At 50.8% G+C, this 136,340-nt stretch overlaps 2 protein-coding genes, 1 non-coding gene and 1 pseudogene across 7 annotated transcripts; 1 reads left to right on the top strand and 3 right to left on the bottom strand.

The window, feature by feature from the left end:
* Positions 1-7,178: 7,178 nt before the first annotated feature.
* On the bottom strand, positions 7,179-7,251 carry TRNAV-GAC (transfer RNA valine (anticodon GAC)). Its single transcript has one exon. It is a non-coding gene; the product is annotated as a tRNA-Val (tRNA).
* A 25,794-nt stretch (positions 7,252-33,045) lies between these two features.
* On the top strand, positions 33,046-97,518 carry PACSIN1 (protein kinase C and casein kinase substrate in neurons 1). Of its 3 annotated transcripts, none has more exons than XM_067006047.1 (10): positions 33,046-33,638; positions 88,740-88,864; positions 89,784-89,940; positions 90,920-91,155; positions 91,980-92,135; positions 92,238-92,413; positions 92,787-92,907; positions 93,006-93,133; positions 94,110-94,297; positions 94,793-97,518. In XM_067006047.1, exons 2-10 carry the CDS (start codon positions 88,802-88,804, stop codon positions 94,900-94,902), a joined length of 1,335 nt encoding a protein of 444 aa, XP_066862148.1. In that variant the 5' UTR covers positions 33,046-33,638; positions 88,740-88,801; the 3' UTR covers positions 94,903-97,518. The 3 variants fall into 3 exon arrangements, with proteins under 3 accessions (XP_066862148.1, XP_066862150.1, XP_066862149.1); XM_067006049.1 differs by lacking the exon at positions 33,046-33,638 and adding an exon at positions 71,091-71,175; XM_067006048.1 differs by lacking the exon at positions 33,046-33,638 and adding an exon at positions 71,161-71,455.
* Positions 48,334-48,724, bottom strand: LOC131763824 (ATP synthase subunit g, mitochondrial pseudogene; annotated as a pseudogene).
* A 2,860-nt stretch (positions 97,519-100,378) lies between the features above and the next one.
* Positions 100,379-121,673, bottom strand: SPDEF (SAM pointed domain containing ETS transcription factor). Of its 3 annotated transcripts, XM_067043131.1 has the most exons (7): positions 121,445-121,673; positions 106,996-107,466; positions 104,674-104,871; positions 103,221-103,268; positions 102,962-103,108; positions 102,605-102,661; positions 100,388-101,051 (listed from the first exon to the last, which is right to left on the bottom strand). In XM_067043131.1, exons 1-7 carry the CDS (start codon positions 121,635-121,637, stop codon positions 100,873-100,875), a joined length of 1,293 nt encoding a protein of 430 aa, XP_066899232.1. In that variant the 5' UTR covers positions 121,638-121,673; the 3' UTR covers positions 100,388-100,872. The 3 variants fall into 3 exon arrangements, with proteins under 3 accessions (XP_066899233.1, XP_066899234.1, XP_066899232.1); XM_067043132.1 differs by lacking the exon at positions 102,605-102,661 and having other exon boundaries at positions 100,379-101,051; XM_067043133.1 differs by lacking the exons at positions 102,605-102,661; positions 121,445-121,673 and adding an exon at positions 116,874-117,284 and having other exon boundaries at positions 100,379-101,051.
* Between the last annotated feature and the right edge of the window lie 14,667 nt (positions 121,674-136,340).

Here is a 136,340-nt window from a genome sequence, read left to right on the forward strand (position 1 = left end):
AAGATCTCACCTGCCGAGGAGCAACTAAGCCCATGTGCCACAACTACTGAGCCTGTGCTCTAGAGCCCAAGAGCCACAGCTACTGAGCCCATGCACCTAGAGCCCGGGCTCTGCAGCAAGAGAAGCCACTGCAATGAGAAGCCCGCACACTGCAACGAAGAGTAGCCCCCACTCGCCGCGACTAGAGAACAGCCAGTGCACAGCAACGAAGACCCAACGCAGCCAAAAATAAGGTTAATTAATTAATTAAAAAATAAATCTTTTATCCTCCTGGAATGTCTTCTGATGTAAAAATTTTCCCTCCAAAGGGTAAGCTGGTTTCTCAGCATCATTATCTCAATAAGCTATGCTTCTCTTTATCTGAAGTATCACTAAATTGTTTAGGAGAGATGGATTCAGTTTTAGATTTTGTTGCATTTGTGCCTGTGAGACACACTGGTGAAAAAACCCAGGATGATTTTTTTTTTTTATCTCCCTGTTCTATGCAGCTGCTTCCCACTAGCTATCTATTTTACATTTGGTAGTGTATATATGTCAATGCTACTCTCACTTCATCCCAGCTTACCCTTCCCCATCCCCATGTCCTCAAGTCTGTTCTCTACTTCTGCATCTTTATTCCTGTCCTGCCCCTAGGTTCATCAGAACCTTTTTATTTTTTTTTTAGATTCCATATATATGTGTTAGCATATGGTATTTGTTTTCCTCTTTCTGACTCACTTCACTCTGTATGACAAACTCTAGGTCCACCCATCTCACTACAAATAACTCAATTTTGTTTCTTTTTATGGCTGAGTAATATTCCATTGTATATATATGCCACATCTTCTTTATCCATTCACCTGTGGATGGACACTTAAATTGCTTCCGTGTCCTGGCTATTGTAAATAGTGCTGCAATGAACATTGGGGTACATGTCTCTTTTTGAATTATGGTTTTCTCAGGGTATATGTCCAGTAGTGGGATTGCTGGGTCATACGGTAGTTCTGTTTTTAGTTTTTTAAGGAAACTCCATACTGTTCTCCATAGTGGCTGTATCAATTTACATTCCCACCAACACCAAGAGTGCAAGAGGGTTCCCTTATCTCCACACCCTCTCCAGCATTTATTCTTTGTAGATTTTTTGATGATGGCTATTCTGACTGTTGTGAGGTGATACCTCATTGTAGTTTTGATTTGCATTTCTCTAATGATTAGTGATATTGAGCATCCTTTCACTTGTTTGTTGGCAATCTGTATATCTTCTTTGGAGAAATGTCTATTTAGTTCTTCTGCCCATTTTTGGATTGGGTTGTTTGTTTTTTTTGATATTGAGCTGCATGAGCTGCTTGTATATTTTGGATATTAACCCTTTGTCAGTTGCTTCATTTACAAATATTTTCTCCCATTCTGAGGGTTGTCTTTTCGCCTTGCTTATGGTTTCCTTTGCTGTGCAAAAGCATTTAAGTTTCAATAGGCCCCATTTGTTTATTTTTGTTTTTATTTCCATTACTCTAGGAGGTGGATCAAAAAAGATCTTGCTGAGATTTATGTCAGAGTGTTTTTCCTATGTTTTCCTCTAAGAGTTTTAAATTGTCCAGTCTTACATTTAGGTCTCTAATCCATTTTGAGTTTATTTTTGTGCATGGTGTTAGGGAGTGTTCTAATTTCACTCTTTTACATGTAGCTGTCCAGTTTTCCCAGCACCATTTATTGAAGAGACTGTCTTTTATCCATTGTATATGCTTACCTCCTTTGTCATAGATTAGTTGACCATAGTTGTGTGGGTTTATTTCTGAGCTTTCTATCTGGTTCTGTTGATCTATATTTCTGTTTTTGTGCTGGTACTATATTGTCTTGATTGCTATAGCTTTGTAGTATAGTCTGAAGTCAGGGAGTCTGATTTCTCTAGCTCTGTTATTTTCCCTCAAGACTGCTTTGGCTATTCGGGGTCTTTTGTGTCTCCATACAAATTTTAAGATTTTTTGTTCTAGTTCTGTAAAAAATGCCACTGGTAATTTGATAAGGATTGCATTGAATCTGTAGATTGCTTTGTGTAGTATAGTCATTTTCATAGTGTTGATTCTTCCAATCCAAGAACATGGTATCTCTCTCCATCTGTTTGTCTCATCTTTGATTTCTTTCATCAGTGTCTTATAGTTTTCTGAGTACGGGTCTTTTACTTCCTTAGGTAGGTTTATTCCTAGGTATTTTATTCTTTTTGTTGCACTGGTGAATGGGATTGTTTCCTTAATTTCTCATTCTGATCTTTCATTGTTAGTGTATAGGAATGCAAGAGATTTCTGTGCATTAATTTTGTATCCTGCAAATTTACCAAATTCATTGATTAGCTCTAGTAGTTTTCTGGTGGCATCTTTAGGATTCTCTATGTATGGTATCATGTCATCTTCAAACAGTGACAGTTTTACTTCTTGTTTTCCAATTTGTATTCCTTTTATTTCTTTTTCTTCTCTGATTGCTGTGGCTAGAACTTCCAAAACTATGTTGAATAATAGTGGTGAGAGTGGACATCCTGATCTTAGAGGAAATGGTTTCAGTTTTTTACCATTGAGAATGATGTTTGTTGTGGGTTTATCATATATGGCCTTTATTATGTTGAGGTACGTTCCCTCTATGCCCACTTTCTGAAGAGTTTTTATCATAAATGGGTGTTGAATTTTGTCAAGAGCTTTTTCTGCATCTATTGAGATGATCATATGGTTTTTCTTCTTCAATTTGTTAATATGGTGTATCACATTGATTGATTTGCATATACTGAAGGATCCTTGCATCCCTGGGATAAATCCTACTTGATTATGGTGTATGATCCTTTTAATGTATTGTTGGATTCTGTTTGCTTGTATTTTGTTGAGGATTTTTGCATCTATATTCATCAGTGATATTGGTCTGTAATTTTCTTCTTTTGTAGTATCTTTGTCTGGTTTGGTATCAGGGTGATGGTGGCCTCATAGAATGAGTTTGGGAGTTTTCCTTCCTTTGCAAGTTTTTGGAAGAGTTTGTTAACTCTTCTCTAAATGTTTGATAGAATTCACCTGTGAAGCCATCTGGTCCTGGACTTTTGTTTGTTGGAAATTTTTAATCACAATTTCAATTTCATTACTTGTGATTGATCTGTTCATATTTTCTATTGCTTCCTGGTTCAGTCTTGGAAGGTTATACCTTTCTATGAATTGTCCATTTCTTCCAGGTTGTCCATTTTATTGGCATAGAGTTGCTTGTAGTAGTCTCTTAGGATGCTTTGTATTTCTGTGCTTTCTGTTGTAACTTCTCCTTTTTCATTTCTAATTTTATTGATTTGAGTCCTCTCCCTCTTTTTCTTGATGAGTATGGCTAATAGTTTATCAATTTTGTTTATCTTCTCAAAGAACCAGCTTTTAGTTGTATTGATCTTTGCTATTGTTTTCTTTGTTTTTATTTCATTTATTTCTACTCTGATCTTTATGATTTCTTTCCTTCTACTAACTTGGGGATTTGTTTGTTCTTCTTTCTGTAGTTCCTTTAGGTGTAAGGTTAGATTCTTTATTTGAGGTTTTTCTTGTTTCTTGAGGTAGGATTGTATTGCTATAAACTTCCCTGTTAGAACTGCTTTTGCTGCATCCCATAGGTTTTGGATTGGGGTGTTTTCATTGTAATTTGTCTCTAGGTATTTTTTGATTTCCTCTTGATTTCTTCAGTGATCTCTTGGCTATTCAGTGACGTATTGTTTAGCCTCCATGTGTTTGTGTTTTTTACGTTTTTTTCCCTGTAATTGATTTCTAATCTCATAGCACTGTGGTCAGAAAAGTTGCTTGATATGATTTCAATTTTCTTAAATTTATTGAGGCTTGATTTGTGACCCAAAGTTTGATCTACCCTGGAGAATGTTCCATGTGCACTTGAGAAGAAAGTGTAATCTGCTGTTTTGGGATGGAATGTCCTATAAATATCAATTAAATCTACCTGGTCTATTGTGTCATTTAAAGCTTGTGTTTCCTTATTAATTTTCATTTTGGATGATCTGTCCATTGGTGAAAGTGGGGTGCTAAAGTCCCCTACTATGATTGTGTTACTGTCGATTTCCTCTTTTATAGCTGTTAGCAGTTGCCTTATGTATTGAGGTGCTCCTATGTTGGGTGCATATATATTTATAATCGTTATATCTTCTTCTTGGATTGATCCCTTGATCATTACGTAGTGTCCTTCCTTGTCTCTTGTACCATTCTTTATTTTAAAGTCTATTTTATCTGATATGAGTATTGCTACTTCAGATTTCTTTTGATTTCCATTTTCATGGAATATCTTTTTCCATCCCCGCACTTTCAGTCTGTATGTGTCCCTAAGTCTGAAGCGGGTCTCTTGTAGACAGCACATATATAGGTCTTGCTTTTGAATCCATTCAGTGAGCCTGTGTCTTTTGGTTGGAGCATTTAATCCATTCATGTTTAAGGTAATTATTGATATGTATGTTCTTATTACCATTTTCTTAATTGTTCTGAGTTTGTTTTTGTACGTCCTTTTCTTCTGTGTTTCCCACTTAGAGAACTTCCTTTAGCGTTTGTTGTAGGGCTGGTTTGGTGGTGCTGAATTCTCTTAGCTTTTGCTTGCCTGTTAAGCTTTTGATTTCTCTGTGGAATCTGAATGAGATCCTTGCCAGGTCGAGTAATCTTGGTTGTAGGTTCTTCCCTTTCATCACTTTAAATATGTCCTGCCACTCCCTTCTGGCTTGTAGAGTTTCTGCTGAGAAATCAGCTGTTAACCTTATGGGAGTTCCCTTGTATGCTATTTGTCGTTTTTCCCTTGTTGCTTTCAATAATTTTTCTTTGTCTTTAATTTTTGCCAATTTGATTACTATGTATCTCGGTGTGTTTCTCCTTGGGTTTATCTTGTCTGGGACTCTCTGTGCTTCCTGGACTTGGGTGGCTACTTCCTTTCCCATGTTAGGGAAGTTTTTGACTATAATCTCTTCAAATATTTTCTCGGGTCCTTTCTCTCTCTCTTCTCCTTCTGGGACTCCTATAATGCGAATGTTGTTGCATTTAATGTTGTCTCAGAGGTCTCTTAGGCTGTCTTAATCTCTTTTCATTCTTTTTTTCTTTATTCTCTTCCACGGCAGTGAATTCCACCATTCTGTCTTCCAGGTCTCTTATCTGTTCTTCTGCCTCAGTTATTCTGCTAGTGATTCCTTCTAGTGTATTTTTCATTTCAGTTATTATATTATTCATCTCTGTTTGTTTTTTCTTTAATTCTTCTTGGTGTTTGTTCTTTAATTCCTCTAGGTCTTTGTTAAACATTTCTTGCATAGTCTCGATCTTTGCCTCCATTCTTTTTCCAAGGTCCTGGATCATCTTTACTATCGTTATTCCAAATTCTTTTTCTGGAAGGTTGCCTATCTCCACTTCATTTAGTTGTTTTTCTGGGGTTTTATCTTGTTCTTTCATCTGGTACAAAGTCCTCTGCCTTTTCATTTTGTCTATCTTTTTGTGAATGTAGTTTTCCTTCCACAGGATACAGAATTGTAGTTCTGGGCTTCCCTGGTGGCGCAGTGGTTGAGAATCCGCCTGCCGATGCAGGAGACACAGGTTCGTGCCCTGGTCCGGGAAGATCCCACATGCCGCGGAGCAACTAAGCCCATGAGCCATGGCCGCTAGGCCTGCGCGTCCGGAGCCTGTGCTCCGCAACGGGAGAGGCCACAACAGTGAGAGGCCCGCATACCGCAAAAAAAAAAAAAAAAAAAAAAAAGAATTGTAGTTCTACATGCTTCTGCTGTCTGCCCTCTGGTGGATGAGGCTATCTAAGAGGCTTGTGCAAGCTTCCTGATGGGAGGGACTGGTGGTGGGTAGAGCTCCCCAGGGTGATTTTAGATAAAGAGCTCAGAATTTGTCCTGTGGGAGAGAGCTGGGTTACATTAGGTGAGTGAATCATCTAAGACCCCGTGAGGCTCTGAGATCACCTAGAGAGGATGTGGAGTGAGAAGAGGATGCGGAGGGACACTGCAGCACTTCCCAGCTCATCCTCATATGAGGTTCCTGTGGTGTCTCCAGCCCTGGATGGAGCCTTCTCGTGGGCAGGGGCCATGCCTTGCTCCTCTCTTTGTCCTCTCCAGCAGTTAGCATGATGTCTCACACATGATTGGGATACTAAATGTTTCAGGAGTAAACAGCAGCCTCATGGCGAGCAGAGGAGATTAGAGGTTACTGAGTCAGGAAGGAGGACGAATAATAATACCCTCTGACATTTAGAAAAGACTTCTCAGATGACAGCGCACCCTTGAGTTCACTGAATTCCATTCAGCAGTGAGGCACAAGGCACCTGGCCCTGGGCCAGGTGATGGGGTAAAAGTGGAGGCAAGAACACACTCTGGATCCCACGCCAGGCAACAAATACCTCTATTATGTGCTGGGAGCTATGAAGAAAAGGATCAGGGCGTGGTGACCCAGAGCTTGGGTTGAGACAAACCAGGAGGAACAATTCCAGTGCAAGGCCCTGCTGCAGAGAAGGGCTTGAACTGGGAGGCAAGCCAGCGGCCAGGACATGGTGAGCATGGTGAACCTGGACAGGCATGGTGGCCTCAGGAAAGAGGTAGAATTTTATTCAAAGTGCAATGAAGAGCCACGGAAAGGTTTCAGGCAGTCGTGACAAGATCAGATGTATATTTTAAAGAGATTACCGTTATCAAGACCAACCCCATTTTTACCACTCCTACGCTGTATTGTGCGTGAGATATAGGTCTATCACCTGCCCCATGTTAAAGACACACACACACACACACACACACACACAAAAAAAAAAAAAAAAAAAAAAAAAACCAAAAAACAAACGAACAAAAAACAGGCTTAGAGAAACAGATGTTTCTTGTTCAAGGTCACAGAAGTAAGAATTGATGGAACTGGACTCTGTCTGCAGAGCCCGAAGCCTTTCCTGCTACCTCAGGCTGCCCCTCTGCAATGGGGTGCTCCTCCTGGGGCCAAGGTCAGGGGCAGGGAGCCAGAGTCCAGGGTTCAGAAAAGTGAGAGGAAGGGCTCTGGCTCTTGCAGCGTTTGGTCTCATGCCTGCTGCTCAGTAGAACCCTTTGGGAAGCTTTTAAAAATCTATTTACCCAGGCCACACCCCAGACTGAGTTAAGTCAGACACAGGGGGTGGGGCCAAGGCATCAGTATTTTGTCTTTTTTTTTGGCTGCACCAGGAGACTTGTGGGATCTTAGTTCCCTGACCAGGGATGGAACCTGGGTCCCCTTCAGTGTCAGCGCAGAGTCCTAACCACTGGACCACCAGGGAATTCCCCCAGTATTTTGCTTTTTAATTTTTCTTGATGTGTAGTATACTTACAGTACAGTGCACAAATGTTAAGGTTACAACTCAATGTATTTTTATGTGTGTGTGTGTGTGTGTGTGTGTGTGTGTGTGTGTGTAAATCCATGTTAACTACCATTCAGATCAAGAGAGAGGATATGACCAGTACCCCAGAAGTCTCCCTTTCTGGTCAATGCCCCACCCCCACTCCCAGATACACACTATTCTGATGTCACCACAGTACATATTGGTTTGTATCTGGCTACCCGCCCCTCTCCATCATCAGGTTTGTGAGAATCCCCATCACAGGCATCAGTACTTTGTTCCTTTTGGTTGCAGAGTGGCATTTCATTGTACAGCTACAGCACAATTTGTTCATCCATTTACCAGTTAATGGACCACCACCTAAGTGGTTTCCAGCATTTACAAATAAAGCTGCTAAGGATGTACTTCGACATGTTTTCTGGTGAACGTGGGTATGGGCAGCAGCAGTTTTAAAGCCACCAACATTGAGAACCACCAACTTTGCGAAGCTATAAAATCCTGCGGGCTGCTGGAAAGATGGAAGAATAGAAGTCAGGGTCTAGGTCCCCAGAGACCCCCTGGAGTCCCCCTAGATTGGAAATGAATAAACTACCTTGTAGAGATTTTCTAGTTGCAGTTCCTTTTCTTTTGAGCTTCCAGAGCCTTGAATAAAATCTCCCCGGTCACAGAGGAAAGGGAAGGAGTCCTGGGGAGCAGTGCCCTCTGTGGTCAGCACGGTGGCCTCTATTTCTGTGACTCTGGGAACAGAGTGGAGGGCACCCTCTCAGGGACCAGGTACAGTGAGGCCCTGGCTGTGACAACAGTAAACCAGATGTCCTCAATAGACACTATCTAGAATAGCTTCCTAATACTATAGCATGACACCTCCTCCCACTCCAGAAGAAACATCCTCGAAAGAGCCATCTCTGCTGTGAATTTTCATTTATAGCTCCCAAGGCATATATGAGTTTGTGATCTGTAGGTAGATGGCTGCTGACACATTCCCGGGGACACACACACACACACACACACACACACACGTCACCCACATCTGTTGCCATGGGGCTGAGGGTGTGATTTATTCTCTAAATGGAGCCTGACCCTCCCCTCCACATGGGCAAACCACACCGCAGACGACCTCTCCCTAATCGACTACCACCTCTTTGCCTGTCATTGTTTGGGGCAGCTCCTCTGACCTCACTTGCCTGAGGCTGCCGTGATTATTTTCCTGAATTATTTGATAATAAGCAATGTGGAGGCAAAAACTGCAGACAGAGTTCAGGGAATGCCACCTGTTGACAGCCTGTTGGATCTGTTGCCTGCAGAGGTGATCCATGTTGCTCTCAAGGTCTGGTTTATCCATTGTCACCTGTAAACCTCTGAGTATTTCTCATACTCCCTTGTTTTCTTTTTCACTGCCTAACTATTGGTTGGCCAAAAAGTTTGTTCAGTTAGTGAATACATTAGTCAATAAAATTCTTGGTGAAAATGAAAAATGTGTCTTTTATTTTTATTTAAAACCGAATGAATTTTTTGGCCAATCCAATACATTTTTGAGTACCCATTTTACAGCTGGAAAAACTGAGGCATGGGAAGGGTTTGGAATCTCATCTCCACAAGGGCAGGGATTTGTGCCTGTGGTGCTGATGGCTGGAGCCCCAGCAGCCTGGGACAGTGCCTGGCACACAGGAGAGTCTCAGTAAATATTTCTTAAGGAAATGAATGAAGCTTGTGATGCATTTTGGTTTTGAAACGTCTATCTCGATATCCTCTTCCTGCTGGGCCTCCTTCCTCAGCACAGTCCACTAGGACAAGCAAGGCAGCCACACTTCCCTTGGGAGAGTTTCCTCTCCTATTGCCCATTGGAGCCTCTTTACCTCTGCAATTGAGAGCACAGAATTGAGAGCTACATTGCCTGGCAAACCTCTGCCACTTTATAGCTGTGGGGCCTCTAGCCTCTCTGGGCCTTGGTTTCTTCATTTCTTTGCTGGAAATAACAATACCAACCTGGTGGAGTTGTGGGAAGGATTAAAAGTGTTTGTATAAATGATACGTCTGGAGCTGTGCCATGCACGTGGCAGGTGCTCAAGAAAGTCAGTTATTAATATTACTTTAAATTAAAAAAAAGCTTTCCCCCTAGCTTTAATGAGGTATGATTGACAAATAAACATTGTATATACTTAAGGTCTAAGGCCTGATGTTTTGATATTCTCTTTTCTGAAAGATTTTTTTCAAATCTTCTGCCCATTTAAATTTTTTTTCAGTTGTGGTAAAATATACACACCATAAAATTTACAATCTTAACCATATTTAACTATACAGTTCAGTCTTTTGCCTGTTTTAAAAACTGGATCATTTTTCTTCTTAATATTGAGTTGTAGGAGTTATTTATATAATCTGGATACCAGTCCTTTTTTCAGATATATGTATATATTATGAATGTTTTCTCCTAGTCTGTGGCTTGTCTTTTTATTTTCTTAACAATGGCTTTTGAAGACCAGAAGCTTTCTTTCTTTCTTCCTTTTTTTAAAAAATAATTTTTATTGGAGTCTAGTTGATTTACAGTGTTGTGTTAGTTTCAGGTATACAGCAAAGTGAATCAGTTATACATATACGTATAACCACTCTTTTTTAAAAAATTATTTATTTATTTATTTATTTATTTATTTATTTATTTATTTATTTTGGCTGCAGCATGTGGCTCGTGGGAGGCAACCAACCAATCGTGGGCAACCAACCTGGTTGGTTCCCCAACCAGGGATCGAACCCGGGCCCTTGGTAGTGAGACTTCAGAGTCCTAACCACTGGACTGCCAGGGAATTCTCTATCCACTTTTTTTTTTAGATTCTTTCCCATATAGGTCATTACAGAGTATTGAGTAGAGTTCCCTGTGCTATACAGTAGGTCCTTATTAGTTATCTATTTTATATGTAGGAGTGTGTATCTCAATTCCAATCTCCCAGAAGTTCTCTTTCTTTTTTTTAAACACAAAGAGATAATTTTATTCATGCAAGAATATGAATACTGTTCAACATGTAGGGCTTTTTTCTGCCTGTTTAAGTTGAATTTCAATCTGAACATCTAATATTGACAAGCATCAAGCTATTTTAATCAGGTTACTTTTTACGTTTATAAAAGTGGCACAAACGTCTCTGAATACCACTCCAGAGATACTAATACACAAGGCAAACAACTACCCAATTCCTCTTTAGCCTCATATCACAAAACAATGCAAAGACAGATGGAATAACATTCCCTGCGCTCTAGGGAAGGCACAATACAGGAATAAGGTAAGAGGGTTTCTGGGTCCCTGCCACTGTTTCACATGCTTCTTTCATCTTCTGTCTTCCTTCCCCCGGCACGACAGGACTCCTTTGATGGAAGGCAAGATGGCTGCTATCCCCAGAAGTTTTCAATTAATTAATTTATTAATAGACTAATTTGTTAATTTTTTAAATGATCTGTGCTTTTTGTGTCCTAAGAAATCTTCGCTTAGCCCAAGCTTACGAGAATATCCTCTTACGTTTTCCTTTAGAAGATTTTTTAGTACACACCCTCCACCCCCCGCATGGATTGTGGGATCTTAGTTCCTGGACCAGGGATAGAACCTGTGCCCCCTGCAGTGGAAGTGCAGAGTCCTAACCACTTGGCCACCAGGGGATTCCCTTTTTTTTTTTAGTTTTTTGGGTTTTTTTTTAACATCTTTATTGGAGTATAACTGCTTTACAATGGTGTGTTAGTTTCTGCTTTATAACAAAGTGAATCAGCTATACATAAACATATATCCCCATATCTCCTCCCTCTTGGGTCTCCCTCCCACCCTCCCTATCCCACCCCTCTAGGTGGACACAAAGTACAGAGCTGATCTCCCTGTGCTATGCGGCTGTTTCCCACTAGTTATCTATTTTACATTTGGCAGTGTATATATGTCCATGCCACTCTCTCACTTCGTCCCAGCTTACCCTTCGCCCTCCCCATATCCTCAAGTCCATTCTCTATGTCTGCATCTTTATTCCTGTCCTGCCCCTAGGTTCTTCTTGACCATTTTTTTTTTTAGATACCATATATATGTGTTAACATACAATATTTGTTTTTCTCTTTCTGACTTACTTCACTCTGTATGACAGACCGTAGGTCCATCCACCTCATTACAAATAACTCAATTTCGTTTCTTTTTATGATTGAGTAATATGCCATTGTATATATGTGCCACATCTTCTTTATCCAGTCATCTGTCGATGGACACTTAGGTTGCTTCCATGTCCTGGCTATTGTAAATAGAACTGCAATGAACATTGTGAATTTTTTTAGTTTTAACTTTTACACTATGTCTATGATCGACTTCAAATTAAATTTTGTGTGTGGTATAAGGATTGAGATTCTTTTTGTTTCAAATGAATATCTAGTTCTTCCAGCATCATTTGTTGAAAAGACTACTCTTTCTGCATTGAATTAACTTTGTTGAAAATTAATAGATCCCACATCAGTGGCTCTACTTCTGGGCTCTTTTTTCTCTTCCACTGATCTGTAGTGTTATCCTTACACCAACATCTCACTTTCTTGGTACTGTTGCTTTATAGATAGACTTGAAATCAGGTAGCATAAGTCTTCCAACTTCATTCATCCTTTAAAAGAAAATTGTTTTGGCTTGCTCATTAAAAAAATATTTTGATCAGTGTCATAAAGGATGAGGAAAAATAGATAACCAACAAAGACCTACTGTATAGCACAGGGAACTATGCTCAATTTTTTTGTTTGTTTGTTTTTGCATTGCACGGGCCTCTCACTTTTGTGGCCTCTCCAGTTGCGGAGCACAGGCTCTGGACGCACAGGCTCAGTGGCCATGGCTCATGGGCCTAACCGCTCCGCGGCATGTGGGATCTTCCCGGACTGGGGCATGAACCTGTGTCCCCTGCATCAGCAGGCGGACTCTCAACCACTGCGCCACCAGGGAACCCCCTCAATATTTTATAATAACCTATAAGGGAAAATAATCTGGAAAAAAAATATGTGTAAACATATCTGAATCACTGTGCTACACGTATCTGAATCACTGTGCTGTACACCTGAAACTAACACGATATTGTAAGTCAACTATACTTCAATTTTTAAAAATTCAAGAAAAAATTCCAAGGAATTCTCTGGCAGTCCAGTGGTTAGGACTCCATGTTTTCACTGCCAAGGGCCCAGGTTCAATTCCTGGTCAGGGAATTGAGATCCCACAAGCCGCTCAGCGTGGCAAAAAAAAAAAAAAAAAAAAGATGAGGAAAGCTTACTGAAGCTGAAGTAGACGAAGGAGAAATAACAACTAAATGCAATGTGGGATCGTGGATCAGCTCCTGGAAGCAAAAAGGCACATTAGTGGGAAATTCATATTAAAGTAAGGTCTGTAGTTCAATGAATAATATTGTACCAATGTTAACTTCCTATTCTCGATTATATAGATACTAATACTAAGGGAAGCAAGGTGAAGGATATCAGAAAACTCTTTATTCTTGTAACTTTTCTCTAAGTCTAAAATTAGTTCGAAATTAAAAATTTTAAAAATTGTACAAATATTGATTGTAACAAATGTACCACTCTGGTGCTGGATTTGATAGGGGGGAAACTGAGAGGAGAGGGGCAGGGGGTACATGAGAACTCTCTGTACTTTCTGCTCAATTTTGCTATCCACCTAAAACTGCTCTACAAAACAAGGTCTACTTAAAAATGAAAAAAGAGAAAAAAAGGCACACATGAAAAAGAATGAAATAAGAAAAAAACTTGATTTTTTTTGGCATATATTTCCCCTTAATTTAAAAAATTGTGGTAAAATACACACAACACAAAATTTACTAGCTCACCCATTTTTAAGAGTATAGTTCGATGGTATTAAGTATATTCATATTGTTGTGCATCCATCACCACCATTCAGAACTCTTTTCATCTTACAAAACTGAAACTCTATACCCATTAAACAAAAACTTCCCATTTGCCCCTCCAACCAGCCACTGAAAACTACCATCTACTTTCTGTCTATGTTTTTGACTACACTAAGTGCCTCATATAAGTGGAATTATACGTGTTTGTCTCCTGTGGCTGGTTTATTTTCACTTAGCATAATGTCCTCAAGGTTTATCCACACACAAAAAAGGGCACAAATATAAAGAAAGAGACAGAAGAAAAAAAGTTGATGTCTTTTAAGTCTCTTTTAATCTATAGGTTCTCCCTCTGTATTAGTTTTTCTATGCTGTGTAACAAATTATCACAAATTTAGTGGGTTAAAACAACACACACATAAGGAATTCCCTGGTGGTCCAGTGGTTAAGACTCCTTGCTTTCACTACCGAGGGCCTGGGTTCAGTTCCTGGTCAGGGAACTAAGATCCTGCAAGCTGTGAGGCACAGCCAAAAAAAAAAAGAGAGAAAGAAACAAAAAAACCACACATATATTATCTCTCAGCTTTCATGGGTCAAAAGCCTGGGCACCACTGAGTTGGGTCCTCCTCTCAGGGGCTCACAGGCTGCAGTTAAGGTGTTGGTCAGGCTGCATTCTCATCTGGAGACTCAACTAGGGAAGAATCCACTTCTAAGCTCATTCTGGCTGTTGGCAGCACTCATTTCCTTGCAACTGCAAAACTGTGGGCTCCAGATGCTTCCCAGTGATTGCTGGAGACAGCCCTTAAGTTCTAGAAGCTGCCCCAAATTTCTTGTCATGTGGCCCTCTCTATAGGCTGTTTATAGCCTGGATGTTTTCTTATTTAAGACTAATAGGGGAGGACTTCCCTGGTGGTCCAGTGGTTAAGACTCCGTGCTTCCACTGCAGGATCCCTAGTCAGGGAAGTTCCGCATGCTGCGTGGTAACACCAAAAAAAAAAAAAAGAAAAAAGAAACAGGGGAGTCTCCCCTTCCAGTCTGTTAAGATGTAGTCATATAACAAAACATGCTTATGGGGGTGCCACCCTCTCACCTTTGCCATAGTCTATTGGTTAAGGGCAAGTTGCAGGTCGTACCCACACTCAAGAGGAAGGGATTATACAAGGGCACAACTCATTGGGGGAGTCAGTTAGGGTATGTTGGCCATACTCTCCATGCCCTCCCCTTTTTTTCCTTTACAATTAATTTGTTGGAGTATCCGGGTTGTTTGACCTGTAGAGTTTCCCTTGGTCTAGATTTTGCTGATTGCATACACAGTGCAGTTCAACATGCTCCTCTGTCACCTGCATTTCTGGCAAATGGGCAGCTGGACCCGGAGGACTGATCAGACTCAGGTTGGATCCTTTTGGCAACATTTCAGGTGGTGACGTGGTCTTCCCTTTGTAGGCACATGGTGTCTGGCTGTCTCTCTTTTTGTGATGTTAGCAGCCATTGATGTTCAATGCCTACACCAGTTAATTCACAGAGGGTAACAAAATGATGATGTCCTAATTCTATTATTTCATTTATTGGTTGCAATACTTTTATAAAGAGATGCTTCCCCTCATCTATTATTTGGTTACCCAGTGGCATAAGTCATATTGGGAAGGCAGGATAAATGCTTGATTCATTTCTTTTTTAAAAATTAATTTATTCATTTATTTATTTTTGGCTGTATTGGGTCTTTGTTGCTGCAGGCAAGCTTTTCTCTAGCTGTGGTGAGCGGGGGCTTCTCTTTGTTGCAGTGCATGGGCTTCTCATTGGCTTCTCTTCTTGCGGAGCATGGGCTCTAGGCACGTGGGCTTCGGTAGTTGTAGCATGCAGGCTCAGTAGTTTTGGCTTGTGTCTAGAGCTCAGGCTCAGTAGTTGTGATGCATGGCCTTCGTTGCTCCGTGGCATGCAAAAATCTTCCTGGACCAGGGCTCGAACCCCTGTCCCCTGCATTGGCAGGCAGATTCTTAACCACCGAGCCACCAGGGAAGTCCTGATTCATTTCTTTTCTTTTCTTTACCTGTTTCCAAGATAATAAATTGCCTCCCTATCAAGATGACCAATTAATTTTTAATAGCATTATGAACCACAGATTTAAACATATTTGATTGATTTGAATCCATTGCAATTCTTATCCTTATTAAAGCTCACACGGGCCAGTGGGAGCCTCTTCAAACTGGCTTCTGAGTCCTTTTGACATCCTAGTAGTCTTCGAGAGTTTCCTGCTAGCTGTGACATCAAGGTGGTCCAGCCTAATCTTGTATTTTGTACCTTCCCGCTCCAGTCTTGAAAAAGGCATTTCTCTAAGAAGCCCTGACTTCTTTTTTTATTTTGTAATTTCTTTTTTTTTTCTTTTCTTTTCTCTCTCTTTGTTTTTTTTTTCCTCCTGACTTCTTTTCATAGGAAATGGTATTTCAAGACCACATTTTGGGCTCTAGTGATGCTCATTGCTGTTGGGTTGATCACTGTGTCTAGCTTTCTGGCAGACAGAACTAGGAAATGTATATAGTTCCTTGTGAGCTCATCTGATATGAGGAAGAAAAGGGGTGTTGGAGCTGATAGGCAATAAATTCATCACTGGCACATCCACTTTTTTCTGGCTCTTCTCTTTCTTTCATTTCTGTTGTGCCTATTCTGTAGCTCAATTTTATTTTATTTTATTTATTTTTATTTATTTATTTTTGTGGGAAGCGGGCCTCTCACTGTTGTGGCCGCTCCAGATGCACAGGCTCAGCGGCCATGGCCCACGGGCCCAGCTGCTCCGCGGCATGTGGGATCCTCCCAGACCGGGGCACGAACCCGTGTCCCCTACATCGGCAGGCGAACTCTCAACCACTGCGCCACCAGGGAAGCCCTTGTAGCTCAATTTTATTCCACAAGCAGCAGTTTCTCTCCGGTGTGGGGTTCTGCCCTCACAGGGCAGGGAGCCTTGGGGCTGTTTCAGAAGTTAATAGCACCTCGACCGCTCAGCCCCTTCAATCCCCTTGCTCTGAGCCACACTCCAGTGTCAGCTGTTCTTCTCAAACTGGCCACGGTGCTTTACCAGGAATATCTGTTACTTATTTTGGGGTTCTCCTGTTTCCAGGTCACCAGATGCTGCACCATACCCCCTTGCTTCCTTCTGTTTCTTCCCCCACAGATGCAAGTCTTGTAGCTGTCCCTGCTTTGTCCTCACCCTTGTATTTTATTTTATTTTATTTTATTTTATTTTATTTTGCAGTACGCGGGCCTCTCACTGCTGTAGCCTCTCCCATTGCAGAGCACAGGCTCCGGACGCGCAGGTTCAGCGGCCATGGCTCACGGGCCCAGCCGCTCCACAGCATGTGGGATCCTCCCGGACTGGGGCACGAACCCGTGTCCCCTGCATCGGCAGGCGGACTCTCAACCACTGCGCCACCAGGGAAGCCCCTCACCCTTGTATTTTAAGCTTCATGGAGATAGCTTGTCACCCATTGTGTTGTGAACCTTGTCTGTGGTTTTTGGTCACAGCTAGAGTCACTCCCTTGGCTGGTGTCTGGGGCTAGGCCAGAAGGTCCAGAAGGCCTCACTTGGCATTTCCACCATGTGGCCTCTCTTTCCCCACGTGGTGGCTGGGCATGGTGGTGGCTTCCCAGAGACAGAGCACAGAAGCAGAAGCCGCTAGGTATCCGAGAAAGGTCACTCTCATTCCATTCGGTTTATCAAAGCAAGTCACAAGACCCACCCAGAACCGGAGCCCAAACTGATGCCCTTAGGAGACTGGGACCAAAGGAGGCCTGCACCAGCCACTAAGGGGTGGGGCAGGGAGGGAGGGATGGGTGGCCACCAGTCCCAGAAGGAAATTCCAGTGTTCAGCTCCACCCGGTATGCAGTTTCCACCTGGGGCTCTGGGTCACAGGGGGTGGGTGGGGCCCTCCTCACGCAGGGCGAACGCTGTGCAAAGGAAAGAAATTAAACTTTCACCTTTCCTCTCCACCCCTGTCACTTACAGGCCCTCGAGGGCTGGCAGGACATATGGCCCTGCCGGTGGTAAATCAAGCCCGGAGGCCGGCCGGGGAGAGCCAGATGGAGCAGGAGGAAGACACAGAACAACCCCGTGGCTAGGCGGCGTGGCAGCTCTGCGGTCCCGGTTCACCGGCCTTGGAGTATCCAGGCTGGGCTCCCTCCCTCGGCCACACCGCCTAGCAGACTAGCTCCTTGCGGTCTGCATGGGCGGGGCAGCTGAAAGGGAAGGAAGATGATTTGACGATGTGTAAGGGCCACTCCAGCAGTCATGATTCTGTTCCTACCTCGCTGCTCCTCCGCGCGTGAGGCTGAGCCTACTGACTGAGTGTGGAGACAAGTCCACCTGGAGCCCTGACATTGTGATGGACAAAAGGCAGGGCATTTTCCTCTCTGATGCCTCAGCGTTTTTCTGCGGCTGGCTGGAAGCGCCGGCAAGGCTGAGGCCATATGGCAGTTCCACGTCCTCATCAAGAGAAGTGGATTTTAGCAGATTGGAGGGCCGTTCCAGCTGTCTTTCTGTGCCTTCAAGGTGAAGATTTGACTTTCTGCCTCCGGGCAGATTCCACAGGCTATGCCTTTCATCCTTAAGAAACAGAAACAGGGAGTTCCGCCTGCCAGAACTCCCCAGATATCTTTGCCTGCAGGCTCTTGTTGTCAGGAGGATCAGAGGGGGCAAAGATGAGCACGGAGGAGCACCCTGAACTGTGGGAGCTCCGTGCTCCATGCTCACTTTGTGCGGCTTGTTCCCCCCAAACTCGGTGTCACCGAGTTGTTTTGAACTGGGAAGCACCTTACAGCTCTGATTCTCGCTAGCCCAGGTGCCATCAGGGAATCACGTGGGGAGCTTTACAAAATGTCACCTTCCAAATCAAAACCACCACAAGATACCACTTGACACCGGTTAGGATGGTTACTATTTAAAAAAACAACAGAAAACAGAGTGTGGGTGAGGGTGTGGAGAAATGGGAACACTGGTGCACTATTGGTAGTGATGTAAAATGGAGCAGCCACTATGGAAAACAGTATGGAGATCCCTCAAAAAAAAATTTTTTTTTAAAGAAATTTTACTTATTTATTTTTGGCTGTGTTGGGTGTTCGTTGCTGCGCGTGGGCTTTCTCTAGTTGCGGTGACTCTTCGTTGCAGTGTGCGGGCTTCTCATTGCAGTGGCTTCTCTCTTTGTGGAGCACAGGCTCTAGATGTGTGGGCTTCAGTAGTTGCAGCACGCGGGCTCAGTATTTGTGGCTCACAGGCTCTAGAGCACAGGCTCAGTAGTTGTGGCGCACTGGTTTAGTTGCTCCGCAGCATGTGGGATCTTCCTGGACCAGGGATCGAACACATATACCCTGCATTGGCAGGTGGATTCTTAACCACTGCGCCACCAGGGAAGCCCCCTCAAAATATTAAAAATAGAATTACCCTACGATCCAGCAATCCCAATTCTGGGTATATACCGCAAAGAATTGAAAGCAGGGTCTCAAAGAGACGTTTGTACACCCATGTTCATTGCAGCACTATTCACAATACCCAAGAGGTGGAAGCAACCCACATGTCCATCAGTGGATGAAAGGATAAAGAGAAAGTGGTATGTATGTATGTATGTGATGGAGTATCATGCAGCCTTAAAAAGGAAATTCTGTCACATGGTACAACATAGATGAACCTCAAGGACATTATGCTAAGTAAAATAAACCAGTCACAAAAGGACAAGTACTGTATGATTCCACTCATATGAAGTACCTGAAGTAGTCAAAATTATAGGAACAGAAAATAGAATGGTGGTTGCCAAGGGCTGGGGGAGAGGAGAAGGGGAATTAGCATTTAATAGTTATAGTTTCAGTTTTGTTTTGTTTTTTTTAAGAGTTTCAGTTTTGCAAGATGAAAAAGTTCTCGAGATCTATTGCACAACAATGTAAATATACTTAACATGACTGAACTGTACACTAAAAACTAGTTAAGATGGTAAATTTAATATTATGTGTGTGTGTGTTTTTACCACAACTTTTTTAAAAAAGGGAACTCATTTACATTTGGAAATGCAAACATTAAAAAAAAAAAAGGCAAATTCCTGGGCTTTGCCAGACCTCTAGAATCATAATCCCTACAGAAGAGGTTCAGGAAGCTGCTTTTTAAACAAGTCCTCAAGTAATGCTTAAGCCCAGTAATATTTCTTGTCTTAGATGTCGTCGTACTTAAGAAAACAGGCCCTAGCGCTTCCCTGGTGGTGCAGTGCTTAAGAATCCGCTTGCTAATTCAGGTGACACCAGTTCAAGCCCTGGTCCGGGAAGATCCCATACGCCGAGGAGCAACTAAGCGCATGAGCCACAACTACTGAGCTTGTGCTCTGGAGGATGAGGGCCACAGCTACTGAGCCTGCGCACCTAGAGCCCATGCTCTGCAACAGGGGAAGCCACCACAGTAAGAAGCCAGCACACCACAACAAAGAGTAGCCCCGGGGCTTCCCTGGAGGCACAGTGGTTGAGAATCTGCCTGCCAATGCAGGGGACACGGGTTTGAGCCCTGGTCTGAGAGGATCCCACATGCCACGGGACAACTAGTCCCATGAGCCACAACTACTGAGCCTGCGCATCTGGAGCTTGTGCTCCACCACAAGAGAGGCTGTGACAGTGAGAGGCCCGCGCACCGCAATGAAGAGTGGCCCCCGCTCGCCGCAACTAGAGAAAGCCTGCGCACAGCAACTAAGACCCAACTCAGCCAAAAATAATTAATTAATTTTTTAAAAAAAGAAAACAGACCCTGAAATCAAACTGTTGGGCAACTAAAGCAACCCTAGAAAAACAACTTGTCCTCTCTGTGCCTTAGTTTTCTCATCTGCATAATGGGACTCACAGATAGGAGTGCTGTAAGGATTAGATTAGTTAATAGTCACAAAACATTTGATTCATGCATATATCATGATTATCAAAAATCGAGTGCCTCCTTTTGCCCGAAGGGAACTGAGGCCCAGAGTGGGGAGATGCCTGGTCTAAGCCCACCCCCGAATCTGGCACCAGAGCCAGGAGGAGGACATGGCTCCCAGGCCACAGTCACATGTGCCTCAGTCCCTGGAGTCCAGGCCCAGGGACCTGGGGTCCGCAGCTCCTTCCTTGACTCGATGCATTGCAGGTGGGGTGAAGGGGACAAAGCGGGGTGAGGGGAACTGATGGGGCTCAGTGCCTCTATGTCCTGCCCAGCCTCCCTCCCCTTAGGGCTACTGCAGATTCAGCTGTCTGAGACAGGAACCCAGAGGCAGAGATGAGTGAAAGAAGGGAGAGGGACTCTTTTCTGCAGCAAGTGCCACACTCTCCTTCCCAGTACAGATCCCAAGTTTCCAGGAAAAAAATCCTTCCCTTCAGGAGGTGGAGGTGCCTACTCAAATATCAGAGCAATTTTATGGAGCATCGACGCTAGTCAGTCGATCAGTATTGCTAATCTTTCTGACAACACAGCAAAGTGAGCTGAGCTGTTCGCTCCATTTCTCAGATGGGAAAGCTGAGCCCTGGGGGATCAGCCCGGGTCCAGGCTCACTCTCACACTGCCAGCATGTGGCAGGGCCAGGGTGAGGGCTTAGGACAACCTGGGCCCAAGGCTGTGCAGGCTTCTCCTGGACAGGCCAGGGGGGCCTCAAAGAGGTAAGAAAAGGGGCTTCATGATAAACAGATTCAGTGCAATCCCTGTTAAGAGCCCAATAGTGTTTTTTACAGAAATAGAAAAGCTCATCATAAAATTCATATGGAATCTCAAGTGACTCCGAATAGACAAAACAACATTGAAAAAGGTCAGAGTTGGAGATCTCACACTTCCTGAGTTCAAAACATACTATGAAGTAACAGTAATCAAGATGGTATGGTACTGGTATAAAGACAGACATAGAGACAAATGGAACAGAATAGAGAGCCCAGAAATAAACACTTGTGGATATGGCCAAATGATTTCTGACAAGGGTACCAAGACTATGCAATAGGGAAAGGACAGTCTCTTTAACAAATGGCATTGGGAAAACTGGATATCCACACACCAAGGAATGAAGTTGGACCCTTACCTAACACCATGTACAAAAATTAAATCAAAATGCATCAAAGACCTAAACATAAGAGCTAAAACTAGAAAACTCTTAGAAGAAAACGCAGGGGAAAATCTTCACGACATTGGATTTGGCAATAATTTCTTGGATTTGACACCAAAAGCACAGGCAACAGAAGAAAAAAATAGATAAATTGGACTTCATCAAAATGTAAAACTTTTGGGAATTCCCTGGTGGTCCAGTGGTTAAGACTCGGCACTTCCACTGCTTGCGGCCCGGGTTCAATCCCTGGTCAGGGAACTGAGATCCCACAAGCCACGTGGCACAGCCAAAAAAAAAAAAAAAAATTAAAAACTATCAAGAGAGTAGGGGAGGGAGGGGCAATATTCGGGGAGGGGATTAAGAGGTACAAACTCTTAGGTGTAAAATGAGCTACAAGGATATATCGTACAACATGGGGAATATAGCCAATATTTTATAATAACTATAAATGGAGTATAACCATTAAAAATTGTGAATCGTTATATTTTATACCTGTAACATGTAATATTACTGTATAAGAAATATACTTCAATAAAGAATTTTAAAACATTTTTTAATTTAAAAAGAGTAGGGGAAAAATCTGACTGGTTTTTGCCATTTTTCACTGATATAATTCACATAACATAATAAATTATATGAGATAATTCACATAACATAAAATGCACCATTTTAAAGCATATAATTCAGTAGCATTTAGCATATTCAGAATGTTGTGCAACCATCACTACTGCCGAATTCCAGAACATTTCCATCACTCCAAAAAGAAATCCCATACCCTTTAGCCGTTATTTCCTCTTCACTCCTCTCCTCATCCCCTGGCAACCACTGATCTACTTTCTGTCTCTATGAATTTGTCAATTGACCTTATTTTTTTAATATAAAATTTTAATTAGATTTATTTCCATTGTCAATTTTCATTGAGAAAATATTTTCCAGAGTAAATGGTATTAACACAAGATCAGTTTTTGAGCAATTTTCTACAGCATGCAGTAAAAAATTTTCCATTTTGATTTTTACCATGCTGAGATTATTGTCATTGGGATTCATTCTTTTCTAGTCATTAAAAAAATTCCATATGATGTATTGCCTTATTTTTTTTTTCCTGGGGGAGAGTACATATTAAGTTCCACTGTTTAGAGGTCTTGCAATTGTGAGTTTTCTCTGTGGTTGTATTGCAACTAAGTGTAATTTCCCCGATCAAATTTTGCAGATGTGAATTTTGTCAAGTTTTGACATGCTGATGATTTCTCAGAACATTCACTGACCTCCCTTACAAAGAATATGCCATCTCGAACTCTTGAACCCCTGCTATTCTTCATAGCACTATCACCACCTGACATTATTTTATATTTATTTGTGTATATGCTTATCATCTATCTTCCTACCAGACTGTGAGTTCCATAAAGGTGAGAATTTTGACTGTCTTATTCATGACTGTGTTCCCAGCACCCAGAACAGTGCATGGGTCACAGTAGGCCCTCAATAAATGGAATGAAGGAAAAAATGAAGTATGGCTTGGATAGAATGCTACCAATCTGTATTTGTGTCTTAGTTAGTCTATGAGTAAAATCACAACGAACTTTATTAGATAGAGAGAGAGAAATGACGCAGGATGGAGAAGGGTCCAGGGCCCACATGATGGGGCCAAACCATCCCACTCCACACTGAGGATGGGCCAAGTCCCAAGGATCTTCCAATATTCCCAGGGAGACAGATAACCAACAGAGCAGCCTCCGCTCCACTGGTTGCTATTAGTTGCTATCCACTGCCCTGCACCCAGCCACCCAATTCTCTTCTGGGGAGGTAACCACTCTTTCCAGGTCCTTGTGTCCTGCCAGAAACACCCTCTGTATTTACAAGCAAATATGGATATATATTCTTCCACCGTCACTATGAACATATATATAGGCATGTAGTGACTATACGCACAGCTTTGCACCTTGCTTTTTCCTCTTGAAGCAGATATTTGGTGACTGTTTCATACCAGAATGTTAAGGACTGCCTCATTCTTTTTTTTTTAATCACTACCTAACATTATATTTTCTATTTGTAGTTCTTTTTTGAATTTTATTTTATTTATTTTTTAATACAGCAGTTTCTTATTAGTTATCCATTTTATACATGTTAGTGTATATATGTCAATCTCAATCTCCCAATTCATCACACCACCCCCCCACCCCAACCCCGCCACTTTCCCCCCTTGGTATCCATACATTTGTTCTCTACATCTGTGTCTCTATTTCTGCCTTGCAAACCAGTTCATCTGTACCATTTTTCCAGGTTGCACATATATGCGTTAATATACGATATTTGTTTTTCTCTTTCTGACTTACTTCACTCTGTATGACAGTCTCTAGATCCATCCACACCTCTACAAATGACCCAGTTTCGTTCCTTTTATGGCTGAGTAATATTCCATTGTATATATGTACCACATCTTCTTTATCCGTTCATCTGTAGATGGGCATTTAGGCTGCTTCCATGACCTGGCTATTGTAAATAGTGCTGCAATGAACATTGGGGTGCATGTGTCTTTTTGAATTATGGTATTCTCTGGGTATATGCCCAGTAGTGGGATTGCTGGGTCATATGGCAATTCTATTTTTAGTTTTTTAAGGAACTTCCATACTGTTCTCCATAGTGGCTGTATCAATTTACATTCCCACCAACAGTGCAAGAGGGTTCCCTTTTCTCCACACCCTCTCCAGCATTTGTTGTTTATAGATTTTCTGATGATGCCCATTCTAACTGGTGTGAGGTGATACCTCATTGTAGTTTTGATTTGCATTTCTCTAATAATTAGTGATGTGTCGAGCAGCTTTTCATGTGCTTCTTGGCCATCTGTATGTCTTCTTTGGAGAAATGTCTATTTAGGTCTTCTGCCCATTTTGGGATTGAGTTGTTTGTCTTTTTAATATTGAGCTGCATGAGCTGTTTATATATTTTGGAGATTAATCCTTTGTTGATTCATTTGCAAATAATTTCTCTCATTCTGAGGGTTGTCTTTTCGTCTTGTTTATGGTTTCCTTTATTGTGCAAAAGCTTTTAAGTTTAATTAGGTCCCATTTGCTTATTTTTGTTTTTATTTCCATTACTCTAGGAGGTGGATCAAAAAAGATTCTGCGGGCTTCCCTGGTGGTACAGTGGTTAAGAATCCGCCTGCCGATGCAGGGGACACGGGTTCGTGCCCCGGTCCGGGAAGATCCCACATGTCGCGGAGCGGCTGGGCCCGTGAGTCATGGCCACTGAGCCTGAGCGTCCGGAGCCTGTGCTCCGCAACGGGAGAGGCCACAACAGTGAGAGGCCCGCTTAACCCAAAACAAAACCCTAAACAAAACAAAACAAAAAGATCCTGCTGTGATTTATGTCAAAGAGTGTTCTTCCTATGTTTTCCTCTAAGAGTTTTATAGTGTCCAGTCTTACATTTAGGTCTCTAATCCATTTTGAGCTTATTTTTGTGTATGGTGTTAGGGAGTGTTCTAATTTCACTCTTTTACATGTAGCTGTCCAGTTTTCCCAGCACCACTCAGTGAAGGGACTGTCTTTTATCCATTTTATACGCTTGCCTCCTTTGTCATAGATTAGTTGACCATAGGTGTGTGGGTTTATTTCTGAGCTTTCTATCCGGTTCCATTGATCTATATTTCTGTTTTTGTGCTGGTACTATATTGTCTTGATTACTGTAGCTTTGTGGTATAGTCTGAAGTCAGGATCTGATTTCTCCAGCTCCGTTTTTTTCCCTCAAGACTGCTTTGGCTATTTGGGGTCTTTTGTGTCTCCATACAAATTTTAAGATTTTTTTGTTCTAGTTCTGTAAAAAATGCTATTGGTAATTTGATAGGGATTGCATTGAATCTGTAGATTGCTTTGGGTAGTAGAGTCATTTTCACAATATTGATTCTTCCAATCCAAGAACATGGTATCTCTCTCCATCTGTTGGTATCATCTTTAATTTCTTTCATCAGTGTCTTATAGTTTTCTGCATACAGGTCTTTTGTCTCCTTAGGTAGGTTTATTCCTAGGTATTTTATTCTTTTTGTTGCAATGGTAAATGGGAGTGTTTCCTTAATTTCTCTTTCAGATTTTTCATCATTAGTGTATAGGAATGCAAGAGATTTCTGTGCATTAATTTTGTATCCTGCTACTTTACCAAATTCATTAATTAGCTCTAGTAGTTTTCTGGTAGCATCTTTAGGATTCTCTATGTATAATATCATGTCATCTGCAAACAGTGACAGTTTTACTTCTTGTTTTCCAATTTGTATTCCTTTTATTTCTTTTTCTTCTATGATTGCCATGGCTGACTTCCAAAACTCTGTTGAATAATAGTGGTGAGAGTGGACATCTTTGTCCACTAAAGAATGCTTTCAGTTTTTCACCATTGAGAATGATGTTTGCTGTGGGTTTGTCATATATGGTTTTTATTATGTTGAGGTAGTTTCCCTCTATGCCCACTTTCTGGAGAGATTTTATCATAAATGGGTGTTGAATTTTGTCAGAAGCTTTTTCTGCATCACTTTTTTGCGCATTCTTTTTTAAAAAAATTTATTAATTTATTAATTTATTTATTTTTGGCTGCATTGGGTCCTCATTGCTGCTCGCAAGCTTTTCTCTAGCTGTCCCAAGTGGGGCCACTCCCCACTGCAGTGCATGGGTCTCTCAATTCGGTGGCTTCTCTTGTTGCAGAGCACAGGCTCTAGGCATGCGGGCTTCGGTAGTTGTGGTGTACGGGCTTAGTTGCTCCGTGGCATATGGAATACTCCTGGACCAGGGTTCGAACTTGTGTTCCCTGCATTGGCAGGCGGATTCTTAACCCCTGTGCCACCAGGGAAGTCCTCATTCTTTTTTATCAGCTGCATAATATTCCACTGCATGGCTGCACCATGATGTGTCTAAGAAACCAGCCATGGGGGGACTCAGGTGGTTTGCAGTCTTCACTCTAACACACTATGCCATGATGCATCCCCATTGTGTTGGTGCGGAAACTGAGATCTGAGAGGCAAAGTGTCCCACCCCAGGCCACGTGGTGAGTTTGTGGCAGAACCAGGATCAGATGGCAGTGCCCAGCCCTACACCCCATGATGTATTCCCATCTCATCTGGGTTTGGGCGTCCTGGTTCTGGGACAGGGAGGAGCTGGCATGAAAAGGGATGGGGGCCAGAGGGTGATGGTGTTGAGAAGGCAAATGTACCAGAGCTGTTGTTTTCTTCTCCTTGGTCTAACACTTGGCTGCATGAGGAAGGAGAAACAGGAGGAAGGAAGACCCCAGGCTCTCAGACTGAAAAGAAGCAAAGCAGAGACCATGGGCTGGAGCAGTGCTTTGCAGAAGTGAGCCTCGTGGCAGTGCTTTTGATTGACCTCATTTTCTCCTTCAGGTGAGGTTTGCTTTGGAGGAAGTGGAAGCTGAAACACTGCCCAGGATTGGAGAGGAACTCAGCCCTACAATTGAGGAGTCCCAGGATCAAGACCCAGGACAGCCACTGACTCACGGGATCTAGTCACCCAGACTCTCTGGGCCTGGAAGTGTGGGCTTTGACCCAATGGGCCTCTCCTGTCACAAGATCCAGGTTCTGGAGCCACCAGGGATAGGTTCCAATGCCAACACAATCGAGCTTCCTTGACAAGTCTCATTTCCTCATCAAAAAAAGTAGGAGTCAAAGTAATGCTGGGTGCGGTAAGAGTCCAATGGAACAATGTATATGGAAGCCCTTGGAAAAACTAAAAATCAACACATCATACAGATTCCCTTCCCCCCAGGTATTAATTCTGAAGCTGATATTACAAATGCTGAACTCTGCTCACAACCACGTCTTCAATATAAAAGATTATTATGAAAAAAACCAGATTATTATGAGCAAACCACATCTTTTTGTTGTTCAGGACACAGAAACTAAAAACCAAACCAAACGCAAATACAAAATCTATGTTGAACTCGGCACCCAGCATCTGCTTAGGTATTCTGCCTGCATTTAAGGTATAATGCCACTAGGTGGCGATAGTGTGCAGGCCCTGAAGTCTATTCCAGAGCAGATTCCCTAAGGATCATCTGAAATGTCCTTCCTTTTTAGACGTTGAGCAGCTTCACCAAAGGACCCGCTGAGCCTCAGTTTTCTCATCTGTAAAATGGGGATAATAGTACTAAGATCATGTAAAATCCTCCTGTGCCTAGTAAGACACTCAGTAAATGTCTGCTTCTTTCCTAGCTGAGTGATTATGAGCCTGGCTTTTGGAACCAGAAAGCCTGGGTTTGAATCCCAGCTCCACTATTTACCATCTGTGTGACCTTGGGCAAATTACCTAGCCTCTCGGGCCTTAGTTTCCTTGTTGGTAAATGGGGCTAGTAATCGTAGTTTATATGTGTAAGGTGCTTACAAGTGCCTGGTCCAAGAAAAGTGCTTTGAGTTTGCCATTGTCTATGTATGTGCTGGGGTGAACCCTCTCTCAAGCACAGTCTGGGTCCTAATCCTGGGCACTTCCTAAGATTCAGTGCCTTGTCAAGATCATGTCTTCAGGGCTTTTTAAAACCCCCTGGCATCAGTCATGGACAGAGAAAGCCACAATTCCAAGACTCCTAATACCCTGGTCTCCAGATTCAAGGTACAGCTGGCAACAGCCTCTGTCCACCAGGCAGGTGATAGAAACCAATTTGCAAGTGTGAAGCCAGCTGGTGGGAAGACAAGGAGGGGGCCGAAGGGGCTGTGAGGCTCTTTTAAAGTAATTAATCGGGCTTCCCTGGTGGCGCAGTGGTTGAGAGTCCGCCTGCCAATGCCGGGGACGTGGGTTCGTGCCCCAGTCTGGGAAGATCCCACATGCCGCAGAGCGGCTGGGCCCGTGAGCCATGGTCGCTGAGCCTGCGCGTCCGGAGCCTGTGCTCCGCAACGGGAGAGGCCACAGCAGTGAGAGGCACGCGTACCGCAAAAAAAAAAAAAAAAAAAAAAAAGTGATTAATTAATTTCTTGGCTGCGTTGGGTCTCCGTCGCTGCACGCGGGCCCCCTCCAGCTGCGAGGAGCGGGGGCCACTCCATGCGGTGCATGAGCGTCTCATTGCAGTGGCCTCCCCGCGTTGCGGAGCACAGGCTCCAGGCACACGGGCTCCAGAGCGCAGGCTCAGCAGTTGTGGCACACGGGCCCAGTTGCTCCGTGGCACGTGGGATCCTCCCGGACCAGGGCTCCATGCCATGTCCCCTGCATTGGCAGGCGGATTCTCAACCACTGTGCCACCAATGAAGCCCTGTGAGGCTCTTTTTAAAGTACTTTTGTTCCTTGGGGGTGTGCTGCTCACCTCTGTGCCTACTGCTGGGAGGCAGAGAAAATGAAACACCCTGGGGCTACTGGGCCAATCACTTTCCCGCTGGGTCAGGCCTCACCTCCATGCAGATTTTCAGGGGAGGTAGAGGAATCTGGTGAAGACAGCACCTGACCGGAAGTCAGATCTGTTTTTAGCCCAGCTCTGTTAAGGATGTGCTGTGTGACCTTGAAAGAGCCACTTTTCCTCTTTGGGCTTCAGTCCTGCTCTGCCCAAATTGGGACACACTCCCTGCCCTTCCTTTCCAACCAGAGATACCGTGAGAATAGAGGAACTCCTCAAAACGTCACCTCCTCCTTGAAGCCTTCCATATCAGACAGAACAAAAGGGAATTGAAATCCTCCCCACCTCCTTCCATCTCTCCCAGGCTAAACATGCAATATTAACCACCAATTTGCTCATTGATTGATTGATTCCACATGCATGTTCAATGCTGGTCTGCCCTCCTGTCTACATGTCCTTTCTGTCTTGTCTGCAAAATTCCTCTGAAGTGGGCTGTGCCTGCCTCCTTGCTCTGAATGGCATGGAGAGTCTAACAGAGGAGGCCTCTGACTGAGGGATGGCTCGGGGCTCCAGGTGAGAAACGAAGGTCCCATGGAATCCCAGATCAGAACTTAATGAGGGCTTCCCTGGTGGTACAATGGTTAAGAATCTACCTGCCAATGCAAGGGACACAGGTTTGAGCCCTGGCCCGGGAAGATCCCACATGCCGCGGAGCAACTAAGCCCGTGCGCCACAACTACTGAGACTGAGCTCTAGAGCCCGCAAGCCACAACTACTGAGCCCACGTGCCACAACTACTGAAGCCTGCGTTCCTAGAGCCCGTGCTCTGCAACAAAAGAAGCCACGACAATGAGAAGCCAGCGCACCGCAACGAAGAGTAGCCCCCGCTCACAGCAACTAGAGAAAGCTGGTACAAACCAACAAAGACCCAACACAGCCAAAAATAAATAAATAAATAAGTAAATTTATTTTTTAAAAAAAGAACTTAATGAGACTGAGAAAAGTAAGTTTTGGGGGAGATCAGAGATGGGAAAAGCGCTTTGAAAAGTGAAGAGGGGATTCCCTGGTGGTCCAGTGGTTAGGACTCTGGGCTCTCACTGCCGAGGGCTGGCGTTCAATCTCTGATTGGGGAACTAAGATCCTGCAAGCTGTGCAGTGCAGCCAAAATAAAAAAGAAAGAAAAAGTAAAAGAAAAAAAAGTGAAAGTGAAAAGAACTATGAAAATGGGAGAAAGTCTTAGTCTCTGGACAAGGGCACAAAACAATAAGACAGGGAGATGGGGAGGGGGGTTAGTTTAGCTTTGATAAACGCTAAGTTTTGCAGTCAGAAAATCTAGAAGGAAGCTAGTTTAATTTTAGGAAGCATGGAAGTTCTGTGTCAGTTTCCAAAATAACATTTTATTTTGGATTACACATGGGCAAGGCATGTGTGTGTGTGTGTGTGTGTGTGTGTGTATGTGTGCTTTCCACTCTCATTTTTTTCAGGGCTTGGGGCTGCTAAGGTCTTAATTCAATGCTAGGCATACCTCAACTTCAAATGGAGTAAGTCCAGCTCTTCTGCCCCATCACCCCCTCTCCCCACCACCTACCCCCTCTCTCTATCATCTGCCTAATCAGGTCTCCCCCTCCAAGATGCACCCCATGACGGCCCCAAACTGGTCCAGTTTCTGTGAACCTCCAGTCTCCAGCCTCTCTGAGCGCTTTGAATTATGACCCCATCAGCTGTGAATATCTGCGCCCTTCCTGCTCTTGCCATCATCCCCCAAATGCCCGGCTGCCAAGGGACATTGGGTGTCCTGTGTTTTGGACTTCACTGCCTTTTCAAAACTTACCCCTCAAGGGCTCCATTCCATCTACACCAAAGCCCCGGATGACACATGTATAGTAGGGAAGGGGCAGATATTCTAGTCTTTCCATCCTGGATTGCACTTTAAGACCCTCTTGGGGAATTAGCCTCTCACAGAAAGAATGTTCTGTCTGGGACTTCCCTGGTGGTCCAGTGGTTAAGACTCCGCGCTCCCAACGCAAGGGGCACAGGTTCAGGGAACTAAGATCCCACATGCTACACTGTACAGCCAAAAAAAAAAAAAAAGTTCTGTCTAACAGGGGAATTTTGTAGCACTGGAGGAGACCAAAAGGGAGAGATTTACTATCACTAACATGTAGTTAGTGATAATATAATCGACACCAATAACTGCACAACTGTTAGGTTCCAGGCACTATGCTAGGTGCATTACATTCTTTATCTAATTCCAACAACCCTATAAGGCAATTGTAATTATCATCATAATAAAGACAACAAAATTAACCGAGTACTTACATACTAAGCAGTTCACCTGGATTGTCTTGTATAATACATAACCTGTGAGGTAGGTGCTATTGCTGTTCCATTTTCCAAACGAGGGAACCAAGGCATAGATCAGTTAAGTAAGTTGTCACACAGCTATTAAAATAAGGGGTCCGAACCTCAGAGAGGTTAAGTAACATGCCCATCTTTACCCAGCAAACAAGCAACGGAGAAAAGTCTATGTTTTCTTTTTTTTTAAATTAATGAATCTATTTATTTATTTATTTTTGGCTGTGTTGGGTCTTCATTGCTGCTCACAGGCTTTCTCTAGTTGCGGCAAGTGGGGGCTACTCTTTGTTGCGGTGCACGGGCTTCTCATTGCTGTGGCTTCTCTTGCTGTGGAGCACGGGTTCTAGGCACGTGGACTTCAGTAGTTGTGGCACGCAGGCTCAGTAGTTGTGGCTCGCGGGCTCTAGAGCGCAGGCTCAGTAGTTGTGGTGCATGGGCTTAGTTGCTCTGCGGCATGTGGGAACTTCCTGGACCAGGGCTCGAATCCATGTCCCCTGCATTGGCAGGTGGATTCTTAATCACTGCGCCACCAGGGAAGTCCCAAAAGTCTGTTTTCCCCACTACGTGCTCACCATGCCTCCTCCTGGGGCAATGGAAAATGCCAGGTTGAGGAGAGGGCAGCTGGGACCAAGAACTGCTGGGGTGGAGATAGGGGTGGGACTTTGTCAGCTCCAGACATCAGCATACTCCTGACACAGAGGTTGTCCAGAAATGCTCCAGAACCCCAGCTCCATCCACCTGCCAAAAGTCCCTGGCTTTGCTGGCCTCTCCCAGTAATCCTTCCCTGCCTCTTGCCCATCTGGCTCATTAGAATCACAGCTATTGTTCAGCACCCCATTGGAATGCTGCCTCCTCCAGGAAGCCTCCTGGATGGCTTTAAGCCAGAGCCATCTGACCTTCTCCGGAACATTGTCCACTCACTTGGCTGTCCTGTTCATCCTTGGGGTAGGTACTGCCATCTGGCCTCCCCCATCAGGTACTGAGTTCCTTTAGACTCTAACACCTAACACTTGATCAGTGCTCAGAGAATTCTTTTTGAAGGAATACAAGCTGCACTGGGGGCTCCCCTGGGTCACTGGGGTCACGAATTTCAGTGCCTCTGGTGAGGGGTGATGGAGAGGGAGGGTAGGAAATACAAATGTGTGACAAGCCCAGGTGCAGACATGAGCGAGTGGTAAGCTCTGTGGCAAACTAGAGTCTGCATGCTCCCCTGAGGGGCTTACCATCAGATTCAGTCAAGCCCACTCCCCACAGATGGCTGGGACCTATTCTCGCCCTGACCACCCTCACTTTCATTCCCTTTCTCTAGCTTTATTTTCCTACTTTGTGTATATCACTTTAAAGCATACACTACATACTATTTACTATATTTAACACCTGTCTTCCCTCACAATGTGAAGTACCTATGGGCAGAGATTTTGCTTTTTCTTCCCCTGATGGTTAGCATTTTTTAGCAATAAAGTATTTTCGAGTAATTTTTATTGGAGTATAGTTGATCTACAATGTTGTGTTAGTTTCTTCTGTACAGCAAAGTGAATCAGTTATACATATACATATATCCACTTTTTTTTAAGATTCTTTTCCCATATGGGTCATTACGGAGTATTGAATAGAGTTCCCTGTGCTCTACAGTATAGGTTCTTATTAGTTACCTATTTTATATAGTAATGCGTACATGTCAATCCCAATCTCCCCATTTTGTCTGCTTTGTACTCTGGTGCAGTCCAACCTCTCATCAGTGCCCTGCACAAAGTAGGCTCTCAACAGATAAGTGTTGAATAAATCCTATTTATAAATCCAAGACAGTTCTTTGCAAGTCTGCAGTGAACAGAGCTTCCCCAGGGCTCCCTGCAGTGTCCAGGCTTCCGGAAGCATTCAGGGTTCAAGGCAGGAAGGGTGAAGGCTTTGGGGGTCACAACAAACGAGCCCCACAAAGAGCCCTCAGGAGGTAGCCTGGTTTGTCTTGGTGACAGCAGGGCCAGCTAGAAGCAGGGCAGGAGGGTTAGTGACTACCCTGGGGTCAATGGGGCATTTCTGGGCGAAGCTGATGTGGGGTGGGGGAGGTTATGGGTGGGATGGTGGTGGAGGAGGGGCCCTAACTCCAGAGCACCCCCCCCCAAACACACTCGCGCCAGACGTACCCACCATACATGCCCCCGCATGTACCAGAAGACGCAGGATTAAGAGAGGGCAGAAACAGATGGGGCCGGAAGAATGTCCTAAAAAGTGGGGAAAGGGCAAAGAGGGGGAGGGGAGAGACACCCCGGAGTCTACGGTGCTCCCGCAGGAGGGCTGGGGAGGAGGCTGCAAGGGAGGTGCTCTCTGCACCCGCCCGCCGCAGAGCTCTTCTGCTCCCGCACCACCGAGCACCCCCTCGGAGGAGGGCGCCGGCCTGCGAGCTGGGGGGGCTGTGTTTCTCCCCGCCTCCGCCCCCGCACCTCCTAAGCAGGTTGCAGCCGCCTCAGCAGCCGCGGCGCTTTCACCTGCGCAGCCCTGCGCCGCGCCGCCATTGGCTCGCTAAAAATGCCTCGCTAATCTGCGCCCATCTGTGCGCGCCTCCTCCCTCCGCCTCCCCCTCCTCCGCGGCTCTGACCTTCCTCCTTAGCGCAGCCCCGGCGAGATCTGGAGGGACGCGGCGACGGCGGCGCAGCCTCTCTTCCCCCGGGAAGTCGTCCGGGCTTGAGGCCGGGTCCCAGACGCCCCGTTTGGCCCCGCGGCGCCGCGGATGGTGCCGGGCGCGCCTTCCCCCAGGTAGGAGGTCTAGCCCTTGGCTACAGGGTGGGGAGGGAGGGCTCCAGTCACGGGGTGCGCGTGTGCGGTGGGCGCAGAGACTGACAGGGGAGAATTGGACAGTTACCTGAAGAGAGGTGAGCGCGCGGCCGGGGGTGCTTTGCAAACGCCGGGGTTCGCGGGCATTACCCGGGCAGTATCAGGCTGTCCCTGCGCTGGGGCCCCTGGGAGAGGGACCTGGCGGAGACCTTTACCTGGGGGAAAACGCAGGAAATAGGTTCCTTGGGAAGGTGGGACGCACGCCCCGGGTCCTGTCCGAGTCTCTGGCCTGGTTTGTTCCGGTACCAGTAGGGTAGGTCGGCTGATGCCAGCTTGGTGCATAGGCTATTTGTGGACCAGAGTGGGCTGGGGAGAAAGACAGCAGCTGATGCGTGCCCTATGTCCTGTCCGGTTTACAATTAAAGATATTTTCTTCTGTCCGTCTACGCCTTCCCCCACAGTTGGGATGGGAGGGGGGAAAAGGAGCAGGAGGTGACGATGAATGGCCCGCAGATACAGCAGAAGCCAAGGTCTGTCTGGCACTGCCCTCCTCCCCACCCCTGGACCACTTGCTGCCTGTTAGAACTTTCTCTCCTTAGGGGAGACCATGAAGAGATTAAAAGGTCATCAGGGTGTGAGGGACACAGAGGCAAACCACAGAGCTTGGCCAGACCAAACTTAAACCGCCAGCTGCCCCCCACACTCCACTGCCCAGCTCTGCACCCCACGTGCAGTGACACACATGGATGCTTTCCTCTGGGCACAACCATAAATAACTCATGTTGCCCAGGCTCTGGCATGGCGGGTGTGCAAACAGAACTGTCAATGATTTTGGAGGTTCTATCCCTCACCCACCTGGCCTGTCTATAAGCCACTCACAAGCCCCCCCTTCCTGATACCCCAGGTGAGATCCTTGCCTCCTGCCCTGCATTCTCCAGCCTAGCCTGCCTTGTGGCTTGGTTATTTATGCCTTGTCTGTTGCCCACTACACTGGAAGTGCTTTAGGGTAGGAATGTGACTGATTTATCTGTCATCACCCCTGCACCTGACCAGGGTCTGGCACCAAGTAAACGTGGGATGAGTGAATGAATCAACCTGAACTCTGAAAAATAGCTGGCAACCTGAAGGAGGAGAGTGAGCCTCATTTTGAGCTTTCCTCCCATCCCCCAAGACCGAAGAACTACCCAAAACAGACACTCCCATTCAGGCCCTTCCTGGGCCTAGAAGTGATGGGCATCTATGGCATTCAGAGATAAACATTGCAGTCCTGAGGGCTCCAAAGGGTCTTTTGGGGCCCCTGGTATGAGTCCCTGGCTGGTCCAGGCTTGGTGGAAGGCCCTGGTGAAGGTTTGGCTTTCCTCAGGCCCCCAGGTTGGCACTTTTCTCCTGGGGTGCTAAGCTCACTCCAGGGTCTCTGTCTCTTCCCAGCCCTTGAGAGGGTCCCGGTCAGCATCAGGGCATCTGTGAGGCCCAAGCCAGATCATCCTCAGCCTCTGAACGCCTCATAGTGAGCTCTGAACAGATCTTAAGATTGTGTGGAGGAGCCGACCCAGGCCAGAAGAGGAGGATGCCAGCAAGGGTTCTGGCCCAGCCACAAGGCTCTGTCTGTGACAGGGACATTCTCAGAGCTTCCCCAGCCCTTGCTGCTCCTTTGACAGCCATGCTGATAAAATATCTGCAAGATGTTCTTATTCTCATCTCACAGAGGGGCAGACTGAGGCCCAGAGAGGGTCAGCAGCAGAGCCAGGGCCAGCACTCAGCTCCTGGCCCCAAGTCCAGTGTTCTCTCCACTGGACTCGAGGGAGCTGGGGTGAGGCCCCAGACCCAGGTCAGAGGGTCCAGTTGTCCTCAGTCCTGTCTGGCTCTGTCCTGGCCCCTAGTAATGGAGAGTAAGGGTGTGTTGCTTCAGGGCTAGTGGGGGGAGGTGGAGGATGGTTTGGTTAGTGCCTGCAAGTGGTTGGCCCTGGGGGCCTTTCGGGGAGGGATACAGTAAAAACAGTAGAAACTAACAGTGCACAGCATCTGCCACGTGTCAGGAGGCAACTATTTTTCGTGAATGGAGTCATTCAGTCTTCACATTAGCCCAATGAGGTAGGTACTACTATTACCCCCATTTTACAGATGAGGAGACTGAGGCACAGAGAGGTCATCTATCCAAGGTCACATGGTTTGAAATTGGAGGAGCTAGGATTTGAGCCTAGGCCCCAGAGTCCATTACTCCCTAATACATTCCCCAATGCAAGAGCAAGAGGGCTGTGGACCTTACTGCTGAGGGCTCATCTCTGTGGAGACACAGGTTTCAGGTACTCTGTGGCTAAAGTCCCCACATGTTAGGTAGTGTGTGCATAATTAAGTGTGACTGTGATGGTTTTGGATGATCAGAATAATAACACCCATAGTAGTGGGGCTCTTTGAGCACCTACTGTGTGGCAGGCAAAAATCTTTATAAGATGCACATCTGAGTCTGTCACTCCCCTGCTCTGCATCCTTCATTGGCTCCCATTGCCTTGAACACAAAGTGCAGTCTCCCTCCAGTGGCCCCGCTGCCCTTTGCAAGCCTGGGCTTCCTCTCCCTTCTCACCCCACCTCTGCCCTCAGCTGCTCTGAACTGCTTTCAGTTCCTCAAATAAATCACACTTCTCTCACCTGCAGGCCTTTGCACAGGCTGATCCCCTGCCTAAAACATGCTCCCTCCCCCTTCCTCCCTACCCATTCTTCCTCACCCTCAGGACTCTGCTGAAACTTTTCTTCCTTCCGGAAGCTTCCATGAATTCCTCCTCCCTACACTTAGCTCACCTCACCTTACACAATATCCTCTCTGGCTTTTCATTCCTTGCACCCACCCCCAGCTGTGGAGTCCTTGGGGGCAGGGTCTGTGTCCTGTTCCCAGAGTCCCCAGTGCCTAGCACACAGTAGCCCAGCTCCTACTTGTGGGATGAGTTAGCAAATATTGGTCCCCCTCATACACTTTCTCTCCCACCAATTTCAGGACTTTTTAGCATTCTCCTCCCAATAGGAGCTAAGGACCCCTTCAGAATTTGCCTATAACACCCCCAGCAAGGATGGGCTGGTGGTGGAAAGCCTTCAGTGCAGAAGTGAAACTGCCTGTGGGCCTGGCAGGACAGGGGAGGCATTGGGGTGGGAGTTGGCTGGTCTGGGGGAAGTACTCCCTGGGGAGGCAGGTAGGAGGGAGGGGGGAGGAGTGGGTGAGTCAGATAGGAGGAGGGCTGCTTGGTTTGGTTTTACATTTTTCTGAAAGAAAAAAAAAGATTTTATTATTGGGTTTTTTTTATTACCAAAGTAATATGTGCCTGTGTGGGAAATCTAGAAAGTACTGGAAAGCCAAATTAGAAAAAACTATTAGCTAGCACCAGATCTACCCACTTGTGGGCACTCTGTGGCTGGTTTCTAGCCAGGGACCTGTGGACTGGAAGGGGGAGGTGGGGACTGGGGTCTGATGGGGCAGGTGAGGGTCCCAGGACTAGGACTTATGCGGGCAGGGGAGTGGTCCTCGGACCTGTGCATAGCAGAAGAAGGAAGCAGGATGGGTAGAAAGAGAAGTGGAGTTCTGGGAATTCCCTGGTGGTCCAGTGATTAGGACTCCTCGCTTCCACTGCAGGGGGCACGGGTTCAATCCCTGGTTGGGGACTAAGATACTGCATACCATGCAGCATGGCCAAAATAAATAAATAAACAGATAGATAGATAGATAGATTTTTTTAAAGTGGAGCTCTGATGCAGGCCCAAAAGGGAACCCCAGGGTGCTCTGGAGCTGGAGGGGCCCTTCCCAGTTGCTTTGGAATGGTTGGGCCTTAGGACCTCAGCATCCTTCCAGCACTGGGTGTGGCCCATGGTGTGCCCTTAGGCAGGTGGCTCTGCAGCAGCTGCCATCCCTGAAGGGGCTGCCAGCTGAGAGCCATGTGCTGACTGAACCCCGAACAGAAAGGATGGGTGGGAAGGTGGGAGATGGGCCGAACGGAGAAGACCAGCAAGAACCTGGCCCCAGGTGGCTCTGGGGAGACAGGAACTCTAATGCCAGGGAAGTTGATGGGGCATCTCTGGGTGGGGAGCCTGTCAGTGGGGGTTGGGGGATGCCTGTGGAGACCTCGAGCTTGGGTGTGGGGGGTAGCAGGATGCCTAAAGACTGGGAGGGCAGAGGGGGCCTCAGCTCCTATTTATTTATTTAAAATTGAGAATTATGTGGGGGTTTTTTTGCATTTAATATTTGTTTGTTTGTTTGCCCCAGGTCTTAGTTGCAGCACGTGTGCTGCTTAGTTGCGGCTCACTGGCTCCTTAGTTGAAGCATGCTGACTCCTTACTTGTGGCATGTGAACTCTTAGTTGCAGCATGCATGTGGGATCTAGTTCCCTGACCAGGGATGGAACCCAGGCCCCCTGTATTGGGAGCACGGAGTCTTAACCACTGCGCCACAAGGGAAGTCCCTCGGCTCCTATTCTAAAATAACTTGGGACTTCTCTGGAGGTCTGGTGGTTAAGACTCCGTGCTCCCAATGCAGGGGGCTCAGGTTCGATCCCTGGTCGGGGAACTAAGATCCCACATGGCACGTGGTGTGGCCAAAAAAATAAAAAATAAAAATTACTTGATATTGGGACTTCCTTGGTGGCGCAGTGATTAAGAATTGGCCTTCCAATGCAGGGGACACAGGTTCTATCCCTGGTCTGGGAAGATCCTACATGCTGCGGAGCAACTAAGCCCATGTGCCATAACTACTGAGCCTGCACTCTAGAGCCCGTGAGCCACAACTACTGAGCCTGCGTGCCACAACTACTGAAGCCCGCTCACCTAGAGCCTGTGCTCTGCAACAAGAGAAGCCACCGCAATGAGAAGCCCACGTACCGCAATGAAGAGTAGCCTCTGCTTGCTGCAACTAGAGAAAGCCCGTGAGCAGCAACAAAGACCCAACGCAGCCAAAAATAAATAAATAAAATATAAATAAATTTATGAAAAAAATTAAAAATTACTTGATATTTAAATACTGGTGAGGGCTGTGGTTGGCTTGCCAGATAAACTCAGTTAAATTTGACTTTCAGATAACCAACAAATAGGGCTTCCCTGGTGGCGCAGTGGTTGAGAGTCCGCCTGCCAATGCAGGGGACGTGGGTTCGTGCCCCGGTCAAGGAAGATCCCACATGCTGCGGAGCGGCTGGGCCTGTGAGCCGTGACTGCTGAGCCTGCGCATCCGGAGCCTGTGCTCCGCAACGGGAGAGGCCACAGCAGTGAGAGGGCCCACGTACCGCAAAAAAATAATAATAATAAAAATAAAGATAACAAACAAATTTGGTGGTATCTTTATCTGAATTTTTTTTTTAGTATAAGTATGCCCCAAATAGTGCATGGGACATAGTTGTACTAAAAAATTTTTTTAAAATATTTATTTATTGGGAGAGCAGAGTCCCAACCATGTTGTTTATCTGAAAGTCATATTTAACTGAGTGTCCTGTATTTGCTAAATCTGGCTACCCTAGACTAGGCTGGGGGGCTGGGAGGAGGGGTAGAGAGAGAGGGAGGGAGCCTAGGGGTCCTAATTTTCTCTTGTTTTGGGGGAAAGGTCAATGGATACTTGTTTGAAGTTGACAGTTTAGAAAAATCAACATGTCCATTTTTAGAAATGATTGAGATTTTAAAAATTTTGCATCTGTAAATGTTTGCACCTGTAAAATTTTTTTAAATTAATTTTTGGCTGCGTTGGGTCTTCGTTGCTGCACGCGGGCTTTCTCTAGTTGCAGCGAGCAGGGGCTGCTCTTTGTTGTGGTTCACGGGCTTCTCATTGTGGTGGCTTTTCTTGTTGCGGTGCACGGGCTCTAGGCGGGGCTTCAGTATTTGCAGCACATGGGCTCAGTAGTTGAGGTGCATAGGCTCTAGAGCGCAGCATGCTCAGTAGTTGTGCAGGGGCTTAGTTGCTCCGTGGCCTGTGGGATCTTCCCAGATCAGGGTTCGAACCCGTGTCCCCTGCATTGGCAGGAGGATTCTTAACCACTGCGCCACCAGGGAAGTCCCTGCACCTGTAAAATTTTGCATTTGTTTCTGTTCACTGTCCAGAGAGGAACTCCCCATTTGTGGATTTTGACTCCCCAGTGCTGCTCAAAAATAATAAAATGATCCATCCCATTATTTATTCAGGAGGGACAAAGGAGATTTGATGATCAAGGGTGGAGTCACTAAATAAGGCTAATCCTTTGGAGAAATGAAAGTCATTATCATAATAAAGCTCTTAGGTGGCAGAGGGTGTGGGAAACTGGAACTCTCCCATCAGCTGGAGGATAGGTCGGCACTACCTCTTTGGCAGTAGCCGCCAAAGTTTTAACCCGACAGTTCCACGTCCAAGGATTTCTCCTACAGGCACCTCCTCTGTATCCCCTTAGTAGGATACAGAGAGCTGGGTGGAATGGTCTGTGTGGCAAAACTAAATGTCCATCAGGAGGGCTGGTGACATATTAGGACCTCGCGAGATGCTGTGAATTTTGGCTGTTCATTCTTTCATTTGGTCAGTGAATGTGGACTGAATGTTTTCTGTGTGCTAGGCACTGTTTTAGGTGCTGGGGACCCAGAGAAAAGAATGGGCAGAGCTTAATATCAGGGTGGAAAGATGGTCAGAATGTATTGGCAAGTCAAAGCAAGTGGCTTTGTAGAACAATGTGTATAGTATGATCCCACTTATGAAATATACATATGTATGTTGTGTTCACATTTGCATAAAAATGTCGAGAAGGCTGCACACCTGATGGTTGTTAGAGCTTATCTCTGGCACAGGTATTGGGAGGTCAAATGCCAGGCAAGAGGGGGAATATTTCCTCTTTATTTTAGCACCCTGTGCTGTTTGCGTTTTATACAACAAACATCATTACTCCTACAAAACATCATTAAAACTCGACTTCATAATACCTGGGATTTTTCTTGGAAATCTAAAAAAAGTGAGCGTTTGAATTGCACTCCCCTCAAATGCAAATTTGATGCCATTTGAGTCAGATGCCGCCACTTGGGTTTGAAGAGTTTTTATTTGTGGCTGGTTTCTCACTGGTTTCCTCATGGGCTTGTTTCTCTCCTTCCTCCTTCCAATCCTGGGGTGGATGAAACCTGGTGGGATGGGAAAGGAGTTAAATGTGGGTATCAGGAGGGCACAGAGAAGGGAGGCAGGCCCTGGACAGCAGTGCCAGGGGGCCTGAGAGGGCTGAGATCCTCTGACCTGTGCCAGGCACTGTTCTATTTATTCATGTTTATTAACTCATTTAGTCATCTCAGTAACTTTATGAGGTTATCCCGTTTTACAGATGTGGAAACTGAGGTTAAGTGACTTGGCTGAGGTCACACTGGCTGGCAAGTAAGTGGCTGAGGCAGGATTCACACCCATGCAGTCTGGATCCAGAGGCGGTGCTCTTAACCTGGAGGCCACAGCCCTTCTCGTTAGGGAGTGGAGATGACCACTCTCAGAGAAGAGAGTCCTTGGCAGGCCCTGCTCCCTAAGGCTGGGGGTGATTGATCATGGCAGGTCTTCGGCAGGAGTAGATCTGGAGGGAAAAGATGGTAGATCCAGAGCGGTGGACCCTGGGGCAGGGGAGGAATCAGCACAGGAACCCAAAGGAAGAAGTGGGAGATGGGGCTGGTGGGGCAGGTGCTGGATAGTTTAGATGATCGGCCTCACTGGCCTGGCTGGGGCAGGTGGCCCAGGGCTCTCCCTGCTCCTTGCAGGGCCTGGCAGAGGCCCAGCATCCCCAGGCCCACTCTGCCCCACATGGGCCTTCTCTGGGGCCACACACCCTATCCCTGGCCTGCTTGGGTCCAGCCTTGACTGGCCTCCCGAGAGGAGAGACAGCTAAGGTGGGGCAGGAGCAAGGGCTGGGTGTCAGGAGGCCCAGGATGAGGTCCTATACCTGACACTAACATACAGAGGGGCCTTGGGACATTCAACACCCCCCCTTGGACTTGGTTTCCTCCTCTTTTATTTTTAAACTTTTTATCATGGAAAAATATAAGCATTTACAAAAGCAGAGGGAATAGTATAATAAACCATCATGTACCTACCACTCAGCTTCAAATGCTATCAACTCATGGCCAGTCTTGTACCCCCCACCCTGGAATAATTCAAATCCCAGACATCATTTCATCATAAGTATATCAAGATGTATCTCTAAATGATGAGGACTTTTCCTAACATGATCACAATACCATCATCACACCTAAGAAGAAACCATTTCTTTATATCATCAAATATCCACTCAGCAGTCACATTCCTAGTTGTCACAGACATGTCTTTTTTTACATCTAGTTTGACTCAAGATCCAAATCAGGTCCACACACATTTTGATTGGTTCATAAGTCTTAGTCTCTATTAATCCATACATTTCCCCCTCCATCCTTTTCTTTGTCCTTGGCAATTTATCTGTTGGAGAAGCCAGGTTGTTTGTCTCATAGGATTTCCCACAGTCTGGATTTTGTGGATTGCATCCCCATGGTGTAGTTTAACATGTTCCTCTGTCCCCTCTGTAAATTGGTAGCTGGGTTCATCCTTCTTCTGACCCCTCCTTTTGCAGTCATCCATAAATCCTCCAGCTCTATCTTCAAGACACCCAGAATCCCACCACTTCTCACCACCTACACTGCTGCCCTCCCTCTAAGCCCCCACCATTTCTCTCCTGGATCATTGCAGCAGCCTCTAGCTGGTCTCCCTGCACCCTCCTTGCCCCAGCAGCCAAAGAGATCCTTATAAAACCTAAATGTGATCATATCCCTCCTCTGCTCAAAACTTCAATGACTCCCTCTTATTTGGAATAAAACCTAAAGTCCTATAACAGGTCCTACAAGGCCCTGTGTAATCTGGCTGTCTAGTACCTCTGACCTCATCTCATGCCATTCCCTCTTCACTGGGCTCCTAGCCATTTCTTGGGCATATCAAATATCCTCCTGCCTCAGGGCCTTTGCACTGCTCTTCCCTGTGCCTGGCCTCAGAGGTCCACATGGCACATCCCTGCACATGTCATCTCCTCAGAGAGGCCTTCCCAAAGCACCTCATCTAAAACAGCCCCTGTTATTCTCCATCCCCTGACCCTGCTCTGTTTTCCATCATAGCACTTATGCATCCCTCGTGTTAGTCTCGTTAGTTTCTGGTCTGTCTCCCCTACCTGCCTGTGAGTCCCATGAGGGCAGGGGGGCACGTCTCTGCCCACAGAGCTGACCTCCTCTGCCACTTAGATCCCTCCCTGTCAGCTCCTCTCCTTCCAGCATTTCCTGGAAAATAAAACAACCCCATACTTGCGCGTGGTACTTAATAGTTTACAGAATACTTCCTGTCTTAGGTCAGATTCCTTGGAAGCCATACCTAAGACAGAGATTCCTGGGTCACTGGTTTCCTTCAGGCATGCACACGGGAGGGAGAGAGGGCACCTGATGGGGCTAGGAAGGAGCTGGAGAAAGATGTGCTTTCAGCTAAGTCTAGCTCTGATCCCACAGGGAGCTCTGGAGTGGGAGCAGCAAGTGCAGGGTTGGCCTTCCTTGAGGCAAGGGGACAGGCCTTTGTACCCTCTTGTCAGGCCTGGGGGAGGGCATAACCTCCCAGGGACCTCTAGGTGAGGCTGCTCACCTATAAGCCGTGGTCAAAACACTAATTTGAAAAGATACATGCACCCCAATGATCATAGAAGTATTATTTACCATAGCCAAGATATGGAAGCAACCAAGGTACCTATCAACAGACAAATGGGTAAAGAAGATGTGGTGTATACACACACACACACACACACACACACACACACACACACACACAATGCAATATTACTCAGCCATAAAAAAGAATGAAATTCTGCCATTTGCAGCCACGTGGATGAGCCTAGAGAATATTATGCTTTGTGAAATAAAGTCAGAAAGAAAGACAAATATTGTGTAATATCACTTATATGTGGAATCTAAAAAATAATACAAACAAATGTATACAGAAACAGACTCACAGATATAGAAAACAAACTAGTGGTTACCAGTGGGGACAGGGAAGGGGGAGAGGCAAGATAAGGGCATGGGATTAAGAGATACAAACTACTATGTTTAAAATAGATAAGCAACAAGAATATATTATATAACACAGAATTACAGCCATTATCTTATAATGTCTTTTAATGGGGTATAAACTATACAAATACTGAATCACTATGCTGTACACCTGAAACTAATATTGTAAATCAACTCTACTTCAATAAAAAAATAATAGCTCTCAGGAGAAGGGGGCATCTGTGAGCCACCTCCAGCAGCTTGGGGATGGTACCCCATATGATAAAAGGGTGCTGACAGTACCTCCTCCACCTTCATATCCATTTTCTGCTTTGAGCCCTGCCATTAGCCTATGAGGAAGGTATTTATTAATTAGCATTATTCCTATTTGATAGATGCGGAAGCTGAGGTAGGGAGCAGGGATGACTAGCCTGGGGTTGGACAGCCAGGAACGGGGCAGACCTGGGATTCAGTTCATTCTTACTTGGGATCCCCTGATTAGTTGATAAATTGTCTTAGTGGCTACTGGATCATTGTTTTACTCTCATGCATTCATTCAGCAAATATGTATTGAGTGCTGTGTGCCCAGGCTGAACTGGGCACCAGCCATTCAGTGGTGAATGAAACCCACCTTGTCCTTGCCCCCTGGAGCTTTCACTCTGGATATGCCAGCACTGACCGCCCCTCTGCCCCACTGCTTACCCCTGTTGAGCCCTCAGCAGCCCCAGCTTCCATAATGACAGCATGTGATGCTTGTTGAGCACTTACTATGCGCTGGGCACTGTGTAAGGCTCTTTGTGTTGATGAGCTCGCTTCACCTTCCCAGCACCCCGTTTTCAGATGGGTAAGTTGAGGCTGCAGAGGGGCCTAAGGCTCCTGGTCCAGGTCCCTCCATGAGTGTGTTATAGAGCCCTCTGAACAGGGCTCTTTCCACTCCTGCCTTCCCTCCCATGGCCCCACCTACAGCAGGATATCTGGTGTCACCTCTATCAGCAGCTCCATCGGACACCAGGCTGCCACCGCCGCCTGCTCTCCGAGTGTAAGGTGACCAGCTGCCATCTCACCTGCCCCACTTGGCCCTGCTCCAGCTGGGGCACTTCTGATGGGAGGCCTCCCCACCATACAAGGCCCAGGATCCCTGCCTCTGCCCCCGTTCCCAGCACCTTTGTCACTGGCCCCGACTGACTGGGTGGCCCTTCAGACAGCCCCAGCTGGGCCCGGGCATTGGGGGCTCCTCCTCCCTCACACCAGCTGGCCTGGTAAGCTGCAAAGCTGGCTCAGGTGCCCCTGGACAGGGCCACAGGGGCAGGGTGGCAAATCACAGTGGGGCTTCCTTCCCTTCTCACCACTCCCCAAGCAGGGCCAAGACAAGCCCAGCAGGGAGAAATCAAGTCACGACATTTCCACCGGAGGGGTTGAGGTGTGGGGAGTGCCCCTCAGGCTGCCTTGGTGATGGGGATTTACGAAGCAGTCGAATGGGGGTGGGCACCCTAGCTTGCATCAACTCCCGGTCCCTGAGCCCCCCTGCTCCTCCTAGGACCCCCCGACTGCCCCACCACCAGGCTGCTCTGAACCATTGCTCAGCTGCACTGGGCCGTGATGGCTGGGCCTCTGTCCTTTACTTCAGGCCTGGAGGCTTCCTCCAGGGGCCATGCTAAGGAGGTGTCTGCCGCACCCCCCTCCCGCCCCCTTTGGCAGAATTCTGGGAATATTTGTGCAAACTTTGGAAACAAAATAGCATAGAAAGCGCATGCAGATAAGCCTGTCTCCCTGTTGGCATGGCCATTGGAGCCGTTAGTCTTCTCACAGCCTGGCCGCGGTGGCTGCGGTCAGCAGGGGGGACGCAGGGGCTGGAAGACAGGGGTAGCCCTGAGAGCCGTGGCCCTCCCACCTTCGCTGCAAGTTAACGTCAGGTTTCCAGCACATTTTTCTTCCCACCAGATGGTGAGTTTTCTAATTTGATCATTTTGTTTGCTAGACTTCTATAAAGAAATTTCCCTCTTTACCTATTTTGTTATTCTGGAATATGGCATATACAGTAGGATAAAGTCTTGATTCTTTCCCTTTATCATTTTTTAGAGAAATGAGTTGGTGCTTTAGCAACCTCCAAAGGTGACCAGTGAGTAATAGTCCTAGTTTTAAAATATAAAAGTATATAAAATAGGTTATACATTTTAACAAGTTAATATAAAGCCAACACCCATGTCGCCACCATTTAGGTCAAAAATAGAGAATTGCTACCGCTTCAAAAGACCCCCACGGACCCTTCCACACCACAAGCCCCTCTCTCTCCCTGGAGGGACCCTCCATTCTAAATAGTTGGGGTTATTATCTGCTTTGTTTTTGGTTTTACCACGTCCGCATCTAAAACCAAATAGTTCTTTCTGTCTCTTTTTGAATTTTAATTAATGGAATTATGTATTCTTTTATGTCTTTTTTTGTTGTTGTTTTCAATCAGCATTTTCTTTTTACCATGCATCTACATCATTCTTTGTAGGGGTAGTCCTTTTGTTTTGTTTGGTTTGTTTTTTATTATTTATTTATTTATTTATTTAGGTTGCACTGGGTCTTAGTTGCGGCATGCAGGATCTTCATTGCAGCATGTTTTTAGTTGCTGCGTGCAGGCTGTTAGTTGCGGCATGCATATGGGATCTAGTTCCCCAATCAGGGATTGAACCTGGGCCCCCTGCATTGGGAGCACAGTAACCGCTGGACCACCAGGGAAGTCCCAGTCCTTTCATTTTTTATCGTTGCATAGTGTTCTGATATGTAGATGTGTCATGATTTACTTATCCAGTTTACTGTTTACAAACATCAGGATTGTTTTCTGACTGTGGCTTTTGTGAAAAATGCTACTCAGAACATTCTTATCCATGACTCTGGGTAAATACATGCATGCAATTCTGCAGGGTGTATTCCTAGGAGTGGAATTGCTGGGTCATGGGGAATGTGTATTTTCAAACTTACTAGATAATGCTAAACTGTTTTCCAAAGTGGTTGTACCAGCTGCAAGCAGTGTGTGCACGATCCCAGTGCTCCACATTTTTTTTTTTTTTAATTTTATTTATTTATTTTTGGCTGCATTGGGTCTTTGTTGCTTCATACAGGCTTTCTCTAGTTGTGGTGAACAGGGGCTGCTCTTTGTTGCAGTGTGCGGTCTTCTCACCGCAGTGGCTTCTCGTTGCAGAGCCAGGGCTCTAGGCGTGCGGGCTTTAGTAGTTGTGGCTCACAGGCTCAGGAGTTGTGGCGCGCAGGCTTAGTTGCTCTGCAGCACGTGGTGTCTTCCCAGACCAGGGCTCGAACCTGTGTCCCCTGCATTGGCAGGTGGATTCTCAACCACTGTGCCACCAGGGAAGTCCCCAGTGCTCCACATTCTTGCAGATATTTGGTTATTAGCAGGCTTTTTTGGGTTTTTTTTTTTTAGATTTTGACTTTGATTATCATTATGGATTTTTATAAATCATATGAGTTTCAGTCCTTGGACTCATTATTCTCAGTGATGCTCAAATTTTCCCATCTTTGGCCAGTGGAAGCCTCTTGAAGTTGACTCTGGCATCCATTCACACAACTTTGGAAGTGTCCTTGCTTTCTGGAATGAAGATGTTCCTGGCTCATCTGAGCTGCAATCAGCCATTTCTCCAAAGAGCTGGATATATATATATATATATATATATATATATATATATATATATATATATATATATATATATATTTGTTGTTTTGTTTTAAATTGAGATATAATTCATATACCATAATTTTCACAATGTATAATTCAGTGGCTTTTAGCACACGCACAAAGTTGTGCAACCATCACCGCTATCTAATTCCAGAACATTTCCATTTCTCCAGAAAGAAACCCCATGCCCATCAGCAGTTACTGCTCAGTTCCCCCGTCCTCAACCACTAACCTACTTTCTATCTCTATCAATTTGCCTGTTCTGGATATTTTATATAAGTGGAATCATATCTTTTGTGTCTGGCTCCTTTAACTTAGCATAATGTTTATAAGGTTCTTCCATTTTTTGTAGCATATAACAGTACTTCATTCCTTTTTATGACTAAATAATATTGCATTGTATGGATATACATTTTGTTTATCCATTCATTGATGGACATTTCAGTTGTTTTCACTTTTTGGTTATTATTAATAATGCTTCTGTGAGCACTAGTGTACAAGTTTTTGTGTAGACATGTTTTCATTTCTCTTGGATATATATCTAAGAGTGGGATTGTTGGATCATTTCATAACTCTATGTTTAATCTTTTGGGGAACTGCCAGACTGTTCTCTAGACTGTACCATTTACATTCCCCCTTATTGTGGGTCTGATTTGCATTTGTCTAAGGACTAATAATATTGAGCATCTTTTCCTGTGCTTATTGGCCTTTTGTATCTTCTTTGGAAAAATGTCTTTTCATATCCTTTGCCCATTTTTTTTTTTTTTTTTTTTGTGGTACGCGGGCCTCTCACTGTTGCGGCCTCGCCCGCTGCGGAGCACAGGCTCCGGACGCGCAGGCCCAGCGGCCATGGCTCACGGGCCCAGCCGCTCCGCGGCACGCAGGATCCCCCCGGACCGGGGCACGAACCAGTGTCCCCTGCATCGGCAGGCGGACTCTCAACCACTGCGCCACCAGGGAAGCCCCCATTTTTATTTTTTAATTGAATTTTATTTTTTTTGACACATTGTCTTATTTTATTCAAATAGCAGTCTGCTCACACACGGTTCAAGAACGCCCAAATAACAGAGCAAAGATTGGTCTTCAAACATTATAGCCAATGATGCCACGCTTGCCTATGATCTCGCCAACATAAAACCACATCCACACCTCAGTGGCCACCAAACCATTCAGTAGAGCTTCCTTAACTGTAAGCTGTTTGAAGCTACCAGTTTGAGCACTGTTGATAATTTTTGTCAAGCTCTGAATAGATGTAGGGATCTCAGCAGGGGTTGGAGGAACCAGCTCAACCTTGGCATAATGCCAAAATGTGGCCAATCGAGGCTTCAAGTAAGTCACAGCAGCGCTGACCAGCGCCGGGGCCTTCTCTGTGAGGTTACGGACAAACTGGGCCATGGTTCTAAGACGGCAAGCCGGTCGCGCCGACTTGCCCATTTTTAAATTGGGTAATTTGTCTTTTTATTGTCGACTTTGTAGAGTTCTTCACGTAGTCTAGATCCTAGCCCCTTATCAGATAGGTGATTTGCAAATATTTCTTTCCCCATTTCCGTGGGTTGTCTTTTCCCTGTGGATCCTTTTAACGGGGAATGGTCTTTGAGACTCAGTCTGGGTGTTGGAGGCATTAGGCTTTTTGAATTCTAGAAACCAACCTAAGGACTCACTTATAGCCTCAGCAGTTCTGGGCAGTAGGGCCTCATCTTAGTGACACTGAGGCACAGAGGAGGGAGGTGGCCTGCTCAGGGGCACCCAGCTGCCATGTGGCTGCAGGGCACCAGAGTCAGGTCCCCAGTTTAGTTCCCATAGCTTCTCTTGGGGTCCTCACTCCAGCCCAACCCACATCCTCCAAACCCCCAAACTCAACCATTCCCTTTCCCTGGGTGCCTCCCACTCTGCTTTGTTGCTCTCAGCTCCTCTCCTTCAAGGAAAACCCTACTTTGGCTGCCCCAGCCCAGAAGGGTCCTCCTAGGATGAGCTCCAGGAGGTGGGAAGCTGCATCTGGACACATTGTCAATACTCAAATTTGGGAAAAAGCAAATTCAACCAAGGTAAAGAATTTTCTTTACTGCAGGACTCATCAGTGCCTTTAGCTTGCTCTTGTGTATTGTGAACATTAAGGAATTTAATTGCCAAAACTTAGAAGCAACCAGGATGTCCTGCAATAGGTGAATGGATAAATAAACTGTGGTACACCCAGACAATGGAATGCTATTCCATGATAAAAAGAAATGAGCTATCAAGCCGTGAAAGACACGGAGGAACCTTCAAAGATGTATTACTAAATGAAAGAAGCCAATCTGCAAAGGCTGCCTACGGTATGATTCCAATTATTTGACATTCTGGAAAAGGTAAAACTTCAGAGACAATAAAAAGGCCATGGTTGCCAGGGGTTTGGAGAGAGGGAGGACTAGATGGAGCACAAGGGATTTTTAGGGCAATGAAACTGTTCTGTATGATACTATAGTGGTGGATACATGCCATTTATACATTTGCCAAAATCCATAGACTGTACAACATCAAGAGTGAACTCTAATGTCAGGATGGACTTTGGTTGATAATAATGTGTCAGTGTTGGTTCATGGATTGTACCAAATGAACCACACTGATGAGGGATGTTGAGGGTAGGGGAGTAAATGTGTGTGTGTGGTGGGGGGGCTATGTGGGAATTCTGTTTTCTACTCGCTTCTGCTGTGAACCTGAAACTGCTCTGAAAAATAAAGTGTTAATTTTAAAAAGTAACATCAGGGAGTGATTAAGTGTTACAATGAAAAAATAGAACAGGGGAAAGGGGCTACGGAGCCATGGGGTGGGCTGGCTGTTTTAGATGAGGTGGGGGGTCAGGGACATTGATCAGAGACATAAACAGGGCAGGAAATAAGCCTGTGGATATCAGGGGAAGGGCAGCCCAGCACAGAGAGCAGCAAATGCAAAGGCCCGGAGGCAGGGAAGAGCCTGATTTGTGTCAGGGACACAGTAAGGACAAACTGCCAGGAGGAGAGTGAGGGGGTAGGGGGAGAGGTCAGAGGTGAAGACAAACAAACAGCTTGGGACACTCCACATTGGCCTGTAGGCCTGGCAAGCCTGAGCAACTTGTTCTCAGTGAAATGGTGAGTCACTGGGGGGTTTCAGCAGGGGTGTGACACGTGAAAATTATATTTAAAAAAGATGACTGTCGCGCAAACAGACAGAAGGGTCAAGGATGGAAGTAGGGAAACCTTTCAGGAAGCTACACATCCTCCAGGGGAGAGACGATGGTGGTGCGGACCCACTGTCCATGGCAGGGGGCTGCAGGGTGGCTGGATTCTGGGTCTGGTGAAGGGAGAGTCAGTGGGGGCTATGGGGGTGAGGGAAGGAAAGGAACTTAGGTCTTTGGTTTGAGCATGTGGGTGAACAGTGGTGTCCTTTTCTGAGATGGCGAAGACCAGAGCAATAGAGAGTTCCGTTGGGATGTGTCTACCTGTTCAACATCCAAATGGGGCGTTAAGCAGGTGGTTGGGTTTACAGGCTGGAATTCAGCGGCAGAGTTGGGGCTGGAAATATGAGTGAGGTATTAAAGCCACAGGCCAGATGAGCTCCCCTTGAGAGCAGGTGTAGACGGGGAAGACGAGGGGCCCCAGGCCCGGGCTGGGTGTGCAGGCTTAGAGGTTGGAGAGACCAAGGAGTGACCCAGGTGGCGGCGTGGTGTCAGAGAAGCTGAGGGGCCACGTGTTTCAGGGCCAACGATGGGGTGGCCGCTGAGCACGGCAGGAGGAGAATTAGACAGGGACGGGGTGCTTTGGCATGGTGGGGGCCAGAGCCCTATTGGAGGGGCTTCGGGAAGGGGTGGAGACAGGGCAGATGGACAGCCTTCCCAGGTATGTCCTCTAGGAGCCAAGGAGCAGGCCCACCGGGCAGGGGCTGAGAGCAGCTTGCAGTCTGCGGAGAGACCTTTTTTTTTTAGTCATAGAAAAACCACCGTTTCTCCCTTGATAGGAAAGTTTCCCTATGTGAGGGAAAAACCAATCATGTGGGGGAGAGGAGAGAATTGTTGGGGTGATGCAGTTGGGGAGCTGGGGGCAGGGGCTGGTGCCCAGTGGGAGGGAGGCAGAGCCTGGGGGTGGGGAGGAGTGGGGGGGGCAGTCAGTGTGGGCCTTTCTCTTTAGGCTCTTGTTTTCTCAGCTTCATCGTCACAGCCTCAGCTGAGAGCTCCGGAGGAGGAGGTGGTGTGAAACACTGGTCTTCACCGTGGTTCTCACGGCCTCCGTGAGGAGCAGGTGCCCTCACCCCGCTTTACAGATGAGGAAATCAAGGGTCACTTGCCAGGAAGGGGCAGGACTGGGATTTTGAACAGGGTCTGGTGGGTTCCAAGGACACTCCTCTGGGTGTTCATAGGGGAGCGTGGATCTCAGGATGTGAATCTACATCCCACTCTTCCAGCCTCTCCGCCTAGGGCAGCCCTTCACCTGCAGGGCAGACATCAGACCCAGACAGTGAGGTGACTGCCCCCACATAATACAGAGGGACACAGGGTAGACCCAGTGGACTCCCTGGGAGCCAGACCTGGTCCAGAAATCCATTTATCACCTGGTCCCCATATGCTCCCATTCTAACGAGGGCCCATGATGACTTTCGGGGCTGCTGGTACCTATGTCCGTTTGGACCCTGTGTCTAATAGTCCTGAAATGCCTGGGTATTTGGGTAGTCCTCTTTCTCCACTGGTGGTTTCCCTAATGAATGGCTGTGTGAGTCCCTCTGGGGAGGGCCTGGTGGAATCATTACCATATATACTTGTTCTGGGGTCACAGGGCCCTGGCTTTCCTTCAGTCAGTGGGACCTGAAACCTTGCTCAGGTGTGGAAACTGGGCAAAGGATCAGGACTTTTTATTGGGGTGCAGCCCTCAGATCCAGATCATCAGGCCTTGGTTTCTTTCTTTCTTTCTTTTTTTTATTGGCCACAACGCGAGGCTTGCAGGATCTTAGTTCCCACACTAGGGATTGAACCTGCACCCTCTGCAGTGAAAGCGCTGAGTCCTAACCACTGGACCGCCAGGGAATTCTCAGGCCTTGGTGTCTTTTGATTACAGAGAGTGGGCAGTGTCCTGGTTGGCTGCCCATCTGGCTTGCCTCCAGGGTTGCTGGTTCTAGTAACCATTTCCAAAGCTCTGCATGTCAGGCCCTCCCAACTGCCCTCTGACCTTGCCAAAATTTGTGATAATTGCACTTACTGGTGTTGCCACCTGGCTTCTTATTTGGGCATCCTGTCCTCTCCGTTGCTGTCAGGGTGCCCAGTTCCGTAACAGCGGCTCCTAGTCTCAGGTCCTCAGAGGACACTCATCCCTGAGCTTGTCAGGCTGCTGGCACCCACCCCCTGCCCCGCAACCAGCACTTTACTATGGCTTTGGCAAATGGAGAGTCGGTCAGACTGTCCTGCAGAAGATGGACATGTGGTGGGTTTTCCAGCCTGACACGCCATATTCACCTGACACTCTCACTTCTCTGAGCCTTTTGACCCCTCTTTCACCGTCTGACATGGCAGCCCTGGCATTTCTACTTCTTGTACCGCTTCATTTTTGGCCCCGCTGTGCAACATGCGGGATCTTAGTTCCCCGACCAGGGATCGAACCCGTGCCTTTGGCCATGGAAGCGTGGAGTCCTAACCACTGGACCTCCAGGGAACTCCCTGGGATACCACTTTCTCCAAGCAGTGTGCTAACACCGTCGCTTGTTTATGGTATTAACTCTCTCTTATCTGGCTCTACATCCCCACCCCCAACCTTGATCCAGCCCCTTAGATCGCATCCCCTGTGCTCTCCTGGTTCTGCCAATGCAGGGCTCCTTCAAGCCGCCGGCTGAGGTCTGACTTACTTTAGCTATTGCTCTGGTGGCCAGGAGAGGAGGGGGGCAGTTCTAAGGGAGGATCCTCAGCATCATCCTCAAGCAGGGCATGTTCTGTGCTCTGAGGGGTCACTTCCAAGTCCCACTCTTTCCGGAGCAGGGCCTGACCTTGGTGCCGCAGACTCATTGTTGGCTGAGACTTCAACCTTCTCTGACATTCTCCTCTGCTTATAATTAAGCCCTGTGCCTTCTCCTCAGCTTTTCCTTCCCCTCCACCTGCAGGAGAGGAGAATTTATATGCAGCTAAGGAGGCCCTTGGCTTCCACATTTGGCCTTAAATTAGTGATTGATCACTCTCAACCTTTTAGAATTGTCTTTCTTCAGTGCATAAGAGCCCCAGCGAGAGCCGGCCCATTCCTTGGGCTTTATAATTAATTATGACTCCCCTAGCCTCTCAAACTCCAGAGAAATTCCCCGCCCCCTCAGCACGCTCCCTTGGAGTCCAACCTGGAAAAGTGTTCGCAACTTCATCGCTGCCACTTGCAGGCTGCTAGTTCTGCCCCAGCTGTGGTCCTCACTGCCTGCCATCAGTGGGTGACCCAGCTCCATCCCACTGTTCAGGGGCTGCTTCCTAGAGCTACTGGCTAGGTTCGGTTCTGGGCAAACAGACTCTGAAATGATTTGTGCGAGGGAGGGTCATGGGATCTTGCTCTGGCTGTAAGAGGGGAGGGAAGCAGGACAGGCCAGAGAGAGGGAGGGGTTGGACCGACGGTGCACCGGCCTCACTTGATTGCCTGGGGGGCGCTGAGGCTGGGATGGTGCTTCGGAGTTGTCCTGAATTAACGATCCAGGGATCCAGGCCCGTGTCAACCAGTTATCGGATGCGAGCTTCCCCTGCGACAGGGCTGTAAGGTGGAGGGCAGTCCTTGGGGAGGGACTGAGACTTGTCGACAGTAAATATGCCCCACAGCTGGGGGATACCTTTGTCCTGAAGTAGGGCTTCTGGGCGGCACAGCACACAGCCCAGCACACAATTTATCAATATTTAGGTTTTCATGTATTGGTGGACATTTGGGTTGTTTGGGGGCTAATGTGAATCCCACTGCTGTGCGCCTTCATGTACATGCCCTTTTTTTTTTTTTGGCCACGCCCTGCGGTATGTGGGATCTTAGTTCCCTGACCGGGGTCCAACAAACCCGCACCCCCTGCAGTGGAAGTGTGGAATCTTAATCACTGGACTGCCAGGGATGTCCCTCGTGTACATGTCTTTCGGTGGCCGTGTGCACTCGTTACTGTTGGGTGTCTACTCGAGAGTGGCAGGGTTGGTGAACTTGAGTAGATATTGCCAAATAGTTTTCTTTTTCTTTCTTATTTTTTAAAAAATTATTTATTTGGGGGCTTCCCTGGTGGCGCAGTGGTTGAGAGTCCACCTGCCGATGCAGGGGACGTGGGTTCGTGCCCCAGTCCGGGAAGATCCCACATGCCGCAGAGCAGCTGGGCCTGTAAGCCATGGCCGCTGAGCCTGCGTGTCCAGAGCCTGTTGCTCTGCAGAGGGAGAGGCCACAACAGTGAGAGGCCTGCGTAACGCAAAAAAAAAAAAAAAAAAAAATTATTTATTTGGTTGTGTGGGGTCTTAGCTGTGGCAGGCGGGCTCCTTAGTTGTGACTCACGGGTTCCTTAGTTGTGGCATGCAAACTCTTAGTTGTGGCATGCATGTGGGATCTAGTTTCCTGACCAAGGATTGAACCCAGGCCCCCTGCATTGGGAGCATGGAGTCTTAACCACTGCGCCACCACGGAAGTCCCTGCTGAATAGTTTTCCAAAGTGGCTGCACCATTTTATATTCTCACCAGCAGTGTTCCAGAGTTCTGGTTGCTCGGCATCCTCACCAGCACTTGGTATTGTCTGTCCTTTTATTTTAGCCATTCTGGTGGTCCAGACATCAGTGATTCTTATGTGCAGTCAGGGTGGGAAACCACTGCTCCCTGGCAGGTGGGTGGGTGTGAGATTTGGGGAGCCCTGGGACCACCCCCACTTTTTTTTGGCTGTGCCATGCAGCTTGTGGAATCTTATTTCCCTGATCAGGAATCGAACCCAGGCCCTTGGCAGTGAAAGCACGAGTCCTACCCACTGGACCACCAGGGAATTCCAGGACCACCCCCACTTGACTGTACCTGATATTCATTTCCAAGTGTCTTCTTCAAAACCAAATCCTGGCAGATACATTAAAAGGTTATCAGATAGTAACACCCTCAGGTAACTTGGTTTGGCCATCTCCTTGCAGCCTGAGATTCCAGCTCTGAAGGGTTGTGGAAGGAAGCAGGTAAATTTTGCTGCCCGTGAGGCCACACTTCTGTGGATCTCATGAGGACGACCAGAAGCAGCCACGGTGACGCACCCTGTCCAGTGTTTCATGGTTTCCAAAATGCTTTCTCATCTGAGCTCCTTTGGGCTTCACAGCAGCCCCCCAAGGCAGCAAGGAAACATAGTATCAGCTCCATAGGACAGAAGGGGAAACTGAGGCTAATCACGTGTACAAAATCATGCAGCAAGTTAGTGGCAAAGTGACCACGAACCCAGCAGTGGATTCCAAGTCCAGGGCCCCAAATTTACTTCTTAGTTTTATTGGCCTGTTGCTCCCCCCTTCTTTTAGAAAGCAACTCAGGACCAGCCCCACAGCAACCCCCTTACTTGTTTCATGGTGTACCCCTGCCTGTTGCCCATCAAGGTCCTCTTAGAAGCAGGTAATTCCAAGGGCTCTCTGGGCCTAACTTCTCCAACCTTGATGTTCTCAGCAGTCTCCTGGAGACCTTGCTCGAAGATTTTGAGTTAGGAGGTCTTGTGGGCCCAAGATTCTGCATTTCTCACGAACTCCCATGTGACGCCAGTGCTTCTGGTCCATGGACCACACTTTAGGTGGTGAGGATTCAGACCACTTCCCAGCCAAGGGCTCTATAGGCAGGTCTTTATGCTGTGCTTGGAATGCCTCCTGGAACTCGGGCAAACACTGGTTAGTTACTGTCTGGATTCTGGCATGAGTGTTAGTTACTACAAGTTCAAGCCTGTCCCCAGTTCCCATTATGGGGTGTACCATTCAAGTCATTTGGCTCAGTTCAAAGTCCCTTACTCTTGACACCTCTCTCAGGAGCACCTCTTTCCTCTCCCACTTCCTGTTCTCTTCTCTTTCTTCTTCTATCAACACTCCTAATTTCCACCCCCATCCCCAAATGGACATGATCTCAGCTAGGCATCAGGCAGAAAGCTGGCTGTGTAAACTTATTATATTAAAGTGTGAATGACTCACATCTTGTCCCTTAAGTGGTTATTTTGATGTGGGACAAAAAAGGAGCTTTCAGTTGTTGGAAAAGTTGACAGTGAGGGAAGGAATAGGAAATATTCAGGAATCCCTTCCTGTACCCCCTAACATTTCCCAACCCTGGGTTGATGATTGAGCCCCCCAGTCCACCCTGCCGTCGTAGCTGGAGAGTGGAGAGGCAGCAGGTTGTGCAGATGCAGATTATGCCGAGGGACAAAGGACAGCCTGTGAGGGGGAAGGCAGGGGCTAAAGCATGTTGAGGGCCCAGCACCTGCACGGAAGCCTTGGTCACAATGGCTCATTGCAGATAATTGCTGTGGTAACAATGAAGATTGCACAGGCAAAGGAATTCCAGTTTACCGTTCCGCTCTCTGCAAAGGTCATCTGTAATTGCCCTGCTTCCTCCCTGTGGCAGTACAGGGCTGCAGTGGGGGCCTGTCAGGGGGTTTCTGGGCTGCAGGCCCCGACTGAGGGGATTGGGAGCTGGGAGGTGGCTTGGGGTGATCTCTGCCAGCCTGGCTGGGGAGGCAGGTGGTGAGCTGTCAGTGCAGAGGAGGCCTCCTCCCCCTGGGTGACGCTCCAGCTCCCCAGCACTCTCCGGGCTGAGCTGGCTGGAAGCAGGGCAGGTGGTGCTCGCTGACCCAGTGAGCGGTGACCACTGGCGGGGGCAGTGACTGGTTCTGTTCATCGGTCTTTCTAGAAGCTTCAACCCCAGATCCCCCTAGCCTGACATGCTGTGGGGCCTTGTGCACACCTCCCTTCTCTGGTTGTCTTTCTCTACAAAACGAAGGAGTTGGTCCAGACACAGGGGCCCTTCCAGATCTGGATCCCAGGAATCCAGCCTTTGGTGCCCCAGTTTTGTGGAAGATTTGTGCATGGGCTTTGGAGTCAGAATAGAGTTTGAATCATGGCTCATTCCTGCTGTGTGACATTGGGCTGCTGACTTCACCTCCCTGACCCCCAGTTTCCTCTTTAAAAAAATAAAGAGAATGGTAGACATCTCTTAGTGTTGTTTTTGAGATTACAGGGGATAATAACAATGGACTTTGAGCTGGCATAATTGAGTGCTTCCTCTGGGTCAGACATGGTTCTGGGGCTTTTCCTGTCCCCCCAGCTGCCCTGTGAGGTCAGTGCTACCATTACCCCCATTTTAAGATGAGGAAACATAATGGTGGAAAGCAGACAGGTTTCCAATAGATGTCAGCTGCTGCTAAGATTACTCCTTCTGTGCTCCTTGGGAGGCTTCTCCAGCGAGGCTCCCCCATTTGCTCCATATGCACTCACCTCTACACCTCTGCTCAAGCTCCTCCTCCCCTGAGCTCCCCTTCCTCCCTGCCCCTCCAAGCCTGCACCCCAGCCCTGCCCCTGGCAGCCCTCCCCAGCAGCCAGACCTCTCTGATTCCAGTCTGCCCTGCACCGTCCAGCAGTCTGTTTCCATTGGACTCTGTGACTTCTCCCGAGGCCACCCATGCTCCCCTGGGGCTGAGCCTCTGGCTGATCCTGCTTCACCTCCTCGGATGTACCTGTCACAGCCCTGGGCCTGGACATGTGTTTGAAAAGCCCATGTGTTTGAGAAGTTCCAGGGCTAGAGTCTCCCATGATCACCCCAGGCCCAGCATAAACCCCATTGAATGTCTCATGGACCATGCCTTGTGCTAGAAAGTGGGAATACAGAGACCAACACGAGATGGCCTGGGACTGAGAAGGCTTCAGTGCAGTAGGACAGTGGCTCTCAGCCTGGGATGCCCTTGGGAACCACCTGAGGACCTTGGAATTGCTGATGCCTGGGCCCCACCACAGAGAGTCTGGGGTGCAGCATGGACTTGAGGAGTTTTAAAAGAGTCATGGGTAAGGGACTTCCATGGTGGCATAGTGGTTAAGAATCCGCCTGCCAATGCAGGGGAAATGGGTTCGAGCCCTGGTCCGGGAAGATCCCACGTGCCGCGGAGCAACAAAACCCATGCGCCACAAGTACTGAACCTGCGCTCTAGAGCCTGCAAGCCACAACTACTGAGCCTGCAAGCCACAACTACTGAAGCCCGCGTGCCTAGAGCCCGTGCTCCGCAACAAGAGAAGCCACCGCAATGAGAAACCCGCGCACCGCAAGGAAGAGTAGCCCCCGCTTGCCGCAACTAGAGAAAAGCCCACGCACAGCAACGAAGACCCAACATAGCCAACAATAATTTAAAAAACAAAATAAAAAACCCTTGAGGATATTTTTTAAAAAAACAAAGAGTCGTGGGTAAGAAAATTGGACATCCACATGCAAAAGAATAAAGTTGGACCTTTACCTGACACCATATACAAAAATGGATCAAAGACCTAAATGTAAGAACTAAAGTGATAAAACTCTTAGAAGAAAATGAAGGGGGAAATCTTCATAATATTGGATTTGGCAATGATTTCTTGGATATGACACGAAAAGCACAGGCAACAAAAGAAAAAATAAATAAATTGGACTTCATCAAATTTTAAAACTCTATCAAGAGAGTGAAAAGACAACATAAAGAATGAGAGAAAATATTTGCAAATGATATATCTGGTTAGGGATTAATATTCAGAATGTATAAAGAACTCCTACAACTCAACAGCAAAGAACCAAACAACCGGTTTAAAAAATAAGCAAAGGACTTGAATAGACATTTCTACAAAGAAGATATACAGATGGCTAATAAGCACATGAAAAGATGTTCAATATCATTAATCATTAGGGAAATGCAAATCAAAACTACAATGAGATACCACTTCACACCCATTAGGATGGCCATTATCAAAAAAAAGCAGAAAATAACAAGTGTTGGTGAGGATGTGGAGAAATTGGAACTCTTCTGCATTGCTGATGGGAATGTAAATGGGTACAGCTGCTGTGGAAAACAGTTTGATGGTTCATCAAAAAGTTAAACATAGAATATGATCCAAAATCCCACTTCTAGGTCTCTACCCAGGGACTCAAACAGATACAGAAACACCATTGTTCATAGCAGCATTATTAACAGTAGCCAAAAGGTGAAAACAGCCCCAAATGCCCATTGGTGGATGAAGGCTAAACAAAATGTGGTAAATCCATACAATGAAAGATTATTCACCCTTAGACAGGAATGAAATTCTGATACACGCTGCAACATGGATGAACACTGAAAACATTATGCTAAGTGAAAGAAGCCAGACACAAAAGGATGAGTATTGTGTGATTCCACTTAATATGAGGTGCCTAGACTAGTCAAATTCATAGACACAGAAGGTAGAATGGTGGTTGCCAGGGGCTGGAGGGAAGGCAGGGAATAGGGAGTTACTAATAGGTACAGACTTTCAGTTTGGGGTGATGCAAAGCTCTAGAGATGGATTGTGGTAGTGGTTGCATAACAATGTGAATATATCTAAATGTACAATTAAAAATGGTTAAAGTGGTAAATTTTATGTTATATATATTTCACCACAGGTTTTTGTTTGGCCGCACCACGTGGCTTGCAGGATCTTAGTTCCCCGACCAGGGAGGAACCCTAGCCCCTGCCAGTGAGAGCGCGGAGTCCTAACCGTTGGACCACCAGGGAATTCCCTCACCACAGTTTAAAAAAAAAAGAAAAAGTGTTTCAGGTGATTCTCATGTGCCTCTGGGTTGAGAGCACTCTAAGAAGGGCCAGAAGACCAGTATGAAAATAATAGTTGCAGTTAAGTACTACAGGTGCTGGGATAGACATGAGTGTGTATGTGGAAAGGATGGGCATATCTGTGTAAAAAGGTCAGAAGGTTAGGGAAGATTTTTTTCCCCATGATGCAGGCTACTGTAATGATTCGGTCAGTTCTAGAGCCAGACTGCTTGGTCTCAAATCCTGCCTAGCAGTGAGTTCTGTGCAGTAACTTAGGCAAGTCACTGCTCTGTACCTTAGTTTCCTCATCTATAAAATGGGAATAATAATAATGCTGGCCTTATAGGGAAGCTATGAAGTTAAACAAGGCCATCCATGTAAAGAGTTTAGGGCAGTGCCTGCTCAGTAAATGTTAGATAATATTATGGTAATGAATATACCATAATTTATTTATCAATTTCGCCAACCATGGACATTTAGGTTTTCTTCCTTTTCTGGTTTAACAAAATTGCAAAGGACGTTTTTGTGTTTGTTTTCTTGAGGACATAAGATTTCCTCAAGAATGTATGCCAATCCTAAGTTGTTGGGATGGGCATGGTCAACTTTATGACCCACCACTGTGATGTGTGCCCACCATCACAATGCTCTCCAATGTTGGGGAAACTACTGTGGTCTCTTGAAAGAATTATTTCAACATGACATTTTAAAATATGTGAACCCTGTGTTCAGACGTGTGAGCCTTGCAGATGGTAACAGTTGGGATGCAGATAACAGAAAAAACAAATCAATGGTTTAAATCATTGTGACTCAAATTTTATTGTGTAAATAGATCACATATTACCTATTAAAATGCAAACTCTGAGTCAGTAGGTCTCAGAGTGTCGGGTGGGGCCTGAGAGTCTCCATTTCTAATAAGCTGTTGGGTAATACTAATGCTGATGGTCTAACAACCACACTTTCAGTAGCAAGGGTTCTTAAACTTGGCTGCACATTGAAATACCTGGGGGAGGTTTAAAAAATGCTGATTGTTGGGTCCTTCACTCAGAGATTCTGACTTAATTCGTATGGGGTGAGTTTTTAAAGCTTCCAAGTTATTCTAATGGGCAGCAAAGTTTGGGAATTACTTACTTAAACAAAAAGGGAGACTCATTATCTTGGTTACCAGGATCTCCTGAGGACAGCTCCAGCATTGGTTAGTTCTGTGATTCAATCACCTCCAGAAACCAGCTTCTTTCTGGCCTTCCTCCTAGCTCCTCTTAGGCTGCCACAGCTCCAGACATCACATGCAGACTCCACAATGTCTAAGAAGATGAGACTATTTCTTCCTAAATGTCTCTTATCATCAGCAAGGAATCCTTTCCTGAAAGGTCTTTCTCTCTGGTCTAACTGGACAGGGGAACAGGTGTGCCACAAATCACTTAGAGAGCAGTGGTTCTTAAAGTGGGGTCCCTGGACCAGGATCATCAGCATCACCTGAGCACTCAATAGGAAGGCAAATTCTTGAGCCCCACCACAGACCTATTAAATCAGAAACTTTGAGGGTGAGGCCCAGCAATCTGTTTTAACAAGTCTTTCAGGTGATTCTGATGAATGTTCAAGTTTGAGAGCCACTGGCTTAGAGTTTGTGTCTTGGACCAGCGGTTCTCAATCTGGGTTGACTTCGCCCCGCCAGGGGACATTCAGCGTCTGCAGAAGTTTTTGTTTGTTATAACTGGGGGGTAGGTGCTACTGACATCTAGTGGGTAGAGGCCAGGGATGCTGCCCAACATCCTATAATGCATAGGACAACCCCCCAACAAAGAATTATCCAGCACCAAATGTCAGTAGTGCTGAAGTTGAGAGACCCTGTCTGAGGCCAGTTAGCATTTCTTCTGAGTCACTTGTTATGCAGTCAGGACTCTGGTCAGCAAGAGCCAAAGAGGAATGACTGTTGGTTACAGAACCAACAGTGTCTGCTCCTGGAAATTACTTTCACAATAAATCAGACATCCCCACCATCCTTCCCACCCTGCCCCCTTGTGGCGAAGCCCTTTCTTTAGAAATAGAGAAATACTATAGAACGCAAAGAATGGGGTTGGCAGGGTCAAAGAGGTTTCTGTTTGTCAGGAGGAGCAAACACACAGCCCCCTGGCTCTCTCCTTTTTTGGGGGGTGGGGGGATCCTGGCCGGGGAGGGGGTTGTTGACAGGGGTCATACCTGGTGGTTTGCTCCAAATATTATTGGTCATGCAGTTTCGTCAGGAGATTAATCATCTCTCTCTAAACATAACACATGATTTTAAAGGTTGGCTATATCCCTAAATGTGACTTTTGCAGTGTTTTGGAACCATTTTTCTTTTTTTCGGTCCAAGAAATGCAGCCCCATCATGTCATATGAGTAGGGGAACAACTAGAATGTAATGTGTAGGGAACTCGTCTTTTGGGCCCCATCAAGTGTGTGACACTAGACATGCCTGCATTTGTATGGACTACCTTCTAGCACTGTCTCTTTGAATTTTCTGCAATGATGGAAATGTTCTATTTCTTTTTAAAAATTAATTAATTAATTTTATTTTTGGATGTGTTGGGTCTTCGTTGCTGTACGCGGGCTTTCTCTAGTTGCAGTGAGTGGGGGCTACTCTTCGTTGCAGTGTGTGGGCTTCTCACTGCGGTGGCTTGTCTCGTTGTGGAGCACGGGCTCTAGGTGCGCACACTTCAGTAGTTGTGGCTTGCGGGCTCTAGAGCATAGGCTCAGTAGTTGTGGCGCATGGGCTCTTTTTATTTTTTGGCTGCATTGGGTCTTTGTTGCTGCGCTCGGGCTTTCTCTAGTTGCGGTGAGCAGGGGCTACGCTTTGTTGTGGAGCACAGGCTCCAGGGCGCATGGGCCTCAGTAGTTGTGGCACACGGACTCAGTAGTTGTGGCTTGCGGGCTCCAGAGTGCAGGCTCAGTTGTTGTGGAACACAGGGTTAGTTGCTCTGTGGCATGTGGGATCTTCCCGGACCAGGGCTCGAACCCGTGTCCCCTGCGTTGGCAGGCAGATTCATAACCACTGCGCCACCAGGGAAGCCCAGAAATGTTCTATTTCTGCACTAAGATGGTAGCCACTAGCCACATGTGGCTGTTGAACACATGAAATGTGGCTAGTGCAGCTGAGGAATTGATTTTTTTTTTGAGGAATTGAATTTTCAAATTTATTTAAATCTATTTAACTGAAATTTGAATAGTCAATAGCACCAGTGGCAACTGTAATGGACTGTGTCACCTTAGATACCCTGAGTTGTCCCCATGGTTCTCTGCAGCGTGCTGGTTCGTGGTGGGCCCCAAGAAGCACTCAGCATACAGGCTACTTAGAGCTGGATGGGTTCGTACTCAGAGGATTCCCTGTTCAGCCGATCTCAGCTGGCATCCCCTGTCCACCAGCCCCAGATTCCAGAGAGAGGCTCGGTTATTTTGTGTGGTTTTTTTTTTTTTTTTTTTTTTTTTTTTGCCACACCACGCGGCCTGTGGGATCTTAGCTCCCCGACCAGGGATTGAACCTGAGCGCTTGGCAGTGAAAGCATGGAGTCCCAACCACTGGACTGCTAGCGAATTCCTGAGGCTTGGTTGTTTTGAATGTTGTGAAAAGCTGTCCCCACATTGAGCATTTCCCAGCTGAGGCAACTCAGTCCACCCAATATCTCAGAGCTCTTTGCTTTTGGTGAGAATATTCTCAGTTCAGCGTAGAAATGTTGATTATACCATACTGGTCAAGAATTCTGCCTGGTAATTAATTGAGTAAAAAGTCAAGGGACTTCCCTGGTGGTCCAGTGGTTAAGAATCCGCCTTTCAATGCAGGGGACACGGGTTCGATCCTTGGTCCAGGAAGATCCCACATGACGCGGAGCAACTAAGCCCGTGTGCCACAACTACTGAGTCTGTGCTCTAGAGACCGCGAGCCACAACTACTGAGTCCGTGTGCCACAGCTACTGAAACCTGCATGCCTAGAGCCCGTGCTCTGCCACAAGAGAAGCCACCGCAATGAGAAGCCCTGGCACTGCAACAAAGAGTAGCCTCTGCTCGCTGCAACTAGAGAAAGCCAGCATGCAGCAAAGAAGACCCAACTCAGCCAAAAGTAAATAAATAAATTTATTTAAAAAAAAAAAAAGACTCTGTGTTCCACTGCAGCGGGTGTGGGTTTGATCCCTGGTTGGGGGAACTAAGACCCTGCGTGGTGCATGGTGCGGAAAAAAAAAAAAAAAAAAAAAGTCAATCTGTTTTCCAGTTGAAAAAATTACTTAGCATGTGCAGTTTGTTTGGTAGACAAAAATCTTTCAAAACGTGGGGTTCCTTAGGTCAAAAAATACACAAAGGGTCCCTGAGTGGTGCAGAACTTGGAAATTGCTAATCTAGTCCAACCCCCTCACTTTGAGGGAGGAAACTGATACCGGCAGAGACAAGAGACCCATGCCAGGTCTTCGGGCGGGGATGGGGCTGAGTCAGGACTAAAAGCCAGAGCTTGTGGGAGAGGCCAGGCTTCTTGTGTCCCAGTGTGTGTGTGTCTGTCCTGGGCTGTCTGCCCCAGGACAGCGATTGTGGCATTCCTTTTGAGCAGTGCTCAGACAGGTGGGGAGTTGTAAAAGCCTCTTCAATGACAGTGTCATGGAATAGGTGTTATAGGATAGGAGCAGTGCTGCAGGTGTGCTCACTGGGTTGCCTGTATGACAGTGGGGAGCTACATGGAAAGAAGGTCATAAAAAATGCAAATTCTTGGGACTTCCCTGGTGGTTCAGTGGTTAAGAATCCGCCTTCCAATGCGGGGGATGCGGATTCGATCCCTGGCCAGGGAACTAAGATCCCACATGCCACTAAGATCCCACATGCCGTGGGGCAGCTAAGCCCGTGAGCCACAACTAGAGAAGCCCGCGTTCTGCAATGAAGAGACCGCACGCTGCAATGAAAGATCCCACATGCCGCAGCTAAGACCTGATGCAGCCAAATAAATAAATATTACCAAAAAAAATGCAAATTCTTGGGCCCTGTTATAGACCTACTGTGGTGGTCTGGTACACTGGTGCTCCCTACCCCCACCTGTGAACCCCAGCTCCTGCTATTCACACCCTAGTTAAGCCTCACCCCCCAATTCCCCCTACTTCCCCACCCCTGTCCACCTCCCACATGGACTCTGGGCTTGGCCATATTGACTTGGTTTGGCCAGTGAGACACTGGCCAGCGTGATAGAAGCAGAGGCTTGCTTGATAGGTAAGTGCCCACACATTAGAACTTGTCCTTTTGGAATGTGTGCTCTTGGAGCCCTGAACTGTTATGTTAAGTAGGGCCAGGTACTCCGTTGGAGAGAGCATGTGGGAGGGAAGGCAGAGAGGGAAGCGGGGGAGGGGGAGGGACAGGGCCAGCTGTGTGACTGAAGAAGCTGTTTTGGACATTTTAGCCCCAGCTGAGGCCATGTGGGAAAGCACCACCCAGCGAACCCACCACCCTGCACCCTGGTGGTAGGGGATGGGGCACTGGTTACTGCCAGACAAGGCTCTCCACTTGACCCCTGCTCATGGGGATGGGGTGGGGCTGGCTGCAGTTTTTTCCATGGTGTTTGGCTAGAGTAGGGCATTTATTGTTTTAAAAGTTTTTGTCTTGATAAACTGCACCTTTCCTAGTCCTTTGGCTAAAGAGAAGAGGCTTGTCTTGGGGCTGTTTCTGTCCACGTTTATTGGTCTTTCTGGGTTGCTCACTTCTCCAGCAACACATCTGGGATATAGCAGGCAAAAAGAAAACCCAGAGAACTCACTGCACTGTCGTTCCTTGAGTCCTGAGGTCCCTAGTCAGTCTCCCTTCTTCTCTTCCCCTTGAGAGTCTTCTTATGTTTGTTTTATAGTAATGCCCAGGGTTTTTAGCTGGACTTTGCAGAAGGAAAAGGGACAAGTACATTTACTCCATGTTTTGCCCAGGAACCAGAAATCCAGATTTGCCTCTTCTTGAGCTTCATATAAATAGAATCCACAAGAAAGGCCAAACTTGGCCCTGAAGTCAACAGAAAAGAAATAAGGGCTTCCCTGGTGGCACAGTGGTTGGGAGTCCGCCTGCCGATGCAGGGGACACGGGTTCGTGCCCCGGTCCGGGAAGATCCCACATGCTGCGGAGTGGCTGGGCCTGTGAGCCATGGCTGCTGAGCCTGTGCGTCCGGAGCCTGTGCTCCACAGCGGGAGAGGCCACAACAGTGCGAGGCCCGCGTACGGCAAAAAAAAGAAAAAAGAAAAAGAGATAAAAATATCTCTGTCAACAACGACAACAAAAAAAATAGAATCCACTATGTATGTTCTTCCAGTTTGTGCTTCTCTTGCTCATCATGATGTCTTGAGACTTTTTCCATGTGGTTGTGTGTAGTTGGATGCTTTTCATTGCTGTATAGTAATCAACTATGTAAGCAAACCACATGGTAGCATTTGCAAGTGGAGTCCTAGACAGCAGTGAAAAAGCAAACTACCTCAACTGCATGCAATAACCACACGATTTGTTGATCAGTCCTTCTGTGGATGGGCATTTGGGTTGCTTCCGGTTTGGAGCTACTATGAGTAAAGCTGCTACAAGTGCTCTTGGTCATGGGTTTCAGTGACCACAAACACTCATTTCTGTTGGGAATAAATATTGCAAAAGCCTCTTAACTGGTCTCTTTGTTGTAGCCTGTTGCCTCCTTCTAGTAACATTTCCATATCAAAGCCACAGTGATCTTTCAAAAACATTAACTGGACCTCTTCTCCACCCTTGCTCAAAAATACCAGTTCCTTCCTTTCTTGCTTAGAATAAAATCCAGAGCCCCACCATGGTCCACAAGGCCCTACAGGATCTAGCCCCTGCCTGTTCTTTGTTCCTACCTTGTTTACTCCCCTCTCTGCTGTCCCTTCACCTACCCACCCACGTGTCCACCCACCCATTCAGTTTTGCCCAAAACTGAATGTGTGCCTTCAGTGTGCAGAGCTCACTCCCACTTAAGGACATGTGCCCTTGCTGTCCCCTCTGCCAGAAACACTCTCCCCCCAAATTATCACATACTTCCTTTTCCCCTTTATATGTCTTTGTTCAAATGTTATCCCTTCAAAGAGGGATCCTAAAATGGCCCCCACTTACTCTCTCTATCCCTTTACCCACATTATTTTTCTTGATGGTTCCCATCATCACTTGAACTTTTACTCTTTATTTGTTGAGTGTCTCCCACTTTGGCATGAAACATCCATGGGGTTATCTCGTGGTTATGTGCTGTGTCCCGCTGCCTAGAGCAGTGCTGCATGTAGTAGGTGCTCAGGAAACATTTGTTAAATGTTATTAAAGACACTGACATGGGATTTGGTCAGATGCCTCAGTTCTGACACCAGCATCATCTTCAAGCTATATCACGGGCCAAGTCCCTTAGACTCTAATCTCCTGGAATCTTGTGACAATGCAGATTCTGATCAGGAGGTCTGGGATGAGACCTGAAATTCTGCCTTTCCTACCAGCTCCCAGGTGATGCCCAAGCTGTGGGACCTGGGACCTGCCAATCTCTTGCATAGTGAGGCCGTAACTGCTCTGAGCCTCAGTTTCCACACCTGTAAAATGGCTCATTGTGGAAAACAGTGGATGAAGTGTGTAAAGCACTGTGCACGGTGCCTGGCCTTAGCACACACTCAGTAAGTTTCGACTGCCCCTCCTCTGGGGACCTTACAGGGTCTGAAACTCAAAGTAGTTGTTGGTTTTCTCCCTCTGATTCTTTCCATCCCCACATGTTTAGTCCCTTACACAGACCCTCAGCAGAGCCTTGTCCAGTTTATTTCTCCATTGCTGGCCAGCAATCTGCTCCATTCTCCTGTCATGGGCAGAGGTTTTGGGAGGATTCTGGCATTTTGACAGTCATGGGGGCATTATGCAAATAAGATACAAAGCAGCAGTTAATGAGCCTTGATTGCATTTGCCCAGCACTGGGGAACACGGAGGATAACTGCTGGGCTGGGGAGGGGGGCAATTATACTCTTTGGGTTGAACAAGGAGGCGGTGACAGAACAGGTTGGCTGCTCCTGGCGGGCATGAGAGCAGCGGCCCTGTGGCCTGGGTGAGGCCCCCCCCCTCATTTGTAGACTGTTCCCACCTGTGGGACTGGAACACGGTTAAGGTCCAGGAATAGGGGCTGAGGTCGGGCTGGTCGGGCATGGTGTGTGTGTGGGGGGGCATGGGGTGTGTGTGTGTGTGTGTGTGTGTGTGTGTGTGTGTGTGTGTGTGGCATGGGGGGGTGCTGCAGATAGCGACTCCTTGATATTTTTCTATCCCAATTAACATGCAGAGGAAAGTTGCAACAAAACTGTTGCAGAGGACAATTTTCCCCTGAATGGGGTTCACTTGAGAAGAAGGAGACGAGGGACGTAGGCGACAGTTAAAGACGGAGTAGTTTCAAGGGGCACAGGCTGACATGGCGTAACCTATTACCCATATTTTTGCTGGTTTTGTGGGGATCTCTTATCGATGTCAACTTTGACAAAAACTAAGGATATCCCAATCTTGTTGTCTTCTACTCTTATGATACCTGTCTTGGGGGCCCTCCCAACAGCAGATGGGGCTGATCAGGCTGACAGTAGTGTGGGGTGAGGTGGATGCTCTCTGGCCCGGGGAAGGTGGGGGGGGGGCAACAGAAGGGGTCAGCTTCTCACACAGAACCTGCCTGAGTGTGGGAGGGCAGAACTCGGGTCTGCCAGGCAGCAGATGGGGCTGGATCAGGCTGATGGAGGTGGGTCGGGGGCAGCTGTCTTTGGTATCCCTGGATGGAGCCGGCTCTTTAGGAGAAAGATGATCCGGGGCTGGGGGCTGGCAGGTGGGCAGGGGGCTCTGCTTACAGGGCCTGGGAACTCAATCCCTCCCCACCCCCTAGCTCTCCTGGGAATCTCTGGTCTCAGGCACCAGGCATCCCCACCCTCTTGGCCTGGGTGTCAACCTCACTGACTACTGAGGACCTCCAGGCCTGGGGACACCCAGTGTCTGGCCTACTTGGGTCAGAAGCCTGACCTCTGAGGTCGTTTGGGGGAGGGGTCCTCACTCATGCCCACTATGTGACTGGCACTTCAAGTACTTATGACCCTGTCCTGCCTTTGACCTAAGGATGAGAAGCACCCTGGCTGTGAAACTCCTAGAAAATGGGTGGCTGTTACTGTGTTTCCTAATCAGATCTTTCCTAATGGAACCAACATAGAGCATCGGGAAAAGCTTGGCAGGCATAGGGTTCAAATCCCAGCCCAGGCATTTTCTGGCTTTGTCCCCTTGGGCAAGTTGCTCAATCTCTCAGAGCCTCTGTTTCCTAATCAGTCCTGTGACCTCACCTGCAGGGCTGCCGTGACAACCAGAGACGCTACAGGAGAACTGGAATCAGTAAATCCACTAGCTCATCACTCCTAAGGGCAGGGACTTTGTTTTGCCCACGGCCTGTGTCCCAGCACCTAGAACAGTTCATGGCACATGGTGGGTGCCTAGTAAATATCCGTTGAAGGAATGAAATGCCCTATTTCATCTACTCTAAGATGATTTCCCCCTCACATTTGACATCACTGATACTAGGATGCTTCATACAATTTATAGCATGTCTTGGTTTAATTGGCAGCAGTCATGATTGAGTGGGGTCTTAGATGGAATGAACTATGGAAGAGGCTGTCATTATTATTAACAGGCCCTTTTTGGCTTAATTTTTGGTGCGCTTTTGGTTCTTTCTGATTGTGTGTGCCCTCTCCAGGCTGTGTGGGGTCCCTGAGAATCACCCTAGGGCACAGGGGTGGCAGTGATCCTGCCTGAGGTCTTTCTGAGGCAGTGCTGGGCTGGGGTCAGCACATCCTGTGGGGAACACTGTGTGTCCTGGGCCCCTTTCTCCACTTGATCTACAGCCCCCGCTCTGGCCCCCACTGGATGCTATCCCTCCTGGGGAGGAGGGAGTGGCAGGGCTGTCTGAGTCTGGAACGCCCTCTGGGGAGGAGGGTCCCATTTTACTCAATCGTGTCATAATTCCAAGTATCAGGACTGGACAGCAACTAGGAGGGTGGGGGGAATATCTGTGAGCCTCCTAGGCTGAGGGGACTCTAGGTAGGATCTCGCCTGGACCAGGCAGAGGACTTTCAGAATGAGGGAGAGGGAGTGGGGGAGGGTAGACCCCAACCCCAGTCCCCTCCAGTCCCTCCAGCAGCCAGGCTAAGACACAGTGGGCAGATTAGTATCTAGAAGAGCAGACAGATCCTTTCCTGGTTGGGACACTTATTTGTGTCACCGATCCATCCCATAAGGCTAGGGTTGGGGGCTTGCATGTATAGCTGTGATTTTATGTAGGAAGGGTTTGTGTGATACATGTTCTGGATCCGTGTAGATGTGTGTACACTGATATTAGTGTTAATGTGTAAGTATGTGTGTGTGTTACCTGTGCGTGTATAGGTAGATCCACAGATTTGTGGAAGCGCACATGTGCAAATACACGTAATAGTTGTTTGTATGTGTAAGTGTGTCGATGGGGTGCACATGTGCATGGACACATGTTGGTGCTAATGAGTCATACGTGTGTGGTACAAGCCTAGATGTTTGCTCTAAGGGGTGTGTGACAGCTGTGGCCTGTGGGAGCAGCACCAGAATTCGGATCACAAAGCCTCGCTGCCAATAACAAGCCCAGGAGCCTTGGATGCCCAGACGAGTTGTTTTACTACTGCAGGCCTCAGTTTCCAATCTGTAAAATGGGTATGGAATCTCATGGAATGAGATTGTAGACGAGCATCTCACACTCGGCCTGACACAGGAAAATCTCAGAATAAAAGTTTGGAATTGAGGAATGACTGAATGAGAATAAATGATTAAGCAAGTAGAAATGTTTTACAGAGAGGCACGCGGTAAGATTTTAAGGACCTGACGGAAGCATGTGGAAAGGTGCAGCTTACAGTGCCTTGAAGGGATGCTGGGGGAGCAGGGTCTCAGGCAGAAAGAGAAGACAGGGCTGGAGCAGGGACGCCCCCACCCCGTGGGGCGTGGTTGCAAGAGCCTGGGAAGGTGAAGTGTGCGCGTGCCCAACCGCCCGGGGATGCAGGAGCCGCAATGTAGGCGAGAGTCCCCCGGTGTACGCGGGAAGGAGGCTGGCTGAGCAAGCATTGCCCGGTTGCCATAGAAACGAGAAGGAGGTGGGTGGCGGGAGAAGGAGGCGGGTCGGGAGGCGGGAGGGGGAGGAGGCGGCCGTGGGGGCGGGGAGCTGGCTTCTGCAGTTCGGGCGCTGCTGCCTTCCCGAGCAGCGAGCGGTGCAGGGAACCGAAGAGGACAGAGCTCCCGGTCCGGGCGCCAGGCCCTCTCGCCGCCCGCCACCACGGAGAAGGAGGAGGACAGCCGGCCCCTCCGGCCCTGGCCTGGCCCAGTGGGGACAGTGCACTCCTACGTGCCCCTGGCTAGGTGCCCAGACGGGCCCAGGTAGGCATTCCGGTGGGGACAGCCAGAAGAGGCTGCACGGAGAGTGGGGCCCGGGGCTGCCCTGCCCTCCTACCGGCAGTACCTGGTGGCAAGCACAGGGGCCAAAGGGGCCAGGGCCAATAGACCTGCTGGGGAGCAGCCTGCATCCTGAGAGGCCCTCTTCAGAACCTGGGGCCGCCCCATCAGGAGGACTGGGTCCTCCCCATCAAGAGGACTGTGCCCCTGCTGCCTCTCCTCCTCTGCACTTCTGTTCCTCTCTCCACCCCTGTCACAGGTCCCTACTGGGGAAATGCCTCTTCCCAGGCAGAGCAGGCCAAGGGGGCTGGAGCTCCCAGGAACCCAAAGTACCTGCTCCCCAGTCTGAGGCTGGTGGGGGTAGGTGGGTGAGGATGCCCCCCACCCCCGCTCAGGGCACTGTTGGGCCCTGGACAACCAGCAGACCCCCCCCTCCATCAGCAGCCTCCCTGCTGGTCCCGTTGCTCCCAGGCTCTGGGCTTAGAACCCCGGGTCAGGGGGGAGGCATCTCTCTTCTCCCCCAAGCTGAGTCCCTTACCCCTCCTTGTTCTCCCTGCAGACCCACTTCCCCCAGATCTCCCAAAGGACCCCTGTCCCACCGCCCCAGCAAGCCCAGGGGCTCCATGCTGGGGTATAGGAGAGCAGGCCCTGATTGGGTAGGGGGTGCCTGTGGCCCTCCCTCCCCCTCTCTCTGTGCCTCTGCTGCATTGCTTCTGGGGATGACTCCACTGCTGCTGGGGGAGCTCGGGGCACTGCAGAGGAGCTGCTGCCTGCTGCCCAGGAGGGGGTGGGGCTGGGCCTGGGGAGGAGCTGGGCCGCACTGCCTGGCTCTGGGCACAGAGGGGGCAGGAGGGCCTGCAGCAGTGTGGTGGGTGGAGTGCACCTGGTCCTGGTGGGCCCTGGGCCACAGCTAAAGGGCCTTGGGCAGTGTGGGGAGGAGATCCCAGCCTGATGGGGCAGGGGGTGGTGTGTGCAACCTCAGGCGTGCGTAGGGTGCCTGGGCCTTGGAGGGTCCGCCCCCTTCTCCTGACTGCCTTCCGTCCCCAGCACCCCCTGAGAGCTTGGCGGGGTCCTGGCACCACTCTCTGGAGCTTCCCCTTCCCTGGGCACTTGGGGAGTGAGAGCATCCGGGACAGGGCCCAGTGTGATGGAGCTGGGGCATATGTGCTGAGAGGCTGACGTGGCTCCATTCATTTCTGCAAACCTTAGTTGTACCTTATGAGTACAGGCACAGGGGCCTCCCACTTCAGGGTTAAGGGCCCAGGAGGTGAGAGGGCGGGTCTCAGGTGGCAGGAGCTTGGGTGAGGGTTGCAGATCTGTCCAGAAGCTGGTAACCCAGTAACCCGTGTGCACCGAGCCCCCTGTTTCTCTGAGCCCTGGCACAGATCAGGGCTTGGGGCTGGCACCGATGTCTATCCTGCTTCACCTCCTACAGCTGGGCCAGCCTCCATCCGGGCCACAACAAGGGCCGGTGAGGCCTGGAGGTCAAGAGCTAGAAGGATCTGTCCCTTCCCCAGGCCCTTCAGGCCTGGCCCTGACCGCACCGCCCGCACTCCTGTTTGGCCTTCTCTAGGCCACATTCCCCTTCTCTTCAATTTTTTTCTGTCCCATGTCCCCCTGGGGTCTGTCTTTGCTTGCTCTGTCTCTCTCCTACCCTTTTTGCCCCCAGGCTCTGGGGCAGTTAGCCAGCAGAATGGCCTCCTGGGGCCCATTTCCCATCCCCATCCCATCACCCCCAGTGGGCTCACAGCCCAGGGCACATGCCCCCCACCTCCAGCAGCCTTCCCAGCATCAGAGGGAGCTGAAGGGAAGCCCCAGGAGCACTCAGAGGCCAGTACCCCAGGACTAGAGGAACAATTTGGCCCAGGCTGGCCCCTCCCCACATGCCCCCAGTGCAGGAGCTCTGGGGAGAAGGAACATCTCCACTTGGCTCTCAGGGCGCCAAAACTGAGCTCCCGTCTCCCTTAAATTGTTCTTCCCGTGGTGCTCTCTATCTCAGGAAACAGCACCCCACCTGCCAGCTGCTCAGGCCCAAACCCAGATGCTACCCTTGACTCCTCCTCCATCTCACACTCACATCCAAACCATCAGCATATTCTGTTGGCCCCAAGTCAGAGTACTTCCCACCCCACCTGGCCCTCACTGCTTCTGGCATTACTACCTTGGTCTGAACCCCCATCTTCCGTGATGGGAGGGCTACAGCCACCTGCCAGAAGGTGCCCTGTACTTCTTGCCCCCCATAGTCCCCTATTCCTATGCCCCCAGCAGCCAGGGATCCTTTAAAACCTAAGCCAGGGACTTTCCTGGTGGTCCAGTGGCTAAGATGCCACACTGCCAATGCAGAGGGCCTGGGTTCGATCCCTGGTCAGAGAACTAGATCCCACGTGCTGCAACTAAAACATCCCACGTGCTGCAACTAAATCATCCCGCATGCCGCAACTAAAAAAGATCCCGCATGCCACAACTAAAAGATCCTGCACACGGCAACTAAGACCCGGTGCAGCCAAATAAATAAATGAATAAATATTAAAAACAACAACAACAACAAAAACCCTAAGCCAGATCACATCCCACCTCTTCTCACACCCTGCAGCGGCTCCCATCTCACTTGATGGGGGAAAAAGTCACAGGCCTCACTCTGACCTACAAGGCACCACGTGTCTTCATTCTCTCCCTGCCTTCCCCACCAGCCTCTCTGACCTCAGCCTTCCCCTCTCCTCCTCACTCCCTCTGTTCCAGCCACATGGCCCCCTTGTTCCTCAACCATGGCAGCCGTGCTTGTGCCTCAGGGCCTTTGCACTGGCTGTTCCCTCAGCCTGGATGCTCTTTCCCCAGATATCTGCATGGTGCCCTCCCTCACCTCCTTCAGGTCTTTGCTCAAGTGCCACTTTCTGAGAATGGCCTTCTCTGACCAGCCTGTGTAAAAGAGCATCGCCCCTCAGTCCCCACCATCCCTCCCTGACCCCTTCACTGCCTTATTCTTCTCCAGAGCTTTTGTCACCTTCTACCACACTTGATCATTTACTTTTTCATCTGGTTTCTTGTCTGTCTAGCCCTCTAGAATGTCAGCTCCATGAGGCAGGCGGGTTTCTGCTTTGCTCATGCTGTAGCCCAGAGCTGCACTATAAGGATCAGGGCTGCAGTTAAAGCCAGGAGTCTCTGCCTCAGTGGCTGGCCCCCTGCATCCGTGCTGTAATGGTTTCAGCCCTCACAGGGGAAGGGATGCAATACCCTCCTGGCTGGGCAGTTGCCCCTGGGCATCGAATTGGACAGGAGTCCTGCATGGACTGGGTGCACGCTTCTTGCCTTTTTCTGACCCAGCCATGGCCAGGACAGCTCTACCCGGCCAGGAAGGGGAGAAGAGTGGGCTGCATGCATCCCACCCCCAGTGCTGCTCAAGACGGAGGGCCCCTTCTTCCTGGTCAGAGTTCTGTGCCTCGGGAAAGCCTGTTGTGCACCCACCAGGAGCATCATCCACAGGGCGGGCAGACCTGGTTCCTGCCCTCCAGGAGACCACAGATGCAGAGGGCTCAGGACAGGACACAAGACGCATCCAGAGCAAGGAGGATGGGGGCTTGTCTTCCCACCAGCTCCCACTCCTGCCTCCCCCTCTGTGGAGGCTGAGACAAGGCTATGATTAGAGTGGTTCATTGGGAGGTGGTCCTTGGAGACACAGAGAGTGTGGAGGAGAGGCATGAAGGGAGCTTCAGTAAGCCGGTTCCCACTGGGCACCTCTGAGAGTCAGTGTAGCCAGGAAGGTGGGGAGCCGGGGTGTGTGTACACCTGTTCCATCGGTCATTACTTGAAACGGCCCCTGACCACCCTCTTTCCCGCCTGGTTTTCTTCAATTGTTGTTAATGTTAATCACCTAATGAGGTGATGTTTATCCACTGCTTGGCTTCCTGTCTGCACTGGAGTGTACGCTCCATGGGGGGATGGCCTGGTATCCTTCCCTGCTGAGCCTGCAGCACCCAGAATGGTCTTAGAGGCTCCCTAGAGACTGGTGGGCCTAATGAGACGTTGCCCCATCCGCGGCCTGGGAGCAGGGGAGCGCAGGGGGCTGCCTTTGGGGGTGATTTTCTGGAGGAGAGAGAGGGCCTGGGGCCTGATGGGGCTGGAGAGAGAGGGGATAGGATAAGGGTGGTGAGGGCTGAAGGTTGGAGTTGTGGGAGTGGCCTGGAGGAGGGGAGGGGAGGCTAGCCAGGGGCGGCTGGGGTGCGGTGCCTTCAACCCCTTCCCGCAGGGACGAACCCCATGGCCCACCTGTTCCCTCAGCTCTGCGCCCCTCTGGGGCCCTCCAGCCTCAAGTGAGACCCAGGCTCTGCCTCCCTCAGTCTCCCCATTGGCCTCCATCCTCTTCCCACCTCCCCACCTTAGGGTTTATTGTTTCTGAAAGCAGGGCGCTTTGGGGCCTGCCCTGGGGACCTACTTCACAGGAGATGGAGGTTGGAGAGCCTGGTTTTTAGACCCGAAGAGAAGGCAAGAGAAAGCCAGGCCTGGGATCTTCTCTTCACAGGGGACCTGGAGACCTGGGGTTCCAGACAAGACCCAACCGTCATGGAAGGTGGTCTTAGTCAGCTCGGGCTGCTGTAACAAAATACCACAGTCTCGGCAGCTTAAACAACAGACACTTATTTCTCACAGTCTGGAGGCTGGAAGTCCAAGATCAAGATGCCAGCCTATCAGGGCCCTGGTGAGACACCTCTTCCAGGCTTGTAGATGCAGCCTTCCAGCTGTGTCCCCACATGGCCTTCCCTCTGCTTGAGCCCGGGGAGAGGGGGCGAGCTCTTCCTCTTCTTGTAAGGACGCCAATCCTATTGGATTAGGACCTCACCCTTATGAACTCATTTAACCGTAATTACCTCCTAAAAGCCCTATCTCCAAATACAGTCACTTTGCGGAGGAAGCGTATCAAAACATAAATTTGAGGGGAACACAAATCAGTCCTTAGCAAAGGTCTATGGGGGTGTTAGTCCAAAGAGGGGAGAAGAAGACATGAGGTCATCCAGACAGTCTCCTGTTTTGAAAGCTCTGCAGCTGTGGCAAGAACGGGTAATAATACCCATAGTAATAATAACAGTTAGCGTGGTGCTTCCCGTGGCTACTCATTTCACCCTCACACCAACCCCATGGGGTTGGTGGTATCGTCACCTCCATTTTGCAGATGAGGAAACTGAGGCGCAGAGAGTTTAAGCAATATGCCGAAGTCACACAGCCAGTAAAGTGGCAGAGCTGGGAATTGAACCCAGTCGCTCTGTCTGGCCCCACGGCAGGGGCCTTAAGTAATTTGCTCCTAGTACTGATCTGGTGGGAGTTGCTGTACATGTCAGGAGAGCAGGCTGCATCCTGAAGCCAGCAAGACATGGTTGATGGCAGGGTGTGATGAGGAACCTCACCTGGGTGTGGGGCTGAGGTAGGCTTCTTGCGGGGGACTGAACTAGCCCTTGAAGGGAAGCAGGGTTGTTTTGGGGAGAGGTGATCCATGGGAGGGAGGATAGCATGCGCCCCAGGCAGGAGAGAAGGTGTGAGCAAAGGAGCAGAGCCCGGAATGAGCTTGGGGTGTGTGTCACAGGGAGGGGTGGAAGGACAGCATATTCCAGCTGACCTGGATCCGTCTCGCTTCATCTGAAGCCCCAGCAGAGGCTGGTAAGGGTCCTTGGGTGGCCCCACATCAGGCACAGTGAGCCCGTCCATCTCTGGGTGAGGTGAGGGGCGGGGGAGCTGCTGAGAGTGTTTGTGGGATCTGAGACCCACCCTGGGTGAGGGGGAGGCAGCTCTGGCTTCTCATGGCCCTGCCCAGGTTTGAGCTGAGCCAGTCTCTTAGGCCAGGAGGGCTGGGGTGACACCCATGGAGTATGGGCTCTGGGACGGAGGGGCAGGGGAAGGACTCACCCTTGGGTCTGAGTCTGACTCTGCCTCCTCCCTGCTGTGTGACCTTGGACATGTTATTTAACCTCTCTGAGTCTCAGAGAAGGCAGGGAAGTCATCACTCATCTCAATGGGTTGTTATGAGAATTAGAAATAAAGTGCATCAGGAGGTTGGCACATAGCAGGTATTCAAAAATGGTTGTGGTTAATATGAAGAGAGAGTGAAGAGAGGGTGACGTGACAGCCCGATTGCTATCTATTCTGTCTGTGCTGCGGGATCCCTAGGGATGGAGGGCACCATCCCGAGGGCAGAATCATCATGGGAGATCAAGGAGGAAGAGACCCTGGAACGGGACCCTGAGGGTTGACCAAGAGGAGAGGAAGGGGGCTCAGAAACAGAGGACAGGAGGAATCTGGGACCCCCTCCTCTGGGATTCCGGCTCTTGGTTGTGTCACCATCATTATCAACATTTATTGAACACCGACTGTGTGCAGGTGACTATGTTTGGCTCTAGGGTACAGAATTCAGTGTTTCTGCTATTTAATGAATGAATGTTCCAGAAGGTCCTTAGCATTTATTCATCATTCTACAAATAAGGATCATGCACTTACTGTGTGCCAGGCACTGCTCAGGATCTGCTGATCGGTTGGGTGTGGGGTGCAAGAAGAAAGAGGAGCTGGGTGACTCCGAGGCCTGTGGTTGTTAGTGGCTAATGCCTAGGAATCTACACGGTGCTGTCCACACCCTCCTGCCCTCCCTGGGCTCATGCTCTTAATTCCTCTGTCCCTTCTCCAAGCCCAGGGGTCGAGGGAACATGACCAAGGCCTCTGCCCCCCAGAGTCTTTTAGAGGCAGCTGGAAGTGGGCCTGGGTCCTGAGGGGGAACACCTTTCACCTTCAGGCTCTTTTCTCCTTAAAGGCAAGTTCCAGGCCTGCATTAAAACTTCAAATTTCCACAGTGGTCTGTGTTTTTCAAAAAGAGCTTACCACCCTTTTATCATTTGCTCTTTGAAGACTCAAGTATTGTTTTCTCATCATATGAGTTAGAAAACTGAGACACCCATGACGCAACCCGGCTGAGATCTCACTGGTAAAAGAGGTCAAGCTGGGGCCAGAGCCCAATACCACCCGTGCCACATGTGTGCCAAGGGCTACAGCATCCTTGGGGGTGAGAAAGGCCCAGCACCTTCCCTGGCTCCACAGACAGAGAGGGCCCATGCTGAGATGGGACTCTCACCCTTATTCCAGCAACAGAGGTGACAAATCAGAAGTGAGAGCTGACAGGCTCTTTCAGTCGGGTGTCAGCCTCTGGGCGCTCATCTACTATGTGGGGGTGAGAACGGCCCCCGCCTTACAGGGCTGTAGTGGGAATTAGAGGCACTGAGACATGCCGACAGGCCCTGGCACCGAGTCCATGCTCCATAAATGCCAGCTGTTATTATTAACGATACAGGGCTTCCAGGGCCACAGTAGCTTTACAATCACGGTGAGAAACGTCAGATGGGCATTGTGCCCGTTTGATGGGCTAAGGACAGCTGAGAGCGGATGGGGCTTGTCCACCGGGAGCAGCAGATTCCGGCCACTCCAGCTTCCTGACCTGAGAGATGCCGCACTCTCAGTGATGGCAGCCCTTGACGACCATTCAGGAAGGACCTGCCTGGCATTTGCCAGAGTTAAGCCCCCGGCTGGCGGTGTGCGGCCGATTTGGAGGAGTCAGAGGTGGGTTGGGGTGGCATGTCTGGCCACGGGGTGATGGGGTGCTCCCACACCCCCTCCCACATCCCTTCCCTGACGCTGCCTGCCTGTCTTCCTGGGCCACCTCTGTGTGGATCTTTCCCAGGGTTAGAGTGGGCTGGACCCTCACTGCTGGCTCATCTAATCCTTAAGTCTGGTTGCATCACCCACATTTCACAGCAAGGCCCAGCAAGGCCATGTGAGTCACCCAGCATCACACAGCAGTTTGGTGGCAGAGCAGGGACCTCAAGGCTAGAGCTATTTCTACTAGACATGCTACCTCACCCCAGAGGCTGGGAAACCCTGCCTACACCCAGGGTGGGGCCACGGCCAGTCCCACCCTCCCTGGATCTGGACAAGGTGGAGAGTGGCCTCTGCCTTCTTTCATTCCCTTCTAGCCTGACTTGCCGGGTCTGCACTGCTCTGTCCCCTCCCTCCACGCCTCAAGTGCACCCTCGGTCCTGGCTCCCAGCTCCCTCAGCTCTTTTCCAGCACTGGCTGGAGGTTTTTTAAAAATATATACAATTTATGCAAGGCAAAATCTAAAGGACACAAAAGGACCCATGGTGAAAAATCCTTCCCTGTTCCCATTCCCCAGCCACCTAGTTCCCTGAAGGCAACTACCATTACTCAGCTTTCCAAAAATATTCTCTGCTCGTATGTCTCCCCCCATAAAAATGGAAGCATCCAGCCACACTGCGCTGAACCTGGCTCATTTTGCTTTAATGACATGGCTTGGAGGGTTCCTTCCATTCAAGACCGGAGCATTGTGTTGCAGGCCTGCATGGTAATTTACTTAACTGGTCCCCTGCGGCCACGCATTTGGGTTGTTTCCAGCCTTTGGTTTTTACAAGCAGTGCTGCAGTAGATAAAATTGGGTGGCATTACCTTCCAGGTAAATTCCTAGGGGTGGTGCTGCTGGGTGAAGGGTGTGTGCCTCTAAGGGTGGGAGAGAGCACCAAGTTGCCCTCCGTCAAGGTTGTGTGGAGTCACTTCCCCACTACCAGGGGTGGGTTCAACCGTGTTGTCGTTGCTCCCATAACCAAATGTCCCTACCCCCACCCCCCCACTCCCACTGCCAGCTGCTAACAGCTGTATGTGCTGGAGATCCCAAAGAGCAGAGCTCTGTGACTCCAAGGGTTCTAGATGGTCTCTGGCCCCAGGGATACTTAAGTCTTTCATTAAATATCCCTGCCCTTTACTTCTTCAAACCTAAATTCAAAATGTTCTTTATGAAGCAAGTACTGCTTTGTAAGTGAAAAGTGCCAAATGAAGAGGAAAAAAAATTTAGACTCATTTCTTTGTCCCTTGATGAATTCAGCTGCCTTCCTGCCCACCTACCACCACTGTGCATGAGTGTGGGAAGGTGTGTCTGAGGCTTTGCTAAGGCAAAAGGAACAAAATATATTTAGTGCCTGAGAGGAGCAAGGAGCAAAAGAGCACTGGCCTCTGAACAGGTGGAGAGGCTGAGGTCCGAGAAGGGGAGGGACACCCTTGACCAAGTATCCTTAGGTGTTGGTGCCACATGTCTACCCTGAGCCTGAGGGCCAGCCTGGATCCCCTGGTTGGGCTGAATCTTGCAGAGACGAGCCCTCGCCCAGCATCCTCACTGGTCAGGGTTCATGGTGTCCAAGGCTGCAGTGCAGAAGTGGTGAGTTGTCCCCTGCTCAAGGCTCACAGCTCCTAGTAGGTGTTGTTACTGAAAGTGGAGTCCAGCTGCTTTGGCAACTCTAAAGCCAATTAAAAGGCAGGGTTGGTGGAAAGGAAAGTTTGCTTTATGTCAGAGGCCGGCAACCTGTGGGGGGAGGGCGGATTCCTGTCCAAAGGCCAACCTCCGCCCCCCCATCCCCCCAACAATGACAATCAGTAGGCAAGAGCTTTTATAGACAGACGGAGGGGGCTACATGCAGAAACAGCATTCAGTTCTGACAGTCATCTTGAAATTGGTCATGCAGTGGTTTAATCAGCATCATCTTGGTTTTTTATTTTTTAAATTTTCTATTGATGTATAGTTGATTTACAGTGTTGTGCTAGTTTCAGGTGTACAGCAAAGTCATTCAGTTATACATATATTTGTTCTTTTTCCAATTTTTTACCCATATAGGTTATTACAGAATATTGAGTAGAGTTCCCTGTGCTGTAGGTCCTTGTTGGTTATCTATTTTATATATAGTAGTGTGTGTATGTTAATCATAAACTCCTAATTTATCCCCCCTCCACCGCCATGTTTCCCCTTTGGTAACCATAAGTTTGTTTTCGAAACCTGTGAGTCTGTTTCTGTTTTATAAATAAGTTCATTTGTATCATTAAAAAAATTAGATTCCACATATGAGTGATATCATATGATATTTGTCTTTCTCTGTCTGACTTAACTTCACTTAGTATGATCATCTCTAGGTCCATCCATATTGCTGCAAATGGCATTATTTCGTTCTTTCTTATGGCCGAGTAATATTCTATTGTATATATGTACTGCGTTTTCTTTATCCATTCCTCTGTGGATGGACATTTAGTTTGCTTCCACGTCTTGGCTATGGTAGATAGTGCTGCAATGAACATTGGGGTGCATGTGTCTTTTTTTGTATATATTTACTTTATTTATTTTTGGCAGCATTTGGTCTTTGTTGCAGTGCATGGGCTTTCTCTAATTGTGGTGAGCAGGGGCCACTCCTCGTTGCGGTGCGTGGACTCCTCATTGCAGTGGCCTCTCTTGCTGTGGAGCACGGGCTCCAGGCGCGCGGGCTTCAGTAGTTGTGGCACATGGGCTCAGCAATTGTGGCTCACGGGCTCCAGAGTGCAGGCTTAGCAGCTGTGGGGCATGGCCTAGTTGCTCCACGGCACGTGGGATCTTCCCGGACCAGGGCTTGAACCCGTGTCCCCAGCATTGGCAGGCAGACTCTTAACCACTGCATCACCAGGGAAGCCCACATGTCTTTTTGAAGTATGGTTTTCTTCGGGTATATGCCCAGGAGTGCGATTGCTAGACCATATGGTAGCTCTATTTTTGTTTTTTTAAGGAACCTCCATACTATTCTCCATAGTGATTATACCAATTTACATTCCCACCAATAGCATAGGAGGGTTCCCTTTTCTCCACACCCTCTCCAGCATTTATTGTTTGTAGACTTTTTGATATAGCCATTCTGACCAGTGTGAGGTGATACCTCATTGTAGTTTTGATTTGCATTTCTCTGATAATTAGTGATGTTGAGCATCTTTTCATGTGCTTTTTGGCCATCTCTGTGTCTTCTTTGGAGAAATGTCTATTTAGATCTTCTGCCCATTTTTTGATTGGCTTGTTTGTTTTTTTTGACATAGAGCATCTTGATTATTTTAAGTACAGTTAATCTTCAGTTGCAGGGTTGGTTTATTCCCATTTCTTTGAGGCCAGCTCTCAGAATTGTGGCATCTTATGTCATGGCTACAGCCTGGTCATCATGTAGTTAACTTCTTCCACTTGGTGGGGTTTTAGTATCTATAAGACAGCTCATAGGATATGGCTCAGAGTATTACCTATAGCCCTTGAGGAGGAACTAATGGTCTTGATTATGCTTAATGACTAATCTATTATTATTTAGTCTTATTGGACTGTTTTCCTTTGTTTTTTCATCTTCTCACTTCTATGATTAAACTTACTCTTTGGCTAAAGTTTTTCCACACTCAAAAGGCAGGCTGAGGACATGTGGGGCAAAGAACATAGGGTCCTGCTCCATTTCAATAACCCATTTTCTTTGATACTCCTCAGTCTTGAGGAGGGACAGGTACAAAACAAGAAAGGGAATAAAGTTTTGGATAGAGAGGTTAATCATAGACTTGATCGAGGAATTCTGTTTTAGTTCCATTTCTGTTTCAGTTTTCCCCAAATCTTCAAGTGACTGGGGCGACAACTGCTCTCGCTACTTCCTGCTGAAGTGGGACGTAGTCCTACCTAATTTTGGGAATGGACACAGAGTTGGAAATAATCTCAAGTTGCAAGCTTAGCATCAACATTTTTTTTTTAGATTTATTTATTGGCTGTGTTGGGTCTTTGTTGCTGCGTGCGGGCTTTCTCTAGTTGTGACGAGTGGGGGCTACTCTTTGTTGCAGTGTGCAGGCTTCTCATTGTGGTGGCTTCTCTTGTTGCAGAGCATGGGCCCTACGTGCCTAGGTTTCAGTAGTTGCAGCACGCAGGCTCAGTAGTTGTGGCTCGCGGGCTCTAGAGCGCAGGCTCAGTAGTTGTCTCACACGGGCTTAGTTGCTCTGCAGCATGTGGGATCTTCCCGGACCAGGGATCGAATCCATGTCCCCTGCATTGGCAGGTAGATTCTTAACCACTGCACCACTGGGGAAGTCCCCAACATTTTATATTATGAAAACATTAACTCTCTCTTTGATTACTTGTCATAGTACCTGGACAAACATTTGAAAATTAGTAGACATATTACAATGAGGATAACAATCAAAATGCATCTTTGTATTATTCTCTGAATGTGTTATTTTTCCTTAATGGTTAAAGCAGATATACAATGTATGTTTACTAGGCCACAAACAGGCTGTTTTGGTTAGTCTGAAGTTCAAATTAAGTCATGTGTAAGCCAGAATGACTTCCCCATACCTCAATATGTGAAAATTTCTTCCATCATTTCCCCCCCACTTTAATTGCAAATATTTGCATAGAAAGCATTGATAATCAATATATTTTTCCAGCACTGCCAGATGTAGCTCCATTGCCTGCTCTGGGTTCATTCATGTCCCTCAGTGCTAGACCTACTGCTTGGTTATATATTGGCCTAGTTATTCATGATGGGGAAAACTAATCAGACATAACAAACTAATACAGGGGTATGCTGATGGGGAAACATTTTATAGGCTACACATTTTAGCACTAATATCCAATTGTCACACAAGCATTGTATATGTGCTTTTATTTTTTATTCTTTTATTTTTTAAAATATTTATTATTTATTTGGTTGCATTGTGTCTTAGTTGTGGCAGGTGGGCTCCTTAGTTGTGGCTTGATGGCCCCTTAGTTGTGGCTCACCAGCTCCTTAGTTGCGGCTGTGGGCTCCTTAGTTGTGTCATGCAAACTCTTAGTTGCGGCATGCATGTGGGATCTAGTTCCCAGACCAGGGATCAAACCTGGGCCCCCTGCATTGTGAGCATAGAGTCTTAACCTCTGTGCCACCAGGGAAGTCCCTGTACATGTGCTTTTAGTAGTAAACTTAAAGCCAGCACTGATACACATCGTAAGTAATTATGCTCTATGATAACTAGCCATTTTTTTCCATCCTGAACATTGGGGTCAAAAATATGGTTTAAGGGACTTCCTTGGCAGTCCAGTGGTTAAGACTCTGCACTCCTAATGCAGGGGACACGGGTTCAATCCCTGGTCAGGGAACTTAAGATCCTGCATGCTGCACGGCACAGCCAAATATATATATACATATAGTTTGAAGCAAAACAATAGCTTTTCATTAGAATTCTTTAAATTTCTTACCCAGTTCAGCAGTATGATCTGAAAGGTATCAAATGTTGTCCATATAATTTAACTTACGAAATCCTAGTTGCTTTAATATTTCTTCTGAGATGCCTAGGGGCCTTTTGGAATACTCGGAGTTGGCTAGAGAAAGAAACTTATGGGCTTCCCTGGTGGCACAGTAGTTAAGAATCCACCTGCCAATGCAGGGGACACAGGTTCGAGCCCTGGTCTGGGAAGATCCCACATGCTGCGGAGCAACTAAGCCTGTGCACCACAACTACTGAGCCTGTGCTCTAGAGCCTACGTGCCACAACTACTGAAGCCTGCGTGCCTAGAGCCCGTGCTCTGCAACAAGAGAAACCACCGTGATGAGAAGCCTGCACACTGCAACGAAGAGTAGCCCCTGCTACTAGAGAAAGCCCATGCACTGCAATGAAGACCCAATGCAGCCGAAAAATAAATAAATTAATTAATTTAAAAAATATTGGTGTTATTTTTTAAAAAAAGAAAGAAACTTACAATCTGTTATTAAAAGCAGCTCAGTATTCTAGAAAAATTTTGTTCTCTTAACAGGGAGAAAGAAACCAAATTCCAGTCTTTACCAGCTTACTATAGATATTTACCTAATTAAATCCAATCTAATCTTAATCACTCCTGACAGTGTACAAAATTCTTTTCTCAAAGTTCCCTTTTTTTGCAAACCTTTTATCACTTTTGTATCCATATGATTTCCCCATCCAGAAATAACCAGCTCTAGGACAAGATGATTACCATTATTTTTCCTCAACAAAAAATCTCCATTCTTTATACCTTCTCTGCTGACCACGCATATCCTGCTTGCTTTACACACTGAAATGCTTCCCTTATCATTTTTAGTAGCTTTAATTACGTATTTCAGTTTTTAACACTTAAAAGCCTTAACAAAACCAAGAAATAAGTAATTGAACTGTTATACCAGCATTTACTGATTGGCAAACTTAAGAACATATTCTGGGACTTCCCTGGTGGTGCAGTGGTTGAAATCCACCTGCCAATGCAGGGGACACGGGTTCAATCCCTGGTCCAGGAAGCTCCCACATGCCGTGGAGCAACTAAGCCCATGTGCCGTAACTACTGAGCCTGTGCTCTAGAGCCTGCAAGCCACAACTACTGAGCTCACCTGCCACAACTACTGAAGCCCGTGCAACTAGAGCCCATGCTCCACAACAAAAGAAGCCACCGCAATGAGAAGCCTGTCCACTGCAATGAAGAGTAGCCCCCATTGGCCGCAACTAGAGAAAGCCCACACGCAGCAATGAAGACCCACCACAGCCAAAAATAAAATAATTAATTAATTTTAAAAAAGAACATATTCCATAACCTCTAAAAACTTATATTTTTTTGCATAGCATAGTTTCTCTTTATTGTGGTACAAGATGCATGTTTAATAAACCCAAACATCTTTTGAAGTTCTACTAATTAACCCAAGGCTGAAGTCTCAGGCAAAGTGGGCTGTGTTTGTATTTCAAGGACGTGATAAGAGTTAACTTCAAGTTTTCTTCTAGGCATATTTTTGTTCTCTGAGGGTCAGAATTCTGAAAAGAATATTTTAGTAAACTAGCTTTCTCTAACTGCAGATGTAGAAAGAACCAGAAGAATTTCAAAACTCTTTTGGAATTTCAAAAGAGTTTCATCTTAACCAGTTTTCTCCAGAGTCTAAAGAATACTGTTGTCTTATATTGGTAAAAAAAATTATCTTTGGGACTTCCCTGGTGGTCCAGTTCTTGAGACTCTGTGCTTCCACTGCAGGGGACACAGGTTTGATCCCTGGTCAGGGAACTAGGATCCTGTATGTCAAGCAGTGTGGCAAAAAAAAAAAAAATTCTTTTTTCTTTAGTCATAATCTCAGAGCTAAAGTTTTTCCAATCACACAAATGGAATAAACACTCATACACCAGAAGACAGAACTGTCACAAATCCTCCAAGAGGATGACTGATACAGAGTCCCAAACAAATATTTCCCCAACACAAATGGTCCTCCGTGTCAGACACATGTCAGAACCAATTGGCAAAATGCCCAAATAGCACTTCGTGCTCAAAATAGAAGTTTGCCTGGGTACACACCAGTGGACTTACTCTGTCTTGGAGCTTGTCAGCTCGTCTAGATGCATGTTTCCGTTCCACCAAGGAAAAACGTACGTTGGCAGCCAGTGCCGAGCAGGGGAGAAACAGGGAGGATTCCTAAAACAAATGGTTTGGGCAGCTGCTAGGAACGTCCCCCCAAATCCCTCTCTCAGGACCAGCTAGCCACGAGTAGCGGGCTCCTTGCAGCCATCCCAGCACATGGTCATGGTGGGTGAGTCTGCTCAGGAAAACCCCAGGGAGCCAGATGCTGTGAGAGTGCAGCAGCCCTATGTCGGGTGCCAAAAACTGTTACCGAAAGTGGGGATCTGGCTGCTCGCTGCTGTAAAGCCAATTAAGAGGCAAGTTTGGTGGAAAGGAAAGTTTGCTTTATTTTGGAGGCCAGCAACCTGGGGGGAGGGCGGATTCCTGTCCAAAGGCCAATCTGCCCCCCGACTGACAATCAGTTGGCAAGAGCTTCTATAGGTAAAGGGAAGGGGCTACTTGCAGAAACAGTACAGTCAGCTCTGACAGTCATCTTGAAAGTGGTCATGCAGTGGTCTGATCAGTGTCATCTTGATTGTTTACGTACAGTTAGTCTTCAGTTCAAGGGTCGGGTTGTTCCCATTTCTTTGAGGCCAGCTCTTGGAATTGTGGCAGCTTATGTCATGGCTACAGCCTGGTCATCATGTAGTTAACTTCTTCCACCTGGTAGTGGTTTTAGTATCTGTAAGGCAGCTCACAGGATATGGCTCAGCATATTATCTATAGCCCTTGAAGAGGAACTAAAGGTCCTTGACAATGCTTAATGACTAAACTATTACTATTTTCTCTTGTTGGACTTGTTTAGACTCTTAGACTTTTAGTCTTGTTTCTGCATTTTCTTACTTATCTGATTAAACTTACTGTTTGGTTAAAGTTTTTCCACAGACAAAAGGCAGGCTGAGGACATGGGCGGCAAGGATCATAGGGTCCTGCTGCATTTCGGGGTCAGGCCCAGCCTGGACTCACTGCCCCTTTGCAGACCAGCCCCCTAGCTCTCTGCGTGCTGTCTCCTAACTACTGAGCCATTCTTGTCCAGGGTGGCAATGAGGACTGGGGGATGGGAGTAGGGCAGTGCCTGCCCTGGCCCGGGGGCAGCACATGGCCTAGATTGGACAGCCGTGATGCCTGCTGACAGATCCATGGCACCCACAGCCACCCCGATGTTCACGCAGATTGCGGTGCTCTGACCTGTGGGCCACGAAGCCACATGTCTGGGACTCAGGAGATACGTAAGCGGCTAATGGAGGCTTTGAGGCTGGGCACCAGGGCAGCCGGAAGGGCATTTACAGGATCCCAGTAGCTCAGAGACCTGAGGAGGCGCTGAGCCTGGGCAGGAGGTAGGAGGGGGCCTGCTGCCAGCTTCCCGAAGGGCTCGGGTCCAGGCTTCAGGTTGGGGGGGTTCGGGGAGGTTCTAGGGGCTGAGACCAGGGGTTCTGCGTCAATTGGGGATTGGGGGGGAGCTGAGGTGGGTCTTTTGCGCCAGGTGCAAGGATTCAGCTGTGTCAGGGTGGGCAGTACCGAGGTGGGCAGATAGAGAAGCCTTCTAGGGTTCATCATTGAGCCCTAGGGTGCCAGGTCCTGGGGAGGGAGTGCAGGACATGCACAGAGATAAGCCTGATTGCTGGCTTTGAGGAGATGGGTGTGTCTGTGAAGCAAACTGCGGATTTATATAAAGCAAATATGTAATTACGTGGCCCTAGGTTTTAGCTCTAAGAGTCCAGGAGCACAAAAACAGTTGCAGGCAACCATGGTTCTGGTGGTTGCAGCAGGCTTCTGAGAAGAGGTGCCCACGCTTGAGCTGGATGACGGACTTAGGGGAGAGGGGAAGGACAGGATGTGGAGTGAAGGGCTTATGGCGGAGAGATCGGGAGGTGGGCATGAGGGGTGCTACAGGGTGGCTCTTGGGGTTACCCTAGGGATGGGGAGCCAGTCTCTGGGCAGGAAGCCCCCATCCAGTGCGAGCTCATGTCTGTAGAACCCCTACAGCAAGTTGGGGCCCCAGGCCTGGAATGGGGCATGCGGGGAGCTGCCCTCATCTCCAGGATCTCTCTCCTGCCCTCCCAGTGCATGAGCAGCCAGCCTGCTGACCGCCGCTCCACACCTGTCCACCCCGCCACGGCCACACCATGTCTGGCTCCTACGACGAGGCCTCGCTAGCTCCGGAGGAGACCACTGACAGCTTCTGGGAGGTGAGGCTTAGATGCTCCCCAGGTCCTGGGGATCAGGCAGCCTGGCTGCATGGAGGCCCAGGCTCCTACCCACCTGTGACCTCAGATCTTCTCCCCAGCCCCACGGACCCCTCCAAAGCCCTCCATGTCCAGTGGGCAGTTGTTGCCACCAAGTGGTTCCTACAGACCATTGAGCCCAGAGGCCCTCTGCCTCACAGCTGCCCCTGGAGAGATCCTGTGGAATTTATGATGTGGAACAGAGCCCTCCTGACCCTCTGCTCTGGGGGCCCCGTCTCAGACTCCTCGTGCTTCACGCAGGCAGGTGCAGCACTTTACAGCTTATGTGGCCTTTCACAGCTGTGCCCCGCCTCCTACCCTAGGCATCGGGCAGGGGGCGGAGCACTGGTCACAGAGAAGTGTTACAAGTTCAGGGAGCCCCGCAGCGACAAAGAGGTGAAGCCAGCATTGCAGGAGCCTCCCAAAATATGAGACCCAGAAAGAAATTTTCCATCGGCTTCCAAAACCCAAAGTGAAAACTGCCAAACCTAAATTAATAAGTGTTTAATGAGATGTCTACAAAACATAATATTATGTCAAGAAGCTGCAGCTCAGCTCAACGCTTATATGACTCTATATAAATATAATAGATTTAGCACGGCAAGTACAAAATGAATAATTCATTTGAGTCTAAGTCCAAATTATAAATATCCTTCTGCACTTGGTGGCAGTGAGGAAATTCTGTTTAAAGTGGGATGAGGGAGTGTATAGACGGTGGGGTGTGAGGGGTTGTCCAAGCCTCCGTCAGCGAGAGGGTCCAGAGCCCCCAGGGTGTGAGCGCGGGGTGGCCCGGCGGGCGCCCCCTGCAGGACAGGGTGGCCAGGACGGCTGGGCGGGCGAGGCGGGGAGCCCGCGGGAGTCGTGCTCGCTGCTCGGCCGCCAGGTGGGGAACTACAAGCGGACGGTGAAGCGCATCGATGACGGGCACCGGCTGTGCAACGACCTGATGAACTGCGTGCAGGAGCGCGCCAAGATCGAGAAGGCGTATGCGCAGCAGCTCACCGACTGGGCCAAGCGCTGGCGCCAGCTCATCGAGAAAGGTGCCCCTCCCCCTCCTGCCCCATGCCCAGCCCATGAGCACACCCCAGGCGCTAACCGGCCCCCCACTGCCTGGGTCCCGGGAGCACCCTGCCTCTGGATGCACCTGCACCCCCCAGTCGCCGGGCCCTGCCCTGCACACTTCCCCTCCCAAACCACACAGGCCTCCCTGTCCCCGGTCAACTCTACTTTCTGCAATTTTCGGCTGGATTAAAAGCAAACAAACAACTTTTTATTTTGAAATAATTTTAGCTTAGAGAACAGTTGCTAGAATAGTACAGAGAATTACATACCTTTCACCCAGACTCACCAGCTCACATTTTACCATGTTTGTTTCCTCACTCCCTCTCTATTTATAGGCATATCTTTTCCGAACCATTTAAGTTAGAGACATGCCCCTTCACCCTAAATTCTTCATGTATCACTGAAGAATAAGAACATTTGTTTACATAACCATAGTTCAACTGTCAAATTCAGGGCGTTTAATGTGGCCCATATGCAAATTTTATTATAGCAATTGTTCTTGCTGGTCCAGATCCTGTGGGATGTCTGGTCCCGGTGGCTTCTTGTTATCTGTCACCAGTTGGTTCTTCAGTTTTACGTTCAGTCAACATTCCCAGAGCACTGACTGTGTGCCTGGTGCTGTGCTGACTTGTGAGAGCTCATGGGGGTCCAGGCTGCCGCCCATGGGGCTCACAAGCTGATGGGGGAGACAGGGAGTAGGCCCAGAGATGGACGCTGTAAGAAGAATTCATGAGGGCTGGAGGCCGAGGTGTGTGAGGATAGAGTACTCAGAAAAGGCTTCCTGAAGGAGGTGGCTGTCCTTGGGCCCTGGAAGATGGATAAAACTATAGGGAGAGCAGAGGAGGGCATTTCTGCTGCCATGGGAAGTATCGGGAAAGCCTCAGAGAAAGGAGGCGTGAGGCGGGCCTCTGGGTGGGGGGTAATGAGGACCTGGTGACCGCATGGCCATTTCCTCAGGCCCACAGTATGGCAGCCTGGAGCGGGCCTGGGGTGCCATGATGACGGAGGCGGACAAGGTGAGCGAACTGCACCAGGAGGTGAAGAACAGCCTGCTGAATGAGGACCTGGAGAAGGTCAAGAACTGGCAGAAGGATGCCTATCACAAGCAGATCATGGGCGGCTTCAAGGAGACCAAGGAGGCTGAAGACGGCTTCCGCAAGGCCCAGAAGCCCTGGGCCAAGAAGATGAAGGAGGTGCCTGGTGGGCGGCTGCCACGGAAGGGGCGAGGCTGGGCAGCTGGGCTCAGAGGGGCAGACTGATCAGAGGGAGGGTCTCTATAGATGTGGCGGGCAGTGCACTGCCCGCTGGTATGGGGCCCACAGGGGAGCAGCACCGCCTGCCAGAGGGAAACATCCACAGATGGGGCAGGCACTGCAGTGCCCGACAGGAGGGCGTCCATAGGGGCAGGCAGTGTGGGGAAATGCACAGATCGGTGGGCGCTGCTCCTGAATACCTGGAGCTGGGCCCTGCATCCCTTCCACCTTTTTTTTTTTTTTTTTTTTTCCGGTACGCGGGCCTCTCACTGTTGTGGCCTCTCCCGTTGCAGAGCACAGGCTCCGGACGCACAGGCTCAGCGGCAATGGCTCATGGGCCCAGCTGCTCCGTGGCATGTGGGATCCTCCCGGACCGGGGCACGAACCCTTGTCCCCTGCATCGGCAGGCGGACTCTCAATCACTACAGGCGGACTCTCAACCTTCCACCTTTTAAGAATGTGTGCTAGAGGCTTCACTGGTGGCGCAGTGGTCCACCTGCCGATGCAGGGGACACGGGTTCGTGCCCCGGTCCGGGAAGATCCCACATGCCGTGGAGCAGCTGGGCCCGTGAGCCATGGCCGCTGAACCTGCACGTCTGGAGCCTGTGCTCTGCAACGGGAGAGGCCACAACAGTGAGAGGCCCACATACTGGGAAAAAAAAAAATGTGTGCTCACAGCTTCCGGTGGAGTGGGCAGGTGGGAGTGGTTGAGTGAACATGTTTGCTTCTGCTTACACCCTGCCCCCTCTCCCCCCTCCCCACAGCTAGAGGCAGCCAAGAAGGCCTACCATCTGGCCTGCAAAGAGGAGAAGCTGGCCTTGACCCGGGAGATGAATAGCAAGACGGAGCAGTCGGCCACACCCGAGCAGCAGAAGAAGCTGCAGGACAAAGTGGACAAGTGCAAGCAGGATGTGCAGAAGGTGCCGGTCGGCCTGGGGTCTCAGGCCCCCTTGCATTGGGTGGCAGCTGGGAGCTGCAGGCCTGGGTCTCACCACCCGCCCCCTTTGCCCTGGCTCCTGTAGACGCAGGAGAAGTATGAGAAGGTGCTGGATGACGTGGGCAAGACCACACCCCAGTACATGGAGGGCATGGAGCAGGTGTTTGAACAGTGCCAGCAATTTGAGGAAAGGAGGCTGGTCTTCCTCAAGGAGGTGCTGCTAGACATCAAACGTCACCTCAACCTAGCTGAGAATAGCAGGTAGCTGGGCGTGGCGGCACGGTGGGCACAGGCAGAGGCAGCAGGGCATCCTGGGCTCTATGTTATAGTGACAGGAAGGGGAGGGCGGAGCTGCAGGGGCCAGTGGCTGCCTGGGTGTAAGCTGACGCACACCAGATACTTAAGAAACATGCTTGGATGGATGGGTGAGTGGCTAAGGTGGGGATGGAGAAAGGCACCCACTGGGCATACCTGGAGCTGCCCACTCAGAGATTGCTCCTTGGGAAGAAGCCTGATTCCCAGCCGGGGGGCACGCCAGCACCCTGGTCTCCTAAACAGGCTCTGGCCCTCACTGAGGCTGAGACGGGGCCATGGTGCATCTTGCCCTGCACCTCTCCATCTCCCCTGTGCACAGCTATGTTCAAGTATACCGGGAGCTGGAGCAGGCCATCCGGGGGGCCGACGCCCAGGACGACCTCAGATGGTTCCGCAGCACCAGCGGCCCTGGCATGCCCATGAATTGGCCCCAGTTTGAGGTGAGGATGTGTGGGGATGGGGAAGGGGAACCTGAAACAGCTGTAAGGAGCCTCGGGGGGCAGGCCCTCAGCCTGACTGCTCCCCTGACACCTCCCAGGAGTGGAACCCAGACCTCCCGCACACCACCACCAAGAAGGAGAAACAGCCCAAGAAGGCAGAGGGGGTAGTGCTGACCAATGCTGCTGGAATGGTGGAGTCCACATCCCAGGCTGGGGACCGTGGCAGGTAAGTGCCTCCTACGGAGCTTCCTGGGGGCCAGGGGGGTCCACACACTGGGACAGCTGAGTTTTACCTTAGGAGACAAGAAATGGTCTAAATCATGGCAACCTTGGGCTCCTCTCAAAGGTAGTGACAGATAGCCCCGTGAGAGCACCTCCTGTGTGCCAGGCACTGTTCTGAGCATTTTCCATAAATTAGCTCCTTGATGTCTCTCAACACTCTGAGGAGTGTGTAAATATTCCCATGTTACAGATGGAGAAATCAACACCTAGAGAGGTTAAGTGACTTGCCCAAGGTCACACAGCTGGTTAGTAAGCCTCAGAGCTAAGATATGATGCCCAAGAGGCCTGGCTCCAGAATCCTCACTCATATATTTTCCTTGGCCTTATTTCTTTCTTTTCTTGTTTTTTTTTTTTCTTCCAGTTTTATTATAATAATAAATTGATATAATTGATACATAGCACTGTATAAGGTTAAGGTGTACAGCATAATGATCTGACTCACATACATCAAGAAATGATTATCACAATAAGTTTAGTGAGCATCCATCATCTCATATAGATACAAAATTAAAGAATTAGAAAAAAATTGTTTTCCTGGTGGTGAGAACTCTTAGGATTTACTGTCGTAACTTTCATAGATAACATACAGCAGTGTTAATTATCTTTATCACGTTGTACATTACATCCCTAGTACTAGTAAACCTCACTCTTAGCTACCCCTCTCAGAAGAGGGGTCACATGTTCTCTGGGGTCTCCTTCAGCACCTCCTCACTCAAGGGCTGAGTAATGCTAATAGTCCTGCCTCCCATCTGGTTAAAGAGCTGTCAGTGAGGGTCACTGGCTCCGGACCCTATCTTACAAGGCCCATCCTTGCTCCAGCCTTGGTGGAATTTAGGGTCAGGGCTCTGGTTGGGAGGAGGGGACAGCCCTAAGGACAGGGTGAGAGGCCACTCATTCTGGGTCCTCTCTCTGCGTCTCAGTGTTAGCAGCTACGACAGGGGCCAGACTTACGCCACTGAGTGGTCGGACGACGAGAGCGGGAATCCATTTGGGGGAAATGAGGCCAACGGGGGCTCCAACCCCTTCGATGAAGACGCCAAGGGAGTGCGTGTGCGGGCGCTCTACGACTATGACGGCCAGGAGCAGGACGAGCTCAGCTTCAAGGCTGGTAAGGGGGCGGGGCCGGTCGAACCTGGGGCGGGGCCTGGCGCATGGGCGGGGCCAAGACCTGGAGGGCTACCTGTGCCTCGGGGACAAGACTTCAATTGGAGAGCAAGGGCAGGGCCTGAGAGTGGCAACTGGGTGCCAGGGGTAGAATCTGGACCTGAGAATAGGGTGGGGGTAGGGCCAGAACAAGGATTGGAGGCGGAGCCTGAGGGCAGGGCTGCCAGGAGGAAGGACAGGACTAGGGCAGTGAAGCTGGAGGCGGGGCCTGGGTTTCCGGGGTGGAGCCGAGATTAGGTGGTTGGCTGGGCCGCCCGTGGGTGTTGAGGTGTGGGTGGGGCTGGTCTGGGGGGGTGGGCGGGGGCGCTGGCATCCGGGCAGTAATGGGCGGGGCACTGGGGTCACCCCAGTGTAATCAGAGGGCTTACCCGGCAGGTGGGGGAGGGGGTCAGTCCTCTCCGAGTTCCTGTCAACCAGCTCCTCTGTGTCCCCTCCCTAGGAGATGAGCTCACCAAGCTTGGCGAGGAGGACGAGCAGGGCTGGTGCCGCGGGCGGCTGGACAGCGGGCAGCTGGGCCTCTATCCCGCCAACTACGTGGAGGCCATCTAGCTACCCTGCTCCCCTCCACATCACCCCCACTCCTCACCCACCGCCTCCCTTCCCTGCCCACTCTTGTCCTCCTCCCCTCGCCATAGAGTTCCAGACATATTTTCCAATCAAGCTTTTATTTTTTTAAAAGTCAAAACAGAACAAAACAAAAAAATACTAAGAGACAGAGCATTTGCCAGGAGGCCAGGGTGGTGGGACTCGGGGTGATGGCCTCAGGGTAGGTGAGGGTCTTAGGACTTAGCCCAACAGCGACATCACAACATCTGCTCTTCAGATCCCACCAAAGAGTCTCCTGAGCCCAGAGGGGTGTCTCCTGGACCCTTCCATCCTGCCTCAGTCCCCCTAGCCTTCCCCTCCCCACCCCAGGGTGCCAGCACCTGCCCCCATTCTCTGGGCCTGGTTTTATGACCTCTGCCTCCAGCCCCACCCTGCTCCCCTCCCACCACCTCCCTATTCTCAAAGACCTCCCCTGCAGACCCCCAAGAAGGGGGCCTCCTCTTTAGTCTTCCACTCTGCCTGGGGAGTGCCCTTCTCCTAGCCTCACCCCTCAGGACTGGTGGGGAGGGAGGAGGGGTAATCACCCTCTTCTCCCATAGAGCTTTCCAGGGGTCCCTAGACTCCCCAGGACATGAAGAGGGGTGAGCTGGAGTTGGTGACAGTGTGACTGGGGTGTAGGAGGGCGAGTGAACGGGGAGCAGGCTCAGAGGAAGGACCAGGACCCTGCTGGGGCCCTTCTTTGCAGCTGTGAGTACTTCTGGCACAGGCTCTTCCTCAGACCCCGCCCCCCTCTCGCAAGGCCTCAGGCCGGGGGGAGGGGCCCCAAAGCCCAGGGCAAAGCCAACAACAGTAGCCCCCTCCTCCTGTTTCCTGGGGAGGAGGGCCTCTTTCCCTCCCTCCCTCCCTCCCTCCCCCCATCCCTCCACATCCATCTAAAACCGTAGAACCACTGGGCTAAGCTGGCCTCCCATGCCTCTTTCCCTTGCTCTGGCCTGCCTGGGGAGGCACTGGGGACCCGGTGCCTGTGGCCAATGGGAGAGGTGTGGGTTTGCAGGAGGGAGGAGCCCCGGCCTCAGGAGCAGGACAGTCGCCAGGTCTTTCTTCCTTGTCCCCTCTCGTCCAACCCCAGCCCCTGGCAGCCCCTCCTGCTGGCAGCCCCTCCATCTCTCCAAGCCTGGGTCTCAGTTAAAGGACTTTTGTGGGTGGGAGGAGGCAAAGGGCCTCCCGCAAGAGCAGGAGTGTTTCCTGTGGTTGGTGAAAGGAAGTGGTGCTGGATTACCAGGTATTCGTACCAGGTACCAACCAGCCTGGCCCATAGGAGTAGGGCGAGGGTGCTTGAGAAGCCGACCAGGGCAGGACAAGACCCAATGAGGTAGGGGAATGATAAGAGGAGTCTCTCGGGAACCTCCGGGGTGAGGCCTTGAGACTTCCTGCAGCCCCAGGTGAGGTTACTGCTCACAGCTGATGCTACTTCTGAGCTTCGGGCCTGCAGACACCCTACCCGCTCAGCTCCAGCAGCACCTGGACCCCGGGCCTCCAGGTAAAGACAGTGTGATACCCCAGCCCCTCCGTCAGCCTCAGTCCTCTTTTGCTCCGTGCTGCTTCTCCCAGCAACCCACTCAGGAGGTCGCAGACCCCAGCCTCAAGGCCCTGAGTCTGGTCATTTGGGCACAGAGGACCTGGGTAGAGTCACAGGGGCCTGAGCTGGTGCAGGCCTCCCTTGGGGCCAGGGGAGTTGGGGGTTTGGGGACAATGGCACCCCCAGGGTCGGGCGGACTCCCTTCTCAGCACCCCTGTTCTTGTTACTGTCTGCTTTCTGGGCCTCTGCTGCAGACTGAGATGTGCCCTAGGCCCCTCAGAGCCTGAAGTAAGATTTTGGAAGCCTCAGGCCTCCGGACTGCAGAACAAAAGCCTCTTCAGCCTTTCCCCAAGGGCAAGAGTTGGGGTTGGAGGCCTCTGCCCCTTGGAAGGCAGGAAGCGAACACATCTGCACCTTGGGCCTGGGCTCCCCATCTCTGTGCCCGCGGCTTCCCGGTACCTGGGGAGGGGCTGTGGCCCTGGCTGGACCCCAGGCCTGTCCCCCTCAGCACTCTGGCAGCCCACTCCGGGGCAGGGACTCGAAACCCATTCCTTGTGAGCAACCACCTCTACGGCCCTGTTGGGGACCACTCCCTCTCAGTCCCCAGGCTCCTCAGGACCCCAGGGCAGGAGGGTCTCCCACCCGGAAGTCCCCCTGAGCCCCACCTGTCAGTGCTGGTGTCGGGCAGTCAACACTGAACGGAGCGGCCGCGCCCACCGCCTCCTGTAGCCCCCATCCGCCCCCTGGATGCTGTGCAGGGCGCCCTGCGGGGCTCGGCGTGTACCGTGTTTTGTCCCCAGTTAAGCGCCCTTTCTGCAGCCTGGCTCTGCGAGGAGCCGGGCCTGCCCCGCCGCCTGCCACCCTAGGCTTCCTGACTCCATTAGTCCAACACCTGTGAAACTCCGAGAAGTGCTGTGGTCTCAGCAGTGCACCCGTTTTGTACATGATTGTGTAATTTAAAGGTATATAAATACAAATATATATATATATAAGTTGTGACTGTATGACTGTGGATAAAATCCAGAACTGTGTCAACCTGGCTGGACGTTGTCATCCTGAGTCTTGTGTGTCTTGCGAGCACTCTGAGAGTTGCCTGCGGTTGGACGTCTGTTGGGGAGCACGCTGGATACTGTCCTGGTGACCACCACGGGCTGGGGGCCTGAGGGCTGGTCCCTTCACCTTCCAGGGCCCCGGGTCCTGTCTGTACAGGGAAGGTCACACCTGATGCTCTCTAAGTCTCCAAGGCTGTGGCCTTTAGAATTCCGGGTGCCTGGTGATGAGCACTGACCAGGAGACCTGGGGCATCTAGGGTCCCAAACTCATGGTTCAAGGGTGAATTTGACCCTTAAATAGGTTTCCTTTTTTTTTTTTTTTTTTGGTTTTTGTGGTGCGCGGGCCTCTCACTGTTGTGGCCTCTCCCGTTGCGGAGCACAGGCTCCGGACGCACAGGCTCAGCGGCCATGGCTCACGGGCCCAGCCGCTCCGCGGCATGTGGGATCCTCCCGGACTGGGGCACGAACCCGTGTCCCCTGCATCGGCAGGCGGACTCTCAACCACTGCGCCACCAGGGAAGCCCAGGTTTCCATTTTTAAAGCAACGTTCTAAAAGTGGCCGCTGAGGCCTGTGGCTTCTGGCTGTTCACAGTCCCGGCTCCCTGTGGTGTGACATCAGGCCATGCCACACTTTCCTGTGTCCTGCCTGACCTCTGACAGCACTTCTGTGTGGGGCCCCTTGCGGGGCAGGACAGGGGCTCTGGGCTCTTAACTCTGTTATGCCGGGAGCTCAGCCCCCAGCCCAGCTTCAGCTCCAGTTCCAGCCCCTGCTCTAGCCTCCCCACTCCTGCCAGATCCCCTCTGGGGCAGGGCAGGAGTCCCTGTCCCAGTCCTGCCATCAGGTCACTGTGTCCCCACCCCGGGTCTCAGCCTCCCCCATCTGGTTAGATGTCTCTCTGAGGCCCTTCTGGCCTTGACAGCCTGACAGGGTCCTGACACAAATCCATCGTTCAAGGCAAATATACTATAGTCCCCTCACCCCTACTGTTTTCCCCCAGCCTCGGGGCATGCTCAGGGCAGGGAGAAAAGGTCCATTTGGGGATTGGATCTGTTCTCTCCCCCATATTCTTCATCCCCCGGATCCACCTCCAGGGACAAACCCCTGGTTTTAGCCAGAGGACTCTTCAAGTAAAGATAAAAGTTTGCCTTATTTGGACAGGCTGTTCCATGCAGTTATGGGGAGCCCTGGAGGCAGGCTCCCCTGCAAAAGGTCAGGGAGTACCTAGGCTAGATGCAGTTCTGACAGGCAGGTGTGTGAAGGAGAAAGAGGATTCCGGAGTTTGCTGCCAGCACACGAGGTGTCACTGGATGGGTGTGTGCCTCTGTGCCTCCTGCAGATCCACACAGCAGGGAGCTGCCCCACCCAAGCCCCCCCACAGCTCTGCGTTCTGGAGTGGCTCCAGCTCCCCACTCCTCACCCCTAATCCTCCTCCTCCCTCCCTCCCAGCCCCAGCCTGAGATCTGAGGCCTCTCCAGGCCCAGGCCCAGCTGGGGACGTGCAAGCAGGTGGCTCCAGGGACTTGGGGGCAGGGTGGGCAGGCCGGAGACAAAACCAGTTCGGCAGTTCAGCAGAGCCAAGCTGGGTTCTGGCCAGGGCCCAGTCTGCCCCCTCCCCGGGGGTGGGCAGACAGCAGGGGCCCAGAGAGACACTGGCCTGGGGCAGGGCCTCCTCCTCCTCCTCCTCCTCCCAGTGCAATCCCAGCTGACAGATGCCAAGGTGCTGTTTGCTCACTGCCAGGAGTAAACTTTCTTCTGGAGACAATAAAATTGCCGAGGGCAGAAGGTGCAGTACAGGGCAGCATTTAACCCTCAGTGGTGTGGGTGGCCCTGGGCTGTCTCCTGGAAACCTGTCATCAGAAGCTAAGCATTACAGAGGCTAAGGGCGCTGACAGAGCAGGAGGCGTGGAGGGACAGAGTGGATTCAGTTCTTGGTTCTGCCGCTGATTGGCTGTGTGACTGTGAGCAAGCACTTGACTGCTGCGAGCCTCAGTTTCATCAGCTGCAAAGTAGCGTGTGGGGGGGTGACCCTTACCTCCCAGTTTTGTTGGGAAGGTTAATGACAAAAAGCAGTGGAAGCACCTGGCCGCCTAGTCAGCCCTCAGGTCAGCTGAGCTGGATGAACAAACGTGAGGGGAGCATGAGGAAGCCGAGTTGCTTTGCCCAGGAAAGAAGGCGGTGGGTTCCATCTCCCCAAGCACACAAATGAACACTCAGACCCACCCCTTTTTCCCGTCAGGAGCCCTGGCCCCTCACACCCAGCTTGCAGGGCTCACAGCTTCAGCGCCCCTGAGGAGGTCTGTGGCTTCTCTCAAGAGAGAAATTGCCAGCAAGCCAACCTCTCTTCCACTCTTGTTTGCTGCAGAGCCAGTGTCTCATGAGGAAGACTGAAGGCCCCATCCTCTCCCACAGCCCTGCTGCCCAACCCAGAGCCCCTTCAGCTGGCCAAGCAGAGGCAAGGGCTGTGGACCCCCTCACAAGAGGGGCAGCCCTTGGCCCACCCCAGGGGAAAGTCCTGACCTACAGCAGAGCAGGAGGGTGGGAAGGACGCCACCATCTCTCCAGTCCTGCCGTAGACCCTTTTCAGCCCCAGCCCACGCCCTCCTTCCAGCCGACACCAGGTCAGGGGAGATGAGGGCAAGTCCAGCCCCTCGGCCTTGAGGACTCACTGCCTCTCTCCCACTGCTTCTACCAATCAACTGCCCCTTTCCCTTTAGGCTCAGCTCAATGCCACCTCCCCCAGGAAGCCTCCCTTGACCACCCCAGGCCCCTGTGACCACAGCCATTTGAGCATTGATGGCCTCCAGGCTGTGCCACTCCCTCACCCTACAGTAGGACACTGGGGCCATGTCAATTCTCTAGTATCTTTATTATCCGTCCCCAGGGCACCCCTGGCTTCCCAACTTGGGGGTGTAGATGTCCCCGCACCATGCCAGGCACGGTACAGAATGGGTGGCAGAGGGCACTGGACTGCGAGTGGCCTTGGCCAAGTCACTGCCATTCTGTTGGCTCTGCTCTGGAACTTCTGGGGTCAGAGGCTGGGTGGAGGGAGGGCCTTCCCTGGGGTGCCATGAACACTGAGAACAGCCCTGGCTTCCCCTGTCCTCCAGTGGACTGGGTGCAGGAGCAGTCGGGCCCAGGGAAAAAGCACGCCCACCCCGGGGTCCCTCGGGCCCCAGAGAGCTCACTGACACCCGTGGAGCGAGGGGCCATCCCCTCCCTGACCTTGAACTCCGGATGCCAGCAGACTGCCCTGTCCCTCAGCTCAGGATCTGGCTGAGGCAGGGCAGGCAGGAGGGAGGTCTGGCAAGGGCAAGGTTCGGGCCTGGGGCCTGGCCGCAGCACTCAGATGGGGTGCACGAACTGGTAGACCAGGCGCTGGGAGATGTCCGGCTTGCGGATGATGCCCTTCTTGTAATACTGGCGGATGGAGCGGCTCAGCTTGTCGTAGTTCATGGCAGGGCGGTTCTTGCGGATGCCCCACAGCCGGGCCACCTGCGCGGAGTCCTCGATTTTGAAGATGCCTGGGGCAGCAGGAGGGCCCAGAGAGAGCCAGCAGTGCAGGCGGGGTGGCAGGAAGGAGAAAGACCAAGACCAGCAGGTCAGTCTCTCGCAGCCAGGGGAGCTAGAGTCACCCGGGGTAGGGCCAGGCGGTGGGCCACGATACCTTCTCCCATGGTTGTGGTGAGGGTTAAAGGAACATGTGAGAAGGGTGTTCCACAGGGCCCAGGAAGTGGTAAATCCTACCACGGACTCACAGACCTCCTGGTTCAGGGTGAACCTGCATACGTTGGTTGGCGACTTGGGGCCCTGAGGGCCTGATCCTTGCCAGCCTCTGCTCCTAAGCGTGGGGTATGCACACCCTATGCAGAAGCCCTGCGGGGCTCCGGGCTGCGGACACGGCTCATTTGGCAAGGTCACCCGTGCAGTTCCCTAGCCTGAAAGACCTCTTTGCGATTCTCAGACACTTCAAGCCCACACAGCCCTTCCTGGCAGGATTAATTGGTAGGAGATGGTGGAAAGAGTGGATCTGGAGCCAGGCTGACCTGGGTTGGAATCCTGGCTCTGCCATTTTCTACCTTTAGAAGTTGTCTGAGACCCCGTTTTCCTGTCAGTAAGAGGGGGTTGTAGTGATCACCATGTTGTTGAGTGGGTACAGAAAGCGCTTAGAGCAGAGCCCAAAGGAAGTACCCCTTAGGATGAACTATTACTCATTAATACCCCCAGTTATTCTAAACCACCTGGCAAAGCCCAGGTCAGCACACCCTCTCCAGGCAGGCTTCCCAGACCACCCCGCCCTCCCTGATCTCCCTGCCCTCATGGGACAGTCTCCCTGGAGTACCGGCTCAGTCTCAAATATACACACGGGATCACCACACCTTGTGCAGGAACTTTTCCACCCCTCCTAACCCCTTCCCGTGCTCCACACTCAGCCCCAGAGTCACTCCTCTGTGAAGCCCTCCTGGACCCAGGCACAGCTGACCCCATCACAGCCCAACACATTCTGCACACCAGCTCATTTCACTGCCGGTTCTCCTACAAGACTGTAGGTCCCTGGAGGATGGGGTAACCTCTGAATTCTCCCCATACCCTCAGGACACTGTAACCTTCCATAAATGTCGGCCGAGCAAGTGTGGAACCAGAGGAGGTGCTCAAGGAAGGTTTGCTGGATGAATGAATCTAGTCCATTTCACAGACATGAAGACTGGGGTCCAGGCACCCACAGCTACTAATGGCAGGAGGGGGCCTAGAACCCAGGTTTCTTGGCTCTGAGCCTTTTCTAAAACACACACCTGCACACCATCCAGCCCTGTTGCTGGTCCAATGTGGTCGTCACTAGCCACATGTGGCTCTTAGCCCTTGAAATGTGGCTGGTCTGAAGTGCGATGTGCTGTAAGCATAAAATTTTTACCAGATTTCAAAGACTTAGGAAATATCTCATTAATAATTTTTATATCGATTATATGTCGAAATTATATGAATTTAAAATATTGGATTAAATTGATGTAGTATTAAAATTAAATTCACCTGTTTAAAAAAATTTTTAATTGTGGCTACTTGAAAATCTAAATATTACCTCTGTTGCCAGCACTGTATTTTTCATTGGACACCATCAGTCTCCTTCCGTCACGCTCTGATGTTTTGAGGGTAAAGACCGTGTCCGGTTCTCAGCAGAGTTTTAAGGCCCTGCTATGTCCCAGGCACTGTGTGTCACTGGGGACCCTCAACAGGCAGAGCCCAGCCGGGGAACACGCGTGGACACAGATGGCACGCAGACCCTGGGCCAGTCCAGTGAGAGTGCACGTGTGGCATTCAGGGCAAAGGTGGGGGCAGCTCCAGCCCTCTGCCCCGCCCCCAGCCCTCCCTGCCCAGCACCTGGCAGGACCGCAGACCCCCAGCAGCCCTCTCCCCTCCTGCCCCTGGCACTGCTCACCCTTCTCCTTGTTGAGCCACCGGATGAAGCGGCCATAGCTGTGTGGCTTCAGCAGCAGTTCCTTGAGAAACTGCCACAGGTGGATGGGCTGTCCGGAGCAGGACGAGTCCACCTCGCTGTCCGTCCAGCTCTCTTCACTGGTCGACGCTGGGCAGCCAGGGAGGGTGGCGGTGAGTGGGGAGCCCCCTTCTTCAATGGCTGTCCCAGCCCACCCCCAGACCCCAGAGCCCCGGCCACCTCCCTTCTCTGCCCGACTCACCACAGTAGTGAATCGCCCCCAGGGACGTCCTCTCTTTCATCCAGGCCGCTGTGGGACAAGGAGAGGATGTTGGGGACCAGAGAGACCCCCCCAAGGGAGGAGGAGGACATTTGGGTGGAACTGTGGGGCCAGAGAAGCCCCCCTGTTGGGGGGGCTTCTCCCTCCCTCCTGCCAGCCTGTGAAGACCAGCTGTTTACAGAGCCTCCTCCTGGAAGAAAATGTAGGATTTCGGAGCTGGGAGGGGCCTTAGAGGCCCTGCAGGCAGCCCCTTGTTCAGAGAGGAGTGCAAGTCAAGCCTTGCTTTGCCTCCCTTCTGTAACCTGTGGAATGGGGCTGGGACACCCCCTCACAGGTCTCACAAGGATGCAGGGTGGTGAATCAGCCTGCATGGTACCCAGCATAATAAAAACACTCCCTGCCCTCCAGCTGCCAAGCTCCCTGAGCACCACCGTCCCCTCCTGCTCTCCACCTGACCCCCTCCCCGGAGAAGCAGTGAGAGGTGGAGGCCGCCAGCTTCTGCCCTCACCCCCACCCGGCTCAGCCTGGCACTGTCCACTGCTCTTGCTAGACCCCGGCAAGGGGCCTGGGCTGGCGCAGGACACTGGTTTCTGGGCCATAAGAGTGGGACCTGTCCTCTTATTCACCCTGGGCCCTGAGGGGCAGGGGCCTTGACTCGTGGAGCGAAGACTGACCCCTCTGAAGTGCACGGCTCTGTGCAGGGCACACTGGGCGCCCGATAAGATTGAGACCAAGTAAACATTAAGGGGTTGGCATGCAGCCATCAAAACTGGGGCAGCTGCATAGACAGTGATGGGAAACAAGATCCAAGATATGCTGTTCAGTGCAGAACAGCGTGATACTCGTACTATTCATGTTAGAAAGGGGTAGAAGTCACACTCTTGCTTGTATATGCATAGACTTTCCTTGGCAAGGTACTCACGAAACTGGCAACAGTGGTTGCCTCTAGGGAGGGGGATTGGAGGGCCGGGGTAGGTGGGAGGGAGGGTTATTCTTCATGGTATACTGTTGTTCACGATGGTCTTTTAAAAACTCCCACACATGTATCACCTCATTTCTTCTTTAATGAAAACAACACAAAACAAACACAAAATTTTAAAAAGGACAAAGAAGAAGGACTTAGAGTATCTGATGTCCTCTGTCCTCACAGTCTAACTTCTAATTGGAACTTCCCATGTGCTCTGTCCTAAGTGCTATGGCCTTGACCGGGGTAGGCAGTGGGGTCGGGGCTGGAGGGTTCACCCAGGATCCAGGGAGGCAGCTGTCATTGGGGTTGGGATTCAGAACAGAACCCAGATTGGGACAAGGGGCTGCCTACCCAGTGGAGTGTAGCCTCCGGACTGGCATGCTGACCTAACCGTTCCCCTTGGTGTCCCTGGCTTGGAGCCCGCAGTGGGGGTGGGGTGGGGGGGCATTCTACCCATGCCTGTCCCACCTGATTTCCAGATGTCCAGGTGGGCGTGCAGCACGTCCCCGCCCAGGGGTGAGCGCTGGCGGAACTGCTCCTCCGACATGGCACACAGCTCCTTACCCCCCAGCTCCTGGAAGGCCTTGCCCACGGAGGGCAGCCGGTACTGGTGCTCCGTCCACAGGAGCCACTTCTGCACGTTGCCAGGGCTCCAGTCCACGGGGTCTGGGCAAGAGATACTCCTTCAGCCCCGGAGGCTGCTTGAGGGCACCACCCCCAAGGTGGCCTCTCTGCTCTGATGGAGCCCCCGTGGGAACTGGTGGCCTGGGACCATGCACTCCTGGGATGGGGCCAGGCCAGGCCACATGGGGCCTTGAGGGGCTCCATGGAGGGGGTACCGAGGAAGGGGGTAGTGAGAGGAAGGAGCCAGGGCCCTTGAAGCAAACATGGCTCAGGGCAGGGCAGCCTGGGGCCTCTGCACCCCCATCTCACCTGGACCTCAGGTCCTCCCAGACCCCTCCAGCCCCTCCAAAGGGCCTTCTGGGGAGCCGCAGCCCTGGAGGGGACAGTGATATTAAACCAGAAACACCCACGCTTCTTTCTTTCCCAGATGCCTCTTGCCTTCCCCAAACCCTTCAAAGAACCAGAGAAAAATCCAACCAAGAATTAGCTCTACAAACCCCACTCTCCACCCGCACTGTATTTTACAGATGAGGAAACTGAGGCACAGAGAGAGTTCCATTGCCTCGTCCAACACCTAACAAAGGGCTGGGTGCTGGGGAGCTGCTCAGTGCACGTGCACCAAATGTGGGGGAGTGGTGGCAGGGTACAGGGTGACCATGGGGCCAAGGCCCGGAGGCAAGTGGCTGGCTTGGTCCTGTAAGTCTCCCTGGGGAGCTGCCCTGGGGTGAGCCCAGCAGGGCACGTGGGTGGTGGTCAAGCTGAGGGCACAGACACAATGGGGCCGCCAAGTGAACGCTGTGGTCTAAGCTGGGTGACCTGCAGACTGGCCTGCCCCCACTTTATAAACCCATTTTCTTCCTCAGGGTCAAAGCAATTTGTTTCTGTCCCTATTGTTTAGAGGGCAGGGCCCTCCCCAACTCGGTGTGGGAGCGGAGGCACCGTGGGAAAAGCTCCCGGATTGGGGGCTGGCATTGGGCCACTGGAGGATGGGGCCTGGGCAGGAGCTGCCTCAAGGCGGGACCCCAGCTGGGACTACTGGGGGGCAGGGCCTGGGCCCGGGTCACACTGAGGAGGAGGCAGGCCTGAGGGAGGCCTGAAGACCCCTCCTGTGTGGGAATCTCAGATGCCAGGGCCCAAAGGCACAGGAGATGCGTCAGGCTTGCCCAAAGCTGGAGAGATGATGGAGGGACAGGGGACTGGAGACCCAGCAGCCCCTCAACCAGTAGCATAAGCTCTGTAACCACACCTTCCAGGCCCTCGCAGACACGTGCCTGGCCAGCTGATGTGCACCTCTCATCAGAGCCATCATCCCCACTGGACCAGTGATACATTATCCTATTTATTTATGATCTGTTTCGTCACTGTAACATTAGCTTCGTGAATGAAGGAGCCTTTGTGCTATGTTCACGCTGAATTCCCCAGTGCTAGAACAGGGCCTGATATATTAAGTTATTGTTTATTGAGCATCTATTATGTACAAGGTAACATCCTAGGAACTGGGGATGTAGCAGTGAACAAAACAAATGAAAATCCCTGCCCTTGGGGCATGTACAGTCCAGTGGGGGAGACAGTCAGGAAACAAGATAAATATGCAGCATATCAGACGGTATGAAAGGTGAGAGAAATAAAGCAGGTTGGAGGAATAAGACGGGGGGTGGGGTATGGGCAGCAATTTCAATAGAGGGATCAGGAAAGGCCTCATTGAGATGGTGCCATTTGAATCAAGACCTGAAGGAGGTGAGGGGTGAGCCAGGTAGGTATGTGGGGGAAGAGTGCTCTGGGTTGAGGGACCAGCAAGTGCAAAGGTCCTGAGGTGTGTGTGTTGTGGTAACAGCAAAGAGACAGGAATGGCTGGAGCAGAGTGAATAAGGGGAGAGTGGATTTAAGTGTGAGAGGAGGAGGTGGGCCAGATGGTGTAGAGCTCATATTTGCTTCACCTGGCACCTACCAATTGGGTATACTGGGCTGGTGCAGTTGAGGCACAGAGAGAGTGGGAACCTTGGATCCCAGGCTCACAGCTGCTGTGTGTTAGGGGCTGAGTGTATGTGTAGAAGCACCAGTATCTCTGGGGGTGACCACAGTGCACCAGGCAGTGCCCCCACACCTCCCTGAGACCTCTGCTGGCCTGTGTCCCCCTGGCGGAGGGGGGCGTGAGGAGGGGCTCACCTGCCGTGATGTTGAGCAGCTTGCAGGCCGTCTCGATGTCCTTGAGCACCTCGCCCACCACCATGGACTGCACCTGCTCCAGTGAATGCTCCTCCAGGGTCAGCCCACCCGATGCCAGGTCCAGGCTGCCCGCCGGGGCTTGGCTGTCGATGACGGGGCACTGCTCGGGCTCGTCAGGCAGCTCCTCCCGAGTGCTGGCCCCGGGGCCCTTGGCCACCCAGCTGCTGTCCTCAGAGTACAGCATGTCGAAGTAGGAGAGGTAGAAGGTGGACAGGCCCTGCTCAGGTGTGGCAGGTGGGCTGGGGCTCCAGTCCCGTCTCTCGGGCCCCAGTGCCCCTTCCCCCACTGCCACCTTCTCCAGGCCAGTCCGTAGCACAGTGTCGGGGGGCAGCAGGAGGAGGCTGGGGGGGACGCCACTCAGGCCTGGGCTGGCGCTGCCCATGCCGCTGCTGCTTGGGCTGGCGGCTGCGTCTACAGAAATAAAAAAGGAAGGAGAGTCAGGTCCTGGCTGCTTCCCCATCCCCATGGGGGCTGCTAAGCTGGTTACAGAGATGAGGAGCCCAGCGGGCAGTGGCTGGGCCTGGGAGAGAGTTGGGGCTTCCGGGTCACTGGGCAGCTGGGACAGGGCTGGGCAAACAGGTCTTGTGGCTGGAAAGCCAGTGGGATGGGAGTGGGGGCAGGACTGTAAACAGACAGCTCTCTTACTCCCCAGGGAAGCCAGGTTGGCTGCGAGCAGCAAATATTTACACGTGTAGCCTGTTTAAAACAATCTTCTGAGGTTCTTGACCTCTTTCAGTCCTCACAATGGAAGGCACGATTAGTACCATTTGGCAGATGAGCAAACTGAGGCCTGGACAAAAAGTCTTTAATATCCAGCCCTCTGTCCCTGGGCCGGCCCCCTGCCAGATCCCAGTCCCCTGTCCTGTCGAGGAAGCTCCTTCTAAGAGCTAACGTAATCTTTTCTGCTGTGGCAAAGCTTGTTTTCTTTTACTCTGCCCTCGGAGGGGGTAGGGAAGGGAGAAGGTCACCATCATCTCCACCAGCCCAGTGAAGAATGAAAGGAGCAAGTGAGGGATGTGGCAGGGTAGAATCTCCTCTCAGGGTGGGAAGGCGCGCCCCCTTCCTCTCCCACAGGGCCGCTTGGGGGTTGCGAATAAATTCCCGGCCTAACGCTGCTGAGGTGGTCACTGAACAACAACGTACAGGTGTGCTTGGCCCCGCCCCTACTCAGGGCTGGGTTCCTGGTACCCACCCTCCTTGTCCTTTCCTGAAAGGTGCTTCCCCGAAAGGTGCTTCCCCAGCCCCTCCCAGCTCCCAGGCCCTCTTCTCTCCCCTCACACCCAGAAGAACTCACAGCTCCCAAGGTGGGAGGTGCCAGGTGCAGACCTACAGGCCCACTTTCCCCACAGCTGCAGAGGCTGGTCAGAAGGCCCAGGCCCTGGGGGACAAATGAGTCCCTCAGCGAGTCAGACCCCACTCCTACCTGCCGCCCCAATGCCTCCCAAGGGGCACCATTTGGCCTCAACACGAGAAACTACAGTGTCCCTCCCCATGGGTCCCCAGGCTCTGCTTCCCCTGGACCCTTTTCTCTGAGCCCCATATTGGAGTCCGTGGTTTGGGTGAGGCAGGGAACTTGCGAGATGTACATACACCAAAGAACTGGGGTCCCTGGGATATTTCCATGATTTGTGGGCTCAAAACTCAAGAATAAATCAGGACAGAGGTGGAAGATTACCAACAACATATGTTCCCCATAATACGGGGGATCATTCCGAAAGGAGGAAAGGAGCAGATAAATCTGTTAAGGGCAAGTTAATGTGTGTCCTTTCTTGGGGGTATTTGCATTTTAAACAGTGTTCTCAAAATGTGGTGCCGGGACCAGCCGCATCAGCACCACCTAGGAACTTTTGAGGAACTTGGATTCTCAGGCCCACATCAGAGCTACTGAATCAGAAGCTCGGTGGGGAGGTGGGGGTGGGGGTGGGGAGTGGGGAAAGTGGAGCAGAGGAAGCCCAGCAATGCTTTTCTGTCTTTTTTTTTTTTGGCTGTACCCCACTGCTTACGGTAACTCCCTTCCCTGATCACTGAACCTGGGCCCCCTGCCATGGAAGCACAGAGTCCTAACCACTGTACCGCCAGGGAATTCCTAGCAATGTGTTTCTACAGGTCCGTTGGGTGATTCTGATGAGTGTTCAAGTTTGCAAATTGCTGCTTTGAAGGCATCTGGCCAGTAAGAGGGGTAGGCTTTACTGGAAGGACTGGTAGACTCCCTAACGGTGGGATTTGCTGCACTGCACCAGGACCATGGGGTGGGGGCTCCCTGGCCCTTCTCCAGTCACCTCGTGAGGCTGACTTGCTCAGCCTCAACGTGCAGGTGAGGCAGAGAGAGAACCCCGTTTGGAAGGCTCTGGCTTCTCTAGGGCTGCAGCTAGTGCAACTGTGTACAACTCAGAAAATGATGCCCTTTTCTCTCTGGGTGGCATGGCTTGGTGAATGGAGCCCAAGTGGAACTCCACCTCACCCTTGTCCCCCATCTTGTGCAGTGCCCAACCTTCCCAACTGTACATGGCGGCCCTGCTTTTCCGTGGCGGAGAGAATGCAAGAAAGAGAGAAGAGTGTTCACTTTCATTTTGCATCTCCCTTTCAATGGCTCCTTTAAGTGACTAGGAAGGAGAGGTCAGGGTGGGGTGGGGTGGGCAGGGATCGGGCAGCCAGGGTTGCAGGGGACAGAGGGCAGGCCTGGAATCATTTCAAGTCCTTCTGTGCAAACACATGTGTGTGCTGTGGGTCCATATTATTTACCCAGGCAGAGCCAACAGCCCGCTCTATCCCTGGGTCCCTGCCCCAGCCTGTGCCCACACCCTACTCCCTGGGTGGCCCCACCCCTGGAGAGCCCCTCTGAACCCCACCCTTCCCTCATCACCCCCTTCCTGCTTCCCGCCCCATCCACGTCCCCAGAACTCCCCAGCCTGCCACGTTAGGACAGTCCCTGCCAACACCTTGGGCCGGGTGCCAAGGAGACGGAACCTTTCCCAAGAAGCAGGGGAAATTGCTTCCCTCGTGGCCCTCCTGTTTGCTTGGCCTCAGCCACAGGTAGTATGGGAGGCAGCTGCTGTGTTTCGGGGCACAGTGGTGTGAGGGGTCAGTGAGGATGAATGGGCAGAGCAGGTGGCAGCATTTGCCAGGTGGGGACGTGATGACACATCCCTGACACATTTGTCAAGTGAGCTTTGAAGCCCTGGCCTTCGTTCCCTCCCTGGAGAGCGGCAGCTCAGGCCTTAGGCTCATTCCTACGCTGTGCTGGGGAAGTTATGGTGCAGAGAAATAAACGACTTCCTGCTCCTGGCCCGGGGCTCCTTCACCAGCAGAGAACTCCCACCTCCTCCTCCACACCCCACATTCCAGCTCCCCGTCACCTTGCTCCTAAATGCCAAGGAACCTGCTCTCAACCAAGGCTTGGTCCCAGCTCCAACACCTACCTAGTGAAAAAAAAGTTAATGATTAACCATGCGGCAGGAGGCAAGAGCCGATTGTCCGCAGGTGGGGAGGTGGTGCAGAAGGCTCGGATCCCGGCAGCCCAGCGTGGGGGACCTGGGTTTACTGGTCAGGGAGCCAGGGGCTGGTGTGCCCAGCCTGCATCCCTGGCACCTCCTCCAGGCTCTAGGACTGGACTTGGGAGGGAAGAGAACACACGGCGAGCACCTCCTGGGCCCAGAGCGTTGGTACATGTTACCCTTTTACTACCCACAGGGGACTCAAGAGCCCTGTTTTATAGATGTGGACGGCGAGGCTCAGAGAGGTTGTGCAGCTTGCCCGAGGTCCCCAGCTGGCCATGTGCGGGCTCTGCTCATTGTATCACGTTCCCTCTGAGGCTCCTGCTCCAGACAGTCCCATCTTCTCAGGGTCCTGCCCACCTCCTGATCAGGCAGCTTGATCCTCCAAACTTCATTCCCACCTCCTAACTGCTCACTCCACTGCACTGTCAAGTTCATTTCCCTCCAAAACCCTTTCACCAGGCACCCCTGGGCTCTAGAACCTCCCATGGTTCCCCACTGCCTGCCCTGCTTGATCCCAGTGGCTGATGCCTACCTCTGAGCCAGATAATCAGAGCTGGAAGGGACCGTATACTATGTGATCCCTATAGATGGGAACATGAACGCCAGAGTGGGAAACAGATGTATTCAGTGGTTAGGGGCAGGGTCTGGACCAGAACCAGAGATCAACATGGTGACCGCATATCCAGGCTCTGATGAGAACGGTGCTTCTCCCTTGGCCCCTGTGCTGTGGGCATGACATGGCTATTTTCTCCTGTTTTGTCATCCTCCTGCCCAAGATGCCGCTTCCTTCTCATCACAGTTTAGCCCAAAGCCCTCCTCCCCCAGGGAGCCGTCCCCAGCAGCTTTCTCCTCTGACTTTCCAGCTCTCCCCATCTGTGCCATGCAATTCAGCCATGATTACATTCATGGGTGATTGTCTACCCATGGGGACACATGTGCCCTGGGAAAATAAGGCTCAGAGAGTGGCAGGGATGTGTCCACAGTCACACAGCAGAGCCAGGACCACTGCACCATAGGCCTAGGGTCCTGGGACAAGCCCAGGCTTTGCCAGGTCCAGGTCCCTCCTGACAGCCTCTGGCCCCGAGGGGCTGCCCGTCTCCTGAGCAATGGTTCCAGCTCCCAAACATCGAGCTGATCTTTTCTGGATTAAGCCACGTGTCTGGATTAAGGCTCAGCATGTCCTGCCTACCTCCTGCCTCAGAGGCACTGGCTGTGACTTCAGACAAAGAAATTTGGTAACAGCTGGTGGAGGTCAAGGCCCAGAAACGGGGCAGATTCGCTGGGTAGCAGCCAGAGGGATTAGCCATCTGGGCCACTTCTTTTCGGTGCCTCGCATTCTCCCAGGAAGGCAGAGCAAGAAGAGAAGGAAGGCAGAGAGACCCAAAGTTAGAGACTTACAGCAGCTGTTTCCCACCCCTTGGGAGGCAACTCCCTGGCCTCCCAGTTCTCACTCCCATCCTGACATGCAAAAGATGCTCAGATATCTCCTGAAACCACAGCTCCAGAGAAATGGAGTTGCCAGAGTCTTTACTAAGGCCCTGGGCTGTCATGGGGTTGGAGCCTGTCTCTCAGGTCCTGCTCAATCCAGGCTCAGATCTTACCCCCAAGGGGGTGGTGGGTGGGGTAAATATGCCTGACCCCCCCACCTCAATCCTGAGACATAACCTTAGTCTGCCCAGAGCCCAGCACCCCAGCTGCAGGCCCCGTGAGAAGAGCGCTGAGGGCGAGAGGCTGGGGCCAGGGTGAGACAGAGCCTGCCACTCTGCCCAGAGCCGCCTACTCCACCAACTGGGGGCAGACCTCCTCCAGTTTCCCCACTGCTGTCAGCCCTTCCCTCCCTCCCTCCAAACCTCTGGGCCTGCAGTCATGGGTCGGAATCAGGGGGCTTTGGGGGTGTGATCAGGACCTGGCCAGGAGCCATGCAGAGTGCCCAGGGGACACATGGGCCTGTCCCCCCAACCCCCAGTCAGCTGGTCAGCACCTTGGAGAGAAGCCGGGCCTTCCCAATCCAGTGCCCTGGGCCTGCCTGCACCTGTGTAGCTTCCTTGACCCCTCCCTGCCTCTGGCCTCAGCCTTCCTGCTCCCTAGACATTCCCTTCCCACACTGTTACTCCCCCTCCAGCCCCCTCACTGCTCCTTGGACAACTCCTGCCCTCCCATGAAAACCCAGCTCCCTTGTCCTTTGAAACTGCTCTTCATACTAGCTGGATCCAGGGAATTCCCTGGCTGCCCAGTGGTTAGGACTCCACGCTTTCATTGCTGAGGGCGCGGGTTTGATCCCTGGGTCAGGGAACTAAGATCCCACATGCCGCGCGGCGCGGGCAAAAAAAAAAAAAAAGAAAAAAAAAAAAAGAAACTAGCTGGATCCGATTAGCAGGAGCAAAGGTTCAACTTGGGAAGATTTAACTTGGGGAGCCAGCCCACTGGCCCAGGGAGACTTGGGAGTAGGGAGTTAGGGAACAGGGCCAGGTAGCAGGAGGATGGGGGATAGGAAACAAACGAGTCGGGGAACATCAAGGAATTATGGTCAGGTCTGCTTTGCCCACAGTTCCCAGGGGCAGCCAGGAGCCCGAAGGCATGTTTGTACCAGCATTGTCTCCCATTTGCTCCCGTGGTGTGGGTACCATGGGCATCCAACCCCCCCAACCCCCCCACACACACCCCACCACTGACATCTCTTCCAACTCTGCCAGGGAAAAAGTGAAGTCCAACTAAATAAACTGCTTGGCCTCTCCCACTGTCTTCCGGGGCAGTGGCGCAGCCAGGATTATTCCCACCTGACAGGCAGGGGGCGGTGGCTCCCTCAAGGCACGTATCCATGGTGACTGGGCAGGGATTGGAACTCAAGGCGCCCTCTTTCCAGATGGTGCTGATGACTTGGCATTTTCCGACCTCTAGGATCACCCCTGCTGACCACCCCTGTCGCCTCGCTCAGGCTACCTGCGGGCCCAGCCGTAGAAAACCCCAGCCCCACAAAAGGCGCACTGGGGAGGTCTGGGTGGGCACCGATGCCTAAAGCCTGGAGGTACAGGGACATACCTCAGCCCCAAGCTCACCCCTGTATTTGAGTTTGCTCCAAAGGGTGTGTGGTCTGGAAAGAACTCGAGGCCTCAGCATCTGGAGATGTGGATTCATATTCTGCCCTGTTCCCACCATATGTAAGGCCCTGGGAAGCCCCTGGTCCCCTCTGGGCCTCAGTCTCCTCCTCTGTTCTCCCACTGGGTAACTCATCTCCCAGAGCTTTTCTGGCCCAGACACTGTCTGGAGTCTATGACCCCATGACCTCCATCTTGCCCGTCAGCCTGACTTGGAATGGAAGTCAGAGGCAGGAAGAGCTGGATCTCAGTAACCCTCAGACCAACTCGCTGCCCCAAGAGCAGAGACCTGGGCCCCACCCCTGTCACCAGTCCCAGGTGCTGGGACCCTAATTCAGAGTGTCACTCCCAGACCCCTCTCCTCAACCCCAGAGCTGGAGGGAAAAGGAAGGGCCCCTTCGATTCTGGTGGTGCCCAGAGAAACCTCATTACTCCTTTCTACAGCCCTGGGTGGGCTCTGGTCCATTAGGACCCCACCAGAGTCCCTGGCCTGGAAGGAGTGATCCAGAGGGAAGAGGAGGCTCACCTTTCCCTAGTCCGGAGGCCCCTGAGAAGTGGCAGAGGAGAATCTGGCAGGGGGCACCTCCTGGGCTGGGAACATGCAAACGAGGCAGGGGAAGGAGCTTGGCATTAAATGTCAGGAAGAGCCCAGGGCAACTCGGCTTGTGCAAAGTTTGCTTTGGGAAGAGTTGTTCCACCTGACAGGTCACTCACCTGGCTGGGGGCACAGGGTGGGGCATGAAATGTGGTGCAGGTGGGGGCAGGGGGAAGGTCCCACACTGTTTGGAGCCCTGACTCCCTGCTCTCTAGGTCTGGCACTGGGGCAAGAGACTCAGTTGTGCCATCTATTGAATGGTCTGTCAAGAGCATGTCTTAAAGGGGTTGTGGTGATTGAGGGGGAGGGCAAATGGAAATTCCTTGTGAATTATGGTGGGCTGAGCCGGCATGCTGGTGGCACCTGGGAGCAGGTGAGGGGATGGGGCTGATGAAGAGGGGAGGGAAAGGTAATAAGGTGAAGAGTGAGGGGAATAAAGGAAGAAGCAGGTGGTGATGGTGGAGGGAGGGGCAGGGCCAAAGGGTGGAGTCTGGGGGAGAGCTGAAAATGGTGGTGGGAGAGGCCTGGACCTTGCTCCGAGGTCAGCCTGCTCTCTAGCCCAGACCAGGGCAGCTGCTGGCCTCACTCACTCCTCCCTGGCCTCTAGGAGGAGCCAGAGCCAGAGTCCCCTACCTCCCTTGACCTCAGCCTAGGAGACAAGTCTGGGAAAGCACACAAGTCTTGTAAAGCTGGCAAATCCAGATGGACAGCCTGCCTCCACCAGCTCCTACACAGCCTTCAAAACCCCACTCCTGGTTGCCTCTTCCATGAAGCCTCCTTTAACAAAGGAGGCCACCTTGTCCAACCTTCTCATTTCACAGGCAAGAAGCTGCAAGTGGAGGGAGGAAAAGTGACTTGACTAGGGTCACACACTGTGGGTCCTAACCCGCCCCTTCTTGCCCTCCACCAGAGGGCCTTGTCCCCAGGTTATACTCAAGCTGCACCAAGTCATTTAGCACAAAGTTGTGCTCTAGTTGTTTCAGGGTTATTAATGTTATAACTGCAGTGACCTCAGTGGTGGACAGTGGGTTCTCCTGGTTCTTCTATTTACTGCCAGCATCACACATTCTGCATTGACTGAGCATCTACTGAGTGCCACCCTATTCTCTCAGGCTCGGTTGACAAGAGAAGTTCTATAATTCAGAGGGTCCTTGTGACAACCAAATGACATCGCATCTGCCAACGTGTTTTATAATCAGTAATAGAATAACCAAGTCTGGCAGGGACTGAGTTTTCAGCTCTGGGACCCTCACAGCGCCTGTCAGGCTCTCAAAGGGGAGGGTGGTCCCCCACCCTGTGAGAGATCACCCCAACTTCCCTGGGAGCTCTGAGGATGCTCCCTCTCCCTGAAGTTCCCTGAGTTGGGGGTGGGGAGGCTCCAAGCTGGGAGTTCCTGGCTCCAGCCCCTCCCCCAGGTGGGCAGGGGTCGAGTGGGACTGGCCAGCCAGGCTGAGCTGTGGCCTGGGCACCCCCGTCTGGTGGGGGGTCTCCTGCCCATCCCTGCCCGCCACCTTGGGACTGGGGCAGCTCGGATGCCTGTTTGCTTTGTTACTCAGCCGAGCAGCTGGCGAGGGGAGATGTTGCTTTATTGGGGGTTGCTGTGAAGCCGTTTATTGGGGAGGTGGGGGCAGGAAATGAGGCCAAGTCCCAGCCCTAAGCAAGGAGAAGAAAGGCCATGACCATCATACAGGGGACAGGCCACTCGACGCCTCTGTGGCCTGGGTGCGGGCTGCTGGCTGGGCCCAGAGGGCAGCGAGGTGACAGGCCCGGGGCTAGCTCAGGGTGCTTCCCCCTCCCCAACATGCACAAGCATGCACGCATGCACACACCTCGTCCAGCTTAGGGGGAGCCCCCAGCCATCCAGACCCTTCAGCTTTCTACCCTGTCATCCTCACCACCCACTTCCCTCTCTCCCCACAGGAGGCATCTGGCAAATCTAGAAATGATCACCTTCAAGCACCCCTGTCCCCCCCAACCCATTGCTTTCCTCACGTGCCCAGGCTCCGGTCCACAGGCCCCACGCTTCCCTGGGGACCCAAGCACCCAGGTGGTTACTCCCCAGCTTCCCAGATCCCCTGGCTCCTGTGCCCACCACCGCCCCACCCAGCCCCTGGGTTCTGGGACTGTACCCCCTGCTGCAACCCGGACCCTGGCCCTGGCCCTGAGCCTCTAGGCTCCAGCAAACCCCTGCCAACTCGTGACCAGGCCCCAGAGAGACCCTTCCCTTGGCAGAGCAGCTGTGGCTGGCAGCAGCAGAAAGGCTGCTTGTGTTTCGTTAGCCAAGCAGAACTGGCCCGGTCTCAGGGCTGCGGCTCCGCACCTACAAAGCTGCCTCCCCTCAGGCTGGACCAGGCTGGGCTCAATGTGGAGCCCAGATGGGGTCACACAGACATGGGGTACCCCAGGCCTCTCCAGGCCAGGGGGGCCCACCCAGGCTCTAGGGTCAGCCCAGGGAGGCAGACTGGGCAGCATGCAGAGGGATCAGGGGCTTCTGAAGGTGAACGACCCAGATCAGGGTCACTGATGCCCAGGAGACCAGTTCTGGCTTTGAAAGCACCCTCAACCACCCACCTCTCCACTGCTGGCAGAGGAAGGCCCCCATGGCAGGGCACTGCCCCCTACCAGACTTACCCGTTAGCTGCCTGGCGCCCAAGGAGTCGTCGTCTGCTGCAGTGCCAACCTCGGGGGCCAGGAGGAGGCGTGGGCAGCTTGGGCCACTGTTGGGTCTCAGCCAGGCATCTGGGGGGCCAGTGGTACCAGGGGCCAGCAGGGCTGGGGTCAGAGGTGGCAATCGGGTGGGCCGCTGGGGGACTGGCCACCCTTGAGGTATGGCCCTTTGAGGTCTCAGGGCTGCGTGCCCTTGTAGGGAGCCCCCTGCCCCCAGCCCAGGGCCACCTGCTGGCACCAGAGCAAGACCCAGCCAGAGGGGCTTACGAGGGCGGCCACGGTGGGCTCAGGGGACTGGGTCTGCGGGGCAGTGTGGACACAGGCGGAGTGCAGGAATGTGCTGGGAGGAAGTCAGGCAGCATGAGATGAAAAGTTGGCCGGGGCCTGATTTCCCATTATAAGTAATTCTTCCTTATTTACCTGAACAAATACGCTCCCTGCTTACCTCAGACCATAGGCGGGCTCCTGGTTAACCCTTGCAGGCCTCTGCCTCCTTGCTGGGGGACCCACACCCTGGCAGCCAGGGAACTCACTCACTCACTCATTCTTTTGTTCACTCACTTGTTCATTAGTTGATGCTTAGCTACAGAGCTCATCTCATGTGCAAGACACTGGGGCTATATTGAGAAGGATCAGCCAAGGGTGGGGGACAGTTGAGAAAGCAGCATTGGAAAAAGCCCAATGGAGGGCTGTGGGAGAACAATGAGGGTGGGCACCTGGCAAGGGAAATCAGTGAGGGCTTCCTGGAGGAGGTATTATCTGGCTCCCCAGGTCAGGGATGGAGGGAGCTTTCAGAGAACCCTGGGGAAAGGGACCTGAGGCTCACGGGCCCACCCACCCCGTGCTCTCCGTGCCCCACGGAGAGGCCTGGCACAGGCCTCTCATACACTGGTGCTCAGGAAGGATGGGTAGCTTGCTTTCCCAGGCCCAGAGTGGCGGTCAGCCAGCAGTAGCTTGCTCTCCATAGTCCCTGTAGGGGGAGGCAAGGAGGTACCCAAGCCCAGGCACCCACTGCCCAGGCTCTTCCACCTCCACGAGTCCAAGGAAGGCCGTGTAGCTGAGCTCTCAGCTTCTTCCTCATCCTGCCAGGTGGGTTGAGGGCTGTCCCCGGAGGGCAGAGTCTGGCATTTCCTTCCTCTGGATCACCTTAGAAGGGCGCAGAGCATCTGCAACCCCCATGCTGTCAGATGGAGGCGTTTTAGTGTTATTTTCCAATTTCAGAAGTAATTGTGTGACTGCCTACAGTATGAGTATTCTAGGGCTTCAGGAAGATTCCAGGGTCTTCAGAACTAGCCCCCTCACCTTAACCGATGCCAAATTCCTCCAACATATGGTTGCACTTTTCACCCTGGAGAGCCTATGCTTAGGTGTTATCAGAGTTATCAGAGTCATTCCCCAGAGAAGGTTGAGGTGGGATGGGATGGAGGTCAGGGAGGAACACAAGGTCCTAAAGTGGCTACAGTTGACCATCCCAGCCCTCCAGGATCAAGCAAAAAGAAAGACCTCCTACATTCCCAGGCGGGACCTCCTCTCCACTCTCACAGAATCTTGTGCTTATATCAGCACTCTGATGCAGTAATAGTAATGGCCACTGAGCACTTATTATATACCAGGCACTGTTCATAGCTCATGAGATACTAAGGTATTAATCATATTAGTACTATAACATGGGTAAGTACAAGGAGTATCCAATAAATGCTTATTGAAGGGATGGGATATCAGAGATAGTTACCCCCAATGTCCATTTTCCTCTTTTCCTCTGTAAACAAGTCCTACTTTTCACCTGGGAACTTGGCTACCTGGAATTAAAACTATCCCAGACTCCATTGCAGTTAGATGTGTGACCAAGTAGAAGTGTCATGTGTCATTTTCTAGGAATCTTTCTTAAAAGTAAACTACCAAGAAAAAGAAAAGTAAACTAGCATGTACCATTCACCTCCTTCTTCTTTATCCTTCCTCTGTCTTACTGCCTGGAATGCAGCTGTGATGGCTGGAATCTTGGCTGCCATTTTGGACCATGAAGACAAGATGGAGGAGCAGTGAGCTGGAAGGAGCTTAGGTCTCTGAGGACTGCATAAAACCTTCAAACGGCTTTGGACTGCCTGCCTCAGGACTTTTATGAGAAAAATAGACCTTTGGCTTTTGTTAAGTGGGGTCTTTATTATTCAAAGCCCAGTTTGATTCTATTTGAGATAGACCAGAAGATGGGTAGATAGATGAAGATAGAATACTCTTGAAGCCAGAGAGGATATTTCACTGCTGGGTGGCATTTGGAAGGGGAATGATTATACTACAGAAAACCTTGACTTTGGGAAGGCTGCCCCTTGAATGCTGGTACAGCTTTGCTCTGGGACCAAAGGAGCACTTCATAGGTGTCCTCAGAAATGGGTGGGCCTGAATGGATGAACCAGACTAAGCTGTGCTAAGCATGGACTGTGATTCTACCAGCCCATGTCTGGAGTAAGGAAACAAAGGGTGCCTCTGGAAGCTGGAAAGATCCAAGAGGTAGCAAGGAGAGGACTCTCCATCTGCTCAGCTGGGGCTCACATGGGCTAAGGTGCTAAGAGGCTGCTTGGGGTGGATGTCAGTGGTGGGCTCAAGGCAGGTTTGGTGCCCACCTGGGGCAACTCCGGTGGGCTCCAGGGGAAGGGAGGGCCAATTAGGGAACTCTGGGTGACACACACCCCTCAGCACCTTGATCCATCCAGCATGGTGTTGTGACACCAGCTCAGGATCTGACCCCAATACACATCCTAGTTTCTGTCACAAAGTCAGCTTTGTGACTTTGGCTGGAACCTGCTGGACTCCCCTCTGCCCATCCCCTGGGAACCCTCAGAGCTGTGGTGAGGGGTGAAATAATGTTGTGAAAGTGCTCTGTGAACCAGCAAGTTCCAGGGCTTGGTGACCACCAACTACAGGCCACGTCATCTTACTCCCCACAGCAGCCCTTCCAGGCAACTATTACTGTGCCCATTTTTCAGGTGAAGAAACTGAGGCCCAAATGTTTAAAATGCCAAGGTCATAGCTGGGAAGCAGATATAAGCTCAAATCTGTAGTTTCCTCAATCACCTTGCGCCTGATAGGACCCTCTTACTACTCGCCTTGATCCCTTGGGGTCAAGTCCCAGGTCTCTCGCACAGGTTATTGGGTCTACTGGACCTCCTGCCTCCTGTCCGCAGCTCCTCAAGGCTGGTCCTCCTCTTCAATTCTCCTCTGGCCAAACCCTCAGCGGGTGAAATGTGCCCCCTCCTGTTCTCCCCCATCCAGGCCCCACCCATCTGTTATGGGCAATACCTTCTCTACATCACCTGCTGCAGACCTGGGGTCCAACACACCACCCACTCCATCCTGGAACTTTGCTCTGACCTACTGAGATAACATTCCCTCTGGTCACTGGGGTTTCTAAGCTTTAGAGTGAATATTGGGAGCTGTCACCTCCAGGGGGTGTGAGCTGAGACAGCCAGAGAAGGAGCCTGGCAGAGCCATCACTCCATGAATACCTGGATGAACCAGTAATGCTCTTTTTCTGTTGTTCAAATGGAGCTGAATTTCTTCTACTTCTATCAAAAGCATCCTCATCCTTCGAGACCCATCTCAAGAGCTTTCTCCTCCAGAAAACTTTCCCATGTCCCCTCTAGTGCTTGCAGACCTCACACGTCCCAATTCTTTGTGCTCTAATTGTTTCCCAGTGTTTCTTTTCTTGCCAAGATTCTACTCCTCGAGGGCAGGGACCCTCAAGCAGCCCGCAGCCTCAGACCCAACACAGATTATGATTTCTGGAGCAGCCAGCTCCAGAGCTTCCCTCCCTGCGTGCATCCTCTCTTGCACTAGTCCATCAGAGAGTGAAGAGCACTGGATGGGAGGTAGGGCCCAGGGCTTGGTTTGGCGCTGCCATTTACTAGCCCCCTCTGGGCCTCCCTCACCTCCTCTGTGAAATGGAAATAATACTTGCCCTGCTGATCCTGCCTTGGGGGATCCTGGTGGGGCCTTGTGATGGGTGAATGGCAAAGGAAGTGGATGTACTTTGGAAAGGGCAGTCTGTCTTTGTCTGTTGGTCAGTTGGTCAGTGAGATTGCTGCCTCCATCTCCTCGGATCCCCACCCTCCTAGGAGCTGTAGCCTGGGAGTGATGGCAAAGACAAGGCTGGGACCTGTGTCAGCCACAGAGAGACAGGGCTTCCAGTTGGTTCTTGCCCTCCCCCTGCCTGGTGGACACCAGGCCCTGCCCTGCCCCAGGCTCCAGCTATGAGAAGGGAACAGCCTGGGAAAGGGCTCCCTTGCTGAAGAGTCTGGGGCTGGTCACCCAGATGGGGCCGTGTGGGCAGGGTGGGCAGAAAGCCTGGTTTGTGGGACTCAGAGACCACCCAGCCCTTGCAGTCCAGAGGAAACCCCTGAGACAAGAGGGGTTAGGGGAAAGACTTGAAGGATACACAGTAGGGCGGTGATCTGAGTCCAGACCCCAGCCATGCTTCTGGAGAGGGGCATGCACTATCTCATCTCATCCTAGTAAGTCCAGCAACTGGTGGCTTCACTGACCTTTCTCACGGCAGATGAGGAACAGAGGCTCCAAAGGCAAGGCTGGAAAGTGGCAGAGGCAGGATTCGGGCTGGGTCTGTTGGAGTCTTCTTTCCAGGACACTGTGCTGCAGCTGGATGGTGGACGAGGAGACCAGGAATAGCCGACGGGCGGGGGGCTGTGTCCTCAGGCCCACATATCCATGCATTTCCATCACCTGGAGCACGCAGGGCCCCCTGGGCCATGACGTGGTGCTCTGCACAGGCCAGCAAGCATTTACTGAGCACCTACTCTGTGCCAGGCCCTGGACAGGCCCTAGGGGCACGGTGGTCAGGCACAATCTGTCCTGTAGGAGTTCATGGCCTGGTGGCCTCAGAGGGCACAGATGACCTCCAGCATCTCTCCCAAAGCTAGCCATCTGTGGGTTACTGGTTTCAGGAACACCTACTGTGTGCATGACCCTCTCCACTCTGGGAAAAACCGAAAGGTAGGAGATGCCAAAGGCTTTCCCAGCTCGGGGCCTGGCTCCCCAGGCCCTGGGCTTCCTCACCAACGCCATCTCCTCCTCCTCCTCAGACACTTCCCCCAACCGTGGCTGAGTAGATGGGCCAGTCTTTCCTGTGTCCAAGGCCTGGTTGTACCCACCCTTCCAACCCCGAAACAAGCTCTTGCCTATAGCCTCATCCATCCACCCCATCACTGATTCACACCTGAGATGCCATCTAAGGAGGCCTCACTCCACCCCAGGGCCCCAGCACAGCTCTCAGGGTCCCCAGACTTCCCTGTGAACTGAGTCATACAGAGCTCCTGCCAGAGATGGGCTCCAAGCCTGCGGAACCCTGCAGGCCTATCTGGGGGTCAGAGAAGACACACATATACATGCACACACACACACGGAACATCCTCTCCTCCCCTTTAGGCCCCTGCGATGGTACAGCAGCGTGCTGTTCCAAGATACAGCCTCAACCCTGACCTGATCTCTGCCTTCTGAATCCATTCACTCCACACATATGTGCTGAAGGCCTATTGTGGGCCAGTCATGGTTCCCTGGGACACAGCAGTGAACTTTGGTTGGTTTACATTCTAGAGGAGAAAGTTAGTCAATAGGAAAAGTAATAAATGAGTAAATTATATAGTACCCTAGACTCTGATGAGTGCCATGAAAAACAGGGTGTCAGGGGTGCTGGGTGGGGCATGGGGAGCAGCATGAAATATGGTGGTCAGGGCAGACCTCTTTGAGAAGGTGGGATTTCAGCAAAAACATGAAGCTCTGAGTTACCTGTAAGCATTCCAGGTAGAGGCAAAACTTGAGCAAAGGCCCTGAGGTGGGCTCATGCCTGGTGTGTTTGAGGAACGTCAGGAAGCCGGTGTGGCTGGCACAGAGAGTGGGGAGTGGAGAGCGATGAGGCCAGGGAGGCAGCGTGGAGCCAGATGGCAGGGCCTGGAAGCCTTGGCCCCTCAATTTCCCGGGTCCTCCTGCCAAGCACCTCCCTTATTCGGGGCTCACTGTGAGCCCGGGGCCACGTCAGTTGCTTTACAGAGCGTAACTCATGTCAGTGTCCCGACAGCCCTTGGAGGTAGCACCCCTCTCAACAGTGTCCCTATTCAAACATCACTGAGGAAACTGAGGCAGGGAGAGGGAGGCAGCTCGCCTGGCGAGCCGTGGAGCCAGGAGCTGAAGCCAAGCCTGGCCCTAGGCCATGGCAGCACCCCCACCCTCGGTGCGTCAGGCACCCCTCCCGACCCCGCTCCCGGGTGCCAGGTACACCCCCCCGGCCCGGCCCCTTGTGGGGGGTGGAGGTAGAGGGGCTGCGTCACTACCTACGCCCGCGAGCTGGCTGCTGCCTTTCCCCTATTAGTGCAGGGCTGGCAGGCCTAACAAAACCGCAGGCCCAGATAAGAGCACAATTGAACTTGTTTTGCTCGCAGGCTGGCAGGGGGGCTGGGCCGTGGGGCGGTGGGAAGTGAGGGGAGGCCGCTGGCAGCGTCCTGGTCCTGCTATCAGCAGCCCTGCCCCATTAGCCCCTTTGAAATTTACCCACCTTATCAGGGCTGCGTGCTTTCCGAGTGGGGGGCAGGCGGGCCTTCGTGTCCAGCCCAGGAGGCTGCCTTCCTCCCACTCGCCCGCCCCAGGAGATGATGAGGGGGGCCACAAGCTGGGAAGGGGCCCCTCTCACACACGGGCTCAGGCCACCCGGTCACTGCCCGGTGGGAGCCTCCCAGGCGGAGGGACACCCTGCCCAGACACCCCCTCCCACCCTGCCCTGACAATGCACCTCATGCCCAGACTGCAGCACCCACTCTCCAGCCCCACTTCCTCAGCCGCCCAGGCCTGTTACATGGCTGACCCCCCAGTCACACCCTCAGCAAACGTTTATTCGCTGAGCACCTGCTGCACACCAGGCGCTGGGGCATAGCAGTGAAGGGACAGACCAATCTTGCTCCCCCAGACTCACTCCCCCATGGTGAGAGACAACAAATAAATACAAATAAGTAAGCTAAGAGGGTGTCCGAAGGTGATGACTGTACAATGGGGGCAAAAATGAAGCAGGGGTGTAGGATAGGAAGTATCGGGCAACTTTAAGTGTGTGTGTGTGTGTGTCTGTGTGTGAGGGTGGTGGTGAGGGGTCAGGGAAACCCTGCCTGGGAAGGTGATATTTGAATCAAGACCTGAAGGATTCTAACTCTCTTCCTCCATGGGGTTAGAATCACAGACACAGAAGGGCTGAGCCAGGAGGATAGAGATCAATCAGTCCTCCAAGATCCCTTTATACTGAGGATCAGAGAGGGCAATGAAGTGCCCAAGGTCACACAGCACAATGCAGCAGAGCCAAGCAGGAGTTAGAGATAGCCAGGATCTCTCTCTGCATGCTTGCTGCCTCCAGCCTGGGGCACTGCTGGGGCCCTGGGCATGACAGTCTGGCCATTGTTGGACAGTCTGAGGGCTGGGCTGAGCCTGGGAGTGCAGCACTCACAGTCATTTGACTCTTCCTTTTGTAGACAAGGGGCCCACCAGGTCGTGTTTGAGGCTGAGGGTCGGGGCTCAGGCCCTGGCTGGAGGACTGCAGGGTGCATGAGGATGACACTGTGGGCTGGGGGGAGTCTTCCCTCAGTGCCCCCTGCCCAGTGTCATGGTCCTCTGGCTCCCTTACCACCCTCTGTGTTCTCCATCTGCCTCTGGATGTCCAGGTCCACCAACGGCCTGACTTTGACAGCATGTTCTTCCAGTAGGACCCCCTTTCTACCCCTCAACCCCCTCCCTCCTGACACACACCTGCTCTCCCAAAAGATGAGTGGCCTGGAGGGAAGAAGGGGCAGCCACGGGTATGGTGGCCTGTGCAGTCGTGGGGCCAGGATGGGCAGACCCCAGGGCCTGGCTCAGGCCAGATGGGCTCTAAGGAGGCAGATGAGAAAACAGAGCTGAGGGGGCTCAAGCTAGTGGGCTGCTGGGTAGGCCATACCCTCAGGACCCTGGGGTGGTGGTGGAAGGCATCCAGAGGCCCCTAGGGCACTGTTTCTATTGAGCTGGAGAAGCCCGAAGCATCTGGGCTGCTGGGGAAGAGCACTGAGTCTGGAAACGGAGTTCAAATCCCAGCTCTGCTGTAGTCCCACACTGTGACCTTAGGCAAGTCACTTGCCCTCCCAGCCTCAGTTTCTCTTCTCAGTGAAAGAGGAACAAGGATTCTTTCTTCAAAGGGATGCTGTAAGGAGCAAATGAGAGAAAGTGCAAGGGCCTGGCATACAGCCAGGACCTGTTGACACTGGAAGGTTCACCCTGTGGGGACCTCTGTCTGTCATCTAGATTGTGGCCAGAGTTAGGGAGCACTCAGCATGTGTCAAGCACTTTAGAGGCTTTTTTTAGGACCAATGTTAATTGGATTAACCATAATCCTGGGTCTATGACCCACACTCACCAAGGGTCCATGCATGGCCCTTTCAAAAAAAAATTTTTTTAAAGGGATATCACTTTTTAATTTTTTATTTATTTTTTATTTTTGGCTGTGTTGGGGTCTTCATTGCTGCATGTGGGCTTTCTGTAGTTGTGGCGAGTGGGGGCTACTCTTCGTCGCGGTGCACAGGCTTCTCATTGCAGTGGCTTCTCTTGTTGCGGGGCATGGGCTCTAGGCGCATGGGCTTCAGTAGTTGCAGCACGTGGGCTCAGTAGTTGCGGCACACGGGCCCTAGAGTATGCAGGCTTCAGTAGTTGTGGCGCTTGCTCTCAGTAGTTGTGGCTCACGGGCTTTAGAGCACAGGCTCAGTAGCTGTGGCACACGGGCTTAGTTGATCCATGGCATATGGGATTGTCCCGGACAAGGGATAGAACCCGTGTCCCCTGCGGATTCTTAACCACTGTGCCACCAGTGAAGGCCTCAATTTTTAATCATACAGTGAACACAGGGAACCCACTGCCAACCCAGAATCAAGGTTATTACCAGCAATGCTACATGAATTAATTCACTTATTTCTCACATTTAAAAAAAGATTTATTATTTATTTATTTTTGGCTGTGTTGGGTCTTAGTTGCAGCACGCAGGATCTTTGTTGAGGCATGCGGGATCTTTCATTGCAGCGCGCGGGCTTCTCTCTAGTTGTGGCATGCGGGTTTTCTCTTCTCCAGTTGTGGCGCGCAGGCTCCAGGGCGTGTGGGCTCTGTAGTTGTGGTGTGCGGGCTCTCTAGTTGAGGTGTGCGAGCTCAGTAGTTGTGGCATGTGGGCTTAGTTGCCCCGCAGCACATGGGATCTTAGTTCCCCAACCAGGGATCAAACCTGTGTCCCCTGAATTGCAAGGCAGATTATTTACCACTGGACCACCAGGGAAGTCCCTTATTTCTCATATTAATCCTCCTATACTTTGCCCCCAACTTGTCCCCATTTTACAGATGAGGAAATTGAGGCACAATTGAGGGTTCAGGGCATCCTCTCCACTGAATGATGCTGGAGATTCAAGTTGACTTGAAGTCAACTTGAACAGAAGTCCAACAGAAGTCCAGTTGACTCCTGTTCTGCTCCAGAGCCCTAGATGATGAGGTCCCACACAAGCCCCACCCCACCCCTGCCATGTTCTGTAGCTCAGCTCAGGGGGTTACAGTCATGGGCTTAGCCCCCACCTCCCTGCAGGGCCCCAGCTCGGATGCCTGGGGAAGATGTGGGGAGTTCCCTGGCTGGCCCCATGCTCCCTGCTGGCCTCCTCTCCCCGCCACCCCCCACCAAGTACTTCCTCCAGCCCAGCTTGGTGACATAAGAGCCTGGTGCTCCTAGCCAGTCTCCTATCCTCCTTCTAGGTGCCCCCAAGAATAAATGAAAGAAATGAATACGTGAATGAAATGAATGAAGATGCTAAAAGGGGAAAAGGGATATGAAAAGAAAAAAAATGCAGAGCACTTCTGAGGGCTGGCGAGGAGGGGTGGGAGGAGGGTGGGGTGGGACTTAGTGTTGAAAGATGTCCCTTTGCCAGCTGCTGCAGTCAGGGAGCCCCTGTGCCCTTTGGTTGTGTGGATCCGACCCTCAGATCCTACTTCCTGTGCCCTGACCCTGAGTCCTGCCCCTCCCCCATGGTGACTTTCCAGATACAATGGCAGCCACAGGTTCCCAGAACCATCCTAAGCTGACCATCCTAAGCTGAACCATCCTAAGCCCTGCTCCAGGAGCCAGGGCTGTGGGTGGCACACCTCTGCTGGGCAGCTGTAGCACCAGGCAGGAAGTGCTTGGGGCTCTCACCTGCTGCCAGGAATGGCCAGCTCCTGACGTAGGGTTGGGAGGGTTTGGGGTCCAGGGCAGAGTCAAGGTTAAGCTAAGATTGGGAGGTCCTGGGACCTGATGTCAATCAAGAGCATCCAGATGCAATGCCGGGAAAGCAACTTTCTTCCCTACACACGTGGGCCTTGACCTGTGTGGGGAGCTGGTCACTCTTGAGAACCTAAAAGCTGTAGATCTCCCACCTCAGAATACACACACAATTCCAGGGATTCACAGACCCCCTGTAGCCCCTCCATGAACCCCAGATTAAGAGGTCCTGTCCTCCTAAGAAGAGAGTTGCCATATAATCCAGCAATCCCACTCCTCAGTATATATCCAGACAAAACTCTAATTCGAAAAGATACATGCACCCCAGTGTTCACTGGAAACAACCTATGTGTCCATCAATAGATGAATGGATAAAGAAAATGTGGTGTGTGTATATATATATATATATATATGTACACATATACATATGCAGTGGAATATTACTCAACCATAAAAAGAGTGAGACAATGCCATTTGCAGCAACATGGATGGACCTAAGGATTATCATACTAAGTGAAGTAAGTCAGAAAGAGAAAGACAAATACCATATGATATCACATATATGTGGAATCTAAAATATGGCACAAATGAATTTATTTACAAAACAGAAACAGACTCAGAAAACAAACTTATGATTACCAAAGGGGAAAGGGGGTGGGGGCGGGACAAATTAGGAGTTTGGGATTAGTAGATACAACCTACTATGTATAAAATAGATAGACAACCAGGTCCCCTAGCACAGGGGACTACATTCAATATCCTGTGATAAACCAAAATGGAAAAGAATATGAAAAATAATGTATATATATGTATAACTGAATCACTTTGGTGTACACCAGAAACTAACAAAACACTGTAAATCATCCACACTTCAATTTAAAAAATTTTTTTTAAAAAAGAGTCCCTGTCCTGGATTGTGGGTAATGTGTGGGCAATACTGTCCAATTCATCTCCAGCTCAACAGCAAAACATCTGGCATGCAGTAGATGCTTAATATGTGCTTATTTCCACAAACCAACAGATATGGACTTGGATGAGGGAAGGGGCAGCTTCAGCTGGGCCGTGAAAGGGCTCAGAGTCAGAGTCAGGGGAAGGGAATGGAGGGTGAGGCGGAGTGTCACTCGGCTGCTTACAGCCCCCATGGCTCCCCACTGCCCTCAGAGCAAGTGCACATGGTCTGTGGGGCCCGGCGTGGTCCTGCCCCTATTGCCCACGCCACTTCAGCTCACAGTCACAGCTGCTGCTTCAGGTCTAGGAAGCTCTCCCCAAATACTGACTTATTCTAACATCTACTGAGCATCTATTGTATGTCACACTGTTCTAGACACTAGTGACACAACAATGAACAAAACGGGCCCTGCCCTTGTGGGGCTGATGGCAGCTCTTGCTTCCAGACTTCTCCACATGCCCTTGTTCTTAATCTGCACAATCCAGCATGGGCATCATGTCCTCTGAGAAGCCTTCCCTGATCCTGCCAGTGTCAGGGCCCTGGGATCAGGGTACAAATCCCACCTTATCAAATAGTCCTTCTCCTAGTCTGTCTCCTGCCCTGGGCTGGGAGTCCATAGAGACAGAAGCTTTGTCTTACTTGCTGGGTATCCTTGGACTCTCTAGTGCAGTGTCTGGCAAATAGCTATGCATGGAATAAAGGTATGGATGGATGGATGGATAGATGGATGGAATTTGTTGGGACTAGGGGTACCAACCAGGAAGTGGGAGGGAAATGGGGGGTGGGGCTGAGATAGGCCTGGGAATATCCCTGGGGAGTGCAGAGGGTGTGGGGAGGATGCAGGGCCAGGTTCCCTCCTCCTGGTTCCCGTGTGAAGCCTGATTTCCTTGGACAACAATGGCCACAGGTTTGGGAAGAAGGAGGGTCACAGGAGGGGTGACAGAGAATAGGCTTTGTTTCCTGGTGTGGGGTTTCCAGTTGCTCACCCTGAGGCTCTAGTCAGAGGCACCATTCCCTAAAGTGACTCAAGCCCAGCCAGGTGGGGAGGGCTGCAGGTGAGGCGTGTGATAAGACCACCTGCATCAGGCCCCTGGGGGTGGGGGACACTGAGGTCTTACCTCCCTGGGTTATGAGCTCTCTGTCACCAGGTCCAGCAGGGGCCGAGACATTGCCCTCCTGTGCGTAGACCCCAAGACAAGCTCAGAGAGAATCAGGGGTCTGCCTGAGGTCCCACAGCTGTCAGGGCCTGATCCCTGGCCTCTGCTGCCTTCATTCTTGGGCAAGGCCTGCCTGGCTCTGCCAAGCCAAGGAGGGGGCTTCTCTGGGGCTCCTCCCTCCTGATGGAGGGGGAAGCCAAGCTCTGCCTCTATGGGTCCCACCCGGGTCAGAGATGAGCAGCAGCCTGGCCCAGCTGCCCATCCCTGGGGCGCCAGTGTGCAGTGGGAACAGGATAGAGGGTTGGTGGGAGGGTGGGGTGCATCCCCCTCACTGTCCCAACCCTGTGACTGCTCCCCTGCCTCCTCACCACCAAGGCTGTCACTCTTCTTTGGCTCTCCTGGAGGAGGAGAGAGGAGAGGGGGAGGGATAGAGGCTGAGGACGGGTCCTGCCCTCAGGTGTGTGGGACGAGGGTTCTGGGGAGTGTGCCTCCACTCCCCAGAACTACGGATCTCAAAGCTGGAAGGAAGGAGCCTCCAGCTGAACTAGTCTCATGATTCATTTTACAGGGATGAAGCAGAGGCCCAGAGAGGGAAGGGACTTGCTCAAGGTCACAGAGCCCGATAACTGTTGAGCTTATGGAGTGTTTCCTCAGTACAAGAAACTCTTCCATGCACTTTACACAAAATAACTCAATCCTTCCAGCAAATCTATGAGGCAGGTGCACTATTATAATCCCTATTTCACAGATGGAGGAACTGAGGCACAGATGGGCACATGAAGCACAGAGAGGTTAAGGAAGTTGCCCAAGGTCACACAGCTTGTGAGAGGCAGAAGTGACCTGCAAGCCCAGGCAGCCTGGCTTCAGGGTCTCATGAACAGCCCCATGCTTTGTTGCCTCTTGCTACAGTTATGAAGTAGGAGTTTCAGTCCCTCCTTGGCTTTGCCTGCTGTGGGGCTTCAATTCAGTCTCTCATTGTCTCTGTGCCTATAGCTAATAAATACAATAATATCACTTTTTGCATTTGTTGAACCCTTTCTATGGTATAGACACTGTGAACAAATGCCTTTTCTATATAATGTCATTTAATTCTTATAATAACCCTATGGGGTAGGTATCATATTTCCATTTGCAGATGAGAAAACTGAGGCCCAGAGAGGTTGATTAACTTGCCCAGGGACACATATCTAGTAAGAAACAGCCAGGATGCGAAGCCAGCCAAGCCCAGACTCTGATCACAGCTCTGTCTGGTCTGTACATGGGCTGGGATATTCAAGGGGTCACAGAGTCAGTCGGTCCCAAGAAGGTCATTCTGTCCAGCCCCTCCCTCCACCTTAGTGGACAGCTTGCCACGTACACCTTTCACTGGGCTCAGCAGCTTGGTGGCCCCCAGAAGCTGCCCTACCCCTAAATGATGACCCTTTCCCCCTTCGAGTATCTGACGCTGCTCCTGCGTCATGCCGGGGAAGCCAGGATCCCCGCGCCCAGTCTGGGACGCAGTTGGCAGCAGCTGCAGGAAGTGGACCCACCCAGCATCTCGGGTATCACTCATAAACCTTCACCCTGCCATCAGGGCTCAACCCCTCCCTCACATGCTCCCCCCACCCCCATGCTCATTCACCACTTCTTGTTCAGCCACAGCTGTGTGCCCAGCCGAGTGCCCTGCCCTCAGGTCGCTTATGGTCTGGCTGGTGAGCCAAGGCCAGCTGCCCGGTGTGAACAGGACAGGGCAGACAGGAAGGACTCCAGGGCAGGAGGAGGGGGCTGGGAGGGCATCATGGCAGAGGCAGCTGGGAGCCGGGCCTCGAGGGACCGGCTAGGACTTGGAGAGGCGTGAGGAGGGGAGGAATGTGCTGAGCTTTCTGAGGTGGCCCTGTGCTCTCGCATGAGCAGATACGTGAGTGGGCAGGGGCCAGACAACTTACGTGACCTCAGGTGAGTCACCCCACCTCCCTGGGCCTCTCAGGCTGAGGTGAGGATTAGTCTCATTGACACATGTGGGGTGGGAAGTACTGTGTGTACATGTGTATGTGGGGGTGGATCACCCACTAGGTCCTCATGACAATCCTTTGCAGCGTCCTATTCTAAACTGAGGTGACCTGCCCAGAGCTGGGCAGTAGCAGAGCTGTTTAGACCAAGGGTCTGCCTAACCAGGCATCCTAGAGCATTTGAGGCAGGAGTGGGTGGGAAGCCTGGGGGCTGGAGGGGAGCAGAGACTGGAGACCCTCTCTTTGTACCCCTCAAGGTGGGCAGGCCAAGGGCCTGGGCCAGGGGGCTCAAGACCTGGCTCTAGCCCCAGCTCTGCCTGACTTGCTGTGCAACCTTCACAAGTTCCTTTCCCTCTCTGGGCCTCAGCCTGGTCTTCTGAACGCCGAGAGGCTGGATTAGACAGTCAGTCACTAGGCCCCTGTGGGCCCTCCTAGTACCTGCCCGCAAGCCCCCTCACTGTGGGAGGGACCCACTTGCCCCTTGCTGAGTTTACTCTCCATTGCTGTCCTCAACAGCACTCACATTGACCAGGCAGGCTCTTCACACATGCTGTCTCATTTCATCTCCACATACCCTTGAGAGGAAGCTCTCGTTTCCTGTTTACAGATGAAGAAACTGAGACCCAGAGGAGGCAAGTGGGCAGCCAAGACCCCACAGAGGGGAGGTGAGTAGGCAGAATCAGGAGCCCAGATCTCCACACCCTTGTCTCTCCTCCTAGGGTGGGCAGTCACCTGGCCCAGCAAAGACCACCACTGGCTTGTCCTCCAGCCACCAGACCTGCAGAGGGAGGTTCCAGGACAGGTGTCTTCACTCGCCTGCCTGGTGGCCATGCACCACCTGGGGCCATCTTTCTGTGGTTCAGCCTTTCTAGATGCAGGGGCTGGTGGCGTGCATCAAGGCAAACTCTCTGGGACCAGGTGGACAAGAAGAGTAACGATGAGCTCAGGCACAGACCCTCACGGTTCCCAGCACTTTACACATTTTAACATTAGCGTTGTACATTGACCCTATGAGGTGGGCACTGCGACTATCAACCCCATTTTACAGATAAGGAAACTGAGGCAGAGGAGAGGCCACATTACCTCCCAGTAACACAGCCAGCAAGCAGAGTGAGGACTGAACCCTGGCAGCTTGGCCCGAGAACCACTGCGCTCTATCCCTCCCAACACACATGAAACAAAAGAAAACAATAGCAGACAGGCAATCTGTAATTAAGAATTTCACTGTACAAGACAGACTCTCTGTGCTGGAGGGAAGCTGAGCAGGGAGGAGATCAAAGTTTCAGAGAAGAAAGCCTGAGTCTTGGTGACCAAGGTGTTGGGAGAGGTGCATCAGGCTTGAGGCACAGGTCTCCCGGGACAGGTATTTGATCCATTCGAGATACTGGGGCTAAGCCCCATAGGGCCAGGCACTTTACCCAGCCCACCTCCCTCCCCCCACACCAACCCTGCCCATCCCATTGCACAGATAAGAAAAATGAGGCCCGAGCTCTGTCCAGCAGGGCCCTCTGAGAAGGGTGGGGGTTCTTGAGCTGAAGGGAGGAGTTCCTGGGGGGCCAGGAGGAGGGGACATGGACCCTGCTTGCCTGGCCTGGGACCTTAGCTCTCCAAACTTCCAGTCCCTGCTCACCTAGGGAAGGATCACCCCTCCTCCGCCCCACAACAGTAGGGGGTAGCAGATGAGAGGCCAGCAGGCTGCCCTTCACCTGAGGCCTCCTGAAGCATTCTTCAGCCTTTACAGCCAGCCCAGGAAAGGGGCCACTTCACAGATGGAGAAACTAGCTCAGAAAGATTCAGTGACTTGCCCAAGGTCACAGAGCAGATTGGAAGTGGGTCTCTCTTGAGAAGGGGGAGGAAGAGCAGAGAACAGAGAGGAGAGGAGAGAGGAAGGAGGGTTAGGAAGAGAAAGGGGAGGGGGAGGTCTCAGGGGTCCTGAGGCCTGTTCTCACAGCTCCCTGCCCTGGGCTCAGTCTCCCAGGTTGGCTTTCCCTCCACCTTTTCAGAAAGGGCAGACCACAGCCCTGGCCCTGAGTGGCTGCACCTCACCCCTGGTCCCGAGTGGCTGCCCCTCACCCCTGGCCCCAGGCATGAGGCATCCTGCTGGTGAGGGCTCCAGTGGGGTGGGGCCTCCTGGGAGGGGCCGGGAAGGGCTGTTTGTTCCTGAGAAGCCCAGGTTTGGGTATGGATTTATGGTACCATCTGGAAGATGTGGCACGGGCGGGCCTAGCTGGCACAGTGCCAGGGCGGGGAGGGGGCACCAGGGCACAGTGAAGAGCTGCCCCCCAGCTGTTACCTGGCCCCAAGAGGGCAGGACCCTCAGGTGGGCATGAGCCAAGTACAGTCTGACGAAGACCTTGTGAAGCAGGAACTAGCCCCATTTCACGGGTGGGGACGCTGAGGCCTAGCAGATCAGTGAACTGACCTAAATCACACCTGGCCAGGTATAAGTGACATGGAGCCCATGTCCTACCTATCAACCTGCCTCTCTGCACTGCCACAGGGGCGCTGGGCACCAAGGGCAGGCCTGGAACCAGAGGACCTGGCCCAGATGCCCTGAAAACCTGGGCAAGGGTCTCCACCTCCTTAGCGTTCCATTTTCTGTACTGCTAAATGGGGATACAGTACATTTTCTGGGCCAATTGATGGGAGAAACAGGTAAGAGTATTTGTGAATGCTCTCAGAAGCTGAGACAGTATTTGTGCTTGAGAACAGTAGTCCCATGGAGGGATGTGGGGGTGTTTCTACTATGTATGTTTGTAGTCAATCACCCCACAGGGTAAAGTCCTACCCCGGCATCCAAGACCCTTGACCGCAGGATGCAGCTCTGGTCCTCCCCCCTTGGCCATTGCCCCTTTTCCTCTGGGGAGTTTGAGCAAGTCCATCTCCTCTCTGAGCCTCAGTGTTCTCACGTGTTAGGTGGCAGGGGGTAGGGGCAGACAACATTCTCTGTAGGGGGTCCATGGAGACTCCACAGAGCCCCTGTGGGAGAAAAGGCATCATATACATATATGGTATTGTTACTCAATAACTGCATCACCTCTTAAGCAGTATCAGTCCTCAGCTCCTCACTGAGAAGTTCACTTGATCTTCCTAAGGGCCTCAGAAATGTTATGGTGAGAGACAAGGTCTGGGACAGCAGGACTTGCAGGAAGGAACGACTTGGGGAACCAGCCGGTTCTCTTTCCTCCCCCAGCACCCTGAGGCCACTTTCTCTAAGGAGAAGGGTGCTCAGGACACAGTGTCTCTGCCCCCAGTGGTGAAAGCTACTTCTCTCCCATGGCCAGTAGGGGTAGGGCTGGCTCCCATCCAAGCTGAGTGGGCTGCCAGGAGGTCTGCCTGGCGTGTGAGGGTCTGGGGGAAAGGAGGCCCTGCCTACTTCATCAGGCCTCTGGGAGTCCATCCAACCACACACCTGGGACCCAGTCTGCGAGGGAGGACCACTCAGGGTGACCCACAGGAACCACAGTCTCGGACCTTCGGCATTTGCTAGGTGTCTGGATCCAGCAGCTTTTCTGAACGGCTTCAGCACGGATGCAGGACCCCCGACACACACTCCCCTGTGATTTTTTTGGTCTCTTCTCCAGGCTTGGGCTAGCACCTGGGCTGAGAGCTCCAGCAACTGACACCTGCCCTGGGGCGTTCCATGTGGAGCTGTGTTCATCCCTGCCCCTCAGGAGTCTACAACCTTTGGAATCTGGGCCACTTTCCTGAGGGCTACATTCAACACACACTTATTAAGTGCTGGCTGTGTGCCTGGTGCTCCCTGACCACCTGGTTAATCTCTATCTACCACCTTTCCCTGATTTATCTTCTCGGTACTCAGGGCAGCCTGAACCGATCTTCTTTAGGTTTTGGTCTGTACGATGACTGTCACTCCCCATCAGAATGTCAGCTCCTTGGAGGCAGCGACTGGCCTGCCTTGTCCACTGCTGTGTCTCCAGCTCTGACCTCTGCTGAGCAGGGGAGTGGGGAAGCCCTGCCCCTCCCCCATGACGGACACCATAGGCTGGTATTCTGCGTTCTTACAATTAACTCCACCCTCCCCCTTTCACTTGAACAAACCCTGGGGGGTTTCTGTCACGGTAACCCCAGTAGGTTCAGAAGATGTGTTGTGTGCTCCTTACCAGGGAATAGATGACTGGGGGTGAGGGTAGAGGGCTTCGCAGGTAGAGGGAACAGTGTGTTTTTTTAAGGCACAGCAGAGATGGAAAAATACAGGGTATATAAAGGGAAGAGAGTGCTAGTTGCCTCCCCAATATCCATTCTCTTCTTTCTTACTAATGGAATCCCAATTATCTTGGATGAAGTCATGCCAGCATTCCCTGGAGACAGAAGGAATTATCTTGGATGAAGTCATGCCAGCATTCCCTGGAGACAGAAGGAAGTTAACCAAGTTCTGGCCAGTGGGATATAAACTAAGTTGTTAGGTACAGATTCCAGGACAGTTCCTTTAAAAGGGGACTGGGCTTCCCTGGTGGCGCAGTGGTTGAGAGCCCGCCTGCCGGTGCAGGGGGCGCAGGTTCGTGCCCTGTTCCGGGAGGATCCTGCGTGCTGCGGAGCGGCTGGGCCCGTGGGCCATGGCTGCTGGGCCTGTGCGTCCGGAGCCTGTGCTCCGCAACGGGAGAGGCCACAGCAGTGAGAGGCCCGCGTACTGCAAACAAACAAACAAACAAAAAACAAAAAAAAAGAATAAAAGGGGACTGATTCAGTCTTTCTTCCTTTCTGCCTGGAACTGGGATGTGATAGCTGGAGCTGTGGTGGCTACATTGTGACAACAAGGAGGCCTTGAGGATGGAAGTCAGCCCAGTAATTACCTTCGGACTTTACATCTAAGGAGAGGAAAATAAATCCCTATCTTGTTTAAACCACTGTCTTTCAGGACTATGTTACTTACAGCTGATTGCAATTCCTAAATGACTCGACAGGGCCTGTTAATAGCTCCTTTTTCTAGATGGTCTTGGGTAACCATTTCCCTTAAGGAGGTCTTTGAGAAGCTAAGGGGTTGAAGGGAAGGGGAACAGGGCCTAGATGTGAAGCCAA

This window comes from Kogia breviceps, chromosome 10 (assembly GCF_026419965.1).
Source record: "Kogia breviceps isolate mKogBre1 chromosome 10, mKogBre1 haplotype 1, whole genome shotgun sequence".
In the NCBI taxonomy this organism is placed as follows: domain Eukaryota; kingdom Metazoa; phylum Chordata; class Mammalia; order Artiodactyla; family Physeteridae; genus Kogia; species Kogia breviceps.

What these genes read in the sequence shown, in the direction of transcription:
- PACSIN1 (XM_067006047.1), top strand. Translation starts at nt 88,802, where the DNA reads ATGTCTGGCTCCTACGACGAGGCCTCGCTAGCTCCGGAGGAGACCACT. An exon ending in CCACTGACAGCTTCTGGGAG is followed by an intron (nt 88,865 to 89,783) that starts GTGAGGCTTAGA and finishes CTCGGCCGCCAG; the next exon opens with GTGGGGAACTACAAGCGGAC. An exon ending in CGAGCTCAGCTTCAAGGCTG is followed by an intron (nt 94,298 to 94,792) that starts GTAAGGGGGCGG and finishes TCCCCTCCCTAG; the next exon opens with GAGATGAGCTCACCAAGCTT.
- SPDEF (XM_067043131.1), bottom strand. Translation starts at nt 121,637, where the DNA reads ATGGAAATGCATGGATATGTGGGCCTGAGGACACAGCCCCCCGCCCGT. An exon ending in CCTCATCTGCCGTGAGAAAG is followed by an intron (nt 107,467 to 121,444) that starts GTCAGTGAAGCC and finishes TTATTTCTGTAG; the next exon opens with ACGCAGCCGCCAGCCCAAGC. An exon ending in GCTGCTCAACATCACGGCAG is followed by an intron (nt 104,872 to 106,995) that starts GTGAGCCCCTCC and finishes TCTCTTGCCCAG; the next exon opens with ACCCCGTGGACTGGAGCCCT.